Source organism: Podarcis bocagei, assembly GCF_964188305.1.
Source record: "Podarcis bocagei genome assembly, chromosome: 8".
NCBI classification, from domain to species: Eukaryota; Metazoa; Chordata; class Lepidosauria; order Squamata; family Lacertidae; genus Podarcis; species Podarcis bocagei.
In genome coordinates, this window is record NC_138133.1 from 65,546,750 (window position 1) to 65,690,928 (window position 144,179).

Below are 144,179 nucleotides of genomic sequence, written 5' to 3' on the forward strand. Positions count from 1 at the left end.
GGTGCGATATTGCAAAGGGCCACTGGGTGGCGCGCTTCCTCAATGGAATGCATTCCCTCCCTCGGTTCTTTCCCATGTTTCTCCCTCCCTCACCATAGAGATAGGAAATTTATAGATACTGTATAGTTTTAGCTTCCGAGTTGACTTTGGACGCCTTTTTCTCCCTACATCTCCCACAAGGCGGAAGTGGCTGATGCCCATAGAAATCCAGAGAAGTCTTGAGCTTTTGAGGTCGTGATTGGGGCAGCACTTCCAACCATATGAGGGGAAACTCCGATTAATAATAATAATAATAATTTTATTGTTTTTAACCCCGCTCATCTGGCTGGATTTTCCCAGCCACTCCAGCAAAATATAAAAAATATAATAAAATATCAGACACTAAAAACTTCCACGAACTTCAGATGTCTCCTAAATATTGTGTAATGTTTTTATCCACCTGACGGGAAGTAAATTCTCACTAAGATAAACAAATCAGCAAATGTGTTTCTGCTGCTGCTGCCGCCGCCATCACAGCTAGAGGCGGAAATCCTGAAAAAGTCATCGCAGCGATCACTCTTCACTTTTCCTAGCTCCACAGTCACACGGCTGCGCAGTCCTCCGCCGCCAGGAGTCTATGGTCTCTCGCGGCGATGGCGCCTGGGGCGCGTGCGCCGAGTCCCTTCCGCTCCTTTCTCCAAGCCTGGGGGCGGGGCCTCGCGGCAAGCGGGGCGGGGCCAGCCGTGGCCGAGAGCAGCCCGGGCGAAGGAGTCACGGCGGGCTGCCATGGACGGGCCCGGGGAAGGAGAAGAGCCGGCCGCTGCGGAAGAGGCGGCGGGGGGCGGCGGCCTGGAGCTGCTGGCCCGGCGGCAGCGCAAGGAGAAGCGCGAGCTGCAAGGTGAGGGAGCCGCCTGGGGCAGAGAGACCGAGGGAAGAGCAGGGAAGGCAGGCAGGCAGGCGCTGCTGAGGGAGGGACCCCCATGAAAGGCGCGCTCGGTGGGGGCGGGAGCAGGGTTGCTAGGGAGCCAGGAAACGAGGGTTTGTGGGTGGGCGAGTTTCACTTAACGGGCTGCATATGCAGCGCCTACACTTTGGAACTCCCCGCCACTTGATACCGGGCGGGCGCCGTCTCGGTACCTGCTTTTCGGCGCCTGCTGAAAACTTCCTGGGAGGTTTCTAAGCAGAGGTTGGATTGCCATCCGTAATGCACGATGGAGTTGGAATTCCTGCATTGCAGGGAGCTTAGACTAGATCAGTAGTTCCCAACCTTTTTGGGCCATGCCCCACCGAAGCATCTCTAAAATCCTGATGACACCCCCCACCCCCCGTGACATATAATTCTAATTATTCAAAAAGTGAACTCCTATTCATGTGGAGGAAGCCTAAAAGGCCTTTCACTGTTAATAACTCATTCTCAAATTGACCCCCTTAAAAATCAAATCGACCCCTTGTGGGGAGTGTGCCCCACATTGGGAACCACAGGACTAGATGATCCCTGGGGTGCCCTCCAACTCTGATTCTGTTATTTGTGTTGGGGCAAGCCCACCTGGAAGCTTAGGAACTTGCAGGAACCTTAATCTGCTTTCTTTTTTAAGTTTTGCACATTGCAATTTTTTCTATATTTCATTGTTTTGTCTCTTTGTAAACTGCTTTGTGGTTTTTTAAACATTACAATCAAGCGGTATATAAATTTTATGAAATGAATGAATAGAAGCAGGAGAAAGGCTTGCGGCACCTTCAAGACCTAACAGGGTCAGTGTATCTGGCAAAGTAAATGTATGCAGCTGCCCCATATAACACGGGTTCTCTGGTCCACTCCTGGAACAAATGCACAGGGCTGGTTTTGACCCTGGAAGGGGGGAAGCTTTGGGTAAGATGCCTTCCTTGGTTGGGTGGGCCTCCTCCCGCTGGAGCTGATGGCTCACCCAGAAGGAAAGGCCAAGGCAAGGGCTGGATCTCGCCCCACCTCCTCACTCTTGCCACTGCTCATGTGGTGAGCGCCGCCAGACAGGAGTTGCTGAGGACCAAGCAGAGTTGCTAGCTGACCCCCTGCAAGGATGTGGGTATCTGCAGGTGCCCAGTGATGCTGATCTTCTGATAATGTGGCCCTGCAAATATGACACCTTAAATATAAAACAGAAAAAAAGATATGAGATGTGTTACGGCACATGGGCTTTTGTAGGTTAGATCCTGCTTCATAGGATGAAATGGGCTCTTGTTCATGAACTTTAATGTGCTAGAAGAGAAGTATGTTTCATATTTAAGGAGGCACAAGCCTCCTTGCAACACAATCCTATTTGTGTCTCCTAAGAAATAAGTCCAATTCGGTTCAGTGGGAGTCCTCACTCCCGGGTAAGTGTTGTACAGTGGTACCTCGCAAGACGAATGCCTCGCAAGACGAAAAATGCGCAAGACGAAAGAGTTTTCCGTTTTTTGAGTTGTTCTGCAAGACGAATTTCCCTATGGGCTTGCTTCGCAAGACGAAACGTCTTTGCGAGTTTGTTTCCTTTTTCTTAAAGCCACTAAGCCGCTAATAGCAGTGCTTCGCAAGATGAAAAAACCGCAAGACGAAGAGACTCGCAGAACGGATTAATTTCATCTTGCGAGGCACCACTGTATAAGCTTGCAGGCTCTGTAGCAAACACAGGTATGTGCTTTCTGAACCTGGTGTCGCCCAGTTTTTATTGTACTCCAACTCGCAGCCTGCATGACCAGCAGACAGGAGATTGTTGTTGTCATCCGTCTGTCTCGAGAGACAATGGAATGCGCCTCCAGGGGTGAAGCTAAACCGCTGCATTAGCAGCACCGAAGCGACCTCTCCGGAGCACAAGCCTGGGCAGTGTGTATGGAAATCTGGATTTGTTATTGGGGGGCAAGTTCAGCTGCTACTGAAGATGTGATATGAGGTGCTGCTGGTCCCTTACATTTGCAAAATTATATTGCAGATCTTGGCATGGCAGTGGCTATGGAATCTGGAGCAAGTCCAGCTTGCAGCACAGGAGACAAGGAGGGAATCATGTTCCCTTGTTCTGACGCTGACCCCATTACTGGATCACATGCTGCCTGTTGACATTGCACCACAGTCCACGAGATGGGGTGCCAGTTTCCAAAGCCCACAAACAGTTTTTTGCTGTGGAGCCTCGATTAGCATTCATGACGTATTAGCAATTCCACAGATGTGTTCAGAGCACTTTCTGCAGTGGACCTCAAAATTGGGGGAGCTGCAGCAGTGCTGGTGTTGCTGAGGTTAATGTGAGAAGCCTAAAACCAGGCTGGAAGGAGTCCAGGTTGTGGCTTCTTGTCTCATCCTGCATTGTCACCGCTCTCTTACTTAGCTTTGTGGTACCGGAAGAAGCATTGTGCATTGTAGGTTTTGTTATGTTTGCTAGGACTAGTAGCAATTGTGAATATTCTTTGCTCCAGGGATAGGGAAACTATGACAATCAAGGTGGAGCTGAACTGCACCTTTCCATCAGCCCCAGCCAGCCAGTATGAAACACCTGCAGGGCCACAGGTTCCCCATCACTGTTTTACTTCACTGGGTAGTCTGAACACATCATCCAGATTAAATACATACCTATATATACACACATATACAGTTGTACGCGGTTGAGGAACCGAATCCGTTCTGGAAGTCCATTCGACTTCTGAAAATGTTTGAAAACCAAGGGGCGGCTTCCGATTGGCTGCAGGAGCTTCCTGCGCTCAATCGGAAACCATAGAAGCCACGTCAGACGTTTGGGTTACAAAGAACGTTCGCAAACTGGAACACTCACTTCCAGGTTTGTGGCAATCGGGAGCCAAAACGTTCGAGCCGCAAGGCGTTCATCAACCAAGGTACATGTTTCAGTTGTACATGTTTCGGAGCATAGAACTTAACATGTGCATTTGTGTACTTTGATAATTTTTTTTGTAAAAAGCAACTAATAAATAATATTAAGCAAGACCAGATTTTATTTAGTTTGGTTTTTTTTAAAAAACCGGCCTGTCCTTTCATAGTTCCAAACAGTTCATTGGATTTCATTCCAGCATTCCAGACTGGTTTCACCTTTTGAGTGTGTTCGGAAGGCAGTGGTTTTGCTCCCTATTACGTTTAAGGTTCATGCACAATAAGCATTGTAGTTAATAGTTATGTGACAGAGGCAAGTTCCCCCCCGAAATAGATACTTTCTGCAATATGGGTTTACAGTGCAGTTACATTAGGCAGGCATATATATTGAAAGACGTTAAATGCATTTTTTTCCCTGTTCAAGTGCAAGGACTTCTAGCTGTGCAGCAGAACCTCTCTTGTGTGCCCCTAACTTTGTTCTGCGGGTTCTCCCAACTCTCTGGAGCAGATTTGGGAGGGTGTCAGGCACACACAGGGAGAGAAGAGGGAGTTCTGTTGCACACATGGAACGAGTGCTTTGGATACAGCCTATTATGTCACACCTGCAGTGTAGTAATGTTAAACTTAATGATGGCCAGCTTTCCAATTATGAACAGTGACATGCATAATTGCTAGGCACTCACCAGTTGTCTCACTGATTTGTGCTTCTGCAGCCAAAATCCAAGGAATGAAAAATGCCGTTCCAAAGAATGACAAAAAGAGAAGAAAACAGCTGTCTGATGAGGTTGCCAAACTGGAGGCCGAGCTGGAACAGAAACACAAGGGGGAACTTAAGAAGCTAAAGGAGACACTAACTGAAGAGAATAAAGTACGTGTTGAGGGGCACTCCATTTTCAAAGCTCTGTTGGGATAATATCCACTGAAACTACCTTTGAACATTGCTTATTTCTACCTTGCTAAGGAATTGAGTTTCAATGCTGTGACACCATTTTTGTTTTTTCATTTTGGCCATGATAAATCTTATTTTGCCTTAAATGCACAGTGAGTGAATGATCGCTAAAAACATATCTGATTCTTGGAAGCTGCACTGTATAAAAGTAGATGAGTTGGGTTACTTCTGCGAAGCGCGATCATATGCTCAGTAAATGTTTGTTGTTTATTTGCTGGCAGATGCTGATGTTGCACATTCTAGTTCCCAAGGCAAATCGATTTTGCTTGCTGGTGTCATCAAATAACAGCGGATGTCTAACTTGCTTTCCATAGTACCTGGGATACCGATTAGCTCTCTTTGTAGGTTGGGGAAGGATGTGGACTGCTATAATTTGACTGATAACAGCAGACAGGGAGAACGTAACCTAGACAGCAGGCTGGATCCTCACCTCTCTCACCCTTAGCAGGCCAACTTTGACAGTGGACAAGGCTGCCCACCTGTCAATCATCTGGCATCATTATGTCAGGTGGTAACTCCAAATCAGCTGATCAGTGTCAATAGCAAGCCCCACTGGCTGTCAAATAAGTTTGCTGTCAATAAGCCCTACTTACCAAGGAGCATTTGGGAGTGCCCTTTAAGCTCCAGATTGTTCCTCAGCAGCTGTTTCTTTGCCTGCCCTTCCTCTGATGTCACATATGATGTCAGGGGTTCACATGGCATGGGGTAGTAGTACCTTGCATTAGTACCTTGGGATGTTGGAATGGAAGGTGACTATTCTTCCTATACCAGACTTGCACAACACCGAGACTTCATGCAATTTGTACCGGTTTTCTGCATAATCCCTCTTCCTGCAGCTTATCTAGCCTACAGTATGAGACAGCAACCACATATTGTGCAGGCTAACAACTCTTGGTTTGCACCATCCTTAATGTCTTAAGCCTTAGTTTGGAGTCTGAGTGATACTTCTGGTGTGGTACATAACTTGCTTGTTGGGGCCACCAGAGAATGAGTATTAAATAGGTTGGGTGAGAAACTGTGGTGTGAATGGTATGAATTGTTAAGGAACTGAAACTCCAGATGCATGCGCTATAACTTACCCTGAAAATTAGAGCGGCAAGTTCAAGAAACTAGTCACTACACATTTTACACAATTCTCATTTGTCATTTAGGAAGATGCTGCAGTTATAAATATTGCAAGACTGGAGCTTGAGGACATGGAACAGATTCAGCCTCCTAGAATAACAAAAGCACAGAAGAGGCGGGTAAGGTTCTTACAGATGTGAATATTGTCTTGATTAGACAGTGAGCAACATGCAGACCCAGGTGCTTCTGTGAGAGATCTGGTGTCCCCAGGGTGGCTCTGGGACCTGGTTTCAGCCCCGTGGCCAGACAGAAGCAGTCACCAGCACAGATCAGGTAGAGAGGGTTTAGAGACCCCTTCATCTCATTGCATGTTATCCCATTAAGTCTCTTCTGGTCCTTCAAGCCTCTTTCATGTATGCCCACAATTGGCTACAGCTAACTAACCCCATCTTTGGAACTGGATTCCAAGAAATGCTCATGGTGACCTTTCTGAAAGGCAAACGATATAACTGAAATCTCTGAATAAGTTTCAGTACTCCCCTTAACTTGTGCAACTTTATTGCTTTGCTTTTTGCACCGTTCTGTTAGTAGAACTGAGATGTGAATCATTGGCAACTGAGACCCCTTTTAATAAGCATATGATATTAGTTCATGATATGGACAAATGTGACGTCCCCGTGCATTTTACTGTTTTCAAACCACAGGATAAAAAAGCAGCCATGGAAAAAGAAAGAGAAGAAAGAATCGCGGAAGCAGAGATCGAAAATTTAACAGGAGCCAGGCACCTTGAAAGTCAAAAACTCGCCCATAGTTTAGCCACGAGGCAATTAGAAATTAAGCAGATCCCATCTGATGGCCACTGCATGTACAGAGCTATTGAAGATCAGCTCAAGGAGCAACAAAACTCCTGGACTGTTGCAACGCTTAGAAGTCAAACGGCAGAGTACATGAAAAGTCACGTGGATGACTTCCTACCATTTCTAACTAATCCAAATACAGGAGATCTGTACAGTCATGGTAAGTAAACTGCTTCTGCCACTGTGTGCATATTTCTGTCTTGAGTAGTGTCAGCTGTTACAGAGAAAATTGGTACCAAGTCAGTTTACCATGTATCAGTGGCACAGATTTAATTAAACTGTAAGGACCCCAACAGCTGCAACCAAATCTTACTTATGCTGTTCAGATGTTAGTCTTTCTGTGTTTATTGCATGTTTCCTTTAGGTAAATATGTACTGGACGGCAAACTTGTGTGTGTGCGTGTGAGTGGAATGGACCAATTGCAACAAGATGTAAAGACATTACTTACTATTACTACCTATGGCAGGAGAGAGGAACTTTTCACCCTCCAGTTGTTGATGAACTACAGCTTCCATCAGCCCCAGCAAGCATAGCCAATGGCCAGGGATGATGGGGGTTGAAATTCAGCAACTTCTGGAGGGCCAAAGGGTCCCACACCTGACTTGTGGCTCTAAGCACATCAGAGGGGCTGAGACTTTAAGAATATCTTAATGACTGTGACCTAAATCCAGTACAGGGTTAAGCTTGCTTAAGCCCATTGAAACCAATGGACTTAAGCATGCTTAAAACTCTGCATTAGATTAAAGCTTTATTTGTTAAAGCTTTCCCCCACTAAACTGTCTCTGTCTAACCAAGGGAAACATCCCAAAGCAGAACCTCTGTGCAATCTAGGAGAAGCACAAACTATTACAGTAAACGTGTTTTTGGCAAATCTGTCCATACCTTTTATAATATTTATTGACTTTGTCATTTCATAGAACACTGCTTGGTCCTTTGCTCGTTTCTTTGCTTTTATCTGACAGGGCGACATCTTTGCCTTCAGCCTGTTTCCTCTTTGCCTTGTGTATTACTATGCAAAGTTATGTTCTTCTGCATACTTTAATTGCCAACGTAAGCTTTCCTTTTTGGGCTTGCTCTGTTTTCCAACATTCAGATTAAAAATGCTGCACTTTCTCCCTCCAGAGGAATTCGAAAAATACTGCCATGATATAGCAAACACAGCTGCCTGGGGTGGCCAGTTGGAAGTAAGTATCATGCCCTGCTCTTTGGCATCTTAAATGCCAACGCTTGTTCGTTTTGAGTCTTTAGAATATTCCCAAATCTTCAAGAGAGGCTGGGAATCCTGTGACCCTTCCATTGTTTTTCTCAACTCCTGTCAGTCCCAGTCAGCATGGCCAGCGGTCAGGAAAGATGGGAGTCCAGTAACAGTTTTCCCCACCCTACTTTCACAATAAAGAAATGGCTTCAGGATTAGGTAATTCTTACTGCAGAGATAATCAAGAGCATTTCTGTTCTGTTTATATGGTAGAAGAACAGTTCTACTTTGTAAAAGGTTTACATTCATACCACATGCTATGCTGATTGTATCTGTCTAGCATACTGAGACCACTGTCATGTCAATATGAATTAGTAACCTAATTTTATTAAGATAATAAAAAGGGAAAAATCATACTTGCAGTGATGATTTTTAATATAAATGTCTAAAACAATATAGGTTTTGGAGCAAAATTATGTTGTTCAAAGAACTGATCAGAACACTTGCTTTTTAAAAAAACTGCTTACATTTTGTCGTAAGCCGCTTAATGCTGTGTGCTACAAAGATAACTACAAATCTCATACATTTTAAAAAAAATAAAAATCTAATTGTGCCTTGCAGCTAAGGGCTTTATCGCACATCTTGCAAACGCCGATTGAAGTTGTACAAATGGATTCACCACCTATAGTTGTCGGTGAGGAATACAGGAGAAAACCACTAATACTTGTGTAAGTAGATACTTTAAACACTGGGGCTCAAAGGAGTTCTGTGTTTGAAGAAGTATATAAGTGACTGAAAACATTGGTTGAATTATGTATTTAAGGGTACCTTGGAGTAAGACCATTGAATTCAGTGAGACATATTATGGGTAAACAGTCATAGTAGCATCATGGGGAAGGGTCAACTAGCCGTCTGGAGCAGATTTCAGAGGGGAGAGCGGGGAGAGAGAGAAGATAGCTGAAAATGGTTTTCTTCTCTGTTCTGCTGTTGGAAGGCTTACTATCAGCTGAGCAACACCACTGGAAATAAAACCATTGGATGCATCTATGTGTGCATGCATTCTGTTCGTTTGAAAGACATCTTTGTAATTGCTATAACACCTGTTGTTTTTGCTTCTAGGTATATGAGACATGCATATGGATTAGGAGAACATTATAATTCTGTAAAACCTCTAATGGACACACCTACAGAAAATGAAAGCTAGTACAGGATTCAACAGAAGATATGATGAGTGCATCTTTGCACTTTATGCTGCTTATCTTTGGATAGGTTTTAAAATTCTGCTCGAGTTTTTTTACAAGGCAATGAGGGTTTGGGGATATATATCAGATTTGTTGTATGAACTGTTAATTCTAATTTAAATCATGTTTTAAACAAAATATTCCCCAAGGTGTTTGCAATGTAACTAATAAATTGTGTATTACAGATTCTCCCCCACTTGCATTCAATCCTCTCCTTTAGTAGCAAAAACAATGGTATATGTACCACAGCTATACAGCCCTTCGACTATTATAAACAGCAGTCATTCAATAATTGCAACTAAAACATGATGGGGATATTTAACAATGTGCAATTGCTAAAATGCTTGTTGATACTATGAGATGGCTGCATGATGCTTCTTTAGGTCAAATATCTTTTAACCATTGTTGTGACTTTAAAAAAACACCTCTTGTTGAAATCTTCAGAGAACCTCCCTGCCCAGCTTAAATGGGGTTGCACATCCAAACGTAACTGCCTCAGAGGCTCAGTAACACATTCCTGGTTATAAGAAACAGGCCTATAATATTGAGTCAGACCATTAGTCTACCTAGTTCATTTGTCCACACTGACTGGCAGTGGCCTTCCAGGTTTCAGACAGGACTCTTCCAGCCCTACCTAGAGACTGAATCTCGTACGTTTTCCCAGTCAAACAACGTGTTCTACCATCAAGCTATAACCCTTCCCTTTTACATAGACATTTTGAAGAACAAATTTGATTTGTTCTTTAATAGGATGGCTACTACTTTCCGCAGTCGCAGTAAAGGTATTATGGAATAAAAATGAATTTTGTTGCTGGTCCTGGTTTCCAATTCAAACAGAGCCCCTACACAATCACCTCTGGAGTGCATGGCATTCTTTTCAAACTTGGTTGTGAAGTGACCATCCACGTTTTATTTAAAACATGCATATGGCTGTCCTGATTCCCAGAGCAGTAGCAGGTCAAATCCTGTCATATTTCAAGAATAGGTAGAACCAAATGCTTGCCATATAGAGATACTAATTCACACAAGCAGCATCTTCATATGAGCTATGTCAGACAGAGAGCCATCACATGCCTAAATCAGCCCTACACTTGTAAGATAGAAAAGCCCAAATCTTTGAAGTAGCATCTTCAATTAAAAACTGCTACTTACAGGGAGCGCTTCAGATGCAGCTGCCAGTTATAAAGTATCCCTGCAAATAATTAAACTTCTATACAGAACAATAAAAGATACTTGAATATTTAAAGCACTTAGCATCACTCAGTTGCATTTTTAATATTTCATATATGTACCGTTAAGAGAAAGTTTTTCTTTGTCTTCAGGGCTGTCACAATAGTAAAGGTAAAGTAAAGGTAAAGGTACCCCTGCCCGTTCGGGCCAGTCTTGCCAGACTCTAGGGTTGTGCGCTCATCTCACTCTATAGGCCGGGAGCCAGCGCTGTCCGCAGACACTTCCGGGTCACGTGACAAGCTGCATCTGGCGAGCCAGCACAGCACACACGGAATGCCGTTTACCTTCCCACTGGTAAGCGGTTCCTATTTATCTACTTGCACCCGGAGGTGCTTTCGAACTGCTAGGTTGGCAGGCGCTGGGACCGAACAACGGGAGCGCACCCCGCCGCGGGGATTCGAACCGCTGACCATGCGATCGGCAAGTCCTAGGCACTGAGGTTTTACCCACAGCGCCACCCGCGTCCCTCACAATAGTAGTTGGAATTAAATATAGCTGTTTAAAATACTTGCAAATGAGAAGTTGGAATTTACTGTAGAGAAACATGGATCTGCTGTTGTCTTCCACTAAATCCACATAAGATAGCCTAATGTTTCTCTTGCTTAAGATAAATGAGGCAAAGATCTGGAAGTTTGTGGCAAATCAGCCTCCCACACCCCACCACTTTGCACTTGTTCCCTTGTAACTGCCTTGGGCCTGTGTTATTTCCACACCATTCTTTTGGTCTTTCATAAGTTCTGTGTTTTGTTCGGTCAGGAGTAGGTTGAACTTTGGATATAATTTTTTATAGAAAAGCAGAGTAAGAATTGATTTATACCTTCACTCCTGCTAGCAGCATTCTATTGCAGAGTGCCTATTGTTGATAGCAGCCAGAAAGGGTCTTCTACCCCATCAGTAACCATGGCTACTACAGCAACAGCAAATAGAGGCTGGCAAGGGAAGAGCTCCCCCCAAAACCACACACCCCGCAAAATAGCCTGGGCTATTTCCAAAATATAAGTTAATGAAGTAGGGGAGCGGCACTTAAGGTTTGCTCCCTGCTCTCTACAAATCACAGTTAAAGTTGCTGAGGCTGCTGGTGGAAGGAGATTTTATACATTTGTAAAACGGAATACATGTGCTGTTTTTAGGGATGCGCCATTTCATCAGAGTTAAAAACTTTTAATTGAAAAAGGGCCCTGATGATTATTCAGACAGATTAATAGATTTTTAAAGAAAAACCTGCTGTAGCACCATCTTAAAGCAGGCATCACTTTCCTCATTCATATACGGTATATAAATATATACAAAGCCAGTTTTCCTGTGCTTGAGTTCCTGGGACTAAAGATTTTAAAAGAAATGCAAAATAAACTTTTGAAAAACATGGAGTTAGAAGAAATAATGTACGTGGAACTATTCTTGTCATTTTGCATCAGCACATGCGGAAGGTTCAATCCTCTGCATCTCCAGACAGGTCTGGAAGAAAAATGTGTCTGAAACCAGGGGAAGACCCTGCCAGTCAGTGTAGACAGTAGTAAGCTAGATGGATGAAATGGTCCGACTCAGTAGGCAGCTTCCAATGTTCCTATGTCCCAGCCTCCCCTTCCTGGCCCCATCCTAGAAATAGGTAATTTCTACACTCCTGCATTTGTGTTTTGTTGTTATCCACCTACAAACAATGCTATTTCTTATTGTCCAGTTCCTACTGCGCCTTTTTATAAAGAGAAGCAGCCAAAATCACGACTAGTCGCCCTTATTTCCTCCCCTCGCTGCCCCCGGTTCAACTTCTTATTTACAGGGACAAGGGCATCTGTCTGCGGCTTTCCTAACATTGCCGGACTACAGTTCCCATCATCCACTCCGGTCTCCATACCTTTCTCTTGCGCATGCGCAGTCTCCTTGCAACGTAGACGCCCGTTACCATGGCCGCGAGGCCTCAGGACGACGCGCCGCTTTCGCCGTATCCATGGCGACGGCGAGGCCTTGTTTACGCCCGCGGTTTCTACGGCGCCGCGGAGCTGACCGGGCCGGAGGGAGAGGAAACATGACGGCGGAGCTACTCCGGGCTCTGCGTGGTGGGCCAGGGACTCGCTGCCTGTCGCTGAAGGCGCGGGGGCTACGCCGCCTGCCGCGGGGGTTGGGGAAGATGAAGGGACTGGAGAGACTGAGCTTGCGGGACAACAGCCTGCGCCGGCTGCCTCAGGATATGAAGGCTCTGGGCCGGGTGAGGCGGCCCAGCAGATCCTTTGGTCGAGGATTCTGCGCCATGGGGCTCCGTCCCTCCATCTCTGTAACCACTAGAGTTGCCACCTTTCAGCCCCACGCCCCCAGCCCTGCTCCTGTGCTTTTCTGACAGCGCCTTTCCCGCCGCGTTATTTAGCCTATGAACCTAGCATGAAAATAAAGTGGTAGGACTTTTCTTCCGTCAGCTGCTGATAAAGAGACAGTGCAAGGTGGGGGGCGGGCAGGTGGGGGGTATTTGGCAGCCTGGTCAGGACCTGCTCAAAAGCCATCCCTATAGGTCTAGGTTAAGGTTACCAGATTTTTTTCGGTGAATCCGGGGACAGTTTTCAACTTCAGTGGATTCTGTATGGGGACTGATTCATAAATCGGGGGACTGTCCCCGGGAAACGGGGACGTCTGGTAACCTTAGTCTAGGTCCACAGTGGTTCCCAACCTTTTTTTGGCTATGCCCCACCTAAGCATCTCTAAAATCCTGACACACACCCCCCCCCCGGTGACATATAATTCTTCTTATTCAAAAAGTGAGCTCCTATTCACGTGGAGGAAGCCTAAAAGGCCATTCACTGTTAATAACTCATTCTTGAATTGCCCCCCTTAAAAATCAAATTGCCCCCCTGTAGACCTTGTTGGGAACCACAAGTCTAGGATAAGCTGTCCAGGGCAATCACTACCTCTGTACTCAAGTGGCTTGGGATCCCCGTTCTGCATTGTGCAGCAAAGATGCGGGGGGGGGGGGACGACCCCTCATCTGCGGCTCTTTGTGATGTCAGGACAGCTGGAATGGAGCGCTGCTCAAAATCTTCATTGGGGGGACAAAAAGTACAAAGCATCATCCTAGGGTTTCCAGTTGTGTTGTGGGCTTTTAAAACAAGAGGAACATGTGGTCCTTCTGTAAGTGAAATTGGGCTTGTTCCTTCTGAAAAGCCTTTTTTTTTAAAAAAAAAAGCATTCGGGAACTGTAGTGCAGCTTTCTTTGACTAATTCTGCGATTTGTCTTTGTAACAAAATTTTATGCTACGATCAAGTTTTAGATTGCTAATGGAAAGGTAAAGATGCTATAGTCTTCATGGTCATAAATAGAGGATGCAAGTGTTCAAAGATAACACTTTCAAGCTCCATTGGTTTCAGTGACAGATATTTAAGAGCTTTTAAAAAGCTCTACTTTACCATTAGAATCAATGGGGGTTAAGGGTGCACAACATTTAACTGGACAGTGCCCTTAGTTTCTGGGTTATTTATCATATTAAATTAGGAGAGAACTGGGATCAAGTAGAAGGCATTGACTGAACAGCTGGATTGGGGGTGGAGGGAAGGGAATAGTTCTTTACATCTTTCAATCTAAGCCTTTATTTTTTATGGGTCATAAAAGTGGTTATGGAACTTTTTATGACGGACTGAAACTTGGCAGTAGTATAATTCAACCTGGGACTAATATGCACTTTTTAAAACAACATTTTAAAAATGTTCTGGGAAAACTCAAATTACTTCAAAATACTTTCACAAAGCCCCATGACTGTGGCACGAAAGTGTGTATTTTTCCACAATTGTAAAATATTTATACTTCATGCTGAAAGCAGTGTTGTTGAAAGTGCTGGCTATACCACAATACATAATTATTTTGAGTAGCACTGTGCCAGCCTCTCTTCTCGGAATGGGTGCAGTCCTATCATGCTTTCTCCTTTGGCATAATGGCATATGGTGGATTTATATGGAGAAGTATTTGGTTCTCTTTGCTTCTCCTTCCTAACTCATGTTTTGGAAGAGAAAGAGATACTTGTCTCATCATTTCAGGATGCAGTTTCTGATAGGATTCCAGGCCTACTGTTTAAAGAAGGAAAAGTTAAAATTCCTAGTGAGTGTATTCAAACTCTTGGGCACAACTAAAGCAAGTAACTTGGGATGGATCAAACCTAGTTCAACCAGCTCTGTATAGCCTAACTAATTAAAATCACAGCATATTACAGACAGAAAGGAGGCTTAGTACAGAAAAGTGCTTACAGAGAAAATGGCAAAACCACATTTTGTAGCATAAGGTACACTGCAAAAGCACAGTGTGATCTGGTGAAATATGCTATTTTTAAAATAATATTGGTTTTAGGGTATTTATTTTTTTAGTTTTCAAGTAAGAAAGTAAATTTAAGTAAATGCATTAAGTAAATTTGAAAGCACACAGTGCAAGTAGATAAATAGGTACTGCTCCGGCGGGAAGGTAAATGTCATTTCCGTGTGTTGCTCTGGTTCGCCAGAAGCGGCTTTGTCATGCTGGCCACATGACCCGCAAGCTGTACGCCGGCTCCCTTGGCTAGTAAAGTGAGATGAGTGCCGCAACCCCAGAGTCATCTGCGACTGGACCTAATGGTCAGGGATCCCTTTACCTTTACCTATTTAAGTAAATGAATACCATCTAGGCTCATGCTTTGGGGCTTCCCATATGCATATGGTTGGCAGCTGTGAGAACAGGATGCTGGACTAATTGGGCCATTGGTTGATCCAGCAGACTCTTCATATGTGCCTGATGTTTTGGTGAAAGAAATGATGCAAGGCTGTTTAATTAAATATTTTATTATAGTTGAAGGTACTAAATTTGGGAAATAATAATTTTGAGGAGGTTCCAGAGCAGCTGAAATACCTCAAGTCTTTGCAGACTCTTCATTTGTTTAGAAACAAGATCACCAGAATATCACCCTTAATATTTGGTAAGCTCATATCACATCCTGCTCAAAATCATTTTATTGTGCAATGTATATAATGTGACATATAATATATTCTGTTGTAGAAATTCTGCTCCATAAAAACTTACAGTTGATAAATCATGTTTCTGAATCTATGCTTGTTATCTCATAAACAAGCATCATTGTATTAAATGGGACTTACTTCCAGTTTTTAATTAAAGCGCTTTTACCCAGCCCTTCAGCCAATGGAGGATCTACAGATATTCATAATATGACAGCCCCTCCCCTCCTATCTCCTCTTTTTATGTTGACAGTCTGAAAGACAAGGCACAGCAGGAAAAGTCGTTTAGAGGGGAAAGAATTGTAGCATCAGTGAATCAAATTGAATAAATTTGTGTATGAGCAAACCCTAATAGTTTTGGAGAAAATACACTCTTTTTAGATGATGTATACACATGTTGCAGAAGATGTTTTCTCTCTTAGAGAAAAACATTTATTCTTTTGAGATAAGGCAAATTTCTAAGATGGTGCCAGTCTTCTATGACATTTTTTAAGGAGTCTACGTTTAAATGTTTTTAATAATCTGTCTTACTAAACATTGTAGCCCTAAATAGTCTCAGTTCCCCAAATGTACGATGTTTGTAATTAATATATATGTAACTGCATGGGCAATCAGTGAGATTTAGGCTGCTTATGACGTTGTAGCCAAGTTTACAAACCTGCTTTCTGTTCTCATTTTGTTCCCTTGCTGTCACTCTGTCCACACTGCCCTAGGAGTAATTTCCCTTTATTCTTGCAAGCAACTATGTATAGAACTGGACTGTTATTGTTCCTGTTCCATACTGTGGATTATCCTATCATTGATTCCCATTTTGGGTTTCCCATGACTCTGTCCTGTCACCTCTCTGAGCATATACTTTCTTTATCTCCTTTGGCAACACTTCATATTCCCCTTGAAACAGTGTACTGTACTTACCTAGTAACCAAATGATCACCCATGTTACATTGTTGATCAATAAAAACACACACACTGTAATGACAAAAATGGAATGCAATGGCATTAAAATGCATATTCAGGTCTATATAGATAATATATACTTTATCTTAAAACTGTCTTTTTTACAGATGGATTGCAAAATTTAGTACTTCTCAATCTGAACAACAACCAGCTTAGTTATCTTCCTCCAGAGATACAAAGGTAACTACTATAATTTTGAAGTTTTACCTAAGCTGCCTATAACATTATTTATTAGTATGAGACATAGCATTTGCCCATGTTTATCTGGGCAGAAGGTGTGATATATTCCTTAATACTGAATGGCAAAAACAATAAAATATAGCAAGTTATATGCCTTATTTTGGTTCCACACTTCACACTTTTTGGACAATAGCAGCAGAAAAAATAAAATAACACCAGTGCCCTCCCCAGTCATCATCCATTCTACTTTTCTTTTGTTTCAGACTCACTAGCTGTACTAAAAATTGCTTCTGTTCTGTCCACGTTAGTGTTATAACAGGTAGACCCAAGTTCTCATATGGTTACATTAGGATTGCAAAAGGGCTCCTATAGAAATCTTAAGCTAGATATTTAAACATAATGTTTTGTGGTATTGTACGCTTCGTAGGGTTTAGGTTCCATCCATGTCAGCAGCCATTTCTTTATTATTATATACTTATTTATACCCCACTTGTTTCCTTGATGGGAATCAAGGTAGCTTACAAATAAAAACAAGAATCACTAAAAATATAGAGAAAAACAACAATAATTAAAAAAAATTAAACATTTAAATAGAAATAAAACCATATATAGTACATATATAATTTTTTTTTAAGCATACGAATAATTACAATAAAAACAGCACAGCACCAGCCCTTTTATTCAAAGCAGTCAATTCCCAAAAGCCTGTTCAAAGAAGGTCTTCACAATGCCAGGCCTACTTGCTCCTTTGATGATAAACAGTTACTTATTGGGCTGCTACATCTTGAGTTGATTGTGCTTAGTTACAGGGTTAACTCTTAACTATGAGAAACATAACTCTGACCTATGAATTAAAAACTACCACATTAATTTTGAGTTCTAGTGCTTTTTCTATACCTTTATTGGCAGTAAGGTGATTGAGGTACATTCACTTGATAGACTAATTAACAACTTTTAATCCTGTTTTGTATTAAAATCTATCTAGATGCAGATGTGTAGACCAACATTCACTGGTAAACATACAAAAGAAAAATAGAGTTGGAGGCTTGGAATTCTTTGTTCCTTTCATAGGCTTGAACATCTTGAATGCTTGAGTTTAGACAATAACCAACTGCAAAAAATTCCCAAAGAATTCTGTTATCTCCGAAAGTTGTGTGAACTCCATTTGTTCAACAATTCCATCACTGAGCTCCCTGAAGAGATTAAATACCTGAGAAAACTCGAGATCTTGATTTTGGCAAGAAATCAAATAGAAGAACTTCCTGATGTGAGTAGTGGTGTGCTTTGAAAACTGTGTTTTCTTGAGACCAATACAAAAGTCATATGCAGTTTGTACAGGGATTAATTTTTTTTAATCACCATGTGTTGTGCAGACTGTTTATAGACAGTTAGCACATCATGGTAAGCCATAGTTAATTGTTTACTGTGTTTGCTCTTCTCTGCTCACACTGGGAAGAAGCAAGCCACAATCCCTGACTTAGCATTACATCTGAACCAGTGATCATGCTTTATTTCACTCCCAGCAAACAACAGTCAGTAAACCAAGAACTACCCATGCCTATAACTACTACTACTATTACTACTACTGCTACTACTCTGAGTAGAATTTAGTTAGCTACAACCTAGAATCTGTTATGTTTTGCTAAACTAAGAAGGTGGAGGGAATTCATATAAGCACATTATTAATATTCACCATATGGGAAATGCTCAGCCCTGAAAATACCCTAACATTACAATTAATGAAGAATTACCATGGGTGGATTGAAGGAAAATAGCTTTTGCTTTGGATGGAACCTCATCTTGCCTTTCTGCTTTGCTGCCTGCTATGCCCAGAATTGCTTCCCAAAATACCACTGTGATATTGTGTTTCTCTTCCTTTAAATCCCTCCTTTTCTTTGAAGCCTTTAGCACAGTGTTTCCCCACCTTTTTTGGGCAACGGCACACCTGTTTAATCAAAAAAATCTCGCGGCACACCACCATTACTGCCCCGTGACGTCAGCGTGCAGCGTCACGCCGGGAGGGACGCACGAAAGTGAAAGTTTTCACTTTTTTTCCCTCCCCCTTGCCGGGGAACCTCCAAGCTTTGGGGGTGGGGGTGGGGAGGCAGCAGAGCGAGGGACTGAGGGATGGCGGCAGCTGAGGCGGCAGCGGCTGTTGTGGTGGTGGCGGCGATAGCGGGCGGAGGAGGGGGCGGCGGCGGGAGTTGCTGCTGCTGTTGTTGCTGCTGCTGCCCGGACATGCCGGCCTCCTCCTCCTCCGCTGTCTCGCGCTCCTCCATTTGCACGCGCTGCCCCGCCGCTCGGCACCACCACCGCGGAGCCGCCCCCGGCTCGACGCGGATCCTCGCCGCCGCCGCCTCTCACCGCCCGACTCGCCCGCCTCCCTCCCACGGCACACCAGCCGATGTCTCACGGCACACTAGTGTGCCGCGGAACACCGGTTGGGAAACACTGCTTTAACAGAACCACCTAGTTACCATTCACTACTGAAACTAAGGGCTTGTCTACACTTCCTCTTGTCCCGCTCCTTTCCCCTGGGGAAAACTGCTCTTTAGCGCTCAGTCAGAGCAAATGGCAATTTGGGTTTTCCCTGGTTTGCTATTTCTTCCAGTCTAAGCGGGTTTTCTCTTGGAAAGGAGTGGGGCAAGGGGAAAACCACCTGGACCCATGCCTAGTAAGCACAAGTCAAGCGGAAAACTGCTTGGACCCATGCTTTCCAGTCATGGCATTAGCGGAAGTGTGAATAAGCCCTCTGCCTAAGTAAGTGCAAATAACCTAAATACATATTCTTTTCCTATCTGTCTCACTTCTATCATCTATGTCGTCTTTTGTTACCTTCTGTATCAATTTGTAAATATACCCCCAGAGAGGTAAATATTCTAGAGTACTTTGTTTTAATACCAACTAAAATCTAGTCCCTCTTAGAATACATTTTCAGCTTTCCCTGTATGATTTTTATTCTCCCACTTCTGACAACTGTTTATTTTTGTCCTTTCACCTCTGATGTCCGAGTCAATATAATTTACTTTAATGTTGCTAAGGCTCCTTTATCATTTTTCACTAGGGACTTTGCAAATTGAAGAGGCTTAGAGTTCTAGATGTAGCAGGAAACAATATCCAGATCTTCCCAACAGCAGTAAGTAGGACTATTAATAGATCTCTTCAGTGATTGAGCAAAGGATGGCAATTCTAGTAACTGGAGCAGCAGGCAGGAAAGTTGCCCAATGTGAAGGGCAGTATGCCTACAGCTCTCTGGACCCCAACCCCACCCAATACTGTCATACCTTGGGTTACAGCCGCTTCAGGTTGTGTTTTTTCGGGTTACGCACCTGCCGAAACCCGGAAGTACTGGAACGGGTTAAATCATGCTTTGCACATGCGCAGAAGTCCCGAATCGCAACCTGTGCATGCGCAGATGCGCCACTGCGGGTTGCAAACGCTGAAGGTTGCGAACGTGCATCCCACACAGATCACGTTCGCAACCCGAGCATCCACTGTATATAAAGAAATGCTTATTGCATGCTGCAATAATATCAGCAAACACCTGAGGGCAGCACTACATAATGTCACACTGCTCAACTCAGTTTTTTTACTAATACAGAAAAGCCAACTGGAAAAGTTCACCCGTAGAAAATAATTTTCTTGAACGTTTGAATGTTCAGTCTTTGCATATGGTTTCACAATATTCCAGTTTATCTGACCAACAGCCTTTAACCACAGAGTGATTTCCTACTGCAGGTACATTACATGGCAAACTGTTTTTCTTTTTCTTTTTCGCAACTACAACTGTGTTTGCTGCTGCAGCATGGACAACATCCCCTTGTGCTCATGTGTGTTTCAAATATTTGTGTACCTGAATATATCATGGCATTGTTGCAGAAAGCACTCATTTGATACCAGCATTAAATGTATTTGATGTGTAATGCAAAGAGCTGCCATTAGACATTAATGACTCAGGTTCCCTACCAAAAATGACCCCAATATGAGGTAGTGTGTGGTAGTTGCCTAAGGCAAGAGATAATAGGTTCCATTAAATTTTAGTAGAGTGGAAGGTAGAGGTCTGGCCTATAGGGCACAATCCAGGAAAGGGCTTTCTAAGCAACATCAAGATGAACAGGAATGTGAAATCTGCAACATCCATTCTTTTCAGCTAGGCTTGTACAGGAGAACCTTCTGTTATTTAGTGTGAAGAAGCGGGCACCATTTGTGTTTCCTGCTTTGGTCCAGGCCTGTTTCTTTACGTTAGCAATCTCTACCCTGTTGTGTGAAGCAGTGAATTTAACATATTCTGTACTATATGTACTATTCCCGGTGGAAATAGAAGAGTAGCATGGTGCAAGTCATGTGCAATTTCAGGGGTGTCGAGGCAAACTGAGTCATTCATAATGGAACTATTCAAAAACGATACTGCTAGCAAAATAGAAAATGCATCTTTAACTAGCAACAAACAACTACTGAAGAAGACCAGAAGCCATCTGTAAGCATAAGAAAGCCTGTATTTAGGAATTCAGTTTCTGAAACTTGTTTGAAGAGATACCCATCTAAGAATTCAAGTAATCAACTTCAAATTCAAGATATAGCATTTAAATATAAAGTTTGATTAGGTATGATTTGTTAGCAGTACTTTTCTAAAGGGTTCTTTTTGTGGTATTTGCTTTATCTACTTCTTTTGATGAGTTTATCATTCATAATGGAAGCCACTATCCTTCCACTTGTTAGAAGTGGCTTTCTAGTCTTCCACCTGACATCTGTGATGGACACAATAAATTCATCTCTTCCATTTGAGAGCACAGTAGAAAATACTTTACTGATGAACTAGTGTTCTCATATGCATACATTATACTTTTACATGTGCAAAGGCCCTTTTCTAGATTATTTTGGCTGTACTTTAAAAAATTTCAGAAGGAAAATATTCAAAAAATTATGAAACTCCAAACAAGCATGTTATCAAACCAAATAGATTTTGGAACTAGAACGCCTTCTTGCACCTATCATTTTACATGTACTAGAATTATGTAAATTAAAAGGAACGAAAGGTTGCAAGTATTCTGTAATGTAAACAGTGCGTATATTGGCATGAAAATATGGTTCTTTTGAGCTATAAAACTCACATAATGGGGGTGGGGGGAATGTAAAGTTTGTCTGTGAGCCAATTTGCATTTGGGCAGAAATAAAGGATTCATTTTTTAAAAGGATATTTGCAGCCAAACAGACCTAGATTTAGAAAAGAATTGAGTATTTCTCCCAATGGAAAAAGAATTGGCACCATCCACACACAGCTGAGTACATCTAACTTTTGAAAGGTGGTCTTGAGACTCTAACTTTACATGTGTGCATTAAGATGCAGTTAGCCCCTAAGTCAGTTTAAGAGGCAGAGTTAAGCACTTCAATATTCTAGCATTTAAATAAGGGATTTGAAAGTGTTGAACATGTCAGTTTTATGGATATTTGCTCTGAAGTAACTTTTTTTTAGTTCAATGCAACTTCCTTCTCCCAAGTAAGTATGCGTAGAAAAATTCCTTAGAACCATGTCAATACTGTTTAATTTTGTTACTTTAAAAAATATTTAGAGAGTTCTTATCACACAACTGCCCAGATTATAATTATTGAAGAATTGCGCTTGTTGCAACAGTTAACTGCCATTTATGCTTTGCTGAAAATGCAAACAAATAACTAGCCTTCTATATCCTGCTGAGCCTTTTAAACAATTGTTGGTATAATCGACCTAAATTTAAGCACTTTTAAGTCCCACTGTTTTCAGTGTTAGCACATTTAAAAACTTTTCCATTGAAATCAATGGGCTTTAAGAGTTTTAACTTTGGCTGGATTAATAAATATCTGCTAAATTCATTGTCATGAACAGCTAGTAGTCATTTTTTATGTGGAACCTGTGCTAGCTATAGAACTCAAGAGTTCCAAACTTACTGATCTGTTCTTCACTATATTTTATGAGAATGAAATCATCTTTTGACGTTTCTTGTAAAGGAGATTTTGGATTACACCTCAGAGATTCTGTCATAGTTATAATTTGAAAAAAAAAAAAAGCTGTAAGAAAGTGATATATTTTTATGGTGATTGCTACAAACTATGTGACCCAGAATGTAATTGCCTATTCACTCATCTTGCCCTGGAGGTATGAACTTTTTAATGTCACAAAATCTCAAGCTTTCATTTGTGGAAAGACAATAAAAGGTTTTACAGATATACCAGCTGCACAGAATCCTCTCTCTGTGTTTATACGTTTAATACAGGTGTTCTCAGTAAGTCAGGGTCTTCTAGCTTTGCTTACATTGAGTAGTTGCTTATATAATATCAGCAGAATTGTTATCTATCGATTTACCTATCTTTGTATGCTCTATCTAATAAAACATTAGAGTTAGATAAGCTTAGGTTGTTTCATAAAACCACATAGTATCAAATTAAGCTAAATGCAGTATTATTAAGCAAATTTCTATTATGCGCTTCCTCTCAAAGGAGCCCACTTAATATTTGCTTATGTAGCATAAGAACTTGTGATTTAAAATAATTTTTACTGATTTGTCATTGGAAAGTATTCATAGACCAGAATGTGTATAAGAGGAATAGTAATCATTACAGAAGGAACAAAGAATCAGTACCATTTATTTCAAGATGGTTTGTAAATTACTTAGAGAAATTTCATCAAACCTTGTTTTGTGGTAAGGTGAGGGTCAGGCTAGGTGCAGAACAACACCATGCTAAGTAGGCTCAGGTGGGATGCAAGCTGAGGTGAGGCAAGGCTCAGTCTGAAAGCAGAGGAAGGCAAGGTGAAGTTCTGGCTGGATGTGAATCTCAGACTGTGTTATAGGATACCGCTTCAGCAACAAAACCAACTGTGGTAGCAGCTACATCCCAGTTGTTAGCCCTGTCGGTACAGCAGAGCTTTCCAAACTTTCCCCTGTTTGTGACACACTTTTTAGACATGCATCATTTTGTGACACACTAATTCAGGTTTACTAGCAAACCAGAGGTTAAACTAACCCCTTTCCAGCCCTGGGAGGAGCATGGGGAGCAGTCACAAGACACACCTACACACTGCAGCCGACACTAACATGTCATGACACACAGTTTGGAAAGCTCTGCTGTAGAGGAAGGTACTTCTTCTGTTGAAGGGTGCCACCTGCTATAGTAATGTCCTGCTGCAGTTAAGCAAAGGAGCCTCTGGTCTCTCTGGGACTTCAACAATGGAGTCCTCTGTGGACAGCAGTGCTTAATTTTTGGACTGGAGGGGCACCAGCTGCAGACCCCTCTGGTGCTTACTATTTTTTTTTTTTAAGATGCAAGTTTAATCAATAAATTGAACATGAAATAGTTTGGCCCTCACAGGGACTTTCTTCCAAGTCAGTATGCCTATTTTTGCAGCTGCAATCAAAGTCTAATACTAAAGCAGCCAGCAGTATCAACATGCCAAGCTGGAGATCTCATGGGGTAGATGCTCCTGTCTGACCTCTCTTTAGAATAAGGGTGGCTAACCCGTGACCTGAATTTGATCTGCCAAGCTACAGGAAGTTGCCTGCAACTTTTATCTGATCAGGAAATAAGACACCCTGCCTTCTCATTGGAAATGACATTTGGTAAACATTTTGTTGAAAGTATTGATGTTTCCTGTATTTCTTGTGTTATTTAAACAGATGGAAGATCTTGAACTGGAGGAACTTTATTGTGAAAGTAATCCATTGCTTCAGAAACATCCAGTTAGTGCCATACAAGAGGAGGACATTTTGACTCTTAAGGTTACTGGAGAAAACTTTTCAAAATTATAGAGAACAATGGACTAACTTAAGTCCATAGATTTTAGTGGGTCATCTCTGGGTATGACTTAATTGAATACCACCCTATAGCTTAAAAATGACTTTTTTCAGATTTCAGAGTAATCCAAATCTTTCGTTCAAACCATTCTAAATAACCATTCTGTATTCCAAGAGATTGTTTTACTTACTAAAAATCATCCTTAGTCTGGTGGATAGAGTTTGAAATTAAGTTAATTAAAGTTTCAGGATTTTGATAAATTGTAGTGATTTCTTGGAAAATAATAATAGATGCTATGGTGGAAGCCAACCACTTTCCAACAGTATTTAAGTACAGAGAAAAAAAAGTTAATAGCTGTTTCTACCCATTCCTTTTAAAGAGCACAAACACTGAATGAACACTGTTTCTGCCCCGTCCTTTTAAAGAGCAAAATGTTAGTGAAACCTATGCAACTCTCCAAAGTTTGAAAAATGCTGAAATACATGGGGAAGATATTTAAAATCACATACAAGAGCACAGTTCTATATAACAGCCACAAAAAAAGCACTGAAAGGCACAGGACTGTAACAACAGTATATTAATGAGAAGAAGTTTTCAATAAGGTAGACAAAGTGTATCTTTCATGAAGACTTACAAAGAACCATATAGTACAAAAGTAATTCTTATTGCATTGAAGGATGCTCTAAGCAGCTGAAAGCAGACCAGCTTCCTGATAAGGTCTGGTTTTGACTCTTCCCCAGACGATAGCACCTCAAAAACATTTCAAGGCCCTGAGTGTGGCGAGTATTGGGACAGTGTCTTAGCTTAATGCCTAGCCATGTGTCTTGGAGCTCTGCTGTGAACTTCTGAACTAACCTGTAGTCTGATAGGTGTTTGGGCGTTGTAGTGAATTTTGGAATAAAACCTGAGAATTTGAGCACCACATCCACAAGTGGGTCTGTGAAGAAATGTTTCTGTGAAAGGCTGCAAATGTACTTGATGGCTATGTATATTGTGTATTGTGTGGCTTCAGCAAACTGTATCTCAATTGCTATAAATAAATTTGCTTTTCTCTTACAGTGAGCCATTTTATATTCCCATAGGATTCTATGGCTACTCTTTTTGGTTCTGTTTGAGTTAATGATTTTGCAATGAGTAATAAGTTAAAAGCCAACTTGGTTTTTTAAAGACCTTAACACAAATCTAATTTTTAAAGAAAAAACACAAATTATTTCCAAATTCTACAAAATAAACCTCCTTGGGGTGGGGCCTGCATATATCTTTTTGGAAAGAGCTCAGCGAATCATTCATAATTACAAAAAAAGTATTTTTGCTGAGGAAAAAAGCAGAATGGAGCAATCAGAGCATTTTCAGGACATCTTTGACAAAAAGGATTAGCTATTTCAATATTAATTTGAGGTTAGAATTGAATTCTCGCTCAAATTGTAAAATAACAGATTCATTTGGAAGCTTTAAAATTGATTGCATTTTGTAAATAGTTATACAAATATCACTGAATTCTTTAACTGGCTGTCTGTGGGTAGAAAAGTCTAGCATGCTTCATGAAATCAATAAACACTCTGTCAGGAAAAAGGAACATGTTCAGATAGGAATACAGGGAGTTACCATCTAGTATTGTCCACACTGGCTGGCAACAGCTCCCTCCTCCAAGTTCCATCAACAGACACTGATTGAAAAACGTCCTTCCTGGAGCTAGATTTGAGTGTGGCACCTGATTTATCCTTTACAATAAATTAACAGTGCCTCATGGTTACCGCATGTCTGGAGATAGAGAGAACAACTCTTTTACTCCTATCAGGCAGAGCCTTTTGCAAACAGAGCTATGCAACTTGGGGTAAAAGGCTACAAGGCCCATCTGGATAAGAGATTATTAAAATATGGAGCCATATGCTCACAGAGTCTCCTGCTAAGTGTCTGGGGTTAAAAGCATTCACTTTGAGGTTCTCTTGCAAGTCTTTTGAATAATATAAGCTATTCTGTCTTTTTAATCATACAGGAACTAACAGCAAGATTTATTCTTGATCAACTGGAAAAGAAAAACTTTAATTTACACAGAGCGCTAAAGCAGAACTTAAACGCGCAGAAGATGCTTGCCCATAAACAAGTATGTGCTCAGTGCAGACGTGGCTTTCTGGGCATGTGGCTAGAATGTGTACAGTTCGTGGATATAAGACAGGTAATTTTTCCTGAATCATGTATTATTTAAAGCTGGATTCATTGCATATCCAGACTTTTGCTTGGTTCTGCTGCGGCATGTTTCCCACAAGCACCTTCAAAATCTATTGTTTCCTTTCTGCGTGTGTGCATTAAAAAATATTGGGTCCCAGTTATAAGGAGAATACTTCTGGTTCAGCATTTGGTTTCCATCAGTGGCCAGCCATCTCCTATCTAAACTATCTCAGCTTTCTCTGTTTTTTAATACCACTTCTGCTGTTATTTATTAATTCACTTATCTCATCTGTAATCTCGTGTTTTCTTTGATTGCGTTCCATTTGTTTATGTAATTCGCATCCCGCCCCCCCCCCCGTCCTTCAGAGACACATTTCAGCCTCACAAGCTCATGACAGTGGCCCCTGAACCTGATCTGGCAACTAGGTGAGGCCTAGGCAGGGTCAGTGGCCAGTTTAAATGTGCCACACAGAACTTGAGGGTTACTTTTCTCATACAGCATCCTTCTACTACATCTCAAGCCAAGATTTGTAAGTCCAGGTGTTATACCAAAGCAGCTGCAAATAATCAGTTCTTGGTTTGGAGGCTATTCAGAAACCCTGGTTTGTCGAGTGTTGTTGTTTTAGATATCATAAAAACCACAGGCCTGAACCATCTGTGGCTGTTAGCATGGGGTATACAACTCAGTACCTCCTATTGTGCACATGCAAGTGTCAGTAGAAAGATGTCACCTTATATGGGAACCATAACTTATAGTGTCCGCTGGCAGTTCCACTACCATGGTGAAAGGGTCACTAGGGAGAGGACACACAGATTACGCCCCCCCCCCCACCCACCAAAGACTTGCTAGGATTAATCTCTGGACTAAAGGAGGACATAAGATCATGGAAGCTCAGACAGAATCTCTACATAAAATATTATGTTTCATAATAGAATCAATATTTCTCCTGGGTAAGGTCTCTGAAAGGACACTGCATGATGCCCTTTCTTGAGGCTTGTGCTGAAGTGGCAAATCTGACACTGTTTCCTAACACCTCATCAGCAGGGTATAACATCTTGATTTTCAGTTTCACCGTCCTGCTCCTCCAATTACTAATTTTGAATGCCATCCAGTAAATTAGCTTTCCCTTGACTCCTGCTGGCCCATTTCCCCACCAGATTACATAGCGCTGGATTGTTCTTCTCGCAGATGTAAAATTCCTGCTGCCTTTCTATTTAGAGATAAATGTGCGAGGGCAACTATAGCTCTGACACAAATGTTATTAATTTTAAACATCATTTCAGCCAGCTCTTTGTTGTTCATTTTGTCTGAGCAAATCTGAATGTAAGGGTTGACTGTGTTGTGTCAGAGAGGTTCATGAGGATGCCTACATCGCTACAATTTATAAAAATGAATATGCTCTGTAAAATACACCAACAGTTATGCTGTTATATTTTCCCCTTTCTTTTTAAAAGCGAATGAAGACTAGCAGGAACTTGGAGCTCTTACCTGTCAAGGCACTTCTGTGCTCATACAAATGCTTTAATCACAGCGGCCACGAACTCTTTGGGATTGCTGTACCCTAGAGCAAGCAATAAACCCAGGATCTCACCCAGCTGGCAAGTTGCAACTATTTGTGACACTCTTAAGAACGGAAACAGAACACAGCATTTTGTGCTATATCCATATTCAATGTGAAATACACAGTTGTGCTGGAACAATGGTGGCAGAGAAGTGATTTAGTGGTGGGCAGGAATTATTTCCTACAGCTGTACAGTTGGTGTGTTTTGGCAGCCTTGACTCTCCTTCTGAAAATGGATGAAGTTAATGGCATTGTTTAACAGTGAGGTAAAAGTTTTATAATGTAAACTCTAACTAGCCTAGGTTACTGTGGTTTCTTTTGGCTTCTCTGTTACGATCCATGCACCTTAATCTGAAATTCTGATAAGTGTTTCTCCCCCCCTGAAGATTTAGGGTCAGACCTTAAAACTGCAAAAGAACACTTTTAACGTGTGTCCAGTGATTACGTAGTGCTTGATTTCCATTATAAATCCTGTTTTCTAGAAGTTTATAACTTGGCTTTAACATTTGGCATGCATAATTTTCAACACAGAAGAAAATGTGTTGGAGCGTTTTTAAAAAGAAAGGGAATTGGTACATATTAAGAAGGATTTCTTTGCTCATAGGAACTTTGATTATAAGAAAGCTGTGTATCCTGGCAACCTTTGGAAAAAAGAACATTCCATGGAGAAGCAAGCAGTTTGATAGGACGTTCACATGCTTGCTTGCTTTTCCACTCTTATTTCTTTGCATGTTTTATCTTCAGTGTTTCCAGTGCTATTTTACTAGAAAACTCGCCTTGTTCTCTTATAATGGCAAAGGCGCCCACCTGAGAGGTGCCGGAGCTGAAAAAAAGTATTTCTATGCTGCAATTCCTCCTGATTTGCAATTTGCATTCTCATCTCATGTAATTAATTGCAGTGCTACAGAAAACAGGGCTGTTTCTTAAACTTGATCCTAAATTTAAGCATGTGGATTGACTTTACTGTTTACATACAGAGATCATTTGTGTTCTGATCTAAACAAAGAAAGATGTATTTAAATTTGAAATAGTAAGTAGAACCATGTACTTCCCTAAATTGCAGATATTTTGTATACGACTGCCCCCCCCCCTTTTAAAGAGAAAGCATTCTATGTAACGCAGTGACTTGGAAATCAAGCGAAACTCGAGTTCCTAGAATGAAACTAGTGACCACATTCAAGACAGCATTCAGCATTTCAAGTGTAAACCCCAGCTTAGCACACCGCTCATTTTCAAGAAAGCTGTAAAAATGTGTTTTCTGTCTTGAAGATTGAGACATCAGAATGAAAGCTGATGAATGAAAGCATCTAGAATACCGTTCAGTTTTTCAAGTACAGGCCCCAGCTTGCACCCCCCCTCCCTTGACAAAGGTCAAGGGTGTGCAAAATAGATTAGAATCAGCAGGGCTTTTTTCAGCTGGAACTTGCCAGTTCCAGCACCTCTCAGGTGGGCAACATTGCCATTATAAGAGAGGTTCTCTTTTTCAATAATAATAATAATAATAATAATAATAATAATAATAATAATAATAATAATAATAATTTATTATTTATACCCCGCCCATCTGGCTGGGCCTCCCCAGCCACTCTGGGCGGCTTCCATAAAAACCAAAAATACAATAAAATATCACACGTTAAAAACTTCCCTGAACAGAATAGCACTGAAACAGATGTCTGAAGTGGAGACTCTCAAACACAGTTCTTCACTAGTGCATAATGATTTCAAAATGTAATTGCATTTGTCAAGTGATAGTTACATAGAAACAGCACTTCTTAGGCAGTATGTTTTAGCTTACAATATGGGGAAGAATAAAGACCCTGTTTAAAATATTTATTGGTACACGGTATTATCTGAAAACACATCTGATACTTGCTTTTTCTGAACACAGTTGTAGTGAGCAAAAGGATTCAAAAAGGTCTATTGATTCAACTGTCAAATAAATAGTACTCTTTAGTAAAAGCAATGTGACCAAAAAGGCATTTGACGTTTTATTCAAGTGGAAAAACTCTTCAGATTTATCCTAAGGATGAATGAATGGTTGAAATCAGTGGTGCTTTAGTTGCAATACATTTATCTCATTGATTGTCTCATCACTTGAGTACAGGTATCGGATTCAGAGTTAGTTAGCTTGAAAAGGTATCTGAAGGAACCCCAGCCCTAGAAGCAAGTGTCTACATTTTGCAACTTGCCATAATATTTTGTTCCACAAAGAAGATGTCTGTGCCAAATACTTTTCCGGCTTATCCTTGCTGAGATACCATGAAAGCTCATGACATCCTTTTCAGTTACAATAAGGAGCGGTGCTTGTGTTTTTTTAATCCACCCTTTTGCAACAGACCAGAACCAACTTGAGAAGAACTTTCACATTTGTTTACATTTACTTGAGTTCTTCAGTGGCTCTCTTACGTAATCATTCTTAACGGAAACTAAATTAGTGTAGCATAAAATGCAACAAATGTATTATCCAAGCATTTATAAAGAAAATGAAATACCATTATGAGATATCACTAGAAAATGACTCTTTTCTTGTCCAGGCTTAATTCTTTCATGGGTCAATTTTACTTTTATGAAAAATTAAATATTTGGCAGCTTGACTCTGTGTATTCAAAGTTACAGAACATACTGGATTGCTTTCATTCCTAATGCAATGAGAGAAACAACAACTGCAGTAGCAGTGAGAGTGCTGTTTTCAAAGTACTGAACAAGTGTTGTTGAAGTAAAGGTGCCTTCCCCCTAAAGGACTGGAAGACTTAGAAGAAATAATTCACAAGCAGCTGTCATTGGTATGGCCTAGTATAATTATCTGAGATACAACACAATAATTTTGTATTTGCTTAAGGTATGGTGGAATCCTCTATGCAAAAGTTGTGTTTGGTCATAATATAAGGTTTATAAGATACACACAAACTGCTTTCAGTGGTTTGCCATAAAGAACTTCCTCAGATAACTGTGTTAATAGGAAAGATTTGTAGACATTATTTGGACTACCTAAGGTATTTTGCAGCACAATCCTAAATGTCCCTACTCAGAACTAAGTTTCTGTGAATTCAGTGGCACTTACAGATAAGTAAGAATAGGACTGCAGCTCTACTGACATAAATGTTCATCTTTTGGACATCCCAGCATGGGCTTCTCTCAGACCTTTTACTTGTTGAGCATTAAGGATGAAGACAGTTTCTGAGCATATCTGAATCCATTTAGAAGCTTCTGTACAAGCAGACTTGTGACAAGCAAACTTCCTGATTACACAGAGGCTTCTAAGTGCATTCAGTCGAATGCATAAGAATCTGAGGGTCCTGCACATGCCTGCATTAAACAAAATAAGCACATGTTTAGGGCATAAAGAGAAGGGGGACACACAGGAATTTTCAATTGTTGGATTCACCATGGGCCATATGGTGCAGCTGAACAAAAATAACCATTATTTATACAAAAATAAACATTATTTTCCATCTTACTGAAGGTTTTGTTTCATTTCAAAAAATGGCTGCGCTCGTTTCTCTCTGGTCGGGGACAGAGGGTGGCGCTTGGGGGGGAACTGTCATCCCGCCACTCCTTGGTGTGTGGAGTGCCTCAGGGTGCGATTCTCTCCCCGATGCTTTTTAACATCTTTATGCGCCCCCTCGCCCAGCTTGTCCGGAGTTTTGGGCTGGGCTGCCATCAGTATGCTGATGACACCCAACTCTATCTGTTGATGGATGGCCATCCTGACTCGGCCCCAGACACACTGATCAGATGCTTGGAAGCTGTGGCTGGATGGTTACGTGGGAGCCGGTTGAAGTTAAATCCTTCGAAGACAGAGGTCCTCTGGCTGGGACGGGACGATATGGGATTGAGGGGGCAACTCCCATCTCTTGCGGGGGTGCAATTAGTGCCAGCACCGTCCGTTAAGAGTTTGGGTGTAATCTTCGATACCTCCCTCTCCATGGAGGCGCAGATTGCAGCTATAACAAAGGCGGCATTTTTTCATCTCCACCAAGCTAAGCAGTTGGCTCCTTACCTCTCTCGCCCTGACCTAGCCACTGTGATCCACGCGACGGTCACCTCCAGACTGGATTATTGTAACTCGCTCTACGTGGGGCTGCCCTTGAGACTGACCCAGAAACTCCAGCGGGTGCAGAATGCCGCAGCGAGACTCCTTACGGGGTCTTCGCTGCGGGATCACATTCATCCGGTGCTATACCAGCTGCACTGGCTCCCGGTGGAGTACAGGATCAGGTTTAAGGTGCTGGTTTTAACCTTCAAAGCCCTACACGGCCTAGGACCCTCGTATCTACGGGACCGCCTCTCCTGGTATGCCCCACAGAGGAACTTACGGTCCTCAAATATAAACATCTTGAAGGTCCCAGGCCACAGAGAGGTTAGGCTGGCCTCAACTAGAGCCAGGGCTTTTTCGGCTGCGGCTCCAACCTGGTGGAACGCTCTGTCACAAGAGACAAGGGCCCTGCAGGACTTGACATCTTTCCGCAGGGCCTGCAAGACAGAGCTGCTCCACCAGGCCTTTGGTTGGGGCACAGCCTGACTCCCTCCTTTGGCAATCTTTACAATACTTTAGTTTATGGTTGCCATCAATTTTGATTTTAATTAATTCTTATGATGTTTTATAATGTTGCACTATTTTAGTGTTGTTAGCCGCCCTGAGCCCAGCTTCGGCTGGGGAGGGCGGGATATAAATAAAATTTATTATTATTATTATTATTATTATTATTATTATTATTATTATTATTATTATTTTACACTTTATTACTGTTTATATTCCAAATTAGATATATATGGGGGCACCAAAATCTTTTAAGTGCTTAGGGCCTCTGAAGGTCTTAATCCAGCCCTGATGCTCCCTACACATTTTTAACTTTTTCATGTTCAGGCAAATGTCTGAGGGGGGTTATTGTAGTAAAATATCAACATAAAAGAGATCCCCAAAGGCTATGGTTGTAAGTGCCACATTGACCATTCCACATTGCGGCTGCTGCATAAAGAGATTAAGGTGTTTTCTATAGACATTTGCAATACTAATTGTAGAACTATTCTCTGATTAGCCACCAGTTCACCATTCAAGAGATTTTTCTGTCTCAAGTGACACACTAACCATGATTACTGGTCGGTATTGCTGAGGGCTCATCCACTTCCATTTGCCCCATCATTTTCTCCTGGGGAAACCTGTGGTTTAGTGCTGAATTGGAACAAACGACAATCGGATTTTCAGCGGATTGCCGTTGGTTCTGATTTAGTGCTAAATAGCGGGTTTTCCAGGGTGAAGTGGAAGGGCAAAGGCAAAATCTCTCGGACAAGCACAAGACAGGAGAAAACACTCAGCCCCGTTCGAATCCACACAACGGGGTGAGCTCCTGTTGCTCTGTCCCAGCTCCTGCCTACCTAGCAGTTCGAAAGCACGCCAGTGCAAGTAGATAAATAGGTACCGCTGTGGCGGGAAGGTAAATGGCGTTTCCGTGCACTCTGGTTTCCATCACAATGTTCCATTGCGCCAGAAGTGGTTTAGTCATGCTGGCCACATGACCTGGAAAGCTGTCTGTGGACAAACACCGCCTCCTTCGGCCTGAAAGCGAGATGACAGCGTGCCCCATAGTCACTTTTTACTAGACTTAACCGTCCAGGGGTCCTTTACCTCCCCCCCCTTCTTTTTTACCTAGACGAGTCCTGACATGCTTTTCACGACTCAGACAATGGCTATGACTGATTCGGCTAATGAAAAAGTAAATACGCATTTGACTGTATTTATGTGTGTTGTGGCCAGGATCCAAAGAGCCACTTAAGACACACTCATGAGCTTAGGTGTACTTAGAGGGAATTCCTCCCTCCCCCTTGCTGTTTTCCTTTGAAAACACATTCAAATGTGGCTTGTCGTGGACATAGCAGGATGGTGTCCGAGAAGAAGATGACTCTTCCACCAGGTATTGAACAGGTTTTGCATATCAGCTTTATATTTGGAGCTACAGTAATCAAAACGTGCTTTGTAATCCTGTTACCTTTAGTTCTTGGCTTTATTGACTTGTTATTCCTATATACAGCTGGGCTTTTGCAACTTTCTAACTCCAGAGATCATTTTCCACATTGTTGTGCTTGCCAAAGCAATGTGCCCTGAGTATATGGCATAGTAATCTGATGTGCTGCAGAGAATTCTGGGATATGGCTTCAGGTGCAATCTCAGTTCCCACAGATTGTTGGCCAAGTCTTATGAACTGAACATGCAAGCTTGGTTAGACCACACTTGTGCTATCTACTTCATTTTTTACTGCAACCCCACCCACCACCCAAGCCAGGTGTGAAATAATGGCTTGGGAGCAGAGCCAAATTCAAAATGGTGACAGACTATCTTCATCTGCATGTACAAATGTGTATCTACATCAGGGGTCAGCAAACTTTTTCAGCAGGGGGCTGGTCCACTATCCCTCAGACCTTGTAGGGGGCCGGACTATATTTTGGAAAGAAAAGAAAAAAAGAACGAATTCCTGTGTCCCACAAATAACCCAAAGATGCATTTTAAATAAAAGGACACATTCTACTCATGTAAAAACATGCTGATTCCTGGACCGTCTGCGGGCTGGATTTAGAATGCGATTGGGCCAGATCCAGCCCCTGTGCCTTAGTTTTCCTACCCATAATCTACATTGTAATGGATCAGTAATTCTGGTAGCTTTTTTGCGGGGAGGGGCATTTTGTTGTTGCTGTTGTTAAACGGAGTCAGAAAGCTTTGCCAGTACACGGTAAACCACCAAAGGATCCTCTACCTGTAGGTATGCATGTATTTTTATCTGGAGTTAGATTAAATTGTGTTTATCGCTGTATAGGGGGCTGGAAATTTAACTGGATTTATTTATTTAATGATAATTGATTCATGTATGGTGGCTGGATAGAGTGTTGATTTTTTTTCTTTTGGTCAATTGTGTTATTTAAAATTGTAGAATATATACTTCATAGTTGATAAGCATTTATAATATATTACTTCCTGTTGTTTGGCTGTTTTCTGTTAATTTTCCTTTGTATTTTTGTAGCCAGTTTTAAGTGTACTGTAATGTTTGTTTGGATGCTGAAGAGGATCTTCCAATTGTTAATTTTGTTTATAGAAGGTAGAAATTCTCTGGCATTTTTTTCTAGTTGTTTATTTCAGAAGGTTTTAACCTACTTTGTTAGAGCTTTGTTTAAATATACGTGGCATATAAATTGTCCAAATAAAGAAACGAAATAGATCTCCATGTATGTTCTGCCCAACCCTGGCCTAGAATACCACACAGGTATTCTGTCATACTACTAATAAACTGGACTGTCTTCTATAGAGGATTGTTGCCTATGGAGGGACCACTGATCAATTGCAAGCACACATTTTGCAAGCACATGATGCCCCGACATCTAATAGTTAAAAGGGCAGAGAGCAGATCTTTCTGATACCCTGAAGAGCTTCCTCCAGTTGAAGTTGGCAATATTTTGCTAGGCAAACAAATAGTGTAACACAGCTTCTCATGTACAACAATATACAAAATAGGTTGTTATATAGGTTGTTATACACACACACACACACACACACAGTGCTATATAGGGGACGCGGGTGGCGCTGTGGGTTAAACCACAGAGCCTAGGACTTGCCGATCAGAAGGTCGGCGGTTTGAATCCCCACGACGGGGTGAGCTCCTGTTGCTCGGTCCCTGCTCCTGCCAACCTAGCAGTTCGAAAGCACGTCAAAGTGCAAGTAGATAAATAGGTACCGCTCCGGCGGGAAGGTAAACGGCGTTTCCGTGCGCTGCTCTGGTTTGCCAGAAGCGGCTTAGTCATGCTGGCCACACGACCCGGAAGCTATACGCCAGCTCCCTCGGCCAATAAAGCGAGATGAGCGCTGCAACCCCAGAGTCGGCCACAACTGGCCCTTTACCTTAAGGTGCTATATCTCTTATTTCCCTACTGATTGATATGACTAATCTTCTAGAACTTCTTAGAAAGATAGTCTAACCAGAATTTTAAGGAAACGGAGTACCTTGTATTTTTATTTTGATAAGATAATTGGCCATCAAAACTGTCACATAAGAGAGAGCAACACATTTTAGGCAAGGCAGTAAATCAGGCATAGGCAAACTCAGTCCTCCAGATGTTTTGGCACTACAATTCCCATCATCCCTGACCACTGGTCCTGTTAGTTAGGGATGATGGGAGTTGTCGTCCCAAAACATCTGGAGGGCCAAGTTTGCCTATACCTGCAGTAAATGGTGTCAAAGCTAGATTTGCTGCTCAAAGATGGCCTGTGACATGTTGGAAGATGCTCCACTCACACCCATTTATAGGTATTGATAAATGAACTGCCAGCAAATTATTCCTGTTAATCTATTCTGTAGGATGGCTGTTTGGTGCCTCTCTTGCAGGATGTGTGGAATGCGGAGGTGGAAGCAGAGACAAGGGACTAAGTAGCTCAGGAGGCTTTACACAGGGAGACTCAGACCAAAGCATGAATGATTAAATGTTTGGCTGTTCGCAAAAAGTAGTGTTAGTAAATAAATTATTTCGTTGTATTAAAGCAAGTAACAATGTTTTGCTATGTTTACTAAGTAGTGGCTTAAGAGACTAATAAACTTTCTTAGTTCATGGCTGCTTTATGATAGCATACCAGCAGAGTTGATGTAAGGGGTAAAACTAATTTATCAGTAGTATATTACATATTGCTGGATTTTAGAATAGTTAAACACACATACACACACACACACCATAAAAACACTGATACAGCAATTTAGTACCTAACATTATTGCCACAAAATGTATGAACTAGAATTTATTTAAGTAAACCCAAATTTAATTCTTCAAAGCAGATTTTGATCATGTCTGGAATTCAAAAAGTTGACTCTGGATCCTGGAAATGTGTGGAATTTTGGATTTATATGACCTTTTAAGTTCTGTCCCCCAGTTCTTATGTGCTTCTTCTGATCAGCAAAAGTGGAGGCAAATGAAGTATGGAGGCCCTTTTATAAAAGGAAGAAAAATAAAGTGAAATCAACAGGTAGAGGTAGAAGACAGACAAGCTGATCTGTGGGTAATAATAATAATAATAATAATAATAATAATAATAATAATAATAATAACAACAACAACAACAACAACAACAACAACAACAACAACAACAACAACAATAACAACAATTTATTATTTATACCCCGCCCATCTGGCTGAGTTTCCCCAGCCACTCTGGGCGGCTCCCAATCAGTGTTAAAAACAGTACAGCGTTACATATTAAAAACTTCCCTGAACAGGGCTGCCTTAAGATGTTTTCTGAATGTCAGGTAATTATTTATCTTTTTGACATCTGATGGGAGGGCGTTCCACAGGGCAGGCGCCACTACCGAGAAGGCCCTCTGTCTGGTTCCCTGTAGCCTCACTTCTCGCAATGAGGGAACTGCCAGAAGGCCCTCAGCGCTGGATCTCAGTGTCCGGGCTGAACGATGGGGGTGGAGACGCTCCTTCAGGTATACAGGACCGAGGCCGTTTAGGGCTTTAAAGGTCAGCACCAACACTTTGAATCGTGCTTGGAAACGTACTGGGTACAGTACTTTCCTATTAGCATTGCAAACCAGAGTTTTCTGAGAGGTACAGGTTGATGGATGCAGGGACATTTGTTAAAAACAATCAGGACTGTGAGAACCGAGTGACAACGAAGAAGAAAATGCGTAAGATGCAGTGGTAATGGGGCCATAAATTTCCTTGTTTCCTAAATGTGTAAAACTCACAATCTTAGAGTTATCTGCACATGTATTTATTTATTTAGAAAATTTATATACTGCTTTATAGACTAAGGGAATCTCTTAAGTGGTTTACAAAATTTGTAAAAATGACCACAAATAAATGAAAAATACAATATGAAACCCACATTTTAAAGAAGCACAGAAGAGTTAGATAAGATCCTTTTAAGCATCAGTATAAACTAAAACAGTTAACATGGGGACTATCATGATCCTGACAGCCCAAAATACAGAAATGCAGTAAAGACAACGGAATTTTGCCACTTGATTTGCAGATCTGAAAAGGTTGATTTAGCCACATTTTTTTTGTTCTGCCTTTCTTTCAAATAGTTCACGGCGATGTAAGCAGTACTTTCCTCTTCAGAACAATCCTGGAAGGTTGGTTAGGCTGAGAGAAAGTGACTGGCTGAAATATATCCAAGTGAATCAGGCCTCTGGCCTACAGAAAGCACAGGAGAACTTGATGTGATAACGCTGGGAATAAGGAACAGTGTCTAAAACGAATGTGTCATTTATGTCTAATTAATAAATGCATACAGGCCCTGCTGCCATTCATTTCCGCCGGTAAGCGCAAATCAGGAGAGCCAAAAACATAAGGCACTTATAAAGAAGGAAACAACCCCAGAGTATGGCCTGGAGGCAAATGAGGCCAGCAGCTTGCGGAAGCTAATAATGTCTGGGTCTGCCTGGAAGCCACATGTATGCTATCTTGGGTCCCATGACCAAAGAACGGAGGGATAGGAGTGCAAAAAAGAAGAAGATAAAATAAGTTTTCTTAGGGAAACAATTGCCAGTCTTTAGCCAAGCTCAGGGAAAGGTCACAGTTCTGGTGGCCCAGTTCTGATGCAGGGAGATTGAGGCCCAAAGAGCAAGAAGCAGGCTGCAAAGTTTTAAACGGGCCCGTGTTTAGGATAAAGGGTAAGTAGACAAGCATCTGGGAAGGCTGGAGTGAGCTGGCTGCTGAGGTGAGCATCATTCCCTGATGTCCTATTACTCCTACTGAGGCACCGACTTAGATTTTATAGGGCCTGGTGGGTTCTGATTGGCTTCTGTGGGTCAGCTGACAGTATCCCGGCCACTAGAGGAGCCTGGAAGGCAACTTTGGTCCACGGAGTTTAGTTGTCTGGCCTGCTGAGAATTCAGGATGCTGTTTGTGGAGGAAGGTAAGATGGGGGGGGGGGGGGAGACCGTCTGCTAGAGGCCTGGGTTTGAGAGAGAGAGAGAGACACGCATGCCTTGCCTCAACCAAGCATCCTAATTTAAAAAAATGAACAAGGCCTTTGTTTTCAGTTTTTCAAAACAAGGGAATGAGAGGGAGGGCAGGCCTTTGCTACCAATTTATACTGGGCCACTCTGGTTCTTCCACAGTCACCTCCTTGAGGTGCTACTTTTCTCTTTGTAGGGAGTTTGCACTCAAGGAGGACCGTTCAAAAATGCAGGCCCCTACTTGCGGCCTGAATTAGCAGTACCATGTTGTGGCCCCCCTTCCCAGTGTGATTATTTTGAATATAGAGATTGGGACTTAGTGGGTGAGGGGGGGAGAGAAAGAGGTACGAAGGACTCAGCTGCAGATAAAATGTTCTGAATGTGTTGTAAAAAGTGCAATATACACTTGCGACACTAGACGGCAGCTGTGAGCTATAGCAAATTCAATGCATTTTTCAAAAGGGTTTTTAATTTTTTTGTTTAAAAAAGCATTTTCGCAACGTTTTTAACACGTGTGTAGGTGTTGCACCCAAGTAAGCTGATATTTCAAACGCCATCCACAGGTAGTCCCAGAATCCACAATACAGTGGTACCTCAGGTTACATACGCTTCAGGTTACATACGCTTCAGGTTACAGACTCCGCTAACCCAGAAATAGTACCTCGGGTTAAGAACTTTGCATCAGGATAAGAACAGAAATTGTGCTCTAGCGGCTTGGCAGCAGCAGGAGGCCCCATTAGCTAAAGTGGTGCTTCAGGTTAAGAACAGTTTCAGGTTAAGAACGGACCTCCGGAACGAATTAAGTACTTAACCCGAGGTGCCACTGTAAAGAACTCTGGGAGCTTTGTATATTCCCCCAGCTGTACAGATTGAACTGACTTGTTTTCTCACTTTATTCTATGTGTGTCAGAAAAGCATAGGTCAGGGAAACAGGACCTTGGCAGGGACACATACACATACCCGTGTTAATGGCCTATCACCGATGTGATCGCCTCACCTGGAAAGTAGCTTGGCTATATTTTAATACTTGCTGGATCCAGGGATTAGAGAGGTCTCAGCAAATGGCCTACTGCCCCGCAACTCACAAGAAGATACTCACTTGCACATCTGCACTTACCTACATGCATACAAGCTGTTGTGAGGGGGGGGGGTGATGAACCTCTCGCACCTACACCACCCTTGGCTTGGCCAAACATTCTGATGTGCAGCCTGATTCACATACTTGTGCAAGCAGCTGCACTTGTGTGCACACAACTCGCATTCAATCAAGATAACTTATCTAGGTCAATATTTTTCATTTATAGCTTATTTATCTAATACAGTAAGCCTGCAACTTATGCACATTTAACATTCAAGTGCATGGCAAAAAAAAATGAATAAAATAAAAAGGTGGTGAAAAGGGGGCAGGATTCTGGGGGAAATGACTTTGGCAACCCCCCCCCCCCCATTGTTGAACACAATGAGTTTTGACTATACGTGATTTTGGCTTTAGGTTCGACCCCCAGAATGTAACCCCCACATAGGTTGTGGGCTTATTGTAATACTAAAGGGTGTCAGAACTTCAAATTTCTTGCTTACGCCCTCCAAGGACCTCTTGCATAATCTCCCATTTTCTTGGAGTCACTTAAAGTTTCTCTTGACTGGCTGTGTAACAAAAGCATGAGTAATCAACCTCTCTGATTTATCCATGAAACTCCAGTATCAATCTGTGATGGTACATTGTGTAGTTGGAGGATGATGTCAAGGTCGGAGAATCTTACTGATTGAGAAAGCAGGATGCTACCCGTTGTGATCCAAGGACAAATGACTAGCAGTTTACCTATAGAAGCCACTGGATGTCACTGTTGCTTTGTATGCCTTTTGTGAAATGAAGTTAGCTTAGTACCGGAATGAAGAAAACATTTCTTTTAGCTAGAAATTCAAGTCAAAGGTGAACCACACACTCATATCTTTGCATATTATGTGGGAGTATGCTCCATTTAGTTTCCACTGTTTTCAGCTTGGGTTACAAGCCATGCAGTTTTGTGTTAGATTCAGAATTCTGGAGAGAGTTTTATTAGAGCTATTACGCTTCCTCAGAGCTATATACAAAATATTGCTTTGTTATCAGAAACAAGTTTCCCTGATTAGTTGAACAAATAATTTTGAGAGATTGCTATGCACAGATTGTGTGTCCTTGTGATAAAATGTAATGCATTCACCGAACAAGCTAGGTACGGTTTCATGCCATATGCAGATAGCCAGTGCTTGCACTGTGACTTGGTTGTCTGTGAAAAGAGCACATTGACAATGGTGTGTGCATTTAGTGGAAGTGTTTGGTAAGTTTTTGTGATTAAAGGTGGGATGTGGAAGTTTGCATAGTTTTGTTTTCAGTCTTGAAGCCTTTTGTTGGTATTTTGGTAAGGTCATCTGTGAGATATAACACAAAGTAATGGCACAGAAGTGCAAGTTGCTTGGCCTGTGTTACAGAGAACTGTCTTTGCAAAGATGCAGAGAGGCATCCTGTTTTATTAAATTCCATTGTGTCACCTCTGTTGTTTGGAACCCATAGAAATGAAACGTTTTCCTGTTCGTATGGCACAGAGTACTTTCTTCTTTCTATGAATAATTATGTGCCAGTGAGGGAAGTGCCATATGGGATAGGTTATGCAGTGTTAATAACTACAGAAGAGTGGCCCTTATTCCTGGTAAATGGCATGCCCTGAATATACAGTATGCAATAAAGGCCATAAACAGAGTCCTGAGTGACAATAGTATGTAATTTGTGGACCGACAGAACAAACTCACCAAGAACTTGGCCATCTTCAACTTTAGATGAACCAGGATCTGTAACTTGTACAAAAGGTTCTTTTGTGGGTGAGTGGAGGAGGAAGGGAGGTAGAGAAGTAGAGTACAGTGTCGCTATGGATTGTTAAACCAAAATGGTCCGCAACTTGAGCTGCCATTAATCAGTTAACTCCACTCATCTCTTGTTTCAATAAGAAAAAAATTGCTAGAACTTTTAATATATTTTAAAACATATTTGCATTTCCTCCACGATAACTCGTGTGAAACAGACATTGGGACAAGCCTACGGTAGGAGCAATAGTTTTGTCATGATTTGCAGTAATACAGTAGCCTTATCCTAGCAGCTAGGTTCTAGGAAGTGACTGTGGCGTAGCAAATTAGCACATCATGCTAATTTGGAAGCACTGCCCAGTTCTAAGAAATGCAGTTAGGAGTGATGTCTTCATTTCATACGGTGCCGAGTGAGCGTCTTAAAACAGGCCACAGAATGTTGATGAAACCAAGGTGGGGCTTGAGTTCTACGAACGCTGAATTGTCTACCGGTTTCGGCTGAGAGGAAGGGTGAAGCTGGATTTATGATAAACTGTTGAAGAGGCCAAGCCGAAGAAGGAAACAAACTTATCTTTTGAGTCCCTCAGTGACTGTTGTTGGGACCTGTGCTTTTTTACTTGTTCATATGATGTAGAGTTATGGGTGAGCAGTAGGTAACCAGGTTTGCTGGTGACACTCAGTTGTTCAATGTGGTTAAAGAGATCATGATGACCTACAAAGTGATTTTTCTCAACTGGGTGAATTGGCAGTAAAATGGAAAATGCAATTCAAATTAAGCAAGTGTGAAATGAGATGCATTAGGGCAACAGAAAAATATATATCGTAATTTCACAAATACACTAATGAGATCTGAACTGGCAGTGACTGACCAGGAATGGGGTCATAGTGGATACCCAGATGGCCCCAGAGGCAGCAGTGAAAAAGTAAATTAAATGTTAGGGATCATATGGGAAAGGGATTGAAAAACCCCCTGCACATATCATAATGCCAGTATACAAATGGTGAGATCAGATCTGGAATATTATGTAAAGTTCTGGTAGCCTCATCTTAAAAAAAAGGGAGGGCATTTGCAGAGCTGGAAAAGGTTCAGAAAAGGACAACCAAAATTGGAGGGGATGGAGTAATTCTCTGAGGAAAGGAATGGTCACAACATTTGGGGCTTTTTAGTTTAGGAAAAGAGCACAGAAGGGGGAACATGTTAGAGGTTTATAAAGTAATGCATGTTGTGGAGAAAGTGGAATGCTTTTCGTCCTCTCTCTAATACTGCAATTTGGGGCCATCTGAAGAACCTGAATGTTTGAAGATTCAGGACGGGGAATGTGGGGAGTACTTCTTCAGACAGCGAATAGCTCAACAATGGGATTTGTTCCTCAAGATGTAGTAATGGCTGCTAACTTGGATGGTTTTAAAAGAGGATTAGACAAATTCATGGAGGATAGAGGTATCATTCTGTGCTGGCTATGTTGGCTGTGCTTTCCTTCACTGTCAGAGACAGTGTGCCATTGTATATTAGTTTCTGGGAATTGCAAATGAGGAGAGCGCTGTTGAGCTCAGGCCCTTCAACCACATACAGTGAAATTTTGAATTCTTACAAGCCAAAGGTAATTCTATGGATCATTTGGTTGATTCCTATCAAAATTGCTAATGGTTGAAAAAAGATTGGAAACCATGACAAACAATAAGGTGTCGAAGGCACGCTGTAGCCTTAGTGGCTTTGACAGGTGATTGTTAACAAAATCGTTTTTCATTGGGTCCTTATATAAGAGGGCAATCTCTTCTTTAAATCTTGCTCAAAAGGGCCAGTCAATCATATCAAAGGCTTTTCCCACATCCAACCCTTAATGATTTTTCTGACTGTTGTAGCAATGGTAATGGTAATGTACTGTGCTACATGCTTTATAATTTTTAATTGTATTTTCTAGCTGCTTTTATTTATTATGTTATGCATTAGCATTCCATGTGAACTGAACCTACATGTTACTAGGAGAAGAATCAAGCCAATTCTCCCCATCTTCCCTTTCCTTCCCCCACCAACTGACACTTAATATTCCTTGGCTCCTGGAGGCCACATTGGGCTCTGTTTGTGCATTATTATTATTATTATTATTATTATTATTATTATTATTATTATTATTATCTTCTAATGCATACATTTCTGCAGACCTGGGGTGTTTTCCAGAAAGGGAGCTGCATCCGTGTGGCTAATGAGAGCCTTTGTGACATTAGAGAAGATCCTGCATCAAGAGAAAGATCAATAGACTTTGCAAAGGTGACGGCTTTCATGACCCATTACACAACTGCCTTTCTAGTTATAATAGATTTTAGAGAAACCTCGAGTCCTGAAAAGATAAGCACATAAGCTCCTGTGCATTTGGGATTTTGATTGGTAATCATTCCAACGTTCTTTTGAAAAGCCAGCAGAATTCATGTATTAGTAGTCATGAAAAATTGCCACCTTCCTGTTTGCTTTTGGGCTGGGAGATGTATTTTTGTTCTTGACTCCATTGGGCCTTTTCTTTTCTTTCAGCATCTCCTTCTGCTCTTGTAGCACTTAAGTCATCAGTAGTGGATGCTGCAGAATCTTTAATGCTTTGGTGCCCCCTGTTGCTAGCTCTTCTGTAGAGATACTCAATAAAATTATCCATAAAATGATTGCAGGGACTTTTAAAGATCCATCAACTAAAACATAGCCACAAAACATTTCCTGCTGCAGCGCATTGTAAAGCTTGCTTCATATGGGAATTAATTTCCATTGATGTTAACCATCTTTTTGTGATCAGTCTGGATTGCAAAAGTTAACTAGCATGGGTTGCAGTGCTTAATTTCTTCAGAGAGCTTTCCCCCCTTAAGCTTAGAAGCATCCCCATATAACTTGCTAACTCTGCCTCCCTCACCTTAAGAAGAGTGAGGATGCACTAGGCGGCTTAGGAGGGAAATAAACTCACCTTGCACCAGCTCAGAGACACTCTTTATTATAAAGTTCTGGGACTGACATTCAGAACATTTTCTAAGCGTTGGTTCAGCTACAGAACCTAAGTCCTTGTTTTCTCACAAACATTCATGTATGCTTTTAGTTATGGTGGGGATTCAAACCATTTCACACATGATTTCTGATCCTTTGATTGCTCAGTGCTTGAGCCTTTTACAAATGTTCAGTCTGAATAGAACCAAGGTCCATATAGTTAAAGTTATGGTTTTCCCAGCAGTGATTTGTTGTTGGCCATCGCTGCCTCCTGTGGAAGAGAGTTCCATAGTTTATGTGCTGTGTAGAAATACTTCTTAAAAAAAATCTATACTGAATCTTCCAGTATTCAGCTTCATTGGATGTCCATCAGTCCTAGTGTTACGAGAGAGGAGAAAAACCTTTATCTACTTTCTCCCTGCCATTCATAATCTATCAAGTTAGATTATGCATTTTTTCTAGACTCAAAATCCCTATATGCTGCAACCTCACCCAGTTTTACAATATCCCTTTTAAGGTGACGTGACCAGAACGGTACACAGCATTCAAATGTGGTCACACCATAATTTGTATAACAGCATTATGATATCTGAGACCTATAAAGACCTATTTGAGGACTCAAACAACCACCAGAAAAAAGGCTTCAATTTTTTTTAAAGTACTATAAAGAATACACACCACCATTCAGCTACCTCTTAATTATCCTAAACTAAGAAAGTGATACCCTGTATTAAGATATAATGGAGGAAAGCTAATTCCTTTTACCTCCACAACAAAAAGCCCCTGGACCTATTTATCTGCAATTTGGCAGCCTCAATCCACTCTGGAGTGTTTCCTGTGCCTGTAAATTTCATCCACTTTGGCCAAAAGGAAAAAAAAACACCATAGCCATTTTTAGATTTTGCATTATACTTAGTGGGGAAACACAGTGCTTTGCTTTATACAGAGTGGCTCAGAACTCGAAACACAGTTCAAAGTGGAGAGAAAGCACAAAGTGATGCAGACACAGATTGTTGTTGTTGTTTTTTAATGCATAGGGTCTGTGTATACCACTGGTATATATCCTTAATTGTGAATAGCCAATAAAAATTGTATATGGCGGATGAAGCGGTGGGATCCATCTCTCTAGTGGGCATCTCTCTCCCTTCATTGAAGCCTTTTTCTTGTTGCAGTGCATAAGTTGATGTTCGGGTTTCAAAATTAGAAACCCCATGTTACAAAGAGATGAATGGCTCTGTTATGCAGCGGAGATTAGCCTGAATGTTACTCATTACCCTCTGGGGCTGAGGCAGGGGGGGAATTCATAATGCTTTATATGCACTGTGGATTACTTGACTAGCACATTGTTGCCTAATGGTTTCCATGACTCATAAATGCAGAATATATACTTATAACAGAAAAAATGCATTATTTCCCCGTTTCTTTGATGCCATTATAAAATGTGTGATATTTAAATACCTAGGCATTTATAACAGAGTCATATATTCAGTAGGGTAGCATCTGAGCACCTGGAAAAAGAAATATGAGTACAGGAACAATAAGAAATCACTAGGCATTACAAATATTTAGAGACTAGTCTCCATAGAGAGCATATTAGCTGTATAAACTGCCAACAGCAGCAATAGGAGAGAGCAGATTAAACAGCTGTAAAATGTGGATGGTGAGCACAAACTGCGTATTAGGAATTGAATAGATATCTAGCTGTACTTATCAGAACTAGATAAACCACCATACCATCTACTGAAGCGCTGCAATTAGCTACATTATGGTGGCATGTAGATCCCAATTTTTCCATTGTGATGAGAACAGTCTCATTGGTTTTTTTCCCCAATCTCCCTGTAACTCATACCAGGCTTATGAACTTACTGGGGAAATGGGGCATGCACTGCCCATGTTTCCAGTTGGAGGGCAAGCACCTGGTCAGCACCTTGGTTCTTTGAGGATGCTCTGCAACTTTTGTTTTACACACCACACTGGGAGCTTACATTACATAGCAGCAACCTGGGTTTGCTGCCTGTGGTACATTGAAGAGGGAGAAGAAGGCAGTCAGCATGGTGCTCTGAAGACTGTGTTTGTGTCATGCTTGTGTGTTCACATACCACTTTGCCACATCCACACATTATGTTTCTAGGCGCCTATTGTAAAAATCCTATGTGTCACACCTCAGAAATGTCATGTGTGTAGAAGCCCTTAGAAGGCATGCATAGCTGAGTGGCAGAGCACGTGCTTTGACTGCAGAAGGTCCCAGGTTCAGTCCTTGGCATCTGCATTAAAGAGGTTCATAGCAGGTATTTTGTCTGAGACCTGGAGAGCCACTGCCAGCCATAGGCAGTACTGGGGCCAAATAGACGGCAGCTCCAATGTTCCCATGATGGCCAGTTTCTGAAGCAGCCTCCCTAGCTATTCCTTTAACAGCAATTTAATCTGCAGCAATTGCAGGTGAGGATCACATTTAGCTTCTAGTCACAAAATGTAGACCATACTGGCTATAAAAAGCTTCACCTGATCATTTCTGCATATTAAAGGGGAAGGAACAGGCTAAATCAGGGAGGTTGTGCATAGCCAATTGGTAAGCTTGCCAGCTTACCTGAAAAGGTCTCCCTGTTTGTTTTCGGCTGGTATCAACTGTGCCAAGACGTGTGGGCAGTCTAATCCACGAGCTGCTGTTCCAAAGAGAATGTTTTAATTAAAGTGTCATGTTGCAAGAGGTCTAGCTAAATTCACTGAGCATGTTTGCCAGCACCAGAGATTCGGAGCAACTTTTTAATGCACTGATGAGTTTTTCCTCTGGCTAGAAAGGGAGGGAGAGAAGTTCTGTGTAGTGTTTCCCTCGCAAAAAAAGACAAATTGCTGCTTCTCTCTCTTTTTTTAAATGGTTGGCAAGGAGACTCCTGTCTGCCTGGGCACTTCCTGCTTTCATTAGCATAGCCCAACCCACATCGAACAAACGCCCAGCACTACCTCATTTTAATGCTGGACCCAGGCCAAACGTACAAGCACTACACTGAATATAAGGAGGAGAATGACTGCAAAGAGAACCATAAACTGTCATAAGGCTAGACTGCATCTCTGGCTAGGGCAGAAAAAATATTGTGCTGAACATGAACTGCCTTTTAGATAGTTTGCATGGTTGAAAGCAAAACATACTCAGCAAGGTTCTGACACTGGAAGAAAGGAGGGGAGGGAGATAAAAGAACGGGTGTTTCTTTCACAGATCTGAAAGTATAACCTGACAGAAGAATAAGCGAATTTCATACCAACTGGGTGCAGTTCAACAGAGGCAGTGTTTTCTCCCCCCTTTTCTATTATTATTTTCTTCTGCTACAGAAGAAGGAACATTGTGAAGGAAAAGGGTAGTGGGAACACAACATGGCAGGGGCCAAGCGAAAAAGGAAAAATGCCATCTGGAGAAAGATCCATGCACTTCGCTACGAAGACTTCAAACTGTGGTGTGTAAGGAGGCTCCCTGTTCTGGAGTGGGCGCCAAACTACAACTGGAAAGCAGACCTGCTTCCTGACACAATTTCTGGGATGATGCTGGCCGTTCAGCAGGTGACTCAAGGTACTGTGCTGGAAACGGGCTCCGATAGCTGTTTAGCGTACAGGTTGAACTGCTCAAGCCTGTGCTTGTCTCCTACCAGAACTCATTTTCCCCATCCCCTTTCCTTATCCTTGACCCATTCGGTGTAACTTAACAGCAGAAGCCTGCGTGTGTTTACGTGGAAGTAAATTCCGCTGTGTTCGAGGGGGCTTGCTAGCAGATTAAATGTGCTGAAATAAATGGGCATTTCTCACCTTTAACATGCAAGCACACAACAATAGTAATATGTGTTTGGCAGCATTTGTGTGTGCATGTACATACGGCATATCAGTTGGGTGCCATCCGACGGCATATATAAGAGCGATTCTTGCTTGTCTCCTTTAAAAAATAATTATGCCTGTGCAGAGAGGTTTACTGCTACTCACAGCAGAACCCTTTAATTATGAAGTGAAATTCACAGTACAGATCTATGCACGCTGATGCAGATGTACATCCCACTCTGTTCAGTGGGATGTATACTAGGATAGTAGCATTAACCCTTTACTAATCTATCTGCTTTTACCTTCCTTTGTTGGTTGTTGCTGTGCTTTATTGCACAATGTTTGCAATGAGAACAACACACTTATACTGACCTACCTTACAGGGTTCTTGTGAGGATTACTGCTTACCAGGATAATGGTTGTGAAGTATTTTGAATGCCACAAACTGATACGTAAATGCTAAGTATTTTTATAATTATTCTATGAAATTCTAGCAATTCACCTTGAAAGTAGCATCTTTCTCTTCCCCTGCTCATATGAGAGAAACAGTGAAGAGACAGACAAACATTAGCATTACCCCCTAGTGTTACCTGCTACTTCCTTGACAGCAACAGCCAACAAGCCACAAAGAGTTTAGCACATAAAATAGTTCGTTACATGTTTATCGCAGTAGCCAAAATTGTGGCCTTTTGCAGGCATGTTTGTCTTCTGAGATGTACTGTAAATCGCCATTGAAAGCTGTAATAAAAATCAGGGGGGAGCTCCAATTTAGTTTGGTTGCCATAGGTGCAAAGAAATCTCCCCCTGGCTGATCCCTGGGGGGGGGGGGACAGATGTGAAAAGTACAAAATTACTTAAATAGTTTTTGGAGAAATTAAGGTTTCTGTCATGTTATATATGACATTTCAGAGAAATTCCCCATTCAGTGTATTGTGAAAACAGCTGAAAGATCATTCAGAGGCAAACATTTTGTGATAGCTGTTCTTTTACAGATTCCCTAACAGCTAGCCTTAGTCCTCATTCATGCATTGAAAATTATAAGTGCTCCTTTAATTGAATTATTCTGCAGCTGGAACCAACCGGTTTGTGTAAGTATTTATGCTTTTGGAGTAATTAGGAACATCTGCGCTGGCATGATTTAACTTTAAAGACCTTAATACTGTAGTACTGTAAAGGATCTTGTTTCACTGGTACACTCATAGACAACAATTGCAATTAAAACACAGCTAACAATGGCATGTTTGAAACCAACCAAAATATTGAATTTAGAGGCAGGCAAGAGTAGGTAGTACTTTTCTCCAGCCTTCTTTTTTGGATTTCCACAAAAGAGTTCTCGGACTTTATTGGCTACAGCTTAGAATACACAGGTGATGCTAAAGAAAACTACCATTTCCATTACATAAGAAGCTGCCTTTACATCAGGTGAGACCATTGATCCAATGAGCCCAATATTTCCCCGTCAGCAGTGGCTCCCTAAGGACTCAGGCAGAGGACTTTCCCCCATCACCTGCCATCCTGTCCATCATATCTAATATAGTGGAGATGCCAGAGATCTTCTGCATGTAAAATAGGTGCTCTGCCATGAAGCTATGGCCTTGATTATATTAATAAAACAAATATAAGAACATAAGAAAAACCCACTAGATTATACCGAAGGTCTGTCCTGTACATTATTCTCTTTCCACCAGAGGCCATCAGATGCTCACGAAGAGTTTACAAGCAGGGGATGAAGGTAACGGCATTCTCTAGTCTTTGAATCTCAGCACCTGTGAATGCAAAGGTATTCTATTTTGGAGCATAGCGATTCTTCCTGGCTGTTATTGCTAATGTAAGGTTACCAGATTTTTTTCAATGAACCCAGGGACACTTTTCAACTTCAATTGATTTTGTATGTGGACTGATTTGTAAGTCCGGGGACTATCCCCGGGAAACGGGGAGGTCTGGTAACCTTATGCTAATGGTACTGATAGATCTCATTGAATTTGGCTAACTTCTTTTAAAGCTGCCTAAGCTAATGGGTGTCAGCATAGTATTTCATTTAGTCTTCTATAAACTTAGTACAGCAGCATTCTCTAGCTCAGGACGTTGTTGGACTCCAACTGTCATCAGCCTCAGCTAGCATGGCCAGTGGTCAAGGAGGATGGGAGTGTGTGTGTGTGTGTGTGTGCGCGCGCGCGTATCTATATATTTATATATATTCATTCTCACCCAGTCTATTCTTGGCGCCACTTCTGCTTGTGGCATGGGGGCAATTGCAGTGTGGCTGGTTCCTGTGCCAATCAGAATGTCAGAAGCCCTAGGTCATGTAGCAAAATCCCATGTTGTAGTAGTTTACAGGATAACATAGCATTGGGGTACCCAATTCTAGCTTTTCCTGTGTGGCTAGGAGCTTTCAATGATATCATCATGATGTAGAAAGGAACCTCAGGAAATCATGAGGATCGTACAAGAGGGCGAGGCTTTAATATAAAGCAGATTCCAATTAAGCTTCCATTTAAAGGAGATTCTACAATTCCCTAGGCAACTTATTCCATTGGTAACTGTTCTCTGAGAAGGAAACACTCTTTGGTATCTGCAGCCTACATCTGCTTTGATATTTGCTTGAATCCACAGCATAAATGGCTGTCTGAGCCATGGAATTATTCTGTTAACCAAACAGGTTTTGCCCAAGCGTTTCCTTCCACCTTTTGACTTTGGATCATTACCTTTAAGGAATGTTCAGATGCCATTCTGTCAAGCTGTACTGTTCATTCTGCCCTGGCCCAGGATGATTTTGTTCTTTAAAAACTTGTGCAATATCTAAATGCTAATGAGAGATTTGATACAAAAAATTGAGAAGGGGGACAGAAACAGATAGCATGGATGTTAATCCCATAGCAGACACACACAAAGAAGGGGAGTCAAACTGGAGTCTAAACTCTTCATTCAGAAGATGTCCAAGGGTTACACTCAGTTTTCAGTATTTGATTTGGGGTGTGGGAGGCAATAAAAGGATCAGTAGTTGATTACTAAGTACACTTGTTACCATTCAATCCCAATGTGCAAAAAAACTTTCATCAACACTGCTGCTGCTCCTAATCACCAGTTTCCACCCAGACCTTAAGACCTCCTTGCAATTCTAAGTCCCCTATCATTTAGAGTGCTTCCATCCTGCAGTTTATTATGGACTCTGCACTGTTTTGCATGCAAGTTTTGCTCAGCATCCATAGAATGTTGTCTTCATCAAAACGCCCCCCTGTGTTATTTTCCTATTTAACCATGATTTACACGGAAAATCTGATAAGAAAGCAAAACCTATGAAAATGGTCTGGATTCAATGAGGGGATGTTGTAGGATATCATTTTGATGAGGATGGCATTGTGTGAAAATGGCAAAAAAATATAATGTTTGAGCAGCACCAAAACTGCCATGTGGAAGTGCCATTAAGTCCACATACCACTGCTTGTCCTCCAAAATCCTCTTATACTCCAAAGCAGCTATCTTCACCAATCATGGCACCTAAACATCTCCTCCACTGGCTACAGACAACCGCTTCCTATCTCTTCTGGCTTTGTGTCAGCATATAGCCAATAGTGCACTCTCTATCCTTTTTGATGCTTGTGCTGCTAATATAAAAGGATGGCAGAGAGTTCAATGTTTAAGATTGTAGTAATGGGCGCTATTGGTAGGCTAATCCTTTTGCTTCCTAACTATTCAGATGGGTCAGAGCTAAGAGTGCCATAGTCTGCCATAGAAACTTTGAAGGCAGGAGGTTTACAATCCAGCCCGGAGGTGTGAAACCTCAGGCCAGGGGTCAAATGCAGTCCTCCAGGCTCTCACTCTGGCCTTTGGAAATTTCTCTAGCTCACACCCTTCACAGGTTCTGTTTCACACCCCAGATATTTTTGCGTGGCTAGAATATGTTCTTGAGCCCTGCTAATGCCTCTTGCTTGTCTGAATGGAGAATAGAGAGGAGTGTGAGGATGTAGAAATGTCAGAAGTGAACAAGCAGTACATTGCACTGTTCAAGTTGGAATTAACTCTTTATTAGCAAAAACCTGATCCACACAGGAGTGACAAGCCTAATGAACAGAGCAACTCATCACTGGTTGGCCTTCTCCCCATGAAGCAGTTGCTGAGCAGCCCAGTGAAATGTGTGGGGTATAAGTAGTTAATAATAATAATAATAATAATAATAATAATAATAATAATAATAATAATAATGGTATCCGCCTCCTCACAGCTGCCTAAGTCCCCTCCTCTCTGGGGTTTCCCCCCAAGCAATCAGAGACTGCGTCTGCATGTCACCAATCCCTCCTCCACCCCTTTCAAGCCCTTCCTGGTCCTGGAAGAACAGAGAGGAGGGGAGCTTGTCACAGCAGGAGGGGGAGACACCTTTGACTCTTCACCAACCTGACTCATCTCTGCCTCTTGGCCTCTCTCCTCCTCTGCTTCAGCTTCTGCCTCTGATTCCAGACTTCTCTCTGCCACAGACTCTCACAGCTCATTGAGCCCTGTTACCCCTTCAGCTTCTGACACCTCCTCTTCCCTGTTCTGCCTCTCACCACTCATTGTCATCCCACCACCACTCCCTGGGCTCTGAGCCTTCTTCTCTTGGGGGTTCCCCAGCCGGTTCCTTCCAACTTTCCTCTGCATCCAACCAGTCCATGTCAAGAAACTAGTCTACTGTACAAAGGCAAAATTTACATTTGTTGCTCTGGCCCCTTGCTCTGGCCCATGACTGGCACATGGCCCTTGGAAGATGGACCAGAAACAAATGTGGTCCTTGGACTGAAAAGGTTCCCCACCCCTACTCTTTCTGATGCTCATATGGCTCATGCCTCTCAATCTACTCGTATGCCTTGCCTGTACAAAAGGGTTCATTGAATTTAGAACCAATTCAGAGAGCCACATTGTTAAAGTGATCACATGGTAGTGCATTTATGGGTCCAGCTGTGGCAGAACCACTTGAGGATTGGTCAGAATGTGGGGGGATTCAATCACTGATGTGGATGAATAAGTGACACCTTACCTGTATTGAATTTAAATTTATTAGCCATTACCCACCCTCATTCCTGCTTCATTGGGGTCGTACGTGAACATCTGAAATGGTGCAATTCTCAAAGGATTGTCATATTTATTTAGTGCATGCTTAGATTGGATCTGGAGAGACTTTTTCCTAACACAATTTCTTATCCATTTCAATCCCCCTACTCCAGTGCCCTAAACTTTATTTTAAGAAACATAGAAATCCATCCCTCAATTGGTTTCATAAGCACTGTAAGAGGAATAATAATTGCAAGACTAATCTGTTGTTTGTATTTGAACTGATGGATGATGCAACACTGATGCGTGTTTTCTTTCTGTATTCCCTGAAGAGAACAGAGCTCTGTTACCTGACATATATTAGCTTAGATAGCTTTTTTTTAAAAAAACGGATTAGACAGATTCATGGAAGATAAATCCACCATAGGCTATTTACTCATGATAGCTATGTGGACCTTCCATTTGGATGAAATGGATCATGTAGACCCATATTAATCTGTTTTCAGGCCTGGTTATACTATGAAAACAGCTTTTATAGCTCAGTGGGGCAGACAGGGGAAATTTAATCCCATTGCTTTCCCTGGACCTCTTAGCAGCATTTGAGACCTTCTATGCTTTTGCATGGCCTGGTCTTTGTAGCACCAGTGTGCTTCTGGGTGAGGGTTTATTGGAATAGAGTGGGGGGCTTTACCACTGCTGTGGTTGAATAATTGGATAAATTTGCTCAGGGGATGGGGGTATAAGATAAAAGGAAGATGGAAGGTCAAATGAAAGTAGAGAGGGAAAGTAGCAAGCAAAGATTCCTAGCAGTGGAAGGAAACATATGAGGAATCTAGTGAGTCCATTGCTGGATTAGAGCGCTTGGAAATATGATAAGTCTCTATTAGGTTCTAATGGCTGGTCCTTAGAGTCAGAGAAGGAAAACCATGGAGCTCAGACAGTATGGCTAGCTCTTAATAGCCTGGATGGCGTTGAGAAGGTCTCACCACTGGCCATGGAACTACGAGAGAATGGATGAAGAAGAACTGCTAGGCAGCTCAGTGTCCTGAAATAGCTTTGAATATACATTGGAAGGACTCATTTCATGATTTTAATCCTATTTGGCAAAGTGAGACATCTCTTTTGCTTATATGGTTGCACATCCCTCAAAAGATTCATATCCTTTGCCTCGGCATCACTGATCAATCTGCGACTACAGGCTTATTAATTAATTACAAATTAATAGCTCAAATTTCTCCAAGGATCTAGCCAGATGTTCTGGCTTGAGGACAGAGATTTTATAGTGTCCCACGCTTCCCAAGTTTTATTCTACTTATATCACTACCACCGTCTCCAAGACTTTGGCCACAAATGCCAGGTAGAGAAGTTGCTTTTAATCCTTGGTTTCCCATGAGGCTGACGATTTATGTAGTTTTTACTAACTCATTTGCCTCACATAAAAATGACCCTTTAACTTGAACTGTGCAGTTATAATTAAACAGAAGAACAAGAGGGATCATTGCTCTTAAAACAAAGCTAGCTTGCAAAGGATTAGAGCCATGGGTTGTGGGACAAAGCCCATGTATTACCTAAGGTAGTTCTAAATTTTGTACTTGGCTTGTGGGTTTCTCAGAAAGCCAAGAAACTTAAGACTTCATGAGCTGGCAAAAAACCTAAAAATTGGCAGTCTTTCTTAGGCTGCTGGTGTACATGATTGAAACTTGTACTTAAAAACCAGAAAGACGGATCATGTGTCTCAATGAGTCTTCCATCCAGCAACTTCTGAAACTCCAGAAGGCTAAGGGCATCAGTTAAACTCAAAAGATGCAGAGGAACATTCTTGGTAGATGCAAGCACTCCTGTTAAATATGCTGGCTTCTTTGTCCCATGGTACGTCACCCAGAATGCTTACATTTCTCTGAAATTGGTTATATTTATATGCTTAACAGCATAATCCTATGCGTGCCTACCAAGAATGAATTACCCCCAGGTGAGTTCAGTTGGACTTTCTCATAGGTAAATATGTGTATAGGATTGCAGCCTAAGTGTGTTCTTCAACCCAGTTTGAACCACTGAAAAGGATTGTTCTCATGTTGCCACCCTTTGAACTCCATGGAGGGGGCTCAATAAGAAGGTCAAGATGATGATTGCTGGCTCCACATCGGTTTATGTGAGAAGAAGTGGTCCCTGAAGTATTGAGGTCCTGAACAGCATAAGGCTTTATAGATCAAAGCCAGTACTTTGAACTGAGCCTGGAAACTAATTTGTAGCTAGTACCTTCATGCCAGAATTGGTTTTGTACGTTCGGACCATCCTGCACTGGTCAGGAATCTGGCTGCTGAATTCTGCACCAGTTACAAAATGGATGTTTGGGTCAGTGATTTTGTGGCCAGATACCAAAACTGCTAAAGTTATCTTCCCTTTCTTTGTGCATGCCAATTTATTATAAGCACTCCCATTTCATTCATTCATTTCATTTATAACCTGCCTTTCCTTCAAGGATTTCTAAGTGCTATGTATGATCCCTCTCCTCTACATTTGACCCTCATAACAACAGCCCTGTGAGGTAGATTAGGCTGAGACATAGTGACTAATCTGGCTCAATGAATAATAATAATAATAATAAATTTTATTTATATCCCGCCCTCCCCAGCCGAAGCCGGGCTCAGGGCGGCTAACAACAATAAAACAGTACAAAAGTACAACATAAACAACATTCTAAAATCATTCATTATAAAAATTAATTAATTCAAGCCACTGGCAACCATTGGGCCAGAGCTCTGCGAAGATTGCCGAGGGAGGGAGTCAGGCTGTGCCCTGGCCAAAGGCCTGGTGGAACAGCTCTGTCTTGCAGGCCCTGCGGAAAGATGTCAAGTCCCGCAAGGCCCTGGTCTCTTGTGACAGAGCGTTCCACCAGATCGGAGCCACAGCCGAAAAAGCCCTGGCTCTAGTTGAGGCCAGCCTAACCTCTCTGAGGCCTGGGACCTTCAAGATGTTTTTATTTGAAGACCGTAGGTTTCTCTGTGGGGCATACCAGGAGAGGCGGTCCCGTAGGTACGAGGGTCCTAGGCCATATAGGGCTTTAAAGGCTTTAATGGTCATTCATTGAGTTCTTTGTGGCTGAGAGGGGATTCAAACTTGGGTTTCTCAGCTCTCATTGAGCACTTGAACTGCCATGCCACATTGTTCATCTTTAAGAACAACAATGTTCTTATTGTTAAATAAAAGAAGTTGTTTATTTAAAAAGGTAAAAAAAAAATCAGCTTGACTTTGAGTAGGATTTCCTGCTTTAAGTACGAATTCTCACACACAGAGTAAAAACACGCGCAGGTAAGAAGGCTAACTATGTAGTCCTTCATGCTTAGCAACGATCGTGCCTGGTGTTATGGGATCGTTGGACGGAGCCAAGAATAAAAATTCTTCCTGTGACTGGACACAATGCTCTGACTACATTCTTGCCTAGACTTTGCAGGTGCTTTACATAAGGCTTCATTCACCTGAAACATCCTGAGGCTGCCAACTATGATGCTATTATATAACTCTGATAGGTCCACATTTGGAATATTATATGCCATTTGGTGACCCATTTCTGGTTCCACTGAAAAGGGGTGGGAGGTGTGTAATAAATATAAATCAAGTCTCAACAAGGGCTCTTAAACAAAACTACTCGAGAGAATGGCTTGATGGACAGTGATAACAACAACAACAACAACAACACTGGTAAAATTACAATAAAAACATAATAGGGGGAAAAAACCCCAATTTAAAATATAGGTTAAAATGCAATTTAAAATGCAGCCTCATTTTAAAAGTAGCCCATAGATCGAAACCATAAGGGGGTGGGGTGGAAACATAAGGGTCACTCTGAGTCCAAAGCCAAAGGCCAGGCAGAACAGCTCTGTCTTGCAGGCCCTGCAGAAAGATGTCAGGTCCAGCAGGGCCTTAGTCTCTTGTGACAGAGCGTTCCACCAAGTCGGGGCCAGTACTGAAAAGGCCCTGGCCCTAGTTGAGACCAATCTAACCACCTTGCGACTTGGGACCTCCAAAATGTTGTCATTTGTGGACCTTAAGGTCTTCCGTGGGGCATACCAGGAGAGGCGGTCCCGTAGGTACGTGGGTCCTAGGCCACATAGGTGCTAATGAGACAAAGAGGCAAGAACTGAGGATTAATCTTTTCATACTTCATTCAGTGCTCAAATGCCTTGACTTTTGTAGTGAGTTTGGAGGGCTATAATTCATACATTTAAAAAATACCTTTAAAAGTAATCACTTTGATCATGCATCTTTATCTCACTAGACTATGGCAGGTTTTGTGGCTAGACACCAAAGAACACTGAAACTTAGCTTTAGGTACAGAAAGTTTACAAAGACTGCCTAATCTAATCTGTTTTCCATCACCACCTTTTCTCTCCCCCCCCCCCCCGTTGCATACGTTTGCCATATTATGTAATTTGTCCACTCATGCATTCTAACTCTGGCAAAATGATTAACTTGACTTTGGTCTTCACACTAAAGAATAGTTAGCACCTTAATAGAGCTCTGCTCTTCCACTCAGAGCTCATGTTACAGCTCAGGGTTCATTAATACTCTGTAAAGCACTATGGACATTAATGGTAGAATGCATGATCTAGCCAAAGTAATGCATTTTCAAGTCCCATTTATTTCAAGATGAGCGTATTTTTGCATCTCACCAATGGAAAACAATGGGATTTCAAAGTTTTTAGCTTTGGTTGGATTGTGACCTTAATGTGTAGGCTGTTACTTCTTGTTAATGATTTACTTGTTTTCCCTCATGTCATATTGACTTTAGGAAAGATTGTGGCAAGAAAATTATCTTACGTTCCTCTTGATCCTATTTAAAAGTCAGGTGTGAATAAGCCCTGTGTTTTTGAGATTTGTAGATCTGTCCAGCAGCAACAATCTGAAAACTCTCTATGGGAGAAACAGAAGCTAAGTGATAGCACACATGCATTGCATGCAGAAGGTTTCAGGCTCTTGCTTTGCCATCTCTAGATTTGTTTGTTTGTTGGTTTAAAACAACAAACTGGTGATGTGAAATATCTGAGACTTCCAGATTCTTCAGCTGGAATAGACTGAGTAGTTAACTAAATGTTAAATGCAGTACAATCATTAAAAGGACTGTATCTTCCTATTTGAACCCGCCTAGGTTTTGAGATCTTCAGGGAAGGACCTTCTCTCAGTCTCACCACTCTTAAGGAAATGTTTGGCAAGGAGAACCTGTGAGATTACCTCCTTGGTGGCTACCCCCAAGTTCTGGAACTTACTCCCATGGGAGACTAGGCGGACCGCCCCTCTGCTTTCCTTTCACCAGCAGGCAAAAGCTTTTATTGTTTGGACAGGTCTTTGGTCACTAACTGGCAGTTATGATGATGAAGGATTCAAACCAGAGACTTCCTCCTAGTACAGTGGCTAAGATAGAATTCCCATAGGGAAGGGACTGTGGCTCAGCGGTAGAGAGTCTGCTTTGTGTGCAGATGGTTGCTGGTTCAATCTCTGGCATCTCCATCTATAAAATGATCAGGTTGAAGAAGATGGGAAAGTCCTCCATTGCAGAGCTGATGCTTGTTAGATTAGAAAGCACACACACAGCTTTATTGCGGTCCATAGACCAAAAGTACAATATTATATATCAACAATTATTCAGGAGTAAGATCGGCCTTGCTAGCCAACAGAGGAGCTTTAGCTTGTACATACTGAATTTTGGCAATGTAATGGTATCAATCTTATCCTCAGGGAGATCCTTGATATGAGAAGAGTCAGCCATTCCAGGGAGCTCTGCTAATGTTGAATTGATTAGGTGCTGTCTAACCTGTTTATACAAACTACAGTGTAACAAAATGTGCTCCATAGATTCAACATCCTGGGAACATGGGCATAGCCTATCTTGGTATGATTAGAAATCAGTGGGCCAGGAGGGCAAGTAGCCTGACTCAGCATAGGGCAGCTTCCTGTCTTCTTATGTATCATGCTACCCCACCTCTAAAAATGGTCAAAGAATGAGATTCTGATTACAGATTGCTATTAAGAACATAAGAAGAGCCTGATGGATCAGGCTAATGGCCCACCTACTCCAGCATTCTGTTGTCGCAGTGGCCAACCGGATACCTGTAAGAAGACTACAAGCAGGTCCTGAGCACAACAGTATTTTTCCTGCTCATGATTTCCAGAAACTGGTATTTAGAGGCATAGGTAGAATGTTGTCATCATGGCTAATAGCCACTGATAGCTCCATGAACCTTTCTAATCCCTTTTTAAAATCCTTCAGAACGTAACCTGATTTATTTCATAATTCCCATCTACCTTCTCTACAGGGCTTGCCTTTGCTGTTCTCTCTTCAGTGCATCCTGTGTTTGGCTTATACGGATCTCTCTTCCCTGTTATTATTTATGCCATATTTGGAATGGGACGCCACGTTGCCACAGGTAAGTGCTTCTGGATCCTCGAGGACCAGTTCCGAGAACTTAACAGGTCTGTTGGCTGACTCTCTTAATGTTGCCTTCGAGGTTAGTGTTTTGTATAGCTCGCAGTGTACGATGAATAAAAATTAAACAAGCTGTTCTTCCATGGAAGGGCAGAATGCAGAATTAGCTTCCATTTGGCTTCTCTGAAAATCAAAGAGTCCCCGAGGATCAATGCACAAAGCTTTGCAACTTTTCGGACTCCATTCATTTGTAGGAACCCCATGTAAGTTCCGTGGAAGTAAATGGAATTTGGGTAACAGCAACGCTTGATGGGTTGTGCTCTCTGTGACACTCAAATTCGGCAATAGTTTTGTGGACTTCAGTAGTTGGACTATTCTGAACTCTTGCAGCTTGGAGGAGATAGAAATCACCCTCCAGAAATGAATTTTGTATTTTTTGGGTGCATTTCTTTTACAACTACATTTTTTTCCTGTGTAATAAAACTATTTGGGGGTGGGGGAAGCATGATGAAGATCAATCTGGAACTGTATCTGCATCATTAATATTGCACCAACACTATGTCCATAAGGACTCCAAGATCTGGCTGGTGCCTGCTAAAGGTCTGTGTCTTTCAGAAGGCCTTTGGATGCTAAGGTTTGGCCTTTGGCCTTTGAATGGATGGTGTAGTTTTAGTTAACTGTGTTGTATTGTATTGTTTTGTTTGTATTCTCTTGTTTGTTTTATTGTTTCATTGCTATAATCTGCCCTGGGGTCTTTTGATGAAGTGCTGGCTCTTAAGTTTCAAAAATAAACAAAATAAATACATTATACCATTATATATAATGCTCTATAAAATTTGCTCTAAGATGAAACTTTCACCTGGGAGAGCTCAGCCAAAGACAGTTTATTTGCTTATTTCCAGAAAGAAAAAACAAGAGCTGCACAGAGTTGGCTTGCTTTGAAACCAGAAGAGATTGTTGTTATCGTTTGGCTGACTCATATCAAGATAATCTCTCCCCCCCCTGTGTGTGTCCCCTGCCCGGCTCTCTCTCTCACACACATACACATACACATAATGGTCTTTTTATGTATGGATGTAAACACATAAATCCATATTATGTACAACAGAAGAATAGTTAAGCAAGAAAGGGCAATCCTGCATCAGACATTTTGCCATTCTTCTAGGCAGCTGCACTATATCATCCAAATCATTCATCCCTTACAAAGGACGCTGGAGCCCAACTCTCATACTAAGCAATTCCTGGCCGGGTTTTAGTCAGGATGGCGTCAGTGCGCATTCTACTGCCTCACCTCAAGCACTTGATTCACTCCATCTACCTTGACACCAAATGTTCTTTTCAATTGTGACAGTGCTTTAAAAAATAACAAGAGCTTACTGACAACAGCATCAATGTCTGTTAGCCAGGATAGCTATATTTCCTCCAGTATCTAAGGCTAAATGCTTTGAATGTGCAGGAAAACATTGACTCAAAGAGAGGAAAGTAGACTACTGTGCTTACTGATGAATTTCAAAAATTTTTTTTTGCTCTATTGTTATTATTTAATTAGATGGTGAACAAAATTAAAAATCTTCACTCTGTAAGCACCAGAGTCTACTCTCCTCTTTGTTTGACAGCACGTGTAGGTACAAGTTTGGGGGGACCATGATCATGCCCCAGGGGGCTGAGCCCTTTTGGGGGCGCCTACATTTTGGGGGTAAGGCTGGGCCCCCACCCCACAAATCACGGAGGCAAAGTGCGGAGCCGACCATGGCACAACTCCAGTAGCTGGCTCCTTCCCCTCCTCCTCCTGCTGCTGCAGAGGTGATTGGATCTAGAAAGTCCAGCTCCCAACATCCCTGACTATTGGCCATTCTGGCTAGGGCTAATGGGAATCTGGGAACCCACCAGTTGCCCAGCCCAGTCTTAGGTAATTTTCAAGCTCATATGGGCATCCCAGTGAAGCTTACTCAGAACCAAAGAAGGGGTCCGTCTAAGATATTAATTTGAGAACTGATCTCTCAGAATGAGAAGCAGGGTTTTTACAGAGAACATCTGGTCCCGGTTGCAGAAAACAATGGAGCTGGGTAAGGGGGTCATGGCCTCCCTTTAGTTAATACGGGTTGGAAAGGATGGAGGAAGGGAAAGAGCTATGGGAGCCTTTCAGATATTGGGGAGGGGAAATTCTGAATTGCGTGGAACCACACACAAAGCTATCCCCTCGGGGTTTGAAAAGCCCAAGTATATGCACATTCCCTTTGGTTGTTATTATGCTTTCTAAGGAGCAATCATTGTCTTTTGAGTAATTGTGTGGTTTTTTGGAAATGGTCTGTGTGCCAAAATGTGCATTCAGTGCTACATTTAACAGCTCTGTAGCAGCCATGTGGTCTGCTGGGAAAGCAGCATTCCGTCCAAAGTACATAGAATTTGCATCAGGACGTATGCAAAGCCTATTGTCAAAGGCCCCTTGCAACTCACTGGCAAGTTGGATTTGCATCTTGTGGCAAGTTCCTTGGAAGCGATCATAACTCTTGAGTCAGCAAAGTAGACATTACGTAGTTACTTCATTTAAAGTGTAGTAATTGCCCAACAGGGACAAGCTGGACTATTGGTTTCTTCAAGCAAAGCATTTAGGACATCTGGTAATTTGAATAAATGTTGGATGCAGTTTGATATATTTAAAGGGTTTGGGATATCTGAGCAGCGTAATTGATGCACGTTCTGTGCTATTCATGTTGCTTTTAGATGAAACAAGATTTCCAGAATGAAGGCGTAGAGTGTTTGGTTAGAAAATTTTGATCAGTGGAGAAATTTGGCGTTCATTTTTTAAAAAAATGCTTTGTAGTTATTGTAAAGTATCTTCTTTCTATGATCAGTATTTGTAATCTTTTATAGATCTGGGTGAACTTATAGTTTTGAAACAATTCTATAATGCCTCCAATAATGCTATTAACGCCCCCCCCCTGAATATTTCTTATAACATTTACCTTAAAGAGAAGTATAAATGTTAAAGTACACCTTAGGATCCAAGACATACAATTTATATTTCCCCTAACTGTACAAGTTACTCCTTTGCTGCAGATCTCTCCATTGAGTTGGTGGCTATCACAACATCCATTAACAACATTTCATATATATTTCACTCAAGCATTTATGTAAGGATCCCATGTACATATAGCAGGATGACTCACATATATACACACAAAACAAGAGTTGAATAAACCACCTTTGTTTATCATTTCAATAACACACAAATGTAACTTTGATTGCTGCATGATGTTTGTGGTTGCTGTGGGAAGGGCCGAAGGAATGGACACAGAAGCCTGGTATTGGGTCAAATTAGGCCACAGCTTTATTGATTACAGGAAAGAGTGTGTTTGGCTAAGGCATTGGGCATGTGTCCAGCATCAGGCAGCTCACATGCTGCCTGATAAGAACTCAGTGGGGTCGACCCTGTGCTGGGGAGTCATCCCCCAACATGGATCGAGTGCCACAACCCTGCACAGCCTGCCATTGGGAGAGGTGTATTGGACCATCAGTCCCTATGTGGACTCCTGGACAGTCTCATCCCTCCTGGACTCCTTTAACAGGGTATCCACACCACTCAGCATCCAGCCCAATGCCTTATCCACCAAAGTTGTGACAGTTGCTATGAGGTAGGTGAAAACTGGCAAGCCAGCTTGCAGGAGAAAATTCCTTCCTGGTCCTGAATATAGCAAGGTCCATACTCTAACTTGCCCGCTCCCCCACTAGGCAGACCCCCAACAGACTGCATGGGTGGAAAATCCCACGGCGGTCAGCAAAGAGGGTGGCCTGAGCTTGGCAGCCCTCTTAAATACACCAGGAGCAGGCAGGGCACAGCCCCCATGCCTCTGCCTCAATTGGCCTTGCGGGTAAGGCTCACCCTAACTGGAAGGTCCAGCATGACCAGAGGTGGGTGGCACCAGGTAGCCATCCCCCGCCCCAAATACACAGGAAGATGGTGGCCTCCCAGAACTAGCCGCTCTGCCCCAGATGAGCGAATAATAGAGAAATGCATTTTCCTGGTAAGAGGTGATGCCTAAAATTGGTGTGTGCAGAAAACAACACATGGAGAACAGACATGTAGTTGGACTATCTGAATACAGAGCTGGCAAGGCAACTTTCAGCACATTTTAAGCACAATCATTTGGACACAACACTCATAGGTTTGGATCCCAACTACGTTGTTCACAATTTAATCCCATTGAAAATCAATAATACTTAAGTTTGTCATGTGGGCATAGCCACAATTTTTGTTAGGGGGGCAGGCATTTGGGGTGGGGCAGAACCGCCGTGATTGTTCAGTTAGTTAAGTATTTCTATTGTTTTACTTGATCTAGGGTGGGCAACTGCCCCCCGCCCCCCTTGGCTACGTCCATAGTTTGTCATGACTAACTGGACTCATTGGTTTCTGCTTGAAATGTGACTTAGTCTGCACCCAGTCAACAGATTTCAATAGCACTTCCTTCGTTTTAAGCACAATGCAAAACAAACTGGAACTGTACCGATCAGAAACTAAACTCTCTCTCTTTTGCAGGAACCTTTGCGTTGACCTCCTTGATATCAGCTAATGCTGTCGAGCGTCTTGTTCCTCCCATGAGCAGCAACTTCACAGCAAACAATAACTCCACGGTTTTAGGTTTATCTGAGTTTGAGATGCAGAGGATTGGAGTTGCTGCAGCAGTTTCATTATTAGGAGGACTCATTCAAGTAGGTATCCCTTAATAGCCAATACATATAGAAAATCAGATTAGCAGTAAACCATAATGCATCCAGAGCTCCTAGAAGAAGCAAAACTGGATTGTGATGGAGCCGTTGCATGGAGTCCTCCCATGTGCTCTGGAGTTTGATGTGGCCTAAGTAGCATGGAAGACACCTCACTGCTGTAGTGTTGATGCCACAAAAGCAAGATCAGAGGGAGCTGCCAGTTGTACACGATCTTTAAAAATGAAATATACATTTCATTACAGGCTGAGGTTTATGCAAAACATGATCAGTATTTCAGCTAAGCTGCTGCTTACTGAATATAAGGGAAAATGGTCCCTTTTATCCACCAGGGTTCCTGTCTGCTCCAAGAAATTAAAACTGGGAGCTAATTCTGCCAAATCAAGATGGGAGTCTGCTGAAAAATGAGTGGCTTACCATGTGTTTAGGCCTACTTTCATGGGCCCGTGGATGGGTCAAATCACGTGTTATAGTCACTTCCATCAGGGGTGGCTAACGTGGCCCTCCAGATGTTCCTGGACTATAGTTCCCACCATCTCAGATCATTGGCCATGCTGGCTGGGGCTGATGGGAGTTGGAGTCCAGCAACTTCTGGAGGACCACAGGCTCCCCATCCTACATGATGAATCCTTGCAAAGAAGCCATTTGGGGGACAAAGGCGCACATGGCATAATAACATTGGAACTAGTCTTCAAGTGACCATTTCCCAGAATCCCTTCTCTTGCGTCTTCCAGCATCTAGTCATATGGCAAGAAGTTCCACTGTGACTGTTTTCAGCTTGCAAATGAAGTTGATCTGGGCCAGAGAGGAAGCTGGAGTTTCATGTAGCACAGGCAAATGTTTCCTTATCCTTAAGAAAGCTGCTGGCAGGTTTGGTGCAAAGTTACATGACATCGCTTGCTCTGGCTTCAACATACCCGTCTAAGTTTACCTGCCGCTTTTCAGGTTAAACCAAGAAAGCTGGTTCCACCACTCTTTTAAATCTGATTATTAATGCACTTTAAGCGGAGTCCCAGGTATGTTCATGTTGGCACTCTCAGTTTACATAGCACAGCTGATATGCCCAACAGGCTGCATGCAAACTGAGAGCATGCCCTGGAACACCAGTGGCAACTAATTTTTAAAAGGGCCAAACTGAAGGTCCAGTGGCAATGGATAGGTGGAACCACCCTGTTCTGATTTGCAGAATTTTGGCAGAAAGCAGACTTTATTTTATTAATTTATCTATTGGAAACCTTTATCTCCTGCTTTTTCAGCTTGTAAGATCTTCAAAAGGACTTACAGTCTATAATAGCCATGGGGACTTGTGGCACTTTAAAGTGTAACACATTTATTAAGGTGTAAGCTTTTGTGGACTTCATAAGATGCAAGACATTACTCTCACTGGGCAGCTATACATCTATTTATAATAAGGGATAATAAAGAAAGGCCAAATGATTGGAGGCTGGTAGTGCAATACAGAAGAAAAGAACTTGAGGTAGCTGGGATTGGAGCAAACTTCATGCTACTGTAATACAAGTGAAAAATAATAATAAGGAAAGATAAAATGTGATATCTTAATTTTTTCCCTATTATGCATGTACTCTTTATAAAGTATTTGTTTATGAGACGTACCTTTAACTGTTCAAAATTTATAAGGAGCCCATAGATGGAATGATTGTATATGGTATTTTGTGCATAGGAATTACGTAAAACAATTTTAAAAAAAGAAGAGGAGGGAACTGTAAACAAAATTCTTTACTGCGATCACATTTCAGTTAATGACTGCTTCTGTATTAGTGGGTAGATATCTAAGTGCTGCATGCAATTCCATATAATAATAATCATCATAATAATTTGCTTTTTTTGTCTGTGGAAACATCCAAATTGAGGTGTTTGGGTTTTTTTAATCAGTATTTCTTTTGTTGTTTCAATGCCCAGTGGATACACTTATTTTGATTTATATTTTTAAATGACACCGGGCAAAACTCCCAAAGACAGATTTCCTTCTTGCCGTTTGGAATATGGCTGCTACTCGTAAAATAACCTCTCTAGCTTTTGCTTTGGCCAAAGTTTATGCGTGCTTTGTCAAGTGCTATCTTTTGGAGCATGTGCCAGACCAGTGTTCATTTTCATTGTAGACTGTTGTTGTTATGGCAAATGGCTGAATCCACAAAACTGAAATTGAACTGAAATATGGCCTCTACTGAGAATCAGCAATTAACTAGAGTATTCACAATTTCTTACCATCAGTCAGTTATTGCACTCAGGTACATTGCTGTAAATGTACCCTTATTATATGATGCTTATGTTACTGCATGCTTTGGGGCGTTTCTGTGGTGAGGTGCATGCCCTAGTTTTCTTGTCATCGTGGAAAGTGGATATTGGTGTACCCCAGACATTTAAGACCATAGTGTAGCCTCCTTCAACTTGGTTGTTGTTGTTTAGTCATTTAGTTGTGTCCGACTCTTCGTGACCCCATGGACCAGAGCACGCCAGGCACTCCTGTCTTCCACTGCCTCCCCCAGTTTGGTCAAACATGCTGGTAGCTTCAACTTGGTGCCCCCCCCCCAAATGTTGGCCTACCACTAAAAACTATTTAAAACATATTAAAACAAATTACGGTCACTAGAAATATATATTTCAGGTGTCCAAGACCAGGGTGAAGATACGCATATGACAAAAGCTGTATAAAGAAGATGCCAGGCACAGCTGTGTAAGGAGGGAGTTTCACAACTTAAGGGCTGCCACAGAGAGTGCCCTTTCCTGGGCCACTACCCTCTGAATTTTCTGAGGAGAGTGGAACTACCGACATGGCTCCAGCTGCTGCCCTTAACACTGAAAGAGCATCTGTAGGGAAGAATGTGGGCTTTCAGTTATTTGAGACCTACATCCCAATTGCACGTGTGTCTGTTTTATTACATGTACACAGGAGAGAATTCATGATTCCTGGCATTTGCATGCGTGACAAAATAGAGTCATGGGCATTCATCCCATGCGTGATGAACTGCATGTTGGATTCTTGCAATTGATGTCCAAATGTTGTATTATGTGGTTGTGAGGACCCATGGCATACTGTATTCATTTGCCCCTGAGTTATGTTACAATCGTGTAACTTTTTTTAAAAAAATACTTTTCTATGCTGACTTTTGTAAACAGTCATATGCTTGACAGATCTTGTTATTAGTTGCCAATGGACACTATCAGAAAGAAAACATCTTTTGTTCTCATTTAGCATGGCAACAAAAGCTAATCAGGCTATTCTATTGTAATCACTATTTATCTAATGGAGAGGTAAGGAATGCTTTTGAACCAGCACACAATAGCTACTGAACTGTGGAAAATCTTGTGTCTTTCCTCTTCAAAGCTTTGTTTTATTCGGTTTTTCAGCAGAGGCAGGATTTCATTTTTTAATATTCTTTTGTCATATTTTCTCCCCCTTCCCCCCAACCTCTTTTTTCTCCACCAGCTCTAGGCAATCCACATTAAATCACAGCAAATCAAATGAAGGTGACAACCTGACCCTAACCTTCCCCTACCCAGCAGAATGTTCTATTATGAATTGGCTATATCAGGCATAGGCAAACTCGGCCCTCCAGATGTTTTGGGACAGTGGTCAGGGATGATGGGAGTTGTTGTAGTTGCCTGGGCTATATCTTTAGCATGTTTAGTTTTGTGTGATTTGTACCTTAAGTTGCTAACACACTCCATGCTTCAGTTCCTTGTGTTGTCTTCATTAGTTAGTGCTCCACTTTAGGCTTCTTTCCACAAAATATAGTAAATAGGTAAATACAGTAGTACCTTGGGTTACATACGCTTCAGGTTACATACGCTTCAGGTTACAGACTCCACTAACCCAGAAATAGTACCTCGGGTTAAGAACTTTGCTTCAGGATAAGAACAAAAATCGTGCTCCGGCAGCGTGGCAGCAGCAGGAGGCCCCATTAGCTAAAGTGGTGCTTCAGGTTAAGAACAGTTTCAAGTTAAGAACGGACCTCTGGAACGAATTAAGTACTTAACCAGAGGTACCACTGTAACCTTTTCTATGTTTAATTGCTAGCCTCCAACTCTGGACATTGTTCTGCCTTTCCACTGCTTTGCTTTTTCCTTTAAGACCTTCACCCCCAACAAAATAATGAATTTGCCTACCAATTCTTGTTTGTTTGTTTGTTTGTTTTTAATCTGACATTGGAAAACTTCCTCTCCAATGGCCAAACTATTTGGAATGCAGGAGATCAATGAAACCCTTGCAAAGTTCTTGTCTGACTTGCTTGGCAAAACATACAGGTATCATAAATGTCCCTAGTTTGGGCAAATGGCACAAGAAAACACCCACACACTAGTACTACATTCCTACTCTATTTCCAGAGGGATGGCCATGCTTGCCTGATGCAGCAAAATCAGACAAGTGTCTTGTGACTCCTTAAAGACTATGAAACATTATTATGGTATAAACATTAACTAGTAAAATTGATTCCTTCCGACTGATCCAATTGCATTCCTTTAAATATATTTGCTGGAAAGAGAGTTCTCATAATACAGACTGATGCAATTCTGTGCATCATTTAACACAGCCCAAATTGTCTCCAACCAGATAACAGTAGTGTCCAAGATGTGACTTCTATCTTATCTCCTGACCCTCATTAAGTAGTGTCAATTTAAGAGCATATCTCAGGCCATTCAAAGACCAATGTTATTGAACAGGCTTGTCAAAGTGAGTGACGCCCTAGTAGAATATAGCGTATTTTCGAATAATTAGCCCTGCCCTTTCCTTTTCAAGATGGCTCTTGGCCAGATATTCATCTTAACAAATCATTTATATTTCTCACTGCTGATGTTGGAAGGACATTGTGCGTTTCCCATGTCCATTTGTCCTTGGACTTGTTCCTTTTTATTTCACAATCTCTCCCTTTTTGTGGCTGTAGCCGTGCTAAAGTGGTTTCGCCTTTGGCTACATATTGCTGTGAGATGCCTGCAGTTCAACAGAGTTAACCATGCTTAATTTCAAGGCAACTATTGTGTTGGATTGTGGCCAGTGGCTCCACTCTAGAGGGCTGATGAATATAATTACACTTTTGCGTGCACCCATTTTTCATGTTATGGGATGTATCCCTCATTGCACTCTCCTTCGATAAGTGTGTCTCTATACAATCCTGGCTAGGTTGTGGTCTTGCTGATTGCCCCACATATTCAGGGAAGCCATCGTGTGGAAGGTTGCTACCTACCATTGCTACAATGGTATGTTAAAATCAACTGCAATAAAGACCAACTGTATCTAGTTATATGCATCTCCTTGATAAATATGGCATGCTTGTAAAGACAGAGGACTGTCACCTTCGGATCTCAAAATGCAGAATGAAATGTGCATGTCTTTATGTCCCTCTGTCTTCTTGATCAAAGAGGGTCTATTTGTATACACATTTCATCCTGCATTTTGAGATCTACCTGCACTGTTTTCCCATTTGGAATATTCCTTCCGCTATTAGCTGGATTAGAGGATGGTTTCCAGTGTAGAAACTGTTTCTTGTGTAAACCACTTCCATAGCTCCCCCATAGAGAATTACATGAGCCCACATGTCAGTCTCTGGAAGAAATATATGGGTTGCCTTTTTACATGTTACACACAGAAAATGAAAGCATAAGTGTATTAATCTATGTATTTGAAGCATTCAAATCAGCCCTAGTTTTAACATTTAAACTTTGATTATTTTTACAGTGATGAAAGTTATAGGCTGGGACTTGTAGTCAGTACAGGACACTGAAAATAGACACAAGTTTTGTTCCAGTCACTAGAATAGTGAAACTGTAACTGAAATAATTAAAAGTAGGTCAGGAGCAACACTTTGTTGACGGTGCTGAATGACTTGGGATACAAAATGTTATCTAGATTGCAACGCAACAAGTAATTAACTGCAGAGCAAATTTAAGAACACAGATAGAAATGTTTTTTAAAAGTCTTTGTCACAGTTAAAGAACGGCAAAATAATGCACGTTCAGCGCAGTCAATGTAAGGCAAAAAGACTGGGCTAGTAAAAGCAAGTTTGTCTTTATTCAGCATACATTCTCTGAAGCTATTTGCAGCAGGATATGTTGTTCAGGCTAATAGTTCAATAAAATTGAAAATCCAATTAGCCGTTATACTCTAAATAATAGACGTTGGAAGTGTTTATTCTTCAGGATATCCTGGCTGTGATCAGAAAACAGCATCAATGTCCCTACCATAAATTGCACAAATTGTATCATCCTGGTGATGGTTTCAGTTAGGAATGCCTTTGAGAGTTGGTTTCTTGCCTTGGCCATTGAAGTAAACCAGTGACTGTGGCAAAGATATTTGTATGATTCAATGTCACAGTGTTCTTGAACTTCATTGTATTTTTTGGGAGTGCCAGCGGATTCATGTTTGCTCTCTGGTGCTGTCAGTACTAAGGAAATAGAAAACTGGAGATGCCCAGTGGGTCAAGTTGAATCATACAAACCAGATGGTGGCTAGAAAACCGGTTCATGGTTTCCACAACAACACTCCACATCTCCTAGGAGGGCTTCTCTAGTTGGAGTTGCCATTCCCTCAGGAAAAGAGATGGCTGTTTCTTGTTTCTTTGTAGACGTGGTCAAAAAACAAACGAAGGAAAGGGTGGTTTTCATCTGTTTAGCCATTTTTCTTTTCTCAGGTAACACACTTTTATATGAATAGATGTCTTTCGCTCTTTTTTTTAAAAAAAATAATTTTTATTAACAGGCCAATCACATCACATTATCACATTGATTCCAAATTATACAGCCAAATTTCAAATTTTGTTGGGGGTACCCATACATCAAGCTCAGCTCGAGTCCAAAACAGCATCACTTATCTTACTGCATTAATCAGACAGTTCTCTCCACTTTGATCCGGAAAGTCCTTTGTTACTTTTTTTCTCTTCTTGTTGTTATCATAAATTCCTTTCTTTGCGATCTCTGATGATTTTCACAAGCAGGTTAACAGCTGGCATTCTATGTGGATTTTGTACTTTTCCAAAAATCATATCGATCCGGGACAGCCTCTGTACAACGCTTCCATAAACAAAATTAATCTCCGATCTGTCCTTTATTTTTCTCAGGCTTACCGAATAACAAATGAGTCTGGGGGTTCTGTCAGGTCAAACTTACATTCCAGCATTCCTTCTCATTCAAACAATCCTGATTCCCCTCCCCCAGTCCTTCTTCCTCGGCAAACCTGTCATGGCGAGACACCATTTTTTAACTGCGTCATAAAAATTTTCTTCTTTTCTCACCGTTCTGCAGTCTTCTTTCCTTATACTCCGTCCCACATAGTTCTTAAAATCCTGCCTGTGATTCATAGAAACGCGACGATCTTGTTTCTATCTGGGGTGAGGGGTTATTAATGTCACATCATACAGAGAAAAAAACAGTTTTTTCCTCCACCCCCCCCTCGTTCCAAACATACAGTCTCCTTATAGTGATTCATCAGAAGATTTACTTATCCATCCGTCACTCCTGGTCGCAGAGATCCATTAATCAGCAGTCTTATCTTCGAGCTTTACTTGATGTATGTGCTTTCAGCTTCATTTCCAATCGTATGTTTCCAATTATAATTCCAAGCTGAAGCAACCAGCATGCGCTAATTGGAATCGGCGTCAGGAAGATCTGACTTCACCGAGGGCCTGTGCCAAGTGTTCGGCACCCCCATCACTCGTTTCAGGAGGTGCATTGTGAACACCGCTGGCGGAACAGTTCTCCTCCACATCCTGGGGGAGTTTAGGAAGGCTGCATACTTCCCATAGCAGCCCCTTAGTACCTAGTATGGGTCAGAGAGATGTAATTGTCGGCCATCTTCCAACGCGCCACCTGGTGGCCCCCCGATGTCTTTCGCTCAAAGTTCCACTCAAAAACCTTGAGCCACTGACTGCATACTGCTGAGCCCTTCTGAAAAACCTGAGTTTTGCCCTCTGGTTCCATTATGGACCTGGTCTGAGCTCAACCCTCTGTCAAGGTATCAACTTAACTTTATTTCACAAGGCCATTTTGGGAACATGGGTGTCAGTATCCTGCTTAGTTTCACACCATACGAGGTTGTTCCTTAGCAATGCCTACAGCCTAGTTATGACAAAACAGTAGATGAGACAGTAACCATGTTTCATTGCACCTGACTGCTTGTGAGGGTTTTCATTATGGAATACTCCCTGTGGGAACTGGCATGGTTACATACAGAGAACAGGCATATCAGGAATGAGGCTTGGCTAGAACCCATATCCCTGATTTAGTTTCCTTTGTGCAGGGAGTTATATATCTGAAGGAGTATCCAGGATTCTGGAAGTTATTTGAAAGTGTCAACAAACAGATAGATATAGGTGATCTAGTTGACATTGTATGCATTGATTTTCTGAAAAGTTTTACAAAGTTTCTCAGCAAAGACACCTGAGAAACATTAGCAGCTATGGAATAAGAGGAGAGTCACAGATTAAGAAGTGAGCAGGAGACAGTTTGCAATGCACACTTCTTAAACCAACACAAACCAAGACACAGCTAGTCTTTGAATTTTGTGATACAGTTCTCAAACCAAATAATGGGTACAAAACTGCATGTAATAGGGGAAACAGAAGACTGTCCTCCGATAGCCATCAAAGATTTTGGTGTCAGTACAAAGCTGAGGACATAACAACTTCATTTTGCTTGTTTAGTTCTGTCTGCTTAGGCCAGGCAGTGTACATCTCAAAGGAATAGAAACGTGGTTGAGAGGCATAGCTCCTTCCACTTAAACCTGTGGGGCCTAAAATCCTGGCCATTTGTGACTTTAAATCTGTCAGACACTGTACAGAGAACGGTCTGAATGGAATGCTTTTTAAAAAGTAGCTTCAGCCAGACTTTCGTGGCTTAATCCCCCCCCCCAAGCCCTGCAGAGCTTATTGTGCCTATATATTGGAGTAACTGAAAAACAACAACATTCGAGCCAATGCTTCAGAAAAGTCACCGTACTAAATACACATTGGCAGAGCCAGCTGTTATTATAGCTAATCTCAACCCAGAGCCTGGTAAACCAGTGATAGGAGGGAGATAACATATAATGAATATATAAAAGTGGACATGTGTTGAAAGTTTATTCATGGTATGCAATGCATAATTAAAAAAAACCACTTCACTGTTTGGTTAGCTCGTGGTGCTATCTTGTCCCTTTTGTGTTAAAAGGGTGGGCGTATCTTTCCCTTACATTAGCCTTGGTACCCATATTCACATGTAATCGCTGTTAATATGTCTTTGGTTTCTCAGGTAGCAATGTTTGTGCTGCACTTCGGCAGTGCCACCTTCTTGCTCACAGAGCCGGTGATAAGCGCAATGACGACGGGAGCAGCTACGCACGTCGTGACTTCACAAGTCAAGTACCTCTTGGGAATGAAAATGCCGTATATATCGGGACCCCTGGGATTCTTTTATGTAAGTTCATTCTTGAAAATTGGCTCTGCCGTGTTGCTCACAGTTTGCATTTTCGCTCGATATGCAGGCCCAGGCCTAGGCACTGCGGTGTCCTGGTGGGCTTTGGGTCTATGTATAGCTAAATCCAACTTGTTCTGGATGCAGGTCATTCCCGTCAAAGGAACAGCAGGTACACAGTCTGGGGATCCTTATGAATCTGCTTTGCTATCATAGGCCCGAATGTCGCCTGTGGCACAAAGTGCCTTTCACCTGCTGAGACCCTTCCCGGATACAGTTAGCCTGTCCCTGGTTATCCTTGTTCTGATAACCTCCAGGCTAGACTGCTGCAATGCATTATATGTGGGGCTGCCTTTGGAGACTGCACGTAATGTACCTGCAGAGCTGCCAGAGACATCTTGTCAGTGCTTAAGGAGCTCCACTGGTCCCCAGTCCGTTTCCAAGCACAATTCAAAGTGCTGGTGCTTAGCTTACCTTTGAAACCTCAGTGTGACTTGGGAGTTGAGTACCTAAGGCTACATCTACCCTCCATCAATCCATTTATGGCCTACTGGCCTCTGAGATGAAGCCAGCAGTGATGAGAAAGAGGGCTTTTTGTTGTTGTGGTGCCTTGTTTGTGGAATTCATCCTCCTCAGGGATGCATGCCTGGTCCATATACTCATGTATTTTAGTGCTAAGCAAAGGTCTTTTTACTTTCCCAAGCTTTTAACATCTTCTGACATAGGCTGTGTACACAATCCCATTGCATCCAGTGCATTCCCACCACTGGCTTGGGAAGTGGTGTACACATGATGTTAGCCACAGTTCATATCTGTCCTGAATTTATCCCGTTCTTCCTTAGCAAATACCCCATTTTGACGTGTTTTGGTTCCAATCAGCTTCAATCCGAACTGAGAAAATGAAGGACTTGTCTGCATTTAATGATACCCAGTGCTAGAATTGTTTAATACTGTTTTTTAAAACTGCCTTTTAAAGTTAGTTTTCTATTGCTGTGTCTCAGTCTATAAATAAATGCATGCAATTTCCACATTTTAATCCTCAAAACAATATTGTGGGGTATGTTAGACTGAAATGCAGTTACTTTCCTACAATCTGTCATAGTCCAACTGCAACTCTGGCTCTGGAAACTCCATTGCTCTTCACTTTTCAGAACCAATCCAGTAGTATCTCCCTCTCTTTCTTGTCCTTTCCCATCTTTACTACCTGTGACTGACTGGGGTGGTGGGGCAAGTATATTGTGGTTATTCAGCAATTAATTCCCAACCTCCTTACACAACCAGTAATATGACTAGTGTGAAGTGCTGCTGTGGTGCACTTGATGTACTTTGACTGGTCCAGGGACAGAGAATCTGGAGAACAAGCTGTTCCCATATTAAACTACCCTCTAGTTATGATTTTCATCTACGGCCCTTCTCTGGGTGCGTCAACTTTTGGAAGTTAGGTGGGTAGGCGCTTGAAAGAGAGCCTTTCTTGTGGTGGCTATTATATTGTCGAATTTTTCGGGCATCAGCATCGATAGCTTGGCTTCTAAAAGATAAAAGCCTTGTTTATCTAATAGATAAGTTTGTCCAGTTTGCCTGGGCTTTTGACAGTAAGTTAAATTCTGTGGCCTATGGCAGGGTAAAAACATCTTAGCATAAAAATGTTGAGTTCAATGGCACTTATACCTAAGTAAGAATATACCGTATAGAATTGCAGCTTTAAAATGGTCTTCATTAGTACTCCAAAACAGATACATAGAAAGCATGATGTCAAGACCCAGTAATGTTTTACTAATATATTGCTCTCTCTTAATATTATTAATTGCATATTAACTTACTTCAGTTTACTGTAAAATATAACCTTTATCATCTGAAAACCATTCCTTCCATATAAATTACAAGGAAATAGGCAATGCCATCTGGTGGTTGATACTGATATTTAAATGCAGCAGTCAAGGGACCCTAGATTGCATGATATGCTAAAAATGATAGGTATGTATTGCCCCGCTTTCATTCATTTCTCTAACCCAGACTTGCCTGTATTCTAACATTTCTAGTGAGTGCCATTCGCTCTTAATATTTTCAGCCTCCTTGTTTTATGTTGTCTGCTAATTTTCTATATTATAGAAAACTGAGAATCTATAGCAATCAACCCAGACTCTCTATTTGACAGCAGCTCCTCTCTTCTTTTCCTTCTTCTTCAAACTTATGCTATTTGCTAGAATGGTTGCAGAAAGATAGTGATTTTTCCACATTCATCTAATGGTTTTCATATACTTTACATTCGAGGAGTCATTTCCACATTAACGTATCCACCAGGCAACACGGGACCAAGAATGTGACCAATAGCACACCCAACATTGCAGGAGAAAATGAGTAGTGATGGACAAGCTATAATTTGGAGAAGCCTGGCACCATTACTGATGTTCTTGCTGAGGAACCCCAGCAAGTTTGTCAGAATGCAGTTTGCAAACTGCTGCATCCTAGTTCAGTCAATGCACCTTGCATTTTCCCTCCAAACATAACATTTAAAAACCACACTGACATATTACGGAGCATTATATTTGACATCTTTGTTTAAAATGGTTGTTTAATTTTTATTAGAGAAGATCCCTCCCTCTTAAAGGGGCTGTTTAAAAATTAGACAAAAAATCCATGTGCATGCCTCCACACATGGGTTGCTTTGGAGAGGGGCCAGTGTCACCATGCAATAACTTTGATAATTTGTGTTGCCATGGTAGTAGTTTTATATGAAAAAAATAGAATTAAGTAATTGTGCACTGCTCAGCAGGCACAACTGCACAGCAAAAGGCAAATTTGGCAGCTACTGCATTGGTCTGTTTTGTTTTTTTCTTTTAAAACATTTACCTTTGTAAGTTTAGCCTGTTGCCTAATTCTTCCTGGTTTTATATTCTTTTTCACAACCTCAACTTACTCAATTCTCTCTCTTTTTGGCTTGGACACCCAGGGCAGGGGTAAGCGGAGCAATGCAGGAGTCCAGTCTGCTAATAAAGTGGGGTAGGAGAGTCATAAGGAAACAAGCCAATGAAACATTTTCTTTTATAGAATGAGATCATAATTCAGTATGAGCAAATGAGAGAACCAACCTACTTTGAGGATCCCATGGGATACATAATTATCACAAAAGCGTTACAGCTCACAATTTATATGAAGCCAGAGTTTTGTCCAATCAAGGTTTCCCTAAATATAAGACTTGTTATAAATGCTCAGTGTGGTTGCCACCTCTTCTGTGGTTGCTCCCACATGGGTAGAGAGCCACGCAAAAAGTTCTGCTCCTGCGGCTCCTCTAATCACACATTTCGCCTGCTGTACAAGTAATGCCTCTCCCAGGGCATCGTATGCCACATTCACTGTTGGATGAAACTTGGAGAACATAAGAAGCTGCCACATGGCAGGTTAGTATTATCTGTGCTGCTTGACAGCAGCTCTCCAGGAATTTCAGACAGAAATATTTCCTAGTCTTCCCTGTAGTTGCCAGGAACTAAAACAAAGACCTTCCTCAAGCAACGCATGTGCTCTTCCACTGAAGTATGACCCTCTCACTAGTTAAGGTACTTCATAAGTTAGCAGAAAGGAGCAGTATGTAGGCTGGGAGAACCCACACAACACCACCAGACAAAGGCAATTTTCTGTCTGAGGACAAGACCAGCTGCACTTCATGCACAAGGGCCAACTTGACTAGCAGTTGACACTTACTTCGATATTGAGAATACAACAGTTTCCTTCCAAGCATCTAAGGGCAATAAAGGGTTCTTCAACAGAGGGGAACAGGTGGGCGCCTTCGGAAGAGCAGCTGGGGGCTACCACTATTGCCCTGTCCCCACAAATCTGCCACCCTCACTCATCCTGATGGTATGGCTTGTTAGAATTCCTGCTCCATGACTGCAGTCATGGGATTGTTATCTGTCACATGATGATGTATGTTTTGACTCCACAGAGTGGGAAGTGACGGAGACAGGATGTTTGTGTTACTGTGTTTCGTGAAGTGGGACTATTGCCCTTTGTTCTTTCTCTTTGCTGTCTGATGCTAGAAAGAGAGGGAGCCATGTTGCAGTGCTCCGTGTGTATTTATATGTAAATAAAGCAGATTAGCCAAAATGCTGAGTTGCTGAGGTCTGTTACGCAAACTGCGAACACTCTGCGGATCCCTAAGTGTGCCGATGCTTCTTGGCATTGGTTGCTGTGATGTTTGGGCTGAAGGAAGCTTTTGAAGCTCCCGAACGAATGACCAGGAGGGAGAGAACATGCCAGTCGGGCATGTGTCTTTGTGTCTGCCAGGGTCCTACTTGAGAGTAGGACAAGCTCCTGACATGGCTATCTCCTCTCCACTAACTCTGCCTTCAGTATTGGGGTGTTTTTTTTAAAAAAAAATGGCATTATTAACAGTGTCGATTATTACTTGGAATTTTGTAGTAGATGTGTGATCTCAGATAGGGAATTCCTGCTGGGCTACTGCTTAGCTCCCCATTATGAGATGGGCCTGAAGCGATAACTATGTGAGGATGGAAGGAAAGGGGGGGGGGAGTTCTGTATCTTTCACGGTGGTGTAGAATTGGAATTTTGGCAGCTATAGCATTTTTCACCCTAGCACAATCAATTGTGCCTGGTAAAATACTTGCTTTTTTGTACAACTATTACTTTTCAGGGACTCCCCCCCCCCCAACTCCCTCGTACAACTTGCAATAAGGAAACAAACAGTCTGAAGATCCCAAATTCATTAGTTGACTTGGTATATGACAGCCTCTTAGATTGCTTCCTCTACCATCCATGTACATAGAGAGGGATCTTGGTGCTGCAGAGTTACAAGATGTCTAGTTTCTTCTCCCATCCCCATTTCTCCCCGCCCCCGTGCACGCCCCCCATCTCATTTAGCTCACTTCCTCCACTCCATTAAAGTTTGGAGCTTGTATTCCTTGATGAAGTGCAGCATATTCCCACAATAGCCTTGTGTGCTGAGTGCCCATGTATATATAGGGCTCTGTTATTCCTTCTGGCGATCCCTTCATGTGTTGGTGTTTCACCCACACATGGAAGGATCATGCCACATGTATTTTTCAAACTGGCTACCTCAAACTGTACTCAGCTCCCTGCATACCCTTGAAGAATGCAGCAAATAGAGTATTAAAAATAAACCCTCCGGCTTCCAAACCTACTTTTCAGAACAAGGGGTGGCAAGATGCCACCTGAGGGTTGGAATGCCATGTGGTAAGTTTTCTGAAAGAGAGAGAAAATAAGAAAGCAAAACTAAATGTTCTTGTTTAGAATCTGGGTCTCTTAATTTTTATGAACAAGTTTCCTAACGAAATGGTCCAGGTATTAGATTTGAATTGTTTTTGTAAAGCAACTTTATTCCCAGTTTGTGTTGCATTTGGCAGCCAATTTCTGGAGAGAAGCACTTTTCAGCAGTTTAATAGAGACTTCTTGCCTGTAAAATTGGATTGATCCTAGATCATACTGTAGTATTTTGACTAATTTGTGTATTTTAATAGCTGTGCCTGTTTGGAACTCTAGCCTTAATGGTTTACCTTTACAGTTATACTTGCTGACATATTAACTTACTGATGTATCAGCACGCCTGTCCTTTGCACCATTGCATTATATGGCTGCAATCTGGCAATCCAATGTACTTTCTCAAGTTTATATGTCAGTAGTGGATGGGAGTCCCGTTTTCTGCCCGAGAGTGTTCTTTCTGTGCCATCCCTGTCTTATCACCAAAGAGGATGCAGCTTGCGAAGAGTTCCATGGCATCAGAGAACCTCATGGGTGCCATGGAGTCGCTGGATGAAGGTGCATGTCTTTTGGGAAAACTTTAATCAGAAAATTGTATTCACGTTTTCCAAGAAATCTTGGTAAATTGAGGTTCTTTAAATGTATGTTCTATCTCAAAAGTGCATCAGAGGTTTTTGGCAGCCTTTCACTTAGATGTGCATATAACGACCAGGCAATGAACTTGTGTCGCCCAATTTTTTTTTATACACCTGTAAATGAAAGTTGTTTAAGGGTTCATGAGAATTGGCCATTTGGCTACTGTGATACTCTTGAAACCTTAAAATAAAATGATTCAAATGCACTCTTATGTGAGAACTGTTTGGAAACTGAAATTGGTTTAAGAATGTGAGACTTGGCCTCTCCCAACCCTACTTTGCCCTTATAATCTCTTCATCCAACCCCAGTAAACCCTACTGGAGAGGTCCCATGGGGAGAAGTTGATGGGGCTCACTCCAAGGGCAGATTCCACCCCACATGCACTCCTCACCTCAATCCCCAAATTTCCCCCTATAGCCTCTTTACATCCCCCCAGAGGGACTGAGTGCAGCAGCTCTGATCCACGAGATCCCAGAGGAGGGTAGTGTGCTTGAAGGGAGGCTGGGGATGGAGAAGAGTGCTTGGGAGGGGAGCAGTCTACTCCAGCTTGGATCAAAATCTGAATTAGGGAAGAGTTTTTGAGGTTGGTTTTATTGAGCCCCTGAAATTTCTTTCAGAGCCTGCACCTTTAATGCATGGTATGCTAGATTAAGTGATTGAGTTGGTAATTCCTAGTGTTCATTGTCTGATAAACATCTACTGAAATGCAAGACTATTACTATTATAGCAGTGCATATTATATCCATTCTTTCCTATCTATCTAATCCCATTGGTCCTTCTAGAGATATGGAATGTAACATTTATCAGTTCCATAGAGTTCTGAGTACAGTTCGGGAGAACTTCTTGGACTGTGCCTTGGTAGTAGATTTGCCACAGCCAGTTAAGCCAGTAATAAACTGGCAGTGAAGTGAAAAGTATATCTCAGAAAAAGTACTATGTAGCATGAATATTTGGTGGTACAAATACTGTTCCACCATGCTGACCCAACATCTAGAGGACACAAGGTTCTACTAGGCCCAGAGATGTACCTGAGCTCGCTTGCGCCCTTGGCAAAGAGATGTGGCTAGCCAGAGCAACAGGAGAGCATCCCAGGGAGCCTGCCGATGGGCAGGTGAGCTTCAAGCCACCTGGAACCATAGTGGAGAGGTACAATTTTTGTGTCTCCCTTGGCCTTTGCCCTTGGCAGGGGCCAACCTGGCCAATCCCTGGGTACGCCCCTGACTAGGCCCTTCAGACAAGTAGTTTGGTCTCCATGTGTGTTGCTGTGGGAAAACAAGTAGCACACCACAGCAAAATGGGTCATGGTAATCCATGGCTAACAAAAGCAATGGCAAACTGGGTAGTGATGATCCACAAAAATGACTGTCTGCGAGTTCCCGAATCAATTCCTGTTATTTCAGAATGCCTTCATAAAGCCTTAACAGCATAGTGTATCAGAATGGGTTGGCAAAGGCAGCCTATATTCAACAAAAGACAGATGTTTGAAATAAAACTTGCAAGTCTTTGTGTATGTCATATTTAAATAGTTGATGGTGGGATTTAGTCCAGCTCTTCATTTTGCTTGCTGGCTGCTCTTTGGATCTGGCTTTGGGTAGCTTCTGAGCCTGTGCTGATGACTGTGCTGACATTCGGACATGGCATTCCAAGTTTCTGTCTTTTGTCCTAGTCAGTCTCGGCTCCTGGTGGGGCACTGAGCCAAAGCCACATGCTGTCTTCAACACACATTTCTGGATAGGCATGGCTTTCTAGTTGCCAAATCCCAAGCCCTCTAGTATAACATCTTCATTGTTTGATTATATAAGGACAGCATGTGGGACAAGGTTGTGGTTTCATTGCCCATCCTTCCAAATGTCTGACTCATGTACAAAATGTGTCCCGTCCCCCCCGATCTTAGACCAAGCATGGAAAAGCTGCATCCCTGTTTTGGTGACAAATGTCCGCCAGTGAAATAATCTAGACTAGGTCATGATGACCTTAGTTGTGGCATTGTGGCTTTCCAGGACAGTGGGATCATAGCTTGCTCTGTAACTTTTTGCATGTACATAGTCAACATTTTTTGTTACCATTCTGTGTAAGAAAACAGCAGATATAAATGTCCTGATGGTGACTTTTGAGTTCAGAAAAGAACTAGTTTATATTCTCCTGGAATATAAATGAAATATATATAATGGAAGCAGCTCTTGCGTTTGCTGAAAGGCATGTCTAGATACAATCCACTGTATTCAGTAATAAGTTCCAAAACTGTGGACCTGCTTCTTTGAGCACTTACACCCTTGATATTCAACTGACCTTCTGATTTTCTTTCCACTATAGATTTATGCCTACATCTTTGAAAACATCAAGTCCATTCAGTTGGAAGCTTTGCTGCTCTCTGTGCTGAGCATTGTGATTCTCGTTCTTGTTAAAGAACTGAACGAAAAGTTTAAAGGGAAAATCAAGGTGGTTCTTCCTATTGATTTGGTTTTGGTAAGTATAAACACAAGCACTGTTTTGCACTTCTCAATCTGCTGCAGCCGGTGGTGCTCATTGTTAATGCAATGCAGGGAAAATATTTATGGTTTTGCCATTTAGATAATGGTGTGACCAGTTTAGATAAATTCAGGTGTACTGTTTCTCGGAAAAGTTTGATAGAAGTATAATATTAAATAAATACCGCACAAAGGAAAATGGCAACTGACTGGCTTCAGTTGTGAGGTTTAAAAACATTGTTTGGGCTCGTTAATTGTAGTCATGCAACCTTCTGGTGTCTCAGCTATGATGTTTAGTTTTTGTAATGCCCAGCTGTTTTTCAAAACGGTGTAGTAATGAGGTATATTGGCCTACTGTCTTTATAGTAAAGAATTCTGGGATTGTGCTTTGTAACTGCATACTGTGGCTCTGATGCAAAGAAGCCTTACAGGTGTGGGAGCTTGATTCAAGATCTCAACCCCCCCCAACCCCTCCATTAATCTCAATGGATGAGGCCTCATTAGCACACCTTAATGTGAGCTGATTGGGTATTTCTGTATTAATAGGGTCTGCTTATAGATACATAAATGCCTTGTGTGCACAGGAGTACACATTTAGGACTCTGAATCTAGATCTGTACATGTGCCAGATGAAAACATATAGGGCAGGGGTGAGGAACCCCCGGCCTGGGGGCCAAGTTGGGCACTCCAGGCCTCTCTATCTGCCCTTGGAGCTCTCCCCAGGCCACACCTTACTGGCCCTGCTTTGCACCCCAAATGCCGTTGCCCGACTGAAATGTGTCCTTGGATACTGATAATCTTCTTACTTATCTGGATGGAGGATAGAGAGGTATGTTTGAAGGGTGCTCCTCACCTTCATTTCAATATACCTGAGATGTGTGGGAACACACGCTCTCTTAATGTAGGGAAATTGCATCCCCTTCCTTTTCAGTATACTTCTCAACTGTTAATTCAATGTAATAACCCAATGGTCTCATCTCTGTAACTTAACAATATTGCTTCTATTCCATTGGTTCCATTCATATTGTTCTCTGAAGAAGTGAGCCCAGTGCCAAAAGAAACATAAAGATTTCTTTGAAAAGTGTGAAATGTTTATTGCCTTCCTCCTCTAAGTCTTTGTTGTTGCTTGACCAATAGATAGTTGCTACCTCTGCTGCCTGCTACTATGCTGATATGAAGCACAGCTATGGCATGGAAGTTGTGGGGCATATTCCAGAAGGGTAACGTGTTCTTTATATGCTTGTATGTATTGATACATAAATATGTATATTCAGTATGTTTTGCATTTTTGCATTTTAAAATCATTATTTGCATACCCTCATCCCGTGCAATAAAATGGTCAGCAGTTGAAAAATGAAAATGAAACCATGAATTCTGCCTTAATAAGGATGATAAGAACAGAGTTGATTTTCAGAAGGCTGATTTACTGAATAGGGAACCTATATAGAACCAGACATCAGATACTGGGGATCTGTGGGTCGTATCCAACGAAGCACCAAGTTAAAATCGTTTAGCACTATATTCTTGTTCTGCTGGTGAAATGTTTTGCACCAGTGGAATGTAGCTGCATAAGATAATGCACAAGCAGGTTGCTGGTAACTTTTTTGCACAACAGGTTATGGAATCTGTTGCGCAACAAGCTTCTGCTAGCGCAACTGTTATATTGGAGTCCTGTGTTGGACAACATTAAACTCATCCACTTGCTAGCAGACTGAGAACACTGTGTAGGTAATGTAGGTCCAGTTCTTCTGATGAATATGAATGCTGCTTTATTTTGTAGAATAAGAACCACAAGTCCTTTGTTGTCTGATTTTGTCCCCTATTTCTTTCTAAAGCTGCTACTGAAGACTAAACTGACACATCTATTTTTATGCTGACTAGTTTTTACAAACCGAATGTCCAGCCTCTTTTTATGCATGGGCTTGTGGAACTACATGTAGTCATTTTTCAGAGGATCGAAATCTGGAAATACTAAACTTGTGGATTTAAAGAGGGGAAGGGTGTCTGTGGTCCTAGCATCAACCTCCGTAAGCAGCCACTCCTTTGAAATCAGAGGGTTAAGTATTCAAGTTGTATAAACTTGGGAATCCTACCAAGGAGGCAACCTATACACATACAATTTGCATATGCATATCTGTTCACAAACAAATTGGCCATGTGTGGAGATCCAGAATAGTGGCCATGATGCCTCCTCCTGCTCACATGTTTGAGATTTTTGCTAACCCTCTGAATAAGGGCTACAGCTGGTTGGCATCAGTGCTTGTTTTCCAAGGGTACTCAAGGACACGCAGCACTGGCACCATTTTTTTCTAGAATAAAAGCACTGGTTAAAAGTGTGACACTTACTGAAACAACTTCATGGTGAGTACAGGCACCATTTTTCCCCTGGAAGAAATGCACTGGTTGTATTTATGTGAAATGTAGAGATATTGAGAAGAAGCTTTGATAAGCTATCTGAGGCAATATGTATCATTTCAGTATATCAGTGCAGCTTTATTAAATAACAGCAGGCCGGACAGCACATTTTGGTATTTGGTAGGCTTTGTAGCACTGAAGAATGCAAATGCTTCCTAAAAATGACCCTCCTCAAACTAAACTTAAAATTGAAAAGCTGGAATAGACTGTGATTTTGTGGCTATAAAATGAGGAAATTCCATCAGAACTGAGATTTCTGTGCCTACCCCGAATTAATGGGAACTTTTCAGTTCATAGTTTTGATTTGATACTGGCACATTTGCCTTCTAATGCATAACACCCTCCACCACATAGGATTGTCCTTACTTTTACAGCATACCACTGCCAAGGTCTCCACCCATGAATATCCTCCCTGAAGTCATCACAGAGGCATTTGGAGTGGCATTGGTTGGTTATGTAGCTTCACTAGCTCTCGCCCAGGCCTCTGCTAAGAAGTTCAACTACTCTGTGGATGATAACCAGGTAAACGTTTGTACACTGTTTTCGGCTGATGAAACTTTGGTGAACATGCTCCAAGCAGAAACCCACCAGGATCATGACATGCTTACTGTGGTCTTACAATTAGTCTTAAGGGTGCAATTTTACTGCCATGATGCTGCTAGAGTTGGTTGAAATTATCCAAAAGCAAGTGAGAGTCCTTTGATTAATTTGCAAAAAGAATTCAGTATAATTGAGAAAGTTGGTTCAAACTATGACATTCCCCCCCCCAAACTAGGTTCTTGGGTTATGCTAGGCATGCCAGGAAGCCTATAAACCCTGCTGCAGTGATGGCCTCATTTCCACACAGCTAGTGACTTTACACCTTACCATGTCCCTTCCATCTCTACCTGCTCTGGATAAACTGTTGTGCTTCCTGTAGGCCACGGAGATAGGCCAATGTCCATTCTCAAGATCTTTAGCTCCAAAGTCATGCAAATTTACAATATTATATTAAAGGGCTGTTGATTACTCTTGCATTTATTTGGTACCCCAAGGTAACCTCTAAACTACCAGTGAAGAAACCATAAGCGTATGCAGGCAATGGGAGGGAGGGGAAGGATTTGTAAAATTATTGCATGGCATTGTTTATTGATTTAGAATGTTTTCCAGCTTTTGGCAAAATGTTCTCAAAGCCATTTGCATAGCGAAAAGTAGCTTGCAAACAGGTTTAAGCAAATTTGCTTACAATCTGAGCACGTGTGGGCTTTTCCATGTAGATCTTCCACCGCTGAACAAGAGAACAGACTTCCTCACTTTACACAGGTTCTGGTTTTGGAAAGCAACCCCCACCTCGAATTTCTCAGATGCTCCTATGACCCTAAGATTAAGAGTCTCATGCTCTACCCACTGAGCCCACAAGACCAAATTCGGATGTGGGTCAGATAATATCCAGGCCCGGGGGATAGGGCTGCTTCTGCAGTTCTTTTGTCTTAGTAGTAGTGGATAGAAGACAGTGGATAGAGAGCATTTCTTTTTTCTCCTTCTTCTGCAACGCTTGAGCTTGGGTAGGTCACCCAGTGAGACTGATGGGCAGTGAGCTTAGAACAGGCAAAACAACTTATTCACACAATGCATGATTAACTTGCATAAATCACAGTAGCAGCAGGCAGGGTGTCAGGGCTCATCTGACCTCCCATCACCACTGTTGCTGTGGCTTGCCAGGAGAGAGACAGAGGCTGTGAGGCTGGTGCAGTGCAAATCAACCGGTGAGGCCAATCTGGCTTTCCCACTGCTATGTTTGCACTACACCAACCTAGCAGCTGCTGTCCCTTCCTGGTAGCCCACAGTAATTGTAGGAATGAGATGCCAGTTAAGCATGGCCCCAGTGAAGGCCACTGGTTTACACAGCTTTAAAAGGGGATTATACAAAGAAATTCATGAAGGGCAGGCCTGTCATTGGCTATTAACCAACGCAGCTATATGGAACCTCCAATATAGCTGGTGGAATACCACTTGCCAAGGGCTGTTGCCTTTAATCCCTGCTGGTGGGCTTCACAGAAGCATATGGTGGGCCACTGTTGGGATACAGGATGCTTGTTGAGATTATCCAATCTAGCAGGACTCTACTTTGGTTCTTATGCTCTTTCCCCCCACAACTTTCCAGGAGCTCTTGGCTCACGGCCTCAGCAACGTGATCCCATCCTTTTTCTTCTGCATACCCAGCGCAGCCGCCATGGGCCGTACTGCTCTCCTATTCAGCACTGGAGCAAAAACACAGGTAACTATTTGGCAGAATTGAAATATTGGCCGTTGTACTTGCATCTCCTGCACTGCAGTGTAATTAATGCTGAAAATGAGGTGTGAGATCCTTCGTAACCATCCAAGGCAATGTTGTAGGCACAGGTGCCTGCTACATTGGCAGAAGAAAAGGGAAAGGAAGCGAGCTTAACTCTCCTAAGATGCTTTAGAAAAGTAATACCGACCAATCAAATACAGGGGCAATGATCCCGGAATGAAAATATATTAAGAGCTGCCTACACTGAACTGATGCAATGGACTGTCTAGGTCAATAGGGCTATCTAGCCTTCCTTTACCTGATGGCCTCCAGATATATTGTATTGCAACTCCTATCTCTTATCATTGGCTATGCTGGTGTGGGCTGATGGGAGTTTATGGGATACCAAGCTGGGGAAGGCTGCCCTATCCTAACCAGCAGCAGGTCTCCTGGCAAAAAGTCTCTCCCAGCTCTTCTGCCTTTGACCCTGTCAGGGAACTGCCATCAGAGGCACGGGAGAAGGAGAGGGTCTCTGATTCTGCAGGAGAAGGTCCCAGCGTAACACCAGGGATCCGGGAGAGCAACGGGACAGGGAGGTGCAGGGGCTCCAGGACTCTTCGCTGGAAGTGAGTGAGGAGAGCCCAAGCACCCCGCTGCCCACGCCCACCCTGCGCAGGAGACTCCCGCGCAGTGAGAGGCGGAGACGATTGGGTGTCAAACAACTCTTATGTTGGCAACGCTTTAAGAAACGCCCACAGACAGATTCTACGAGTGACTAAGGGCAGCCACGCTGAGATGGGCTGTGCAGTCCGGAGGGTTTAACCAGGCAATCTAATGCTCAAACGGAGCAGGATTACGCACGAGTAACTCCCAACCATTATAGACCCTCTTAGTGAAGATGCCAGCAGATGAACCTGGGATCTTCACCTTACCTTTAGCACATGTTCTTTTCTATAGGTCTACATTTCCCAATGAAAAAAAGAGTAATGTTTAAACTATCTTACAATACCTAAATATAACCTTAAGGTTAACAGTCAGAGTGTTGGTTTCACCTTAAGAAAATCAGACTAATAACTGCTGGGCAGTAAGAGCCTGCCTCCAATTGTATTGATTGTCTCTGCCTACAGTCCACAAGAAGTATTGTGGTGCTTTGAAACCCTAACCATTTTTATTATGGAATAAGCTTTTGTGGACTTGAGTCCGTTTCATCAGATGCATGGTGTAATCTTCAGTTGCAGGTGTGTGATACATAGGGGATAATGGGATTTGTAAGGAGTGACATCAGACGAAAATGAAATGCAAAAAGCAGCCATTCAGTTAGAACATGTGTGGAATAAGTGCTGTGATCCCTTCAAACAGCAGTAAAAGGTGACAAAGCAGCCTGCCCACACTACCAAACTGGAAGTTTCTGAAATAAGGTTGTCATGTTCTGTGGGGGAAGGGAAATAGTACTTGCCCTTTCCTGAGACACTGTCTGTGCTCATTTGGAAAGTATCTCTAGACCCAAGCAGCTGATGTCTTCCTTCTCTTGATGAAGGCCAAAGAAAACCAAACCAAAACTCTTACCCATTTGTACCAACCAGCGAATGCTTTGATATGTAAGGGCGTATGTTCAACCGCTGGAGCTACCCATAGAAAATATCAACGGAGACAAAAGCAAATGACAATAGTGATTTTAGAGGCTAGACACAGACACTAAACACACACACAAAAGTCCCTGACAAACCAAACAGTCCTTTGTTTTGGGAAACAAAACTGATCTATTACATGCCTATCTCAAGCCAAGTCTAGTCATCAGACTGACATAAAATAAGCAAAGCAAAGCAACAAATACAGGCAAAAAAAGTTCCCACCCAATAAGAATCACAGGTCCAATCAGGAGAGTAATACGTACAAAATAGAGAATATTTAAAAATCATGCAGGTCGTGGTATGGCTAAGAAACAGATCCAATCACTCGCTACAAATTGGTCTCCACTCAAACAAATCCTCCAGCAATTCACCATTAGACTGGAACAACGTCTTATGAGAGATGTGTGGCTATTGCTGAAAGTAGCTTCTCTGCACTTCTTCTCCTTCTCTTCCTCCCGTTGTGCAGTAAAACAGAATGAATGACACAATGGTACTGTGTTTCAAGTTTTTCTGCACTTGTGCTGCTTTATTAGTGCAGAAACTAGAGGTGTGGTGTCACACATTCCCATTTATATGCAAGAAAAGGAAGAGATTGAGGTGGAGAGTTGGGAGCACTGCTATTTTTAGTGTCAGTCCTGCATCTTTCGTAATGTGTAATTGCAGTATTAGATCCTTGAGGACAAAATAAAGGCTTCTTAGAGATCCCTCCATGTAGAATGGGGAAAAAAACTGCACGGGCAACTTTCTTAATGAAATGCAAAAGATTCAGAAAGAGACAGCAATCCATTCTTACTTGCTTATTCTCCACTGCTGGATGCTGGAGCCTTGTGTTCAAATTCCCAGTGACTGGGTGACCTTCTGCCAGTTGCTCTCAGCCAAACTGGTTTCATAGGATTGTTGTGAAGAGAAGCCAGCCATGTATGCCACTCTGAGATCCTTAAAGGAAAGTTAATAATAATAATAAAAAAAATATTTATATCCCGCCCTCCCCAGCCGAAGCCGGGCTCAGGGCGGCTAACAACAATAAAAGTACAACAGTACAACACAACACAACACTCTAAAATCATTCCTTATAAAATTAATTCAAATTAATAAATCCCCAGGTTGGGATAAATAAAGCAATCAGGTTTGAGAAGAACTTGGGAGGAGACAAGTGATGGAACAGAGTGCCTAAACATTTCCCCAGCTACCAATTCCTTGCCACAATTCCCCCCTAGGAGAAGCTGCCAACCAACACGTAGTCCCATCCTAAATCTCATTGAAATCAGTGTGACTTGGGTGTGGATGAACTTCTTCGGATTGCAACCATTGTGTAATGAAAACAGGCACAAAAGTACATTTTCCAGAAGCTCAGTGGTTTCTGCCTGCATATTTGAGATCAAACAGTAACCTCCCCCCCTTTTGTATATTGTGTATATTGGTATTTGATACATGTATTTGTTCTTTAGGTGGGCTAAGGGTAACCACAACAGGTCAAATCTTAAATTATACTCAGATGCTTCCAATCTGCAGACCATGTGAGAGCCAAAATCCCCTTTCCTGGCTCCTAGAATTTTTATGTGTCTGCAGTGTTTTGTTATGCTCAGCAACTTCGGCAAACCAAGCACTTTCATTTCATTTTAGACATGCTTTAGAATTTGAATAATGTGATTATTTATGCTTCTCCTTTCCAATTGTTTTTAGGTGGCTTGCCTAATATCTTGCATATTGGTGCTTGTGGTCATCTATGCAGTAGGACCAATGCTATACTGGCTGCCCATGGTACAGTTCTTTTTTTAATTACTATTATTTGCGATCATATGATTTTCATAGACTAAACTATTCTTTCTGAAAATGACTGCACCGCCTTTCATTATGATTCCATGATTATTAATGCTCTCATAGAAGGGAGAGAACACACCAGTTTCATGTGCCAAGAACAAATAGGGAGTGGGGAGTCTTTCTTTCTGTTTTGCTTGGATATGAACTGGGTTGCCTGTTTTCGATGGAACTTATTGCAGAAGTTTTGAATCTTTGCACCTAGTGTATAATTTTGCACTAGGTCATAGGACTGGAGCCAGGGCTTCTAGCACCAGCGCTAGGGGATAATTTACCTTCTTCTTCCCATGAGTAAGGGGGAAAACCCTTATTCTCCATGCAAGGAAAGAGGCCTTTCTACTGTCTGAAGAAATGAAAGTGTCATATTCACTCACAGCCTGTTCTTGTCCCTGGTTATTATTTTTTGGATTTTAAAAATGCCTGGTATTTCAAAGGCTCTTTGAATTTATCCTTCTAGTTGTCATCCAAATGTATTGTGCATTGCAATTTCAGAATCCGCAAAAGGCACGTGTAAGATATTTTGTCTTTGGCATTATTTATATTTGGAGGTGTTGATAACTGTAGTGAAGAGGTGTCTCTGCAGGCAGCTGGATCGAGGCGGGTCGGGGCTGCTGATTCTTCTAGACCTGTCAGCAGCCTTCGACATGGTCGATCATGAACTCCTGGACCACCGCCTTGCCGACGTGGGGATCCAGGGCACAGTCCTTCAGTGGCTGCGCTCGTTTCTCTCTGGTCGGGGACAGAGGGTGGCGCTTGGGGGGAATTGTCATCGCGCCACTCCTTGGTGTGTGGAGTGCCCCAGGGTGCGATACTCTCCCCGATGCTTTTTAACATCTTTATGCGCCCCCTCGCCCAGCTTGTCCGGAGTTTTGGGCTGGGCTTCCATCAGTATGCTGATGACACCCAACTCTATCTGTTGATGGATGGCCATCCTGACTTGGCCCCAGACACACTGATCAGATGCTTGGAAGCTGTGGCTGGATGGTTACGTGGGAGCCGGGTGAATTTAAATCCTTCGAAGACAGAGGTCCTCTGGCTGGGACGGGACGATATGGGATTGAGGGGGCAACTCCCATCTCTTGTGGGGGTGCAATTAGTGCCAGCACCATCCGTTAAGAGTTTGGGTGTAATCTTCGATACCTCCCTATCCATGGAGGCGCAGATTGCAGCTATAACAAAGGCGGCATTTTTTCATCTCCGCCAAGCTAAGCAGTTGGCTCCTTACCTCTCTCGCCCTGACCTAGCCACTGTGATCCACACGACGGTCACCACCAGACTGGATTATTGTAACTAGCTCTACGTGGGGCTGCCCTTGAGACTGACCCAGAAACTCCAGCGGGTGCAGAATGCCACGGCGAGACTCCTTACGGGGTCTTCGCTGTGAGATCACATTCATCCGGTGCTATACCAGCTGCACTGGCTCCCGGTGGAGTACAGGATCAGGTTTAAGGTGCTGGTTTTAACCTTCAAAGCCCTATACGGCCTAGGACCCTTGTACCTACGGGACCGCCTCTCCTGGTATGCCCCACAGAAGAACTTACGGTCTGCAAATAAAAACATCTTGAAGGTCCCAGGCCACAGAGAGGTTAGGCTGGCCTCAACTTGAGCCAGGGCTTTTTCGGCTGCGGCTCCAACCTGGTGGAACGCTCTTTCACAAGAGACAAGGGCCCTGCAGGACTTGACATCTTTCCGCAGGGCCTGCAAGACAGAGCTGTTCCACCAGGCCTTTGGTCAGGGCGCAGCCTGACTCCCTCCTTTGGCAATCTTTACAGAACTTAGTTTATGGTTGCCATCAATTTTGATTTTAATTAATTTTTAAAATGTTTTTATAATGTTGCACAATTTTAGTGTTGTTAGCCGCCCTGAGCCCGGCTTCGGCTGGGGAGGGCGGGATATAAATAAATATTATTATTATTATTATTATTATTATTATTATTATTATTATTCAGGCTTCCTGGGAATTTGTCAATTAACTTGCCAAAATCTATTTCCCTGCATGCTGAATTCACTTTCTGACAAAGGATTCTTTCATTGCAGTGCGTTCTAGCAAGTATCATTGTGGTGGGGCTGAAGGGAATGCTGGTGCAGTTCCGTGACTTAAAAAAGTATTGGAATGTGGATAAAATAGACTGGGTAAGTGAAATTGAATCTAAGGATTCCCCTCCTCCAGGCCTTTTAATGCATGAGATAATGTCCTAAATGCCCCCACTACCAAGTCTTCCCTTTTGTTGCTGTCCGTCAGCCAACTGTGTAGGAATTTACTGAGAGGAAGGTCCATTCTTTTACATATGAATTAAAGTTTTGCCACCGTTTCTTTCCCTTACCCTTTTCCCCCTGCTAACAAAGCACCTTTCTCCTCTGTCATGTGCTCTCAGGAATCCACCTTCCCATTTGATGTTCTAGCACCAGGAAAGGTCCTAGAACAAATAATTAAGTGGGGTGATGGTTTAACGTGTTATTTGACAAGCTGATGATGTGTTGATTTCTATTAGTTGCCTTACTTGTCTTTATAAAAATACTTTGCCAAAGTACTCTTTGTATATTCTGTAATGTCTTTACTGAACTTTGTTCCTGTCTATAATTTTCCTTTAAAAGCTGGAAGATAAAAAGAAAACCTGCGTCACTCTGTGTCAGGGTGGCATATTGACGTCCTTATTAACAAAAGTTCTGACAGAGAGCCATAACAAACATCTGAAAGGGTAACTGACAGGTGGGGATATGGTTGTCTTGGCCAGCCTTTCCCAGGCATTAGTGCCTTGTATTATGATTGAAGTGAAGATGTCCCATTGCCAAAGGAGGAGCCTTCTTGAAATAAATATTGGTTTTATACTTACAATTGCATTCTAGGTTGGATGTTTAAAACTCCATAGGACTCTCAGTGGAACATCAATAGAACAAGAATGAATTCAGGAAATAGAAACAGTTACATATGATTCTTTGTGACATGCCAAATCTTATTATGTAGAAGCAAATACATCAGTTCTAAGGAGCTTGCGGTTTAGCCCTTGTGTGTTGAGAAACCTCTACTTGCCTGTAATAGTTGCTATGGTGTCTGGAGAGCATTACAACCACTGCTATTGTCACCTCTACTTGCTTGCTTTTCTTCTACAGCAACAGAGAGACACTGCTGTGAGGGATAGCAGGTCTTGTTTTGCCCATTGGGACTGCCTCCCCCTGGGAAAACCCATTCATTACTGCTGAATTGGAGCAAACCTCAGTTGGATTTCCCATGGATTGACGTTCGCTCTGATTCTGGGGTAAAGAGTGGGTTTTCCAAGGGAAAGTGGCAGGGCAGATGGAAAACCACTCAGACCCATGCCCAGAGAGCACGGGACAAGCAGAAAACTGCTCAGATCCTTGCTTTCTCAGCATGGGATAAGAGGAAGTGTGGACCCTAAAAAGGCAGGCAGGTGGGAAGCTCTTTGGCTGGCTGTAGCAGCTATCAAGCCCGTAGTTGCTGCATCCAGATGGGCACTTTGACGCAAGTGAGATCATTGGCCTCTTAGGATTAGGGGTTTAGTTTGAGAACAGTGCTCTCCCAGAAATGTTTTGGAATTCAACACTCATTGTTGAGAGAAGATCTTCTTTGTCTGGGTGGTAAAATTCTCCTTGGATCCAAAGTATTCCTCTCACCTCCTACCTTTGTTTCCTGCTCTTCAAGATTTGTATAAAGCATTATCCTGCCCTTTTCTTTCTTTCCCCCTTGCCTTCTCCTTGGAATTCAGAGTCATCGTTTTCAAAAGCAAGTGCTGAGCTAGCAGTTTTCCCAGGCTGTGTGCTTCAATGCTATTACAAAGAAACCATTTCATTCCGGACGAGATTGTAATTTCAGTTTGGCTAATTTGTTCTAAGGGATGTGAATTGTGGTATGATTTATGTAGCAACACAACCACTATGGAAGGAACTTGAAATAATCAAATTGCTTCAGCCAGGTACCAATTAGTCATCAGGGGATAATTTTCCATCATTTTGGCTTTCTTTACAACCAACATGACAGAGATGAAAAAGACCTTTTCATCAGTCTTCTTACAAAGCAACTCCCCAGTCCTGAATCCCCCCCCCCACTTCTCTTTTCTTCCCTGTACATACATATGCATTTTGCTGGTTTGGGTTTAATGTTTTGCTCGTTGTTCTCTTCTCAATTTGCACTATAAATCTTACTTTTTTGGAGGAGCAAAACTTCAGCATTGGACCATGCTTAGAAATAATAAGCAAGAGAACGACATTCAGTAAAATTAAGAAGCAACCAGATCTTTTTACACAAATGCAAAGATGAACAGATTTTAATTTCAAATTTTGTAAAGGGAACCTTTTGCAATCATTCTCCCCCTTGCCCCCTCCTCACTTCACTATTCTGGTTCAAACCAGTAGAAGTCAATGAGATATCAGAATGTTATGAGATTTCAGTGCTAGCACTGAAGCCGAATATAAAATTACTATTTTTTGGATTAGGTTTTTAAGTTTGTATATGTGTATAGACTTGAGCATGATTGCTCTGCTACCGATTGTAGAAATTTGCAGAAATCCTTTGTGAGGTGGTAGTTACAGCATGGGATAGAGTTTCAACCATGAAACTTTCTGGGTGATCTCAGATCAGTCACTATCTCTTAGCATAACCTACATCAAAGGCTTTTTTTGTAAGAATAAAATGGGGAACCTCTGTGATCCTTGTAGGCATGTTAAGAAAGAAACGTGATCAATAAAATATAACACTTCTCTTTAAAAGTGTGTGTGATGCAGATGTCCAAGCTTGGAGTCTTACCATCTAATGTCACCATCTTGATAAGTGTTTTATATCTTTTAAAAGTCACTCCCACTGATGATGATCTCCATACACTGCACCAGTGCACTTAAATACACATATCTCTCACAATGCTATAACAGCCTCTGTAAACAGCAACATGTAAAATAGCTCACTAGGCTCGTTGTCAGGGCTTGAGATCTTTTAGGCTATATTGCTTATCAAATCCAACCCAACCATTTATTAGTCATGGCTTCTTGGGCTATCAAAGTGTACTCACAGGTGTGCATTGCTTGACTTATGTTGTATCATACAAGAAGCATGACTTTTGTTATACAGGAAGCACAATACCACAGCATGTGGTAGGATAAATCTGTAACTGTCCATGGTACTGATTTTATTTCTTTTTCTCTTTCCCCCCCTTGTCCTGCCACTGCTGTGGTCATATTGGTTCTGAATGTTTCTCTAGTCCTTTGACCAGGGCCTAGGAAAAGCCTATGCTGGCTCCCAGTAGTGTGACCTGTGCTGCTACAATAAATGTGCACTTATTTATCCCAAAGAAGAAAAATATTATAGGGTGATCCCTATGGAGAAGGGATGTTTTGGACAAAAATCAGCTTACACGGAAAGGGTTAATAACCTTTCTTCCAACACACATTTTTGCTAAGTTTGTATAACTAATTCCTTTTTGTCTTCTTTTCCTTACAGAGTATATGGGTTAGCACTTACATATTTACAATTTGTTTTGCTGCTAATGTGGGATTGCTGTACGGCGTAGTCTGCACAATACTTATAGTGGTTTTCCGTTTCCCAAGGTGAGACATTCCTACAGTGTTCTCAGAGGCAAACAATTTTGTATCCACAACAGTGAAATATATCATTCTATTGCATTTAGGGAGAAAATACATTACAAACTTACATAGGTTATATGCCAGTTCAGCTGTCATTCCTACCTCCAAGGAATCATGGGAATTGTAGTTTGTTGAAGGTTCAAATTCCTAGCCCATGTCACAGAATGCTCAGAGTATAGGCTATGACTGTGCAACCAATTTCAGGATTAAAATAAGCATGATGTAGGGGGGAAAGGGGATTCACAGCCCTATGCTTCCATTGTAAAATGAATATGGGATCTGAGGCTGTTGTTAGCAGGAGCCAGTTGGTCGTTGGGGATGGGATAATTCCTGTCTTCTGCTCATTTTTGCTGCCTTGCAAATGCATCTGGAAAAACTGTCCAATGTCTTTTTTGTTTGTGTACATATAGGTGAACGAATCCTGTTAATTTAACTATTGAGCCCAGTGGCATAGCGAGGGTTGCCAGCACCCGGGGCGTGACAAGTGTTGCACCCCCCACCCCCAGTGAACTGGGCAGCTGGGGTGGGGGCTCACACTGGGGGAGGGCGTGTGTGGAGTCCATGTGGAGGGTGAATGGAACCTGCCTCCAACAGGCTGCTTGCCTGCTGCCTCCATCCACCTGACCACTAGACCAACCTGCTTGCTGCCGCGCCTCAGCTGCCAGGGCTCAAAAATGTGTACCTGGGGCCATGTCCCCCCAGGCCCCCTCACACTATGCCTCTGATTGAGCCTGGCTTTTTTGAAAAGTAGGAGAGCAAGTAGCTATAGAACCCTTTCTATTTTAGCACCCATCAACAAATATAGGTTGTCCAATGTATGAAGTAAGTAATTTGCAGAATCTGGAACATGTGAATAGCCAGATACCACCTGGAAAATGTTCACTTTTCAAAAGCTTGTTTTGGCATCTACAGTCACAGTGTGCAGTCTTATATATGCTGCTTTCACATATCTGTTATAGAGCAACGACTCTGAGCCTGAAACATATGAAAGAAGTGGAATGCAGATTCAAAACAGAAGCAGATTCTGTAAGCCTAGTCTTCTTATTCTCTCTTTATTCAAAGGGAGTTATATTTCAGCATGGGGGAATCCCTGTCCTCTTCCTCCTCCTCTGTGCTTTGTCCTTGCTGGACATGTGTCCATTTCAACTTCCTTCCTCAGAGTGTATGTGGAGACTGCTTGTACCTATATCAGCAGAGGAGGGGTGTAGCAGGAGAGACCTGATCTTATTCCTATTGCACACAACCTAACGAGAACCTGGCATCATCTTGGCATTCAGGAGTCTAGGGTGCAGAATGCTTTAAGCGGCATTAAAAAATGTTGGGAGACATTTCAGACTTCTCAGTTTCCATACATTTATTTCCTGTCCGCTGTGGGGCCTACTAGAAGGCTCAGCCTGAGGGATGACAGCTGGTGCCACCAGATTTTGCAGAGGAACCTGGAAACCAAGTCTTTTGCGGAGTGGTTGAAAGAGCCGTGTATGTTTCACCTGAAGGAAAGGTTAAGGGGAGGCATGGCTGTCTTCAGATATCTGAAGGACTGCCATGAAGAAGATATTGCTCCAGTGGGCAGAACGAGAACCAAAAGGCAGAAAATTGCAGGAAAGCAGAGTTCACTTAAACCTGAGGAGAAACTTCTGCACACTGCTTGTGGGGCGGTATGTGGTAGGCTTTCTCTTGGTCGAGGTATTTTACTAGAGGCTGCGTGGCTGCATTGTAGATCTTGCCTTGCATTGAGCAGGAAGTTCTTAGATCTCAAATGGCATTTGCAACTCTCAAGTCCAGTAGTCTATTGTAAAGAATGCTATGTCTGCTGGTTAACAAGCATTACTATATTTGCTAAACTGCTTTTAATTTTAATTCAAAGGAGTCCTTACAACCAGTAAAAATTGTCTCGGTGAATAACCCACTCGTCTTTCTGAATGCTAAGAAGTTTCACATGGACATAATAAAAATAATCCAGAAGGAAAGCACATGTGCACAGCAGCTACCTGAAGATATGAACAAGGTAAGGCATGCTTCATCATGGAGAGAGGGTTGCTTGTGTTTCTTTCGGTACTTTCGGTTCACGTTTTCATTCCACCCGCTTGCATTACAGAGAGGAAATTCAAACTGTACTGCAGATTCAAAGCATGGTGATTGCACTTTGTGTTTTTTCCAAGAGGAAATGACTCGGGGGTAGAGAACACACTTTAGAACAGAGATAGCTGCTTTATCCCCAGTAAGACTGTTGGCACATCTAACTCAGCAGTCTACACTGACTGTCAGTGGCTCTTCATAGGCTTTATACAAGGATTGGGTCCTGGGTCATTCTCCAGGCATTCTCTATTGCTGAGCTGTCAGGTTTGGTCTCTGGCAAATCTAGTCAAAAGAATTAAAATAAGCAGAATAAAACCTTTTGTTGCTTGAGACATAAATTTCTTAACTGGAAAACAGGATCTGGATCTTGCTTGGTGCTTTTTTCCTTAAAAAATTGGTTCCAGAACTCACCACAAAGTTGTTACAGTAAGTCACTGGGCAACTAAGGGCAACCCTGAACAGATGCCACTTTTGACAACAGCTGCATTCACCACCCACGGAGGTCTAAAAACTACGGCAAGCTGACTCCCTAACTGGTGTGGGAGTCTCCCCTGTTTCTGGTACAGGTCAAATAAATGTGCGCCCGCCTCCCTAGTTCTCTTAGTTTCAGGTAGATGGCTAGGGCAGATCAGAAGGGCCCTCACACAAACATGTATGTGTGCAACAGTGAAGGCCTGGCTGGAAAGCTTAAAGCCTGCTGTAGCTACATAGGAGACGGGTTGAGGAAAAGGAAGGAGGACTTGGCCCCACCGTGTAGCAGCTAGTAGCCAGGTGGAGTCATAGATCTAAATAAAAGTGTAGACTTTCACACACTGGCCAGCTTCCGTTTTGACTTGAAATGTTCGTTTTGCGGGGGGAGCACCGGCCCCCAATGACACCCACCTGAGAGGGGCCAGAACTACACTTTGGTGTGCTCTGACTGGGGAAAAAAGCACTTACCTTGCTACTGACCATCAAAGTTGACAATACAATATTGGCTGGATGGAGGAACCTTACAGCAAATATGCAGCAGCAAATTTCAGGATTATTAATAGATTATTAATAGCGACTACTTTGACTTGACCTTCAGAGCATCCCTTTAGTGGCATGGCTGCTTACCATGAATGCTGACCGTGCATAGATGATCAAAGCAACACAACAACAAACAAGCCTATGGTCATGTAAAGCATACTCAATAAACACATGAGACATAACCGGCAGTGTTTTTAGGGATTAAATTATTTTTTACATATTCAGTTAACGCTGCTGCTTGCATTTCTAAAAGTGCTTTTTGTTTTGACAAACTAAGTAATGACATATCTTCCTTAAACAATTGATTATCTTCACTTTGAAAGAAAGTCATTGACATATTCTTAAGGATATCCCTGGGTGTGATAATACCCCCCCCTGCTTTTTGCCAAGTCACTAAAAGATATATTGGTGCATACGGATTTAAAATCAACACCCATACAATGTACACTGTCTGGTCCTCCATGTGGTTTCTTTAAATGTGGGCATTGTACCTTCTGCAAATATGCTCTGCAGGTAAAAGAGTTCAACAACAAAGAAGGTTTTAAGTTCGTTTTACATGCATTTGCCACATGTGCTACTCCACATGTAATTTATGTGTTTATTGTGGATGATCAAGGCAGCAGGTCAAATCAGCTATTTTGATAATTAGCTGACACCCACCTGCAGAGTGAGAAGAAGCAGTGAAACTGGCTTAACTTGTCTGAATGTGGGGTCTGGGCAGCGACAGGGGGAGGAAGGCAGTTTTGAATTTGCCAGAGAAATCAGCTATTGATACTAAATTGCAGGGGGTGGGAAGACAATGATAATTTGGATATCTCATTGCCTTTTGTTCTCTTAACTTGCTCAGTCAATATATTTGCTTATAAGAAGATATTGTCTGTATAGGTCAGCGTTGTGGTTCGCTTGCAAGTACCATTGGTGGTGGCTGCAGAAAGGAAAATTATCGCATTACCTGAGACATTTGAGAAGCAGCAATGAAGGCAGGAGGTGTCTCAATCACCTAGATTGTGCATGGTTGCTGGCTGACTGGCAGCCCCCACCAATGTCAGCATTCTGCACCTGGGGTTCCTAGCCAATATGCCACTACAGTGTTGAATGAGACAGCCTCTGCCTCTCTCGCAAGCTTGTGAATGTTTCTGGTAATGACTGATTTCCCTCCCCGGATTGCTCTGGTGAGTCTTGCAAGCCAATACTGGACATTACAGAACCACCAGACATCTCCAGGACTCCCACTTCTCTCAAGGAAACTGACTGTGCAAAGCTACACTGGGACCTCTCATAGTTGAAGGAATTGAAAGCACAACATTATTTATTCCCCCTTCCCACTTAGTAAGGTTGTGTGATATGGCAACACAGAAGCCAATTTCCAGCACTACAGTGGTGGAGTCCTTCTGTTGATTTTGGTTAGATATGATTGAGAAAGCAAAAGCTTAATTTTTCAGAACGGTGGTCCATCCATCACTCCTAACAAAGACTTTGTTTATATGAATACTCTGTGCCTGGCCACTTCCCCTGCCCCTCCACCAAATCAGCATTCGAAGCTATGGAGTTGATCCAGATTAGAAACCTAGGAGCATGACTCAAAGCACGCCTAAGAAAACAGTGACCTAGTCAGAGCCAGCAATCCAAAAGCCAGTGCTTGGATCCAGGGTAGACCGTGTGCCAACTAGTTAAGCCAGGTAGCTCTGATGCTCGACACGCACACACAGACACACTGCTTGCTACTGAAGCCAAACACAAATAGAAAATGAGTTGTGCGCAGTAAATGAAGGATTCTACAAGTGTGATGTGTGTGTGTGTGTGTGTGGTGTGTCAGTTCAGTGAGCATAGAAGAGGATTAGCCAAATTCATGGAAGAGAGATCTATTGATGGCTATTAGCAATCATGGATAAATAGAGCTTCCATGTTCAGAAGCAGTATTCAGAGAAAAAGATACTGCCTTTATGCCAGGGTTCTGGGCTTTCTGACAGCATCTAACTGGCCATTATGGGAAATAGGATTCTGGACCAGGATCTTAAGTCTATCCCAGCAGCATTCTTAATGTTCTGAAGTTACAGAGGCAAATATATGCATAAATGGAGCTGACCAAAGTTATTTTAACATGACTTTAGTATTTTCCGGTATGCTGCTGCTGCTGCCGCCGCCACCGCTGCACTTTCCCCCATCTTGCTATTCTGTTGAGTCATTGCTAGCCAAACCATGCTATGGCAGTACAATAAACGTGTCCTCAGCTCAAACACCTTCTGGGCTCATGTACTCTCTTCTCTCCCTATGCCTTCCCCTCGTGTGCCTGAGCCTCTCCCTCTGTAGTTTGAGGCAAATTTAGGTTTATTGTAATACTGTGTATGGTTTTTTTATTAAAAAATATGGTTTAGCTAATTTCTATTGTGGGTGTTACTGTTAGCCACCTTGGGCATTTTTAATGGAGAGTTTGAGTATAAATGTACCGTAATAAACAATATTTATTTATTGTTTAATCTTTACATCACACCCCTTTTAAAGTGAGGATGTTATTGCTACTGAGGCTGGGTTGTAGTTGCCTCACAAAGAAGCACTGAGTCTCCAGGCACAATAAAGAAACACAGAGCTTAATACAACATAACTTCAGTTACTTTTGCGTACGGTGGATTTGCAAAACTTTTAAAGCAGCAAAACAAGGGACAGTTCTTTCTCTCATCGCTTCCTTTTTCTGTTTCTTACAGTATGAACAGAACACATTGCTCAGCCCATTATCCAATGGAAATTGCCATGGTGAGTTTATCATGTAAGACATAAACACTTGACGGGCCTTTAAATTACCCCCATCATATTCCAGGACCCATGTCAGTTAAAGTTTGATCAGGAATCAAACTTATCTCACTGCCCCACATACCTTCCCTTTGACATGGCAGGAGGTGAAGGGTCTGAAGATTGTGAATGTATCGGAATGAGTGTGTTGATTTAACTAGGTGTTCGAAATGTGTTGTAAAATAAACATGTGGGGCAGTTACCAAACATAGGTGATCTAGATTTCCAGGTTTGCACCACTTTGGAGATCAGTGGAATACCATAAAATTATATGATTGGGTCATATTTCTCCCCCCCCTGGTTCTTTATTGCTTTAGAATCTAAAGTTCAAATGAATATACTTGCCTGTCGGCATTGCACCTTTGCACTACAAAAGCTCCAAATTGTGGTGTTGTGCCTTCGTTGAGAGCTTTGTTCTCAATCTTCCGCACGCCAGTCGCAGAGAGCTGTTTGTGTGTGCTGTGACTGCAAGACCCAGGACCCAAAACCAAAGCAAGAGCTTCCCATTACATGCAGGGCTTCTCTTGAGTGCATTACCTAAGAGATGGCAATGGAGAAGGTAGCATGAATGTGCCTGATGCTTACATGTCCAGGCAAGGAGCATGATGTGATGTCACTTAGAATCACCCAGAAGGCTAGAGGCAGGCAGGCATGAGTTCTGTAGGATGTACACAAATGGCTGCCAGCGAGGAGGTGAAAGGGAAGAGCTTTCCTGATGCCTGACTGGCCAAAGGGTGGTTAACAGGGTCGAAGATGGCTTTCCTGAAGCTCAAGTATGGTGAGAGCCAGTATGGTGTAGTGGTTAAGAGCGGTAGACTCGTAATCTGGTGAACCGGGTTTGGGTCTCCGCTCCTCCACATGCAGCTGCTGGGTGACCATGGGCCAGTCACATTTCTTTGAAGTCTCTCAGCCCCACTCACCTCACAGAGTGTTTGTTGTGGGGGAGGAAGGGAAAGGAGAATGTTAGCCGCTTTGAGACTCCTTCGGGTAGTGATAAAGCGTGATACCAAATCCAAACTTCCCCTCCTCCTCCTCCTCCTCCTCCTCCTCCTCCTCCTCCTCCTCCTCCTCCTCCTCCTCCTCTTCTTCTTCTTCTTCTTCTTCTTCTTCTTCTTCTTCTTCTTCCTCTTCTTCTTCTTCTTCTTCTTGAACCAGCTCATTTAGCTCCCATCTATGCCATACATTCAAAGTATCTAGCTACTTTTAAAAATCATGCCCCCCCCCCGAATCCTGGGAAGCAAAGTTTGTTAAAGGTACAGTGGTACCTTGGGTTACAAACGCTTCAGGTTATATACGCTTCAGGTTACAGACTCCGCTAACCCAGAAATAGTACCTTGGGTTAAGAACTTGGCTTCAGGATGAGAACAGAAATTGTGCTCTGGTGGCGTGGCAGCAGCAGGAGGTCCCATTAGCTAAAGTGGTGCTTCAGGTTAAGAACAGACCTCCAGAATGAATTAAGTACTTAACCCGAGGTACCACTGTACTGAGAGTTCTTAGGAGAGCCCCCCCCCCATTCTCCTTACAGAGCTCCAGTTCCCAAAGTTCCTTGGGAGGAGGGACTGATTGTTAAACCACTCTGGAAGCTCTGTGAGGGGAATTGGAAGGGTTGAGTTGGAAGGGACCCAAGGGTAATCTAGTCCAACCCTCTGCAATGTAGGAATCAGAGTCCTGGTCTTCCAACTGCCACCCCCCTTCACCTCTGGACAAGAGACTCAGAACAGCATGCTTTGTTGCACCCCCCCCCGAGGGGGGTGTCTTCTAACAACCCTCAGGACCCTTAGCAAACTATAGTTCCCAGGATTCTTTGGGAGAAGCCAGGACTCTTTAAATTGGTATACTGCTTTAAATGTATAGTGCAAATGGAACCTTAGCTTGGCAGAGCAGGCTGTCTCTTACTGGGCTTGGAAGAATCTGTCTGTTTCAGTTTCTCATTTTTATAGCCTTACGTTCTCGTCTCCACTATTCTGCATCAGTTTTCTGCTTCTTTCTTTTTTTTCTTCTAAAAAAAGGCTTCACTTAAATTAATCGGTATTTTGTTTATTTTATAAAATGTGTATTCCACTTGATTGTAAAAACAAAGCAAAACTTAAAGCGGTTTACAAAAAACCTCTAATTTTACTGCTCATTCCTCCCAATTTATATTTTATATGCATTTTTACACGATAAACACATTTTTTCAACCACTTTCTCCTACAATACTGCATTTTGAATGTTATCTTTTCTCATATATGCATGTTATATACACATTTCTGCACACATTATTTGGTTGGAGAACTGAATTTTAAAAGTTGAAGAAGTATCCGCATTTGAGCTTGCGTATTATTTGGGGAAAGTGCAAATTAAGTAGTTTTCATTAAAATGCAAACTCAACGAATTCTTCCCCATCTCTTGTTCCATGTCTTGACTTTCTCATTTAATTGCGATGCTAAGGTGGGGCCAGGAGGCTTTTTAAATACAAAAGAATCCTTTAACTCACTCCCCATTGAATTCCATGTCCAAAGATTGTGTTTCACGACAAAGTCAGATACAAACATTGTGAACTTTATATGATATAAAAAAACCTATTAATAAACCTATAAGTCGCCCCCATGTATAAGACACCCCCTATTTTTTGGGACTCCGATTTAAGAAAATGGGGGGAGATACCATCCATGTATAAGACCAGCCCAGATTTTGAACATTATTTTAGAGTAAAAAAATACAGCCTTATACATGGAAAAGTACCATATATTACGGGGCAATGTGACCACCTGGAGACGTTGAAATGCCAGCAATGTTTTTTTTCCTATTCAGGTAAATCAGTAACTACAAGGTAAAACAAATACTGGAGAATTTTCCAAGCTTTTGATGTATTCTCCCATAATTCCTGATCTTTCATTATCTCTCTGGGGCAAAGATTTTCTTTTACTCTTTGACATTTTTGTATGGGCTGTGGAGAGGATTGCATTAAAGGCCTAGCAGCTCTCTTGAGTCTATTTTTAGTTACTGTCTGGCTGGAGTTTACTTTCTTTGATATTAATTTCTCTTTTGCTCTATTTGGAAAACATTATGCATATACAATTAAATAATCCAATAAACCTCAAGAACTGCAAACGAAAAAAAGCACCAAATCTTTGGCTACTCATCGAGAGGATTTAGTGCCAATGTAAATCCATACATTGTTAGCACCTAAGTCCCTTGAAGAATTTCTGAGCCCTTTATATTCTTTGTCAAAACTATTTAGTTTAAACCGTTTCATTTTGTATCTCCAGCCTTTTGTTTAGTGCTTTGTAGTTTATAACTTAGAAGGTTAGTTCTCTTCCAATATTTAACAGAAGAAAGCAAATGATACTTGTGTCCCGTAGGTCAGATCTCCGTAATGGGGTGGAAAGCAAATACTGTGGTTTGTAACTCGGGCAGTGCAAAGTTACTATCCTATCAGTGTAAGGATTTCGACTTCTGCAGCAGGACCCCCCACCATACACCCCCTAAATCTTTTCTGGGGTTTTCCCCAACCATCTGGAGCAGATTGGAGGAGGGTGCAGACTTTGTGCCGCAGGAAGGAAGAGGGGAGAAGTTCTGCCTTGCAAGTGGAAATCCTTGTGCCTAATGGGATGGTTATTTAGCACTGCCTGTGAATCTGCTTCTTTGGGGTTGCTATGGGACATTTTTAGAAGCGGTAACTTCAGCATATGTAGTTTAGAAAGCTCACATTATTATGAGAAGCATCAAGTGTTTAAAGATACGTAGTGGTTAACCACCTGCTAACTGAATTGAGCAACTACCTAGTGAAGTGGATGCTTTAGCTGAGATTCCTGCCTTGCAGGGGGTTGGACTAGATGACCCTTGGATCCCTTCCAGCTCTTAAGATTCTATGATTCTAAGTTTGCCTATTGGAAAGTATCTATGAAGCTGTTTCCTTTACGTTCCATGAAGAGACAGTTGCACTCAAACTTGCCATCAGTTCCCATAATAGAAAATTTGGGTGGTAAGTGCCGACAGAAATTGAATCAAAATGCAGGAGGTCCTCCAGAGCAAAACTTGTGAGGGATTTTGAAGGAAGCTAAAGAACTTCACTAAAAGTGGAATTATTATTTATTTTAAGGAACTAGCAAGGCTTTTCCGTAAAGCTCTCTGGGAACCTGATAAAGAACGGAAACCATAAAATATACTGCCAAACCACCATAGGGAGGGCACAGGGCTTCATTTCTGGTCTTCTCAGCTTCTCTCCAGTCATGTCTAGGAACACAGGAAGGTGTCTCATCCCAGATCAGACCAATAGTGCATCTAGCTCATTCATGTCAACATGGAGTGGCAGTAACTCTCCAGAACTTCAGGCAGGAGCCTCTTCATCTTACCTGGAGATGCTAGGGATTGAATCTGGGGCCTTCAGCATACAGAGCACGTGAGGGAGTTGGGTATGGTGAGCCTGGAGAAGAGAAGACTGAAAAGTGATATGATAACCATCTTCAACTGCCTAAAGGGTTGTCACATGGAAGATGGAGCAAGCTTGTTTTCTGGTACTACTCCAGAGTCTAGGACCCGAACCAGTGGGTTCCAATGACAAGAAAGGAGGTTCTGACTAACATTAGGAAGAACTTTCTAACAGTAAGAGCTCTTCAACAGTGGAATGGACTATCTTGGAAGTTGGTGGAGATTTTTCAGGAGAGCTTGGATAGCAATCTGTCAGGGATTCTTGAGTTGTGATTCGTGCATTGCAGGGGGTTGGACAAGATGACCTCTGGGCTTCCCAACTCTACAATTCTACGATTCCACATAGAAATCCCCACTTATTTCAGATTGATATTGCATCTGTCTGTAGCCCACAAATAAAATAAATAAATAACAGACCTTTTAACTAACCGTATAGGTGAATCATCGCTACAGCAATGGCCCAGCGAAAGGCATTCCCTAATACTTGACTGCAGTGGCCTGACTTTCTTTGACTACACTGGCATCTCTGTGCTTACTCAGGTATTTACGATTCACCACGTTCATTTTATTGTATCCACACTATTCTATAGTGTCACTGTATTCTGCCTTGGTCAGACCCCCACCAAGAGTACAAGCTGGACTGTGTGCAGAGGAGGGAGACCAAGAAGCTTTATGAGGAAGGATTGAGGAAGTTGGAGTGTGTTTAGCCTGGAGAGGATAAAACAAAGGTGACATGATAGCCATCTTAAAGGGCTGTCACATGGAAGATGGAGCAAGGAAGTTTTCCGCTGCTCCAGAGGGTAGGACCCGAACCAATGAATTCAAATTATAAGAAAGGGATTCCGACAAAACATTAGGAAGAGCTGTGTGACTAAGGAGTAGACTATCTTGGAAGGCGGTGAACTCTCCTTCATCAGAATTTTTTGAACAGAGGTTTGAACAGAGGGGTCTTTAGCTGTGATTCCTGCATTGTAGAAGGTTGGACTGGATTGCCCTTGGGGATCCCTCCAACTATAGTTCTATGATTCTATACACCTACCTGTTTGTGTACTCTGTGGATGAATCTCCCACTCATTCTACTCCCAGTTACACGTTTCAACAAGTATACTGCTGGCATAATCTAGGATAGCAGATGACCTCCTAAACATTCATTCCTCCTTCAAGAACATCACAACCGTCCAATGCAGAATGCATTGATGGTTGCAGAATGGGCACGAATCTTTGTGCTGTTCCTTAAAAAAAAAAAATTTTTTTTTAGACCAAATTCATACATCCACACTTGTCGCTTGATGGCTGCAGCATCAAGTGATGACTTGCATGTGGGTTATAAGCCCTCAGAGGTCAATCGCCATCTAATTCCACTCCTTTGTCGCTTCAAACACAATACTTCCCAATGGAGTAATCGCCAAACTGTAAGTCATCTTGTGAAATTAACTGACCTACATGTACGTGGGAATCAGATCCCAGCTTGGAAACTATTTGCCTCCCATATCTTTTCCTATAGGGTCCTATGTTCACTTTCTAGTTGTCCCTTTTTTTCTAGGAAGTTTCCTCTCAGACATGCCCCCCCCCCCTCTTTTGACCAAATGCAGATTGCTTCTTTTTTCACCTTTTCCCAGAAACTGACCCTCCTTCCCCTATCCAAAGCCTTTGGCTGTCCTTCTCTGTTAACAATTGGATACTTTACGGAGTAGCAAAACAAGTGTTCAGAAGTCATGAGTCAAACACGCAGGTATTATCACAAGAGAGAAAAGGATCAGAGGACCAGACCAGTCACAGCATATGTGACTGGACATTGCTTTTGTGAACATTGCACTCATCAAACTTAATAGAAATCATTGACTAGGTAGGACTGGCAGGATTTGCCCTTAAGCTGGGGTGGGGAACCTTTTTGGCCCATTGGGACAGATCTTTATCTCCCCCCACCCCAGCGGGCCAACTTGGACAAATAGGTGGCATCACCCACTTGCCATTCTCCTTTGAAGTATTATCCCATTGGAACTATTCCATTTTTCTTTCACAACAGCCAGGGAGTGGGGGGAGGCGAGCTGGATTGGGAGGGGAGAGGGACTTTAGACGTTTGCTCCTGTGTTCCCAATCCAGATATCCCCCTGTGCCTGCTATGCGCATGGAAAAAAGCCCCCTGTGCAAATAGACACCGGGTTAGATCTATCCAGATAGGAATGAAACGGGGCAAAAGATTTAAACATCCCCTGACACCTCCAGTCCTGCTTAGTTTTGTGTGTGTGTGTGTGTGTGTGTGTGTGTGTGTGTGTGTGTGTGTGTGTGTGTGTTGGCTATTTGTGAAAGAAAAATATTGCACTCAAACCACATGAATAACATCACATGCCTTTAGTCCTAGATCAAATAGATCATTTCACATTGCTTTTTAAGATTAGTTAGAAGAAAGCAGATGCCATATGCTCCTTTTGTATTAGGGCTTCACGGAGGGGCAAAGACCAAAAGCTGCTTCTTTGAGATCCAGTGGCACTAAAGGGTTTTAGAAACCTTAATCTCTAGCTGCTACATGCCAGTTGGAAAATAGGCACTTGCTTTAGGAATGAATGCAAACTTGGACCACTGTACATTCACCACTTAAAAACCGTACTGATGTTGTGACCGACATAGGTTTAATATTTGCATTACGTTTTAAGGAAAGATACGATGAAGCCACAGCGTTACTGTTAGGACCCTTTATCCACGTGACATAGCAAAGTGCATGTGAGCTTGCCATGTGCTGCATGTGTCATGGACTAAGGGAAGAGGGCAGGAGATGTATCAAATATACACTTTGGTCTGTGCTCTCTTTGCATTGCATCATTGGTCAAAATAAGCTCAGACCAGTAGCAGGGACGGGCTCTTGCCTTCTTGCCATGCTTGTGGCCTTCCTGGAGGCAACTGGCCAGTCTTTGAGGGGGACATAATATTGGACTAAATGGAACCTATGCAGAATCCTCCTGGATCACAGCAGTGTTTGTCCTTACAATGTGGCATTGAGGCTTACCATTCCATACCACAAAACCTTAATGGATTTTATCTTTTAGGGGGATGTTTATATTATGGAACAGTTCCCTCTGCTGGACACTTGCAATTCAGCATGTATTTTTTTTGCTAAATATTACTTAGGCTGGGAACACACAATTCATTTAAAGCAACCCCCCCCCCCCAAGAATCCTGGGAACTGCAGCTTGTTATGGGTACTGAGAACCATAGCTCTGTGACGGATAAATCACAATTCCTAACTTATTTGGAGGAGAATGTGCTTTAAACATGTTTTAAAAATATGGGGTGTTTCTTACTGTTTCTTACTGAATGACATCTTTCCTGAGCCGAAAGTGGGCCTTGCTAATTTGTGTTAAATTCATTTATATGAAATAATGAAAGCAACAACAATGAGGTGACAAAATCTAAAACAGAGAGGAAGGAGGGGGAGCATCATTTCATCTGAATGTGATATTTCAGCACCTTTAGTAAGGTAGTTTAAATTTTTGGATTCTTTTAGATCTACACGGAATCTAAAAAAAGAAACATCGATGTTTTACTGGCAAATTGCAAAGGCAAGTATGAGTTTTCGGTGAGCATAAATTTTAAAAATTAACTTTCCCGGGTGTCGTTCCTCTCTTTTAAAGTGTGCACATTCCTGTCTTACTACAGCTTCCTTGATAAAGGCGTTGAAGCTCAGCGGAAAGCTGGAATCTGAGAATGCCGTCTTCTTTGAATCGGTGTCATCAGCTGTTGGTGCCATTCAGTTGAACAAGGTGAGTCTCACTGCACGAGAACAGAAGACGATAAGAGAGCTATCATGATTTTCTACCTCACTCAAGTTCCCTCTGCAAAGTGGCCAATCAAATGTCTGTGGGAAATTCACAAACAGGGTGAGATGGTTATCTCTGTGCCTTGTTCTTCATCTTCAGCACCCAGCAGTCAGGAGGGGTACTTTTTCTGCATTTCTGGCACTTGCTGTTCACTACCCCAGTGGATATTATTCATCTTTGCATCTTTTTTTTTAAAAAAAAAGCCAGTCACAGTAACCAGCAGCAATGACGTTCATAGGTGAATTATGGGCTATGTCATAAAGTATTTCCTTTTGTTTTTCTTACCTGCTAATTTCACTGGCTGACCTGAGATCTTATGCCTTGAAAGAGGTGAGTCACGCTTTTCCTATTTACTCTGTCCATGGCACTCTTAGTTTGATATAGGGTTATAAAGTGGTGCCCTCTATATGGCTCTGGACTACAATTCCCATGATCTCTGACAATACTGATTGTGGCTGATGGGAGATATAGTTCACAAGCACCTGGAGGGGTGCCACGTTGACTACTCCTACCCTATAGCATGCCCCCTCATCCATAAAGATATATGAGAAGGGACTTAGCTCAATGGTAGAGCATCTGCATTGAATGCAGGAAGTCCCACTTTCAATTCCTGGCATCTCCAGATGGGTCTTGAAATGTCCCCTGCCCGAAATCCTGGAAAGCTGCTGTCACTCAGGGTGGACAATACTGAGCTACATGGGCCAGTGGGTTGATTTAGTATAAGGCAGCTTCCTATGTTCCTTTCTTCTTTTCTAAGCTAAACAGCTCCTTGACCTCCCCATTTAACATATAGTAGCCATTTCATTTTAAAAATCAGCGCACGCACATGTGTGTGTGCAACAACAGGAACAGCAGGTAGTTGGAAGCAACAATATACAGCGGCAGTGTGGGTCGTCTACTGCGGTGTGATTGTCCATTCCTGCTTGCATTCATTCATGGCTGCCTACACCTGCCTAAGTCCAGCCTCACCCTTGCAGTCTCTGTTAAGGCGATATTATACGACACAGCTCAGGGGTATTTGGATTGGAAGCAACGTTATTATATAAACTCTGTTTCCACATTTCTAGTTTCAAAGGGCGCACACTCCCTTATAGCGTAAACTCATGCGAGACTCTCCACTGTAACTGTTATTAAACCAAATGTTCAGGCAGCGCATGGAGTTTTGGCTTTCCATTGTTTTATGCATGACTACAGCATTGGCCGGGATCCAAGACAGAGTCCCCTCCAAGACAGATTAAAGTTAAAACTAGTCAATAAGCTGTTGTTTTCTGTTTCTTCGCCCTCCCCTCCCCTATTACCGTGAATAGGCACATTCTGCTAATTCAATTAGAAAAGTCTTCTTCCTCCTTTTCTTCCAACATTGCTTTAGGCTGATTGACTAAAAACTAAGGAAAACTGGCGGTGTTTGCCGAGCAAAATGCCCAACAGGGGAAATGCAGTATTTTAGCTATTTGAAACTTATGCTCTCTTTGATTTAGTTTTTACATATTTATGGGACAAGCAAGTTGTGTTGGGGGGATTCCCCCCCCCCACAGCTGTTGTAGTTAAAGTGTGCAAGTAGGTTCCACACACACAGAGTTCCTCCTTCACCTTGGCTTCAGTAAACAAACAACTCGCAGCTTTGCCCAAAGTGTGGTGGCCAGGTTTGAAGGTGCCTTGGGCAAGATGCTCCCCTCAGTACCACCCTGATGGGCTCCCCCCATTCACAAACTTGCCAGGTTGCACCAAAGAGCAGGAAATATTGGATGGTATCACACAGCCCTGGGCTGAGAACAAATGCTGGGGGAAATGGTTGTAGCTATCACCACTATCTTAATTTCTCTAGATGGCCTTTGGACTTCTTTTCAGAGTGCTGTAAAAAAAAAGCATTTTAAGCAAAAACAAATTAAGTATAAGGAAGCCAATGCCAGCAGTGGTGGACTCTCCAAGCCCATTGGCTTCTCCATGCAAGTGCAGACACTGGGCTTGGTTTCAAACCACCTGATTGCAGTGGCTTCCTCTCACTTGGTGGCCCTAGAGATCATGACTCATTGGGTGAAAAACGAATTTTCTGAAGCTTCCCTTAGTATCAAAGGAAAGATCAAATAGTGGTGCAGCAGGTTCTTTCTATCCTAGTGCTGGAACTAGCCAACAAGCCCTCAGTCCTTGGGTTCAGCACTCCATCCAGATTAGCCCCTGCAATCCAAACTGCTGCATTATTGTCAGGGATTCCAGATCTCAAGCTAAGGTTTGAGACCTAGCCTAGTGAGCAGACACAGTGCCAGTACACAGAATCCTTGGGCAAATATAATCTCTGGCAAATGACAGCGTTTATGCTCGGGTGGCCAGCATAGTACCTACCAGAAGTTGTTGGACTACAATTCCCATAATTCCCCACAACTGGCTGCGCTGGCAGGGGGCTGGTGGGAGTCTGACACCATCTGGACTGTGCCAGTCTACGTTTAATGTGTGCTAGTGTGTTTAACGTGGATTCTGTGAGACAAACGAGTCCTTCTCCACGAAGCTAAGAAGTCATTACCTCTCAACATAACACTCCCATGGAACGCCAGGTTTGCATTACTAGCAGTGGCGGTCTTGTGAATTTTGATAACCTTCTTAGAACAGCAGGATATATGCTTCTCACATGTGCCAAAGTGGATGCTTTATCTATATAGCTGATTCTTACATGTGTTAAATGCCACATATGTATTAACTTAAAATGATTTTCTCTGATGTGGGTTGATGTTGATTTTAGAGGGTTAATTGTCCACAGATTGTTCCAATATGCTGCTTCAATTGCTATGGCTAGGTCCATTTCCCAATTTTGTTTAATAACCAAGTTAATAGTCCAATGGCTAGATCAGTGAGTATTTTATATAAAATTGATAGCATTTTTTGGGATGTTCAGAATCATTCGTTCAAATGGTGTCATTGTTCTAATTTGCTTGAGATTTAACTGTTGAATTTGAGACACAGTGCATCACCTGATAGCCAATTCAGCCAGCATCCCTCCATTCTTTCCATGATCTGTCCTGCTGTGAGAGAAGTGTCATTTTCATAAAAGCGAATCAAGCAGTACAAGCCTTTTCCTTTCCTTTCATAGCAATCAGTTTTCTACCAGGTTTGTAAAAGGATGGGAATCGTGATGCAATGTGAAGGGAATCGATAGTGATAAGGGGGTGTTAATTTCTACATCTAGGATTGCCAGATCTTTAATTCCGCTTTTGCAAATGGGTTTGTTATCATTTCTAAGATAGTCCAGTTATGAAATAAGAATGGGACTACTGCAATGCGCTCTACATGGGGCTAGCTTTGAAGGTGACCCAGAAACTACAACTAATCCAGAACGCGGCAGCTAGACTGGTGACTGGGAGCGGCTGCAGAGAACATATAACACCGGTCTTGAAAGACCTACATTGGCTCCCAGTACGTTTCTGAGCACAATTCAAAGTGTTGGTGCTGACCTTTAAAGCCCTAAACGGCCTTGGTCCAGTATATCTGAAGGAGCGTCTCCAACCCCATCGTTCTGCCCGGACACTGAGGTCCAGCACCGAGGGCCTTCCCTCACTGCAAGAAGCCAAGTTACAGGGAACCAGGCAGAGGGCCTTCTCAGTAGTGGTGCCCTCCCTGTGGAACACCCTCCCACCAGATGTCAAAGAGAACAACAGCTACCAGACTTTTAGAAGACATCTGAAGGCAGCCCTGTTTAGGGAAGCTTTTAATGTTTGATGTATTACAGTATTTTATTATTTTTTGGAAGCCACCCAGAGTGGCTGGGGAAGCCCAGCCAGATGGGCGGGGTATGATTAAATAATAATAATAATAATAATAATAATAATAATAATAATAATAATAATAATAATAATATATTATTATTATTATTATTATTATTATTATTATTATTATTATTATTATTATTTATTATTATTAGATGCCTGGTATTCTGTATTGCACAGGTCTCTCAAATTCCAGTTCTGTCCAGAGCTTCTTTTTTACATTACGTATCATACTAATGACATTTTGTATAGGGACCACATCATGATATCTTTGCAAATGTGGTAGACTCATGTACCGCTTCTGGAAATGTTGATACCATACAGTTACTCACACCCTGGGTCTATTTTCCCCACCCTGGGTCTGTTTTCATTGTTAAATGCCTGGATTGTTAATGACTTACATGCTAATGCATTCTAGAAAACTTTAGCTGTAGTGTGAAATCTCCTTCTTCTTTCAATTTTAGAATTTCTGCAAGCTTAATGAACACACTGAGGTCTGAAGCTGACCTGATATAGATATATTGAACCGCTTACCTACAGAAAGAACTTTGCCAGTGTTTCGTCAGATCTTCAAACATGGGATTTTGATGGTGATATAATTGTATGCCAAGTCTATTTAACAAATCCAACATCAACAGTGTTTACTGTCAAAACGTTCCTGGAGGTATCTCTTTGAGTTACCAGCAATGACAGTTTTCTAAAAAAAATAAAAAAATAAAATTGTTATTTGATTGCTACATATTTTTGTATGCATTTAGATAAATAATAATAATTAGAAAGCAATTTAGGACATTTCAGTAGTGTATATTGTTTTTAACTCTGTCCTATTGTAACTTAGTTGTATCATTTTGTGCACAAGAGAATACAACCTTACTGAATTTTGTACTGCAGTCGCTGGTATCTAATCCCAAGGATCTACAGTTTGTTACATGAAAACACAAACTGTGATGTCCAGATTATTTCTTCTTAAATACGCAGGTCACCCATTAGAGCAATCCCACCATGCTCCTTTCATATTCTATCAAAACCACCAAGGTCACTGGCTATTTTGAGTGTTACTTATGTTCTACACTGCCATATGTATCTTCTCATGATTTTTAAAAACATATTTCTGGTTATGAACATAGCCCCTGCTTTCCCTTCCGTCGTGAAAAGGTTTAGCCTTTGTTGTAAAATTCTCAGGTTTGACCTATGCTGACAGCTCCATTGAATTAAGTAGAATGGTGCTAATTTACAGTGGTCAGGGGGGTGGTCTTGTAACAGAGGCTTATTCTGTGTCACATTTCACAGGGAATGACATGTGCTCACATAGGTCTGTATCTGCATACAGAGCGGGCCAGTTTGCGGCTCTAGATCTAAGTGCTCAGACAGATTCTGCAATCACAAAGGCAGTGTTAGGACATAACACTAAACCATAGTGTAGTGCTACATGCATGAGCCTGGAGCTCATCCTCTCCCTTCTGCACACTCTCCTTCAATGTAGCTATAGCATCCATGTGTATTTTAAGTTAACAGCAGTTTGTCACTTTGGGACAAGTGGTTTTTCATCCTGGCTTGGCTAAAGCTAAGCACAGTTCTGAGTTTAGACAAAGCAACAAACTCTTGTTAGCTTTAAACAGCCGGTCTCCTTCTCATGGCCATACTGAAGAAAGAGAAGGATGCAGGTTCGTGCATAGGATGCAAAATTATGTTTTCATATTACATCTAAACAAGGATCGGGAGATTTTGCATAGATAAGTGGAAAGCAAAAGTGCCATTGTTTCAAATAGTTCTTGACTAGCAGTATTCAGTTTATTGAAAGTGTTTCTAACCCAATGCACAAAAGTCAGACAAATGTCATAGATATTTAAGTGGGGTTGCAATCTTTTTTGTTTGCTAATTACAAATAATTCAAGCCACAACCAAGTTTGGGCAAAAACTGGAGGGCATTAAGAATTGTATTGCCCCCCTCCCCCCAAATAATATCATAAATATCTAATCATACAGTTTTAATTGCTTCAGTTAATAAATAAGGAGATAAATTTCTGCATCTGACACATTGGATTCTAGTGATAGGAGGACAATGGAGATATAAATTACATTGTATAGATAGGAGACACATTGAAAGTGCAGGGTGTGCAAAATCTGACACTTTTCTCTGGGTGAATATTGCAGACTTTCAACATGCTGGCATTGCGAGTCTGGGATCCTAATCCACAAAAGTGGGTGTGCAGTGTTTGCAGAGCTGATTTAAATCATTGCATTGTGTTGCATGCCTCTCATTATATGTAGTTGTACAACTGTATTCTCTGAGTAGTGCAGATTGGAATAATTCTTGCATGTCACATTTCATAATTTCCTTAATTGTGCATCATCTGCATTCAAAAGCCATATAAATTAAGGCAGATCTGAACCGTTATTACACATTGCATGCACAATTGGCTTTTCATAAAACAGATGTGCAATGGACACTTGTCTGAAACAGCGAGTACACAATTTTTGCTTCAGGGGTTGATATTCATGGCATCTCTATCAAAGTGGTGAATTCATCATTCATGCAAAATTTATTGTTATTCTCTCTCCCCACCCCCCACCTCCCCAAAAGAAATGAGCAAGCTTTCTACACATTATGGACTTGGCTCTAAAAATAATAAATAGAAGCAATCTATAACAATTATGAATGGTTGGCAATCCTTTATTAAAATCATACGGTTCACAAACTTTTGTAGAATAGGACATGTTAGGTTGATAATTTTGCAATGTGCAGTGTTACCATTTTCTGCTGCTAGCACTTATTGTGGTTATGATTTGCTTATTTGCAAAGAATGCAGGAGATCCGCGCTGCGCCCTGAGAGCTCCAAGCAATCACACTTAAATAATTGCCTCATGTTATGTTGGATTATGCTGGTTGTTTATGATGATGTCTGCAGAACATTGGGTTCACTTTCCAAATTAGCAGATCTTTGAAGCAATAAGTTTGAAGGGGTCATTTAAATTATACATTTGTGCATTTAAAAAAAAAATATGGAGGAAAACTGTTGGGTCTCAATCTGCTACAAGCTTTCGTTGACTCTGTGGGGAAGAGGGTTTTAACTGGAGTAAAAGTGCGGCTAGGATAACTTACAAAGGGGGGTAAGGCAGCAAGGGTGACTAACTTGTGGCTGTGCAGATGTATCTGAATTACAACTCCCACCATCCCTTGCAACTGGCCCTGCTGCAAGGGATGTGGGGGTGGGGTGGGTGGACAAAGGTAGCCACTCCAGGACTAAGGCGAGAATCAAGCTATCTTCTCTGAGGCAATCTAGCAGCAGTCCTAAAAAATCTGAATTTAAGAGATGGGTGTGTGCACCCATGTTTGAGTGTGCTAAAAATTGGGTGTGCAGAATATCTTCATTGTATGCCATCAGGGTTTGGGAGAAAAAAGTCAGCTGTTCTGGAGCAAACTAATATGTGATGAATGTTTCATTAAAAAAATTCACACACACACACACACACACACACACACACACACACAACTTGTAAGAATCCACTTGGCCAAAAACTGTTGTTTTAATGCAGAGGTTGCCAACCCTGGTGCCTTTTTAAAAAACTCAGTCCCTAGTCCATCTAGAAAGAAAGTTATAAGGCAAAATGTGCAGGTAACTTCTAAGTGACTTCTGTGAAATGAAAGTGAGTGTTGTGAGGAATGCTCCCTGTTGCTATTAGACAGCATCAGTTTGTGTGTAAAATCAATATTGAATTAGCTCCATAGTTGGGACTAGTAGGACATAGCTGAATTCCCATGACAGTTGTCAGGGGTGGCTGTCTTATCTAATTTTGTGTTATGCCATGCTGCCCAGTCATTTTGTGGCTGGCAGTACCAGCATACTCTCAAAATTCAAAATGTGACCACTGGTCCAAAAAAGGTTGGTAACTCTTGTTTTAATGCACCTTTGAAGCCATAAGAACAATGCAGCTGGCATTGATTCTCTTTACCTTAAGCAGAATTTTCCAGAGGGTCCCCCCTTTTTCTTTTAAACACAGTGTGCCAAAAGTTGGTGAACTCAGTGAAACAATAGCTCAGGATTTTGGAGGTTTTTGGCGCTTAGAAAAGATACCTCTGTGTAGAGTCAGGCCAAGCATTTTGTGGCTGGCCCTGCATAACACCCAAGGTGGTTGTATCCCGCTAAGCTTAACTTAGGGCAGACCTACTGGAATGAATGGACCTATATTAGTCATGTTCATTCATTTCAACAGGTCTCCTCTGAGTAGGACTAGCACGAGATACACCCCAGAGTACTCAAAGCCAGCAAAGTTATTTTTGGCATAGGAACATAAGGAGTTGCCTTACTCAGAGTCAGACCATTTGATCCCTCCCAGATCAGTATGATCAACATCAACCTTTCATGGCACCCCAAATCAGCTTCCTAAGGATAGATCTGGCTCTCCAGGCTTCTGTGTCAATTGACTGGGATTATTGGGAACACCTCGTGCATTTGGATGTGCCAAAATAAGGACCTGGTGATGCCCTGAGTCCCAAAACCTCTTAAAATGTGACAAAAACAAGCTGGGAGCCCCACAAGTTCACCTAATCAGCTCTGGGAGAGAAAAGCACACTGACATACATTAATGGGGACCTCATTCATTATTGCCCAGGGTCCCATAAATTCTCTGCAGTCCTGCAAATTAAGCCACACAGACTGTACAAACCTGCACTGCTACAACCTCTGTTTTTATGAACTCTTGTACATGTGCGCGCGTGCACACAGAGAGAGAATGTCAATAAAGTATTTAAAAAGAAACTTAGTGAAAATGATAAATTAGACATAAATACATAATAAGGGAGACTTGTTAGGATCATTGCTATGCAAATTAAATGTCCCTAATGTTCATCCTGTGCTTTCCCTTTTAAAGGTTATTTCCCCCTAAATCCCTATATTAAGTGCCACAAAGTCTGGCTTTAGCTACCTTGTTATAATTTATTGAAGGCTGGGACAGAGCTGGATGGTATAAATCTACCATGTAAGATACCTTCCTTGTTTAATGAAAACCTTAATGTGCCAAAAAGCATTTGTTAAGATTGTTTGACATTTACTGGCTAGCAAAATAATACTAACGAGTTGTTTAGAAAAGAATGCACTTCCTGGGAGGGGTACTTCCTTCTGTCTGCCAAAAGAATAATAATAATAAAATGTTTCTCATAAATACGTGCGTTTCCAGAATGGATGTGAAATGGTGCTTTCATGCTTCTGATGGATTTTAGCAAGGATCAGACAATCTGCTCGTTTCTGTATGTTTAACAATGCATTTCTCTTTTGTTTGTTTCCCCCTGTTTGTTATTAGCATATGTAACAATAAATTTATATGGAAATAAACTGGCATGTAGATAATTTCTGTGTTGGAGGAGGAATGGGTTGTTCTCTCTTTCACTGCTAAAAAAAAGAATGTCCTGTGCTACACAGTCGTCTCTTTTTCAACCAGAGTTTTTAACAATTTAGTGATGATGCAATATAAAAGCATCGGATTGCATCCAGAGGCTAGGATGTCATTATCTTGTATAAACATTTCTTCTACTACTTTGTTACCCACTCCACAAAAAAGGAATGTTGGCTCTTAGCATGGTTTTAAGTATTTAGTTCACTTGGGTTGATGTAGGCCTGGTTTGCATATAATACTAGACCATGGTTTACTAAACTATGACTTAGTAAACCATGGCTTGCCATTGTGTCCAGCAGCTTAGGTTTGGTTTGTTTACTGCCAACAAAGCTTGAGCTGAAGTCACAGCCAGTGCTGGATTTATGTATAAGCTAAACAAGCTATAGCTTAGGACGGAGAAAAGAATAATCTGGGATGCAAGCAAAGCTGTAATGAGAGGGTTTCTGATACAACAGAATACAATAAAGAGAAAATTTTGGAATGGAAAAAAGGAAAAAATTCTGGAGAAAATAAGTGAAGGAGAGAAAAAGCTGAGAACTAATCCGAAGTCAAAAGAGGTGCTAAGAGAGATCAAATTCCATCAAGCACAATATTCGAAATTGATTAATCAAGAGATTGAGTGGAAAATCAAACAAATGAAGCAGAGATCGTTTGAATCAGCAAATAAATGTGGAAAGTTGTTAGCTTGGCAATTGAAAAAAAGACAAAAGCTAAACACGGTTACAAATTTGGAGATTCAAGGAAAAATAGTTCAGAAACCAGAAGAAATAAGAAAATGCTTCCACAGATATTTCAAAGAACTTTATGCACAGGGGCCTCAGAAAGAATCGGAAATAGACCAATTCTTGAGGACAAATGGACTATCCAAAATAAGTCAAGATAAAAGATCAATGCTCAACAGTAAAATAACTCAACAGGAAATTGAAGGTGCCATCCAAAATATGCAACTTGGCAAATCTCCAGGCCCAGATGGTCTCACCTCCAAATATTATAAGACTCTGAAGGATTGTTTGACACAACCGTTGTTGGAGGTTTGCAACCAGATTATGGAGGGGAGAAGGGCACCGGAAACGTGGAAAGAAGCATTCATCACATTGATTCCTAAGTCAGAGAAGGAAAAGACTCAGCTTAAGAACTACCGTCCCATCTCACTCCTGAATGTGGATTACAAATTATTTGCAGACATTTTAGCAAGTAGACTTAAAAACGTATTAAATGAAGTAATTCACAAGGACCAAGCAGGCTTTCTCCCTGGTAGACACATGTCTGATAATACCAGGAATATTATTGATATATTGGAGCTGTTGCGAATTAGAAACACAAGGGCTGCTTTAATCTTTATTGATGCGGAGAAAGCATTTGACAACATTTCTTGGATGTTTATGAAGAAAAACTTGAAGGGGATGGGAGTGGGACGGGGGTTTGAAAATGGACTAGAAGCAATTTATTCAGAGCAAAAAGCCAAGTTGATAGTGAACAATGTGGTGTCGGATGAACTTCTAATTGAAAAAGGGACACGACAGGGGTGCCCTTTATCCCCTCTGCTATTTATTTCTGTTCTGGAGGTATTGCTGAATATGATTAGGGAGGACCAGCTGGTGCAAGGTATAGAGGTCGGAGCGAAACAATACAAACTGAAAGCCTTTGCAGATGACCTAGTTTTGACAGTACAGGAGCCAGTATCTAGCACAAAAAGAGTTTTGGAACTTATTTTGGAGTTTGGTCGGGTGGCGGGATTTAAGTTAAACAAACAAAAAACTAAGGTTTTGGTTAAAAATCTGACACCTACAGAGATAGAGGGGTATCAGAAAGAGACAGAGCTAAGTGTGGTTAAAAAAGTGAAATACCTGGGGGTATACTTGTCCACTAAAAATTTAAACCTTTTTAAAGATAACTATGAAAAATGTTGGTTGGAAATTAAAAAAGACTTGGATATTTGGTCAAGATTGAAACTTACCTTGTCAGGCCGAATCGCAGCTATAAAGATGTGTGTTTTGCCTAAAATGCTATTCTTATTTCAGACCCTTCAGGTCGTGGACAGAATGGAATGTTTTGGAAAATGGCAGAAGGATATTTCTAAGTTTGTCTGGCAGGGCAAAAAGCCCCGAATAAAATTTAAAATACTAACCGACTCAAAAGAAAGAGGGGGGTTTGCCCTGCCGGACTTAAGGTTGTACTATGAAGCTGCAGCCTTCTGCTGGTTGAAGGATTGGTTCCTGTTGGAAAACACCGATGTCCTAGATCTGGAAGGGTTTGATAATGTGTATGGTTGGCATGCATACTTGTGGTATGACAAGGCGAAGGTTCATAAATTGTTCAAAAACCATATTGTCAGAAAATCAATTTTTGCCGTCTGGATGAAGTACAAGGACTTATTAGAAAGCAAGACCCCGAGGTGGTTATCACCTGTGGAAGCCAAGATTTCTAAAAAAAAGCCCAATATGGAGGCCTACTGGCCAAAATATTGGGAACTGATTGAAAGAGTTGGAGATAACTGGAAGCTCCAAAGCCAGGACAAATTAAAAGGTAAGGTGCGAGATTGGTTACATTATGCTCAAATTCAGGAGGTATTCAAAATGGACAAAAAAGTGGGTTTCCAGGTGGAGAAATCGAAACTGGAGACGGAGTTACTAGAACCAAAGACTAAGGTACTTTCGAGGATGTATGACTTGCTGCTTAAATGGAACACACAGGATGAGACAGTTAAATCTGCTATGATAAAATGGGCACAGGACGTAGGACACAACATTATGTCTGAGGACTGGGAAAGGTTATGGAACACCGGTATGAAATTCACGGCATGTAGTGCCTTGAAAGAGAACATTATGAAAATGGTATACCGGTGGTACATGACCCCAGTCAAGTTGGCTAAAATATACCATCTTTCTGATAATAAGTGTTGGAAATGCAAGGAGGCAGAAGGGACATTCTTTCACCTCTGGTGGACCTGCCCGAAAGTAAAGGCCTTTTGGGAAATGATACATAATGAGCTGAAAAAGGTATTCAGATATACCTTTTCTAAGAAACCAGAGGCCTTTCTTCTGGGCATGGTGGACCGGAAGGTGCCAAAGAAGGATAGAACCTTGTTTATGTATGCAACCACAGCAGCTAGGATTCTTATCGCAAAGTTCTGGAAGACACCAGATTTACCCACACTGGAGGACTGGCAGACGCAGCTGATGGACTACATGGAGTTGGCAGAAATGACTGGCAGAATTCGAGATCTGAGCGAAGAAACAATGGAGGAGGACTGGAAAAAATTTAAGGACTATTTGCAAAAACATTATAAGTTGTTTGAATGTTAAGATTGCGCACGATTAAGATACGTTATGCTTCTGCAATTTATTTTAAGTAAATGATAAAGTAAGTATTGATGGGAAAAAAAAATTGAGACAAATTAGAAACAAAATATTATGTTTATTAAGAGTGTCAAAACTAAATTACAAATTTTTGAAATTGGTAACATAATAAATACAAAGGTATAATAAGTTGGGAAATAAGATAATAAATTGCTGAATTGGTTAGAATGATGAATGCAATGCTGAGAGGATGTGAGGAGGTCCAAAAAGATGTCGAAAAATTTTATAATGATTCTTTCTTTTTTCTCTGTTTTTCTTCATATATATAGAAAATGTTTCTTGTATATTGCTGTTTAAACAAATGTGTTCACCTATGGAAAGAAACGCAATAAAAAAATTTTATAAAAAAAAAAAAAACAAGCTATAGCTTAGGGCCCCACTCTCTTGGGGACCCCCAAAAAAATTAAAGGGGAAAAAACTGGATGTACATTTCCAAAAAATAAGATAAAAAACAAATAAAATAAACCCTACATACAGCAACAGTGTTCTGTGTTGCGTAGGCTCCTACGATGTAAGTAATGGGCCCCGCCTGCTAGCCTGCTCCCTAAAATATCACTGGTTTCCTCATTTCTATATAGGGTTCCTACATTCTGCATGGGCGGGTTGCATGGCAACATGTGCAAATGGCTTTAGATACCTATTAGGTCTATAAATTACCATATAGCAGATATTCAACACAAAAAACAGTGACAATCTGCTGTTGACAAAGGACAGCCGGACATTACCTTCAGTAGCTTAGGGCCTCATCAAACCTAAATCCAGCCCTGCCTGGTTTGCATATAATACTAGACTATGGTTTACTAAACTATAACTTAGTAAACCATGGCTTGCCATTGTGTCCAGCAGCTTAGGTTTGGTTTGTTTACTGCCAACAAAGCTCACAGCACACACCTCCTTCAACAAAGTCACAGCACACACACCCTTCACTGTCCTGAGAAAACCCCTTTATCCCTATTCCATTCCATTCTTTGGTAGATTTACTAAAAGAAACACATGCACCAATAAATGAATTTTAGAAAGGGGCAAGATTAGACATGGACACACAAAGCAAGTTTTTCAATTTTTTGTTTTAAAAAACCAAGACTCCTTGTACTCCACTCCCCCTTTCTTTCTGCACAGGGGACAACCTTGCCCTCTGCCTGCCCTGCAGAGCCGGCGCATCATGTGAGGTTGGCTTTCAGGGGTGACAGCCTCTTCCCCTCCTTGCCTCTCCAGCAGCCACTATGAGTTGCGCAGTGGAGAATGCCAGCAGCGGCAGCCATGCAAAGGCAACAGGATGCCCTCTCATAGCCACAGCCGCTCAGGACAAAGAGCCAACTCATCCTTCTCCCCGAGCTCAGTGGCGGCAGAGGAAATAGGTACATTCTGGGATCAAATCAGAAGCCCAGATGGCGTTCATAATTCCAGGACTGTCTCTGGAAAATAAGGACATTTGGCAAGGGGTATGCTGAACGTAGGATTGTGTATAACTGCGCCAATACCATTGTGTGCACCGATCAGGAATGCACAATAAAAAGGACACCCTAGTCATTACAATTGCGTGGACTGAAGCTTTAAACACTGCTTTAAGCTTTGTGGGTTAAAAATGACTTTAAGCGCGCTCGCTCATCTTACCGTTAGAGGTGAAGATGCATTCTGTAATACCCCCCAAAATCACCCCTATATATAAGGTGTTTGGCCTACCTTCAGAAAGAAAGAGCCCTGCAGAGACAGGTAAAGCCATCCATCCTGAACTGCCTGGCTTTTGTAGGTTTAAGAGACAGTCCCTTAGCATTACTTTAACATAGATTTTTATGTGCGAATTAGCAGCTAAATTCATTATGAAAACCCATTTACCAAAGGGCTGACACCAGACAAAGCCCGGGGCTGCTCTGGGACATAACATCTGTTCCATAAAATTTAACTCAGCCATTCCAACCATTTGTCTGTTCATTGCTGCTTTATAGTTTCTCAAAACAGCTACTTTTCTCCTCAGGACATACAAGTTCTGACACAGACTCACAAAAGGCCAAATGCCTCTCTCAGTTCTCCAAGGCAAAGCCAGCAAGAGCGAGACAGACAACAAACATGCCGATTCAACATTTAAAGAGAGAACCACAGGCACATTTTCTTATACATATATATATTTAAAACCCTTACTATTTTGCCTTTTCGTCATTCCCTGCCACATGCTGAATTGTGCTGATTTCTTTGTAGGTCTTCTGTCTACACAATGAGCCTTGATGTGTGCCAGTTAGCAGTTTAGCTGATGTGTTAAATGGCCTCGGTTACTAATTGAGGATGCTTCTCATGGCATTTCGGAAACTCGAGCCTGAAAGCAGCATATGCTGCTATCGCCCGTGATCGATCAGCCACATCGCAAAGATCCATAGGCTGAAATTGCCGTTAGTTGAAAGCTTCACATTATACCGTCTGCCTCAATTAAATTTAAACAAAAAACAGAAGAAGTAGCATCCATTCCACATTTCTTGAAGCCCTTCCTTCTCCATCGCTTCGAGGGGGTCTTCCAGTTGGCATTTGCAAGGCTAAGGATTCCTGATGGAAGTTTAATGATTATCACTTCCCTGCAAAATGCAATATGGTGGAATACAACACTCCCATTGCTCCAAGTGGGTTGGCTTTTCATGTCAGAAATCCAGGCCCGCTCTCCTCTCAGTTGTAAAGTGGGCTTGGGCAGGTCATGATGTGCATAATAAAATTGTAGATAAGTAAATGAAGGTAAAGGGACCCCTGACCATTAGGTCCAGTCTTGACCGACTCTGGGGTTGCGGCGCTCATCTCGCTTTATTGGCCAAGGGAGCCGGCGTACAGCTTCCGGGTCATGTGGCCAGCATGACTAAGCCGTTTCTGGCGAACCAGAGCAGCGCACGGAAATGCCGTTTACCTTCCTGCCGGAGCGGTACCTATTTGTCTACTTGCACTTTGTAGATAAACCCCTGCCCAAATCCACAAAACTATTTAAAATTACATAAAATAATTGTCACTAAACCACAAATTAAAATCTATACACTTTTCAAAATGAACATAGGTGACTAAATTACGTATTTGGCTAGGCTAAGTGGAGGGAGGATAAATCACAGGCATATAAAATAATATAGCATGGGTATCAGCCTAATATCAATAGACAAGAGCACAGCTTATGCAGAGACTGTTCCTCTGCTTTACAGGGAGTAAGTTTCATGTTTAATTGCCTACATCTCCAGGGAGAGCTGGTAAACAGCCCTGTCTGAAACCCTGGAGAGCTGCTGCCTCTCCTTGTAGAATCAGAATAGACCACAGGGGTCAGCAAACTTTTTCAGCAGAGGGCTGGTTCACTGTCCCTCAGACCTTGTGGAGGACCGGACTATATTTTGAAAAAAATATATATGAACAAATTCCTATGCCCCACAAATAACCCAGAGATGCATTTTAAATAAAAGGACACATTCTACTCATGTAAAAACACACTGATTCCCAGACCATCCACAGGCCGGATTTAGAAGGCAATTGGGCCGGATCCGGCCCCCATGCCTTAGTTTGCCTACCCATGGAATAGAGTAATAGAATCCTAGTATTGGAAGGGACCCTGAGGATCATCTAGTCCAACCCACTACAAGGCAAGAATATGCAGCTGCCCCATACGGGGATCAAACCTGCAACCTTGGCATTATCAGCACCACGCTCTAATCAACTGAGTCAATACTGAAAATACTGAGCTGCACAGAGGAATGACCTAGGACCCTACGATTAAGAGTCTTATGCTCTACTGACTGAGCTATCTCAGCTGACCTGACTCAGTATATTATATCATTATTTTTATTATTGATGATGATGATTAGATCTCAGGATGCTTCGCAGCATAAAAAGACAAGATAAAAACACAAAATACATAACAAAAACAAGAAGAAAACCAAAACAAACCAATGGCCCCTGTATTTAGAGGCAGCCCTTCATGTTGCAGTAATCTAACCTGGCAGTTACCAGAGCATAGACAACAGTAGTAAGGCTTTGTCCAGGTAGGGGCGCAGCTGGGCCACCAGCCAAAGCTGATGGAAGTCATTCCATGCCACTGAGGCAATCCTGAGTGGATGACCAGATACCTGTGAGAAGCCTGTAAGCAGGCTTCACTCAACAGCACTCTTCCTTCCTGTGGTTTCCAGCAGCTGGTATTCAGAAGCATATCTGTGGCCTTTTACCATAGAGGTAGAACACACCCACCAGGGTTGGTAGCCCCTGAGAACCTTCTCCTCCCTTCCAACAAACTCTTCTCACATCAGTGCATCAGCTCAGGAAGCTTCTGCCAAGAATTCTGGGAACTATGGTGGGCCCCACACTCAGTCTAGGTTGGGTGCTATTGTGCAGGTCTGTCAGGCTGCACCACAGTTCTCACCAAACTGAGAACAGACCTTAGGGCAACATTTCCCAACTTTTGACCCCTAGATGGTGTTGGACTGCAACTCCCATCAGCCCCAGCCAGCATGACCAATGGTCAGGGATGATGAAAATTGTAGTCCAACAATGTTTGGGGACCCAAGAACACTTAGCACTACCCTGTAGCTGTGCCATTTTAATGTTTTGAGTAGTAAGAGTCTGAGGGCACAGTCTGAGGACACATGATATAGACACCTTGCTGTGGCTAAGCAGATCTGAAGTGGGTAAGGAGGAGCTGGATAGGAAACAGTGAGAAGAAGAAGAAGAAGAAGAAGAAGAAGAAGAAGAAGAAGAGGAGGAGGAGTAGTTTGGATTTGATATCCCGCTTTATCACTACCCGAAGGAGTCTCAAAGCGGCTAACAAATTCCTTTCCCTTCCTCCCCCACAACAAACACTCTGTGAGGTGAGTGGGGCTAAGAGACTTCAGAGAAGTGTGACTAGCTCAAGGTCACCCAGCAGCTGCATGTGGAGGAGCGGGGAAGTGAACCCAGTTCACCAGATTACGAGTCTATCACTCTTAACCACTACACCACACTGGCTCATATATGTTTCCTTCAGTTCTATGACAAAAGAAAGATAAGTGATAGAGACACTCAATAATTATAATGGTAGAAAAGTTGCCTTTTAGGAAAGATTGTCTAGCATGACTAGTACTTTGTATAAGGAACCCCTAATAAACTTCTGAAGAACCTCACAGTTCCCTAGAATACAGCTTGAAAAACTAGTGATCTAGGAAATTTTTCTCCCTTTCCAGTGTTTGTCAATTTTCCATTTGTCAAACTTTGGAGTTGTTGTTTTTTTAAAAAAAAATCTGTGTCCAGCCTTTTTATCCAGCCCATGTTTTCAGTGACGCTGAAGCTAATGATTTCTATTTGTCCTGATTTGCCAACTTCCGTCTTCAGTTCACCTGCATCATCAGTGATGTCAATAAATCCCCAGGGACAGGGTTTGTTAGCTAATTTGTGTTTTCTCGGCTGGCTGATTGGCTCCGGAGAGTATAAAACATACGAGATCATAGATAAATAGTGGCCATTGTTTTGTGTTCTTAGTTGGCAGTGCGATGGGCTTTTCAATTGTGATCTGTCCTCCTGCCAGATATTTAGATTGCAGGTTTTCATCACCCTACAAGTATGACTTCAGCATCCACGTTTGAGTTTGCTTAACAGCTCTTTTGTTTAATGTGAGTGAGTTTCAGCTGCATTTTGTACCACAGAGAAAAGGTGAGCCTAAGGATAGGCCCTGCATTTTGTTCCAATGACCAGAAGGAAGTTCCAGGCTAAAATGGGAAAGTTCCACCTGCAGGCAGATGGTATATCAAACTGGGAGAATGTGCAGTCATCAGATGGACAGAGACACACAGTCTTAATCTTGTTACCCACATCAGAGAGGGTATGCACTCAATAAACATATTTTGATTCTATGTTTTCTTCCATCCAAGTCCTAAACCCCATCTTATCCATATTGGGCTGCATACCAATTAGCAACCCCCATTATTTAAAATATACTTTCAGGTATTTGTCACACAAGGTTATGCCGCTGGAGGAGTGTAAGATGATGCATGCTGAGAAAAAATGGATAGAGGAACGTTCCCCTCCCCCATCTTGTATTGCTAGAACCCAGGGTCACTGAGGGTTATTTATTTTTGTGCATTTATAGCCCATCCTTCACCATGCAGTCCTAAGTCCTATTGCTAGATACAATTAAATCAAGTGTGATTTTTCATCACCAAACTCCTGTGCATAAAAGTGTATATCCCGAGATTGAAAAAAATTATGGCTCACTACCTCCTAGCTGGGGCTTCCATAATTTGTGACCTTTGGCATGAAACCCTGACCAATAGCCACATACAGGCAATAACCAATATATGCACATTCAATTGATGTGCAACCAGGTACAGTGCCACAACCCAGAAGTGGCTGGAAAAGGGGCTGGAGCAGCGCTCCGCTGACATGTGCAGGGGTCAGGAACGCAACCCCACCACAATGGTTGTTGCTTGTATTGCGATGGAGGTGAAATTAAATTCTTTTTGAATTGTAATGAGAAACTACCTAATTTGCTCTTCTTAAACTAATGTGCAAGCCAAATCACCGCTATCATTCAAAATACACACATTTCTAAATTTTGCAGTGCAGTTCTCCCGCCAAAGAAAGATACAATTATTAGAGAGAAATGCACACATTTGTGAAAATGACATACACAAATGCATTATATTAGTGGAAATTGCTTACAAAAATGTGTATATTAGCCAAAACTGCATTAAAGATATGTTAGGAGAAATAGCAATGAATGTTTTGTTGGGATACTGCCAGGGAGACAAAGTCCATCATGGCCCCAAGCCGTCTGCCGGACGATCCAACGATCTCCCGTAGGCACGCAGTATCAGCAATTAGCGACATGAGTTTCTAGAAAATATCTTGCCACATTCTAGAGCTCATGCACACTCTATCAGCAGATAATGCACAGCAAACGTCGCACTCAGGAGAGCATTATTTACAAGTTTTATTCAGCGTTGATCAGAACAAAGAAAGACATGACTGCCTGCGTCAATGTCTCCAGACAGAGAGAAAACAAAAGCAAAGACTCAACAGGAACATCCTGTGAAAACAGGAAATACGCAGACTCTGTGACTCACAGCCTGCTCCCTTTTAAGGTGGAACGGAAATATCCTAACATGTTTATGAGGATTTTAATTTTTTTTAGTCACAAATTGCTGCAAAAGGTACACAATTTAAGTTTGGAAAAATGAGAAACAAAGAGAATCGAAATTGACAGGTTTGCCCATCTCTAATGAATAATACCTATTCAGTACCCCCACCTCATGCTATTTTTCTAGAAAAAGATGTGCCGGAACTCACAATGAATGCCTCCCTTATTCTCTTATAAAGGCAATAGTGCCCATCAGAGAGGAACCAGAATTCAGTTCCAGTGAGATCCGGCCATTCCCTGTTTTGATCATCCTATGCAGGCATCAAAAGCAGGCCTACTGGTGCACAGTGTGACTGCCCATATCAAGGAGGCTTGCTCAACTCAACATAGGTTTCCAGACTCTGGAAAACTGAGATCTGACCATGCGGCAAGTCCAGTTTTTGTCTTTACTTGTCCTTGTAAACACCACAGCTATGAATCCATGCTAAGGATTCCGTACTGGGGATCGTTAGGAAAGAGTGTGATGAGGAAACTCTTGACCTGACTCTTCTTTGGTTCATTTTGATGGCTCAAGGCATCCGTCTTGTTTACGTTGCATTATGGTGTTAGCTCCTCCGTGACCCTCACTCTTGTTTGTGACATAAAATGTGAGAGCAGACTTCCTGACTCCAGAGATTGCAAGCCATCGCTGATACTGGGAAAGGATTCCAAACTAATAATTAGCAGTCCCCTCAGGGAATAAGTTTTCCCCAACAGGCACTGTTAGCCCAGGCACAATTTATGAAACATTTTGCTTAGTAAAACAAAGCTTGTTTACCCTAAATCAGGGGTTGGGGACCTCCAGCCTGTGGCCGAAATATGGCCTGCCAGGCCTCCCCATTTAGTCCATGAAGATGTACCCTTCCCACACTTGGCAACATACACATATGAGGCAGTTAAGGGTGGGGTATCCACAGAACAAATGCAAGCTCCTGATTTCTCCTTTGTGCTGGAACAAGGCTTTCTCCCAGCCACCCATCAGCTGATAGCATACCCTTCAAAATTCCTTGGATAGGGAAATTTCTCACTCCTTTCCGACTGAGCCTCCTTGACACCCGCCATTCTTGTCCTTCACCCCACAAAGCATTTCACATCAGAAGAAGGACACCACCACTATACCAGTGGGGCACAGCACACCTATACTGTCCTGAGAAAACTCCTCAATCTTGATTTTATTTTATTTTATTCTTCGGTAGATTTACAAAAAGAGGGGAAAAATGCACCAATAATAAATTTTTAGAAAGGGGCAAGATTAGACAAGAATGCACAAAGCATTAAAAAAACAAAACAAAACGAAACAAGACTCCTTGCGCTCTGCTCCACTTCTCCTTTCTTCCTGCCCAGGACAGCTCTGCCCTCTGCCTGCCCCTCAGAACCAGCATGTCACGTGAGACTGAGCCTTAGTGTCTGTGGCAGCCTCTCCTCCTTCTTGTCCGCTCTCCAGCAGCTGCTATGAGCTCAGTGGCGTAGCATGGGGGGTGCAGGGGTGGCCGGCCGCACCGGGCGCAACATCTGGGGGGTAGGGTTAGGGGGAGCAAATCCACGGGTTAGGGGGTGCAAATCCATGGGTTAGGGGGTGCAAATCCACGGGTTAGGGGGCGCAAATTACTTGCCTTGCCCCGGGTGCTGACAACCCACGCTACGCCACTGTATGAGCTGCCCAAGGGAGAAGGCCGGCAGCAGCGGCCATGGAGAGACAATAGGATGCACGCTCTCTCTCTCTCTCTTTACTTATTTATTCTATTTATTAAATTTATATAACAAATACTTCCCATTATATAATACTTCCCCCCTTATATTCTCCTTCATTTGTCTACCTGGAAGGAATCCTGCCTGGTCTTTATGTATATACTCATTCAGTATATTTTTTAATTTGTTAGCTAATATATTTGCGAGGTCTTTATGTATATACTCATTCAGTATATTTTTTAATTTGTTAGCTAATATATTTGCGAACACTTTGTAATCATTGCTTAACAGAGAAATTTTTAATTTTTAATTTGCAGCAAATCTGCGTCTTGTTTTGGAATTACTGTAATGTAAGCCTCTTTCCATGTTTCTGGAATTTCACCTGTGTTCAGTATTTCATTCATGACATCTATCAGTGGGTTCACTAATTGTTCACTTAATTTTTTATAAAATTTCACCGTGAGTCCATCCGGGCCTGGTGACTTGCCATTTTTAGACCTTTTTATTGCCTCTAGTAATTCTTGAACTGTTATCTGGGTGTTAAGAATCTTCCTTTGTTCATCTCTTATATGCGGAACAGGATGTTTTCTCACAGCTGCCATCGCTTGGAAAACAAGCGTCACTTAATCCTCCTCCCCGAGCCTTACCCTGGCAGCACTGGTGGGGAAAATAGGGACATTCTGGGATCAAATCGGAAGCCAGGATGGCTTTCACAATTCAAGATTGTCCCTGGAAAACCAAGACAAGGAGGGTATGTGATGAATAGTAGCAGAACACTCAAGGAGGGGGAAATTTCTCCCTCTCAGCATGTTTACCAGTGGCAGAAATAATTATTTCTCCCCGCCCTCCTCCCAGTGCTGCTGCTGGAGTAAACAATGGAAGAAAGCCTTCACTGGTGCTTTCAAACTGGATCAGTGCTTGGCAGACTCCCTGCAAAACTTGAAAAGAGGGGTGTTTGAGGCTTGGAAAACCTGTCCGCACCGACTCTTTCAATCTTCAGTTTAGAGCAGGGATAGGCAAACTTGGCCCTCCAGATGTTTTGGGACTACAATCCCCATCATCCCTGACCACTGTTCCTGTTAGCTAGGGATCATGGGAATTGTAGTCCTAAGCATCTGGAGGGCCGGAGTTTGCCTATGCCTGGTTTAGAGGTTGAAAGGATTAGTGGCTGGTGGGCTTTGCAAGTGCAAGGGATTTTGACAGGTGTGCAGAGCAACCCACCTGCCAAACCTCAGTATCAGAGGCAGTACCAGTTTCTGGAGTTCACGAGAAGGAGAGTGTTATTGTGCTCATGCTGGGCTTGTAGGCTTCCTGTGGGCATCTGGGTTGCCATTGTAAGAACAGAACCCAACAGAAAAGCCTTGGGTTTGATCTAGCAGAGCTCCTCTTATTTTCTTCTGTGACCTTTCATTGCAAGGTTGTTTTCTCCTGCTCCAGAGAAGCGGACACGGAGCAATGGATCCAAACTACAAGAAAGAAGATTCCACCTAAACATTAGGAAGAACTTCCTGACAGTAAGAGCTGTTTGACGGTGGAATTTGCTGCCAAGGAGTGTGGTGGAGTCTCCTTCTTTGGAGGTCTTTAAGCAGAGGCTTGACAACCATATGTCAGGAGTGCTCTGATGGTGTTTCCTGCTTGGCAGGGGGTTGGACTCGATGGCCCTTGTGGTCTCTTCCAACTCTAGGATTCTATGATTCTAAGTAAATATAGAATCAGACACTGTTAGAGTTCAGCGGTGGGGTTTTGAGGTGGCCAGCTGTTTGTATCACAACATGGAGGTGATTCTGATAAGATTTCCTTCCATGATGAGATTTCCTTATCCGTAACAGATATGTAGAATCGCACTACAGTTGAAAGAGGGGGAAACGATCAATGAAGCCTTCAGGCCGCTGTGCCTACCTCCAGCCTCAGCAGCATAGCGCCACAAATATTTATCAGGCTCTTTATCTATTCAAACCATACAATTCATTATTTGAAATAAAAGCCAGCACACAAGGTATTATTGAAGCCAAATAACAGAAAGGGATTTCGGGGTGGAGGGGGAGACTGGAGGAATTAAAAGGAAGAGAAGAATTTGAAGAAACATCCCAAGGCATAACATACAAAAATCATTTTGTCTAATCAAAGAAGCATTGTGAACTTGGCTCAACCGTTAATTCCATGAAAGGCCTTCATTGTTGTCCAGCTCCTAAACAAGAGTTCAAAAACTATGTGCTGTGTTCATCAGTTCCAAGCTATCTTCTCTTCAGCGCTGAAAGACAAGGACCATTTTTTTTTTTTGCCAATACAGAACCCAACGGGATACTACATACCAGCCTTTCCTCAACTTTCTGCCCTCTAGATGTTTTGGACTACAACTCCCATCAGTTCCAGCCAGCATGCTGGAATGAGGGTGGAGTTTTGGTATGTATGAACCAGTTATTTTCCATACCTGGGAAACTGGCCAGCTCAGCTAGCTGCCCTCTCTCTGTTTACATCTGTTAAAGTGTCAACTTATGTGATCAATCAAAGTGAAAAGAGAATTGTTTTTGTCCTGTGAATAGTAACTACAGTGGTACCTCGGGTTAAGTATTTAATTCATTCTGGAGGTCCGTTCTTAACCTGAAACTGTTCTTAACCTGAAGCACCACTTTAGCTAATGGGGCCTCCTGCTGCCGGAGCACGATTTCTGTTCTCATGCTGAAGCAAATTTCTTAACCTGAAACACTATTTCTGGGTTAGCGGAGTCTGTAACCTGAAGCATCTGTAACCTGAAGCGTATGTAACCTGATGTACCACTGTCCAAAATTTCTTTGTGCAAATGCACAGAAACAGCTCTGTCTCAGTGAACATCTTTTGTTTCTAATTGCCCAGAATGTTTTAAATGTGTAGGAACTTAAGATCTTCTGGTCCACCCCTGTTGAATACAGGAAGCTTGCAAACAAAGGATTCCTGGTGGATGTCCCCTCCCCAGCAAAGGGGAGCGCCTGAGGCAGTCTGTTTGGCTATTGAACCATTGTGAGGGATTTTCCTCTAATGTTTAGTGAAAATTTGCATCCTTACAATCGACACCCATTTATTTGCAACCATTGTCCAGCCCTAGAGCAATGGTAGACTTTGTGCCCCCAAATCTGGCGTTGAAATGCCTCCCACCCTTTGAACAGCCACCCAGCCTTGCCACGTAACGAACTACTTCTGAAACTCCTCCAAGTTTCAAAATGGGCAAGTGAGCATGTGCTGATCTTGCTGTTCCAGAAACGCAAATCCAGACTCTCTGGGACAGATGGAGCTAGTTGGATGGTGGCCATTGAAAGTAAAGATATTAACTGGTGTCCAGTCTATAAGGTCCCCTCCTTCCATTATCCTCACATGTGTTATCTTAGTTAACGCAATATTTTCATTCAAAGCGTAATGCTTTAGCAGAAGTGATTTCGTCTAACGTGGGCTGGGGAAAAGGAACAAAAGAACAACCCAAACCATTCATTCACTGATTCTGATTGCAATGGTGCCTGATCACATGCTCTCACATTCTCTTAAGTTTATTTTGTGGCTGAAGACTATTCCGAAAAAGAGATCTATGACCATCTGTTTTTAATCTGATATGCAGGTTGAGATTCTTTCAGTCAATGATTACCTGTTGGGGAGATGAAAAATCTTTTGGGGATATGTTTCTGAATACGAATAGCGGTTTACCAAAGAATGAGATGGTTTCTTTCCCTGCCCTACTCTTGGCACTTATCGGGAACTCTAAATTTTCATAAGATGAGCTGCCTCATAGCTACAAACCACTAACAACTGGTCCTGCCAAAATGCATTAGTGCCATCTAGTTAAACCACTGAATTCATATATTTGAGGTCTTACCTACATGCTCCTATTGCCCAAAGGTAATTCTGTGACAATCCATCTGATGAGTATAGTCAGAGTACAAATGGAATAGTCTCGATCCCATTCCACAAAGGTGCTTGAGCATTTTCATCAAGTGATTCTTCAGCAGAATTTATTTTTAAAAAGTTAAGATAAAACGAGGGCTTTTGTGACAGGTTTGTGGGGGAAAACGGAGCTGTGAGTCATTTGATTCAGTTAACGCACAACAGACATGCCAAAACCACAAGGAGAATCAACAGACAGTTGTATGGGCCAAACTCACAGCTGGCATTTGCGAGCTTGAAATTTACTGCCTGCGAGGGATGCTAAAAAGCAGCATGTAAACAGGAAGTAAACAGGACTTCTTGTTGCATTTGGTACCTATTGACTCAGCATCTGATACCAATCAAAGAAAATAAACATAACCACATATAGCGTATTGCCTAACCTTTGAAAGTAAAACAAATTCCCACCATCAGGACCCAATCATCACCCACATCCTTATGGGCCATGTTGCTTGCAGCTGAGGAAATGCCTAGTTATGTGTCCTACACATTATGAAAGATGATCAAGGAAGGTTCTGAAGAATATATTTTGAAACTCCCCCTCCTACACAGCGAACAACTCAGGAGCCTGTACAATCTCTCCACTGATTACTAGCAGCATATGGCCACCTGGTCCCAAGCCTGGAGTAAGGATAGACAATTTTGTCAATTTAAGCTTCTCTCCTTTCCCCCCAGTTTTCTAATCTTAGATTGTGCACATTCAACAGCATTTCAGTGTGTTGTTCTCCTAATATAAACATTTTGGTATGCAATTTTGCCAAAATGCACACATTTTTGCCAATCAAGTCCGCCTAGTAATAATTGCATATTATGTTCCCTAACATAGAATCACAGAATGGTTGGAATATATGCATTTTTATACACGTGTCACCCTAGTATATGCATTTTTGCAAACACATTGATTGGATGGAGAACTACTTTGCAAAAATTCAGAAAAGTGCAAATTTCAATGAATGGCTGCGTTTCAGTTTACGTATGGTTTCAGAAAGTGCAAATTAGGTGGATTTACCTTTAAATGTGAACCCAGTCAAATGTCTTCCCCATCACTAGCATGGAGACAAGTGGCTGGAGCTCACTGTGTCCTTGCCACCTAATTGGTGCAGGCTATTTGTTCCCTGTACTTGCATCCTTCAGGGCTTATTGGAGTGAAACCTATTTATCAACCTCCAGTGCTTTCTGTTCTCTATTTCCAATATATATTTAAGATATTTTTCCCTAGCTCAGAAATGCCAAACATTATGCAACCCACCATCTCTATCAAGCTAGCTCTTGACAAAAATATCCTGAAGCAATAGGCACTTTTGTACCTGACTCCTATAGTCATCGTATTCATTTTCTTTTTCTTCTTTCTTTCTTTTTAAAAAACCCACTACATTGCATCGAGCATTGCATTTTAACCACACAGAATGCTAAATTCTGCCCTTCGATACATGAATGCAACTCCCACTGAAATCAATTAGAGTTGTTCTGATGTCAGGCAGCACTCCATGTCCGAGGGCAGGTTTTGGGTTTTTAATTCAAAGCTTCTTGGTAACTCTAAGCTCCCCAGAGACCCAACGCTTCACTACAGTACCATCCAGCTCCATGTTATGTTCATCTCTTGCTTGTTTCTTCCGGACGTGAAATGGGTTGTTACTCAGAAAAATGGGGGTCATGGGACTAGTACTGTTGTTATTTTCTTTTAAAAACTTTTATCTCTTTTTCATGTCAATTACCTTGGTGCAATGTGATGCCTTTGAAAGTAGTTTTCAAAGACACTTGTACAAAGGAAAAAAATACGGTGTAAGGCTGTTAATGGACTTCAGAATGCAGGGCTGCAGGTTCATTCTCAGGCACTACAGCCTCATCCTGACACCAGCGCTGAGTCTGGCAACAACTACCAGTTGATGACTGAAGTGGTGAAGACTCTACAAGGTGATGATTTTTTTTGAGGAAGCACCTTACTGAATTTGACTTGTGTCCTGTCACACTGTTGTACAACACTATCTGCTGACTGAATCCATATTTTCAGGACATGGGGAGTTTCAGTCATAATGTTTTATCTGATTTCATAGGAAGCTGCTTCATTCCTGGTCCATCTAGCTCAGTAATGTTCGCACTGGCTGGCAGTGCCTCCCCAAGGTTTCCCGCAAGGGTATTTCTTAGCCTTATCTGCAGATGCTGGGGACTGAACCGACAACTCCCGCACAACCTCTCTTTCACACAACACTTTGCTTCCCCTGTTGGATTAAGATGAGCAACCTGTCTCATCATGGTCAGAATAGGCAACAGATAGAAGTGAAGCCCATGCTGACAACTTGCATAAAACCCCTTGTGTCCGATGGCCAGTACAAGACACGCTTCTAGGCAGCAGCCACGCTGGAGCCATTTACTGCACAGCGATAAATGAATGCATCCACCCACACACCCAGTTTCCACCCTGTAATTACCTGGTGGGCTGCCTTTTCCCACCTCTGACTTAATGCTTGCAGCAGCCCTCTGCCTTGGGATTACAGGTGTTACACATGCCCTTAACGCTGTACAGTGTTTTTTAAACACACTTTCCTCGCAGTGGGATTTATCAGCACACTTCCTTCCAAGTGCTCCTGCTCCATATGTGGAGCAGAATGCAGGAGAATAGATGGGTCAAAGTCAGCTGGAGGCGGCATACGCTTCCCTGCATTAACGGCGGGACTGTCAACAAGCGCCGTAAGAGGCTGATTGACTTTCAGGGCTCGCAAGTGGGCAAGCGGTGGCAACTCTTCTCCCAGCCTCTCCCCTCATTGGCCCGGTGCTTTTGCTTTCCATCTTCATAACAAAGCTCTGGTGAAAAATCCTAGCGATGCTTTCAAATCTGCTGCACGGCTGCTTGAGACCAGAAATCCCCCGAACACCATTCCATCCAGCCACATGCTTCCCCCCATGTAGACTTTCATTGCTTCCAGGATTGACTATTTTAATTTGTTCCTGGTGACATTCCAGATTGTTTGCTAAACTGGCTGCAGATGGTTTCGAACGCTGCCGCTGCCAGAATTGTTACCATGATTTGAGCTGCAAGATCATATTTCTCCAGTCTCATGTTCCCTTGATGCGGCTTTCCTGTTAAGCAACATATGGTTCGAAAATCCCTTTTACTGACCTATAAAATTTGCAAAGGGTCCTGGTTCTCTTTGCCTTCCTGACCTTATCACCTCTTTTTTTAAAAAAACAACAGTTGAGACTCCTCAGCCATCCAACGTGTTCGGAATAAGTCACCTAGGTTGGCACCAGAACTGAGCAATAAGATTAGTCTCATAAGCTTCGTATGCACGAGCTGATCACCATGGGCCAATGCTGATAGGAGACGCCTGTAATTCACTTGTGATCCATGTCATCATCTGGATAGAAACGCATCTGGGGATTGGTGCTGGCAAAACATTACTGAGCTTTGAAAAAAAATGCTCCACTGTAATGAAGTGAAATCTTCCCATTTCATTTCTTCTGGCAGCAAAAACCCACAATCCAATGCCAGGAACCTTTTACTCCAACACAGGTGATGAGAAGGGCAGAAAACAAAGACAAGGGAAAAGTAGATCAGTCTGTTCCCAGTCTGTACTCAATGTCATACACATTTATTCATTCATAGGTGAGTTTTGTTCTCTTTCGGCATCAATCTGCAATTTTTAAAAAACTGCACAAGATTTGCATTGCTTTGGTATGCATTTTATCCTAGAAGTGGCATGGCATGGAGAAAGTCAGCAGAGAAAAGTTTTTTCCTCCATCTCCCATAATGCTAGAATTCAGGGGCAGCCAATGAAGCTGAATGTTGGAAAATTCAGGAGAGAGAAAAGAAACCTCTTCTTCATGCAGCGCAACTTTGCTCCCACAGGATGCAATGGTGGCCACCAACTTAGATGGCTTTAAAAGAGGATTAGACAAATTCATGGAAGAGGAGGCTCTCAATGGCTGCTAGCCATTTTAAAAAAAACATCTTTATTGAAAATTCAAAAGGTACATAATTATATATGCACTAAACATGGTGAGAGAGAAAAATATGAAGAGAAACAGAACCCATGCAGAAGGGAAAATAAAGGGGGGGGGGAACAAACCAAAACTGTATATTTTACAAAGTTATTGTACTTCACCAGATCGTAACCACTTACAGTATTTGGAAGAATGGATTCCAAATATCATTGAATTGGTCCCTCGCAAGCCTGCATTTATACGCAAGTTGTTCATATGTTGCGAGTTTGTGTAAGTCTTCATTCCAATCAAAGAAGGGAGCCACGTTTTTATTTTTCCAGTTCATCAGTATCAGTCTTTTTGCTGTGGTAATGACACGGAGAGTCCACTCATATTGTCATTTTGTAAGGTTCCAGGTGCTGTGTATATAATTCAAGAAGATATTTTGCTCTGTAAAAGTAAGGCTGTTCTGTACAGTTCTGTTGATGGTTTCAAAAGTCTTTCAATATAGGACAATGAAAAAACATACGTTTTAGGGAAGCATTACCCCTATTACATCTCCAACAGTTAGATACCTTAGAAAGCCCTAAAGTATCTATGGCTGCTTGCCATGATGTCTGTACTCTTTCTCCATGGTTGAAGGCAGTAATGCTTCTGAATAACAGTTGTGGGGAAACTGCAGGGTCCCATAGACATCTGATTAGCCACTGTGAGAACAGGATTCTGGATCAGATGGACCATTGTCCCGATCAAGCAGGCTTTTGTTATGTTCTTAAAATATTGGTTTTGTATGCATTTTGTCCCCCAAATACACATTTTTGAGGTATACTTTTTGAGCTAAGAACTGTATCACAAAGTTGGGGGGGGGGAGAGTACTGTAACCAAAGATCACTGTATTCTGATCTGTGCATTGGTCCAGGGACAGATCAGGTTGGCTTACTTTAAAAGGTGGGCCAGATGAAATCTTTGAGCACCCTAAGAAACAGGCTAAACACCAGTCCAGCTGTGATGCAAGAGTGAGAGAGGCTTCCACACATCTCTGTTCTTTTACTTCTCGGTGGCTTTGCTCTGCCCCACGTTCCGCTCCTCCTGAATTCTAATTTAATCAGGAAAAAATAATTCCAGAATTGGCACACATGTTGCTTGCTGAAGCTTTTAGTTCCTTTGGGGTTTCCTTGTTGTGTTTTGCATCTTTCCCGCTCTCTTGCATGTTACTGGTAAAGACATACCCATTTTAAAGAACACTAGAAAAAGATGCAAATCTCAATTTGATCGCATTCCAGTAAGATTCTTTTTGGTCAGTGTGTACCAATGCACCCATGAACTTTCATGCATTGGGAATATCCCATTCACAAAATGTGTGGTGTAACCAAAAGTATAAAATTGTATCTTCTGGATGGCAAGAGGGTACCAGGTTGAGGCAGAGTGAGGCGATTGCCTGAGGCAGCGGATGCTGTGGGATGGTGGTTGTTCTGAGCTTTGTGTGTGATCCATGGCCTGTCAGGCATCCTCTACAGCCACCCAATGCCCTTAGGTGTGTTGGAGGACACTGTCCACTCAGCTTCTATACATGGAATGGAGGGAGGTCTTATTCTTTGCTTCAGGCAGAAAAAAATGTCATGAGCCAGCCTTGTTTGTACGACTTTCATCTCATCAGACTATCAGTGGCTACTAGCCACAATGGCTATGTTCTGCTGCAACAGTAGGGTGATGTTTCTGAGTACCAGTTCCTGGAAGCCACAGGACGTGAGTGTGGTGTTGTGCTCAGATCCTGTTTGCAGGTTTCCCAGAGGTGTCTGGTTGGCCACTGTAAGAACTGGATGCTGGGCTAAGATGGGTCTCTGGCCTGATCCAGCGGGGATCTCCTTATGTTCAGAAATTTATTGTGTTTTCTTATTGCAACGTCCCATTTAATATTCCCAGACTTTATCTAGACTACATCAATCCCCCCCCCCGCTTGTAATTATGTGAAAATATAGTTTCAAATAAAACCTTCCAAGTTGCCTAGGGGGTACACATCCAGATCTAAACCTGCCTTCTCTGAATTTCCCCAGCAAGTGCATAGTTTGTTACCCTAAAGAAAAACATGTTAATTAAGCTGAGTAAATTGTGAAGCCAAACATTATAACTGCAAACGTCTAAACTATTAACTACTCTGCTAACGGTTAGGTCATATGTAAGATAACCAAGTAAACCATCTGGAATTTTTTCTTCCCATCACCCAAAGCCCATAAATTCTGCATTATAAAAAACACTCTTAGGGAAGGGAAGGGCTGTGTGACAGAATCATCTGTCCATAATGAGTGTACAGATACCCTTCCTATGTTAGGGAGTGTAAGTTGAGGACTTGGAATGGCACCAAGCAAAACACAAAGAGAAAAAAGGAGGAAGAAGGAATAAGAGGGGGGAAGAGGGGGGGAGCGCTCTATGCTTATTTTTATTAATTCACTGAACCTTTAGGTGAACATTCCCATGACAAAATGCTTGAATTTCAAAAGTATTGTGGCAAAGTTGTTCTGCATTTTGCTAGAGTTAAAAGCTGAGAGTCTAAGATACCCTGAAATTTCCTGGCCTCCATGCTGGCTGTTGCTAGCTGCCCAAGATTGCCCTGGAAAACTCAACAGATGGTGGAATGTGGTTTAAGACACTTTAAAATTCTGCTCTGAATGACCAGCATACAGACTTTTATGCATCGTTTTGACTGGAAATACAATTTCACTTACAGTTTCTCTAGCTATGTTTTGGCCTTTGTTTATTACTGTGGCGCACAAGGCAAAGTACATGGTTCTTGTTATGTACTGAAGTTCTCACCCTGGGCCAGCAGGGGGATACTGTAGATAGTTATGCAAATGAAGGATCAAAAGTGACGTTCAGTGATTGGATAGTTTTAGAAAGTTGTTACAGTAACAAGGTACTGGAGCTCTATATAAGCAGGCTGACTGAGCCCTTCAGTTCAGTTCAGTTCTGGCCTCGGAATAAACAAGAGCTGTTTGAAGAATCGCTGTGTCATCTGATATGTTCACCCACAACTTAACAGTTCTCTCCCCCTCCCCCCATTTTACCTTCACAACAACCTTGTGGGGTAGGATCAGTCACCCAAGATAGCCGGTAAGAGTCATGACTACACTGGCGCAGTTAAGACATTGAGTTAAAAAGTTTAACAAAAGCTTTATCAAAAACATGTACACTCAGCATCACACAGATGCCACACAGAGATATATAGAAAGGTAAAAAAGGGTGTTTCTTACATCCCAAGGTCATGGAGGTTAGAGGTAGTAATGGTGACCTGTCAGCCTAGATCCCAGTGGATTTATCTATGAGTCAAATGTTCTAGCAAGTCTCTAGGTATTTGTTTCCCCATGAGAGGCAGTTGTCACCAGTTGTAAGCAGCGACTTACACCCAGATCCAGAGAAGGTGATTTCAGGGAGCTTACATGTCCTAAGTGAACAGTAGCTCCATCTCAGGGGAAGCAGACCACAGAGCCCTGGACTGAAAAAGATTCCCCATTTGACTGGAGTTCTAAAAGCAGTAGTTCACGTCATCCAAGTTCCCTCAAGAAAACACCTTCTCTGACAACTACACCAAAACACATCCTCTTCAATGAATCTATTCACTCAAAAGACCCACTAGAGAAGCTAGAGGTGTACTCAGTTCTGGATTAAACCCTGTAGAGGCACCTAGACAGTCAAAATATTGGGGGGGGGGAGCACCTCGCAAATGATTTCTTAATACGTTTTTGATTTACCAACCAATAATTTTAATAAACCAATTTTATTATGCAAAACATTGAACTGAGAAAGCTTGATTGTCATTTTATTTCAAGATTGAATCAATATTCTATCAATACTATTTTGATCCATTGTTGTGCCCCTCCTAAAAGGTGTGGGGCCCATAGGCCTGTGCCTACTGTGCCTATTTGGTAAGCAGGCCCAGGGTGTGCCAGGCTCCACAGCAGAGCACCAGCCCATTAAACCTTGTTTACGTCGCACAGGAGATGGGATCTGGAACAGTCACCAACACCTCACCCACAACATCAAGGCTCATTTGAGCTCTACAGTTTGCTGGCTCAACCTGTCTGCTCCCCATTGTATGGTGGGGCTGCTTTCAACTAAGATTTTTCTACCTGTACACTAACAGTCAGCTACCTGCCTTTACCACCTGTTCTCCTTCCACATCCTTCCAGCCATTTTTCTAAGGACTTAATTAAGCGCCTATGGAGCCCAGCAGGCCACAGCAAGGCAGCTGCTGATCCATAGCCCATTTTAATCAACAGTCCTTTATCTTTAGGCTTCGTTCACACAAAGCAAATATTCTCCCACCTAGCTAAGGCTCTGTCTGAGATGGAATGCAAAGGCAAAGCTGTGGAAAACCTCAGACATTTAGATTTGCAGCAAGCTCCATCCCAAGTGGCAATCTTCTGCTTTCCCCCACCAGGGAAAGAATTGACACTGAGGCAGAAACATCTCTTTTACCTCACTACAGAGCGAGAGGGAAATGTGTAATTCATGTGATGCAGTAACAGAGGTTCTAGCACAAAGGTCCTACGCCAAGCTGAGAAGCAAATCATTTGAAGGGAGAGGTGCGCAGCCAGCTGAGGCATCACGAGGTAGCGCCCAGCAGTGTAAAAATTCAGAATAAAGCTCAGCAGTTTGCATGACCCACTTTCATAAAGACTCTGCGTGATGTTATAATTGCTGCCTCCCTGACGAGCTTTTGCAAAGGATTCCGAACATGAAGTATTGCTTCTGTCACATTTATGGAAAAGATGGTGTTGTGAATCCTTGGGCAAGTACTATATCTCCAGGTGAGTAAAGGCAGTTCATGCGAAAAGAAGGTACATGCAGTTTATCCAAGAA

The 144,179-nt window shown here is 42.2% G+C and overlaps 3 protein-coding genes across 8 annotated transcripts; all 3 read left to right on the forward strand.

Annotated features, from left to right (window-relative positions):
• Positions 1-716: 716 nt before the first annotated feature.
• Positions 717-9,312, forward strand: OTUD6B (OTU deubiquitinase 6B). The gene is made up of 7 exons (XM_081205084.1): positions 717-877; positions 4,522-4,676; positions 5,909-6,001; positions 6,527-6,839; positions 7,803-7,864; positions 8,497-8,603; positions 8,995-9,312. Exons 1-7 carry the CDS (start codon positions 766-768, stop codon positions 9,077-9,079), a joined length of 927 nt encoding a protein of 308 aa, XP_081061210.1. The 5' UTR covers positions 717-765; the 3' UTR covers positions 9,080-9,312.
• A 2,934-nt stretch (positions 9,313-12,246) lies between these two features.
• Positions 12,247-28,076, forward strand: LRRC69 (leucine rich repeat containing 69). 2 transcript variants are annotated; one of them, XM_081205933.1, is made up of 8 exons: positions 12,252-12,549; positions 15,139-15,265; positions 16,367-16,439; positions 17,511-17,706; positions 19,504-19,575; positions 24,089-24,190; positions 26,203-26,382; positions 27,831-28,076. In XM_081205933.1, the coding sequence occupies exons 1-8, from the start codon at positions 12,292-12,294 to the stop codon at positions 27,939-27,941; spliced, it is 1,119 nt and encodes a 372-aa protein (XP_081062059.1). In that variant the 5' UTR covers positions 12,252-12,291; the 3' UTR covers positions 27,942-28,076. The 2 variants fall into 2 exon arrangements, with proteins under 2 accessions (XP_081062060.1, XP_081062059.1); XM_081205934.1 differs by lacking the exon at positions 19,504-19,575 and having other exon boundaries at positions 12,247-12,549.
• A 10,596-nt stretch (positions 28,077-38,672) lies between these two features.
• SLC26A7 (solute carrier family 26 member 7) lies at positions 38,673-119,287 on the forward strand. Of its 5 annotated transcripts, XM_081204645.1 has the most exons (20): positions 38,674-38,834; positions 43,877-43,984; positions 48,005-48,239; positions 59,815-59,925; positions 64,462-64,634; positions 73,890-74,054; positions 82,233-82,385; positions 83,525-83,607; positions 85,177-85,324; positions 86,946-87,059; positions 90,371-90,448; positions 92,543-92,638; positions 95,955-96,061; positions 97,057-97,123; positions 97,962-98,102; positions 101,887-101,935; positions 106,821-106,924; positions 109,887-109,941; positions 110,039-110,142; positions 114,419-119,287. In XM_081204645.1, the coding sequence occupies exons 3-20, from the start codon at positions 48,047-48,049 to the stop codon at positions 114,452-114,454; spliced, it is 1,977 nt and encodes a 658-aa protein (XP_081060771.1). In that variant the 5' UTR covers positions 38,674-38,834; positions 43,877-43,984; positions 48,005-48,046; the 3' UTR covers positions 114,455-119,287. The 5 variants fall into 5 exon arrangements, with proteins under 5 accessions (XP_081060773.1, XP_081060771.1, XP_081060770.1 ...); XM_081204644.1 differs by lacking the exon at positions 43,877-43,984 and having other exon boundaries at positions 38,675-38,834; XM_081204646.1 differs by lacking the exons at positions 38,674-38,834; positions 43,877-43,984 and adding an exon at positions 50,167-50,210 and having other exon boundaries at positions 48,131-48,239.
• The last annotated feature ends 24,892 nt before the right edge of the window (positions 119,288-144,179 follow it).

Excerpts from the sequence above, each read along its gene's own strand:
- OTUD6B (XM_081205084.1), top strand. The coding sequence starts at position 766 with ATGGACGGGCCCGGGGAAGGAGAAGAGCCGGCCGCTGCGGAAGAGGCG. Across the intron at positions 6,002-6,526 it reads CAAAAGCACAGAAGAGGCGG|GATAAAAAAGCAGCCATGGA; the intron begins GTAAGGTTCTTA and ends TTCAAACCACAG. Across the intron at positions 7,865-8,496 it reads CCTGGGGTGGCCAGTTGGAA|CTAAGGGCTTTATCGCACAT; the intron begins GTAAGTATCATG and ends TGTGCCTTGCAG.
- LRRC69 (XM_081205933.1), top strand. The coding sequence starts at position 12,292 with ATGGCGACGGCGAGGCCTTGTTTACGCCCGCGGTTTCTACGGCGCCGC. Across the intron at positions 16,440-17,510 it reads CTTCCTCCAGAGATACAAAG|GCTTGAACATCTTGAATGCT; the intron begins GTAACTACTATA and ends TTCCTTTCATAG. Across the intron at positions 24,191-26,202 it reads AGGACATTTTGACTCTTAAG|GAACTAACAGCAAGATTTAT; the intron begins GTTACTGGAGAA and ends TTAATCATACAG.
- SLC26A7 (XM_081204645.1), top strand. The coding sequence starts at position 48,047 with ATGGCAGGGGCCAAGCGAAAAAGGAAAAATGCCATCTGGAGAAAGATC. Across the intron at positions 85,325-86,945 it reads ACTCTGTGGATGATAACCAG|GAGCTCTTGGCTCACGGCCT; the intron begins GTAAACGTTTGT and ends ACAACTTTCCAG. Across the intron at positions 87,060-90,370 it reads GCACTGGAGCAAAAACACAG|GTGGCTTGCCTAATATCTTG; the intron begins GTAACTATTTGG and ends AATTGTTTTTAG.